Genomic DNA, 144,179 nt, shown 5'->3' with positions numbered 1-144,179 from the left:
TATACTGTTGTAGCTGTAAAAAATGCTTGATATACTTTCTACCCTCTTAAATTTGTTGAAACTAGTTTTGTGACCTAGCGTGTGATCTATCCTGGAGAATGTTCCTTGCAAACTTGAAAACAGTGTTTATTCTGCTTTTGTTGGATACAATGTCCTGTAGGTATTTATTAGCTCCAACTGGTCTACTGTGTCATTTAAGACCTTTGTTGACTTTTTGATTTTCTGTCTGGATGATCTGTCCATTGATATAAGTGAGGTATTACATCCCCAAATATTATTGTATTATGTTCATTTCTCCCTTTATGTCTACTAATATTTGCTTTATATATTTAAGTGCTCCTGTATTGGGTGCATATATGTGCATGTATGTGTGCATATATCCTCTTCTTGTATTGATCCTTTTATCATGATACAATGCTATTCTTTGTCTTTAGTTATAGCCTTTGTTTTAAGGTCTATTTTGTCTGATATGAGTATTGCTACCCCTGCTTTCTTGTCATTTAGTTTGCATAAAATATCTTTTTCTATTTTCTCACTTTCAGTCTGTGTGTGTCTTAGCTCTGAAGTGAGTTTCTTGTAAGCAGAATGTTAATTCAATCAGCCACCCCATGTCTTTTGATTGGAACATTTAGTCCATTGACATTTAGAGTAATTTTTTTTTTTTTTTGGCAGTACGCGGGCCTCTCAGTGTTGTGGCCTCTCTCGTTGCGGAGCACAGGCTCTGGACGCGCAGGCTCAGCAGCCATGGCTCACAGGCCCAGCCGCTCCGCGGCATGTGGGATCTTCCCGGACCGGGGCATGAACCCGTGTCCCCTGCATCGGCAGGCGGACTCTCAACCACTGCGCCACCAGGGAAGCCCTAGAGTAATTTTTTATAGGTGTGTACTTATTGCCATTTTATTACTTGTTTTCCAGTTGTTTCTGTAGTTCTCTGTTCATTTGTTTTTCTTTTTGTGTATTCTCTTGCAGGTTTGATTTTTTTTTTAGTAGTTTGCTCATTTCTTTTTAGTTTTTGTGTATGTATATGTAGGTTTTTGATTTGTCGCTCCCATGGGGTTCATATACGTTGACCTGTAACTATATTTACTTGTTTTAAAGTTTTAGTCATTTAAGTTCAAACACATTCTAAAAGATTTGCCCTTTTTTTACTACCCTCCTCAACATTTTATGCTTTTGGTGTCATATTTTACATCTTCATGTTTATCTCTTCACTGTTTATTGTAGTTACAGTTGCTTTAATTTTTTTTTGTCTTTTGATCTTCATACTAGCTTATTTAAGTGGTTGATCTTCAGTCCTTACTATATATTTGTCTTTCCTAGTGGGATTTTTCCTTTCCTCTGGACTCTTACTTCTTGTTATAGCTTTTTCTTTTCAACTTAGAGAAGATCTTTTAAGATTTCTTTTAGGGTAGGTTTAGTATTAATGTACTCCTTTAGATTTTGCTTGTCTAAGTTCTTTATCTCTTCTTCAAGTCTGAGTGATAATCTTGCTGGGCAGTGTCCTAAGCTGCAGGTTTTTCCCTTTCTGTACTTTGAATATATCATGCCACTCCCTTCTGGCCTGCAGTTTCTGCAGAAAAATTAGCTGATAGTTTTACTGGGATTCCCTTTTATATAACTGTTTTTCTCTTGCTGTCTTTAGAATTCTCTGTTTAACTTTTGCCATTTTGATTATGATATATTTTTGCGTGGGTCTGTTTTGATTCATCTTATTTGGGACGCTCTGTTCTTCCTGTACCTGGATATCTGTTTCCTTCTCCAGCATTGGGAAGTTTTCATCCATAATTTCATCAGATACATTTTTGACCTTCCCCCTTCCCTTCTCCTCTGGGACTCCTATAGTGTGAATGTTGGTGCACTTGATGTTATTCCAGAGATCTCTTAAACTCATTTTAAAATTTGAGTTCTCATTTTTTAAATTTTGTTTTAAAAAGTTTTCATTTTTTAAAATTTGTTTTTCTTTTTACTATTCTGATTGGGTGATTTTCATTATTCTGTCTTCCAGATCACTTATGCATTCTTTTGTATCATTTAGTCTGATGTTCATTCTGTCTAGTGTGTTTTTCATTTCAGTTATTGTATCCTTCAGTTTCAATTGGTTCTTTTTTATATTTTCCAGTTCCTTGTTAAAATTCTCACTGTGTTCACATATTCTTTTCCCTAATTTATTTAGCATTATTATTACTAATGCTTTGAATTCTTTATCTGGTAGATTGTTTATTTGTTTTATTATTTATTTACTTTAGGGATTTTTAAAAAATTATTTATTTATATTTTTGGGCTGCATTGGGTCTTCGTTCCTGCATGCGGGCTTTCTCTAGTTGCAGCGAGCGGGAACTACTCTTCATTTTGGTGCACGGGTTTCTCATTGCGGTGGCTTCCCTTGTTGTGGAGCACTGGCTCTAAGTGTGCGGGCTTCAGTAGTTGTGGCACGCAGGCTCAGTAGTTGTAGCTCATGGGCTCTAGAGCACAGGCTTAGTAGTTGTGGCACACGGGATTAGTTGCTCTGTGGCATGTGGGATCTTCCTAGACAAGGGCTCGAACCCATGTCCCCTGCATTGGCAGGCAGATTCTTAACCACTGTGCCACCAGGGAAGCCCTATTTATTTTTTTCAGTTTTTTTTTCTTGCTTCTTCAAATGAGACCAGCTCCTCTGTCTTTTGATTTTGCTTAACTTTGTCTGTATGAATTTAGGTTTAACAGGTACCTACTGCAGTCTTGAAGGGGTGTCTTTGTGGGGGAATGTCCATATACAGTCTGCATGTGCTCATTGCCTTTGGTGGGATAGCTGGATTTGACATGAACAGACGTTACACCTTTCCTCAAGGTGTGCTGGCATCTGTCACCTTGGTAGGAGATGGAGCTGGAGATGGAGGAGCTAGGGCCAGAGCCATGTGTGAGCCAGGGCTTCCACTGTGCTCAGTGGCCATTGCTGTCCTATCAGGGGTGGGGTTTGATCCCAAGTTGATGGAGCAGAAGCTCTGAGGGTGAGGTCCAAGCTGGTTTTGTTAACTTTAAGTATATACTCTCCTTTCTCCCAGCACTGGTACCCTTGTCCCAGAGGGCAGCAGTCCTGGAGCAAGAGGGTCTTGTGCAGGCTCTGTGCTTGTGATGGGTGTGGGCTGCTCTGGGCTGTCTCAGATGTGCTGCCTGTGCAAGCACCATCAGTGGCAGCTCCCACTGCATCTAAGACTCCTTTTCCCCTTATAGTAGATCACTCCTCCCAGCCTCTGCTCTCACTGCCCTGTTGTGGATCTGTGCTGCTTGGCAGGCAGGGCCTGCATGGGCTCTTAGTGTTTATCTGGGTGGGAGCTGTGGAGGTTTGGTCTCCTTCAGAGATCTGGACCACCTCTTATGCACAGCCTGTGTAAATGCAAGCAATAGCCACTCCCACTGTGCTAAGATGCCACCCAGGTCCAAGTCACCTGTGTCCCATGGCTGAGCTCTCTCCCCAGTTGTGGTAGCCCATGCTTCAGTGGGGAGGTACAAGGTAAAGTAAGTGGGGCTGGAACATTTGTTTGGTTCAGGTTGGGGTGCACTGCCATGGTGGTAATGGGAAACTGCTTCAGTCTGCCTTCTCCACCCTGCCTGGGTGTGAGCAAGTGTTTGCTTTGCTCCTCACAGCAGAGTCCAGGCTTCCCACGGCCTCCCTGTTAGTCCCAGTGGCCCTCCCACCAGCCAAGGGGGCATGTCTTCCTTGTGTTGGACTCCAGGATTCGGGTGCCCTCTATGTGACTTGAACTGCTCACTCCCCAGGGTGGATTTCCACCTGTGTAACCTCCCTTTTGTTCTGGGGCACAGGTCCTGACCTGATCCCTTCTCTTTCCTTCCTGCCCTATTCCAATTGGATCTTTCCTAAAGCCTTGGCTGTACAAGAGTCTTTCTGCCAGCTTCTTGTTTGTTTTCAGTGAGACTTGTTCCACTTGTAGACGTATGTTTGATGTTTTTGTGGGGGGAAGTGATTTCCATGTCCTCCTATCTTGATTGATCGAGTTGGGCAAACAAGGCCTAAATTAAAATTTAGGCCTTAGCACTAATGCCTGTTTTGTCCTGCATTGGTCGACCAGGCTAGACTACACATAGGCTACAAGAACTGCTCTTATTTTTCTAACTTGAAGTTCCTTTCCCCAAGCCACATCTGATGATCATGGTTTTTAGGAACTTATTACTTTCAGAGTGAGAGAAGGATGAAGATAGCATCCCTTCTGGGGTTTGGAACAGAGCTGGTTAGAGTAATGTTTCCATTTCCCTATGCCTTCCTTGTCCTCCTAGGCTTTGCAATTAGAGTCAACAAAGCAGTAACATTGGAGGAAGATAGAAAAGAGGAGAATAATATAAATCCATCCAAATAGGGACTCTCAGGCATGGCAGAGAAACAGGGATAGCTCTTTAACTTTTGACTGCTCATACCCAAGGCTCCTCCCCTAGTTATCATAGCACAACTGTGCGTCTATGGAGGACTGCATTATGTCCTTGGATTTTCCTTCTTGGAGGGGTGGAATGAGATGTGAAGGTCTTAAAACTCTTATATGGCTATGTTTTTCACACTTTAGTGGAGCACTGTGCTGGACATTCTGCTTGGAATCAAGGAGACTGACATTTCTTCAGAGAAATCTTACATAAATAAAACAAATAAGAAACTAGTCTTTGAAGTGGGAAGTGGAGATCTCAAATTCTTAATTTCTCAGCTTTCTCCTCCTCAGGGCTCCAATGAGGCACGTTCTTAGACCACAAGTTCTTCATAGTAAAGCTGCAAACCACTAAATTAGAAGTAAGACAATATGGTGACACACAGGCCAAGTTTTCTGCCTCCTTCTCCTGATGAGCTTTGTGGGCTACCCCTCTAGAGGCCTGCTCAGGATTACTGCCCTTTAGTTCATGGGAGGACTGACCCCTACCTCACTTTCTGTCAACCAGGTATTGTCTAGGGTCCTACTCCCAGTGACTGATTACTTGATATATGTAGCTGTTAACCTGACTTAGGAGAGTCATCTATGTTATATTATTGCTCTGTGCTCACCATCCTTGGGTCTAAGTTGGCACTTTGGACTCTAGTTTTCAGTCTTAAAGGCTGCTGGTCAGTTTCTCCAGATATTAACCCAGCAGGTGCCTGTATTATTTTCTGCTTGGAGTGGTCCAGGCATGCTTTGTGTGTTTGAATAAACTCATGTTGTGATAGTCCATTTCTTCCTTGGATAGCTCTGAGATGGCAATTTATTCATAATATTAAGGCAGAACTTGTAACCCAATGGTTCTAATTCTGCTCCTTGAGGGTATCACGGAACAGGATAAATTTCTTTCCTACATGACAAACCGCATGTCTTCAGGTATCTGAAGACAGAGCTCATATCTTCATTGAGCCTTATCTTTTCATATTGTATATTTCTTTTCAGGATACATTTATCATTTTATTTTTAATACTAAATGGTAAAACTTGTTTATCTGATAATCTGCAGAAATTGATTTTCTACTCTTAAAAAAATTCCTAAAACTTTCAAGAGCCAGAACTTCTGTGAGAAGTTCTATAGGAGCTTCAGAGTAAGATAAATTTTATTGGCACCATCATCCTCTGCTTCTTTATTTGGCTACTCTTCTGGACCTGGAGCAATAATTTGATCTTGATTGAGAGAGACATTTCTGATTCCTGTGGGACTAGATACAGTATACGTATGGAAAGGGAAGTGTTAGTTGGTAGTGACCTGCACACTATCTGAGGTGACACTTCTGCCCACTCTACATCCACCAATGAATTGTGCTGATGGCTACTGCCATCATGGTTGGCCTCCTTTCCCAGGTTCTGGAAGGAACATCTATTAATGTTTGTTCATCCATATTCTCCTCGTGGATGAATATCCTTCCAAATGAAATAGACTTTTTGCCTCCCCAGTATCCACACAGTGGTTAATATGAAATAGGCATTCAATAAACATTTGGTGATTGAATGAAAAGGTAAATAAAGAAAAGCCCCGAAGTCATTCTCTCTTCTTCTTCTCCTTCTCTTTCCTCTCTTTATCTCTGTGTCTGTGTGTCTGTCTCTTTATCTCTCTCTCTCTCTCTCTCTCTGTCTCACACACACACACATACACACACACACACTTACCTGAGACTGTCCAATTATGCACCAAAGTCCATGCACTAATTCCTCCCCTCACCAACTCAGGGTCTTAACATCATGTCACCCAGTTTATAGATTTCCTCTGATAGTGTATGCTGATTACAGGATCTGAACTCTTCTGCTGTTCTGAGTAGCCGAGTCCATTTATTCCACTTGCAATAACTGATTTCTATTTTGTTCCTTCCAACCCCTGTCGGTCCCAGTTTCCTGTTCCCAGCAGATTCTGAACAGGAATACTTTAGTCTTGAGCCCTGCTACCTACAGTTGGATCTCCTTAGTTGTAGCTACCTAAGCCTCTGCTCAGGTAGAGCAGAGCCTTGTTTTTCGTTCATTCATTCATTCATTCATTCATAGGGCAAACATTTACTGTATGCTTACTCTATTGCTGAGAAAACAATAATGGATAAAATAGTGCTCCTTGCTCAGGAAGCATAGGGTCTAATGGCACCCCACTTTCCTGTGAATGCCTTCACCTCTTGTGTGCTACTGGAACCTTCCTTGAGAGTTTACCCTGGCTCCTACTGAGTCTGTCTGTTTTCTGGAACCTAGCCCCATCCTGTTTTCCCCTTACAACCACCCCACTGCTGCTGCTTAGGTCTTCTACCTGACCCCTGTGAGCCCACCTTGGAAGCCTGTGCTCACTGAAGTCAGCAGTAAGCTTCCATGGCTGCCCAAGACCCTACAGGGGCATCATCATACCTCATGTAACTGACAAGTTTCCCACAAACATTCACACACACACACGCGCAGACACACACACAGACACGTGTGTGTGTGTTCATAATGCTTGCTCTATTGTACTCCATCAGAAAAGAGGATTTTAGTTATATATCAGTTACCTCTTTGATTCTAAGACTTCCTGTTACATGCCCCCAAACATTTACACTTGCATTGACTAGGTGACCAGGGTCTCTTAGGAGTTCCTGGAATATATGGTGACAAGTGCCTAAGATGCCAAGCTCAGATCACTGGTTCTGTGTCTGAATATGAATATGAAAAGTACACATTTTTTTCTTTTTTTCCTAATTCCATATGATCACATTGAATGTATCAGGGTACATATTCTTGTCTTAGCCTCCTGGGTTGAAATGCTGTGCTCATGCATAATCAGATAAGGAGAAATGGGCTCCATTCTCATTTTGAAACTTAATGCACCTGGAACAAAGAACCTCTGATTCTGCTTACCATCTGCTGGGGGATAAGAAGGCCTCCCACTGCCCCATTTACCACACTTAAATTGAAGGGGGAACTCCCAGCAGGCAGTCGAGAGCTTGGATCCACAGCCCAGGTGTGGATTTCACTCTCAAATGCCCCACATGAAGTTGACTCCCCACATTTGGGAACAGAGTGAAATTTAATTTCTGAGTAGGAGGGCTGGTAAGGAAGAATCAATGTTCTGTAAACCGTAGAATAAAAGACAGAGACAAAAAGACAGATAATAAGTGTATGTTTTATTTAATAATGTTCTCAGTAGTTTCAGTCATTTTTCTGTAATTTTCATGATGAATGCAAGTGATACTTTTCTGCATATCCTTAGTATTGAGAAAACAGGCTGGGGAAATAATTTTTTAGTCAAATATGAAACTGTACATGATTTTAATACCTTGGAGGAGATTTCCTTCTACTTTCCATTGTTCTGTAAATGAAAAGTAAATTATGCTTTGTTAAAAAACTTTCCGTTGAATAGTTTTATAGCAAATGTTTCATTCACTTCAATAAATAAATGTACAATATTTTTTGAAAATTGAGACTCAGGCTTTGTAAAATTTAACTACTCCACCAAATTAGTCTCTCGGTTCTTATTCTGCAATAGAAAATTATACATTTTAACTTTTAGTTAAGTAGCACTTAAATAAAATGTATAATTCCCTTACGAGCCTTTGTGAAGCATTAGACCTGAGATGCACAAAGGTAGTTAATGTTAGAAACCTAAAGGATTTTTAATGAGTATGCCTCATTTTAATGAGAGGTGCCATCTTAATGAGCAACAACATGGTTGAGTGGATAGAACACTACTTTAGAAATTAGGTTTCTTGAAGCCTCCTCACAGCACTTCTAATATATCACTTTGTGGCTCTTTGCTGATGCCTTACCCTCTCTGGGCATTTTATTTTTCTTTTGTAAAATGGAAATAATAAATGCTGATGTCCACAAAGCTCTCAAGAATGCTAAAACAAGAGGAGTTTTTATTTTATTATTTTTTTTGAATTTCACTTTATATTTTTTATACAGCAGGTTCTTATTAGTTATCTATTTTATACATATGAGTGTATACATGTCAATCCCAATCTCCCAATTCATCCCACCACCACCGGCCCCACCCCCCCACTATCCCCCCTTGGTGTCCATATGTTTGTTCTCTATATCTGTGTCTCTATTTCTGCCTTGAAAACTGGTTCATCTGTACCATTTTTCTAGATTCCACATATATGCGTTAGTATACAATATTTGTTTTTATCTTTCTGACTTAATTCTTATGACACTCTCTAGTGACATCCATGTATCTACAAATGACCCCATTTTGTTCTTTTTTATGATTGAATAATATTCCATTGTATATATGTACCACATCTTCTTTATCCATTCGTCTGTCGATGGGCATTTAGGTTTCTTCCATGACCTGGCTATTGTAAATAGTGTTGCAATGAACACTGGGGTGCATGTGTTGTTTTGAATTATGGTTTTCTATGGGTATGTGCCCCAGAGTGGGATTGCTGGGTCATATGGTAATTCTATGGTTAGTTTTTTAGGGAACCTCTATACTGTTCTCCATAGTGGCTGTATCAATTTACATTTCCACCAACAAGTGTTCCCTTTATTCCACACCCTCTCCAGCATTTGTTGTTCATAGATTTTCTGAGGATGCCCTTTCTAACTGATGTGAGGTGATACCTCACTGTATTTTTGCTTTGCATTTCTCTAATAATTAGTGATGTTGAACAGCTTTTCATGTGCCTCTTGGGCATCTGTATGTCTTCTTTGGAGAGATCTCTATTTAGATCTTATGCCCTTTTTTGGATTGGGTTTTTTGTTTTTTTTTAATATTGAGTTGCATGAGCTGTTTATATATTTTAAATTTATTTTTTTCCTGCGGTACGTGGGCCTCTCACTATTGTGGCCTCTCCCGTTGCGGAGCACAGGCTCCAGATGCGCAGACTCAGCGGCCATGGCTCACGGGCCTAACTGCTCCGCGACATGTGGGATCTTCCCAGACCAGGGCTTGAACCCGTGTCCCCTGCATCGGCAGGCGGGCTCTCATCCACTGCGCCACCAGGGAAGCCCTGTTTATATATTTTAGAAATTAATCCTTTGTCTGTTGATTTGTTTGCAAATATTTTCTCCCATTCTGAGGGTTGTCTTTTTGTCATGCTTATGGTTTCCTTTGCTGTGCAAAAACTTTTAAGTTTCATTAGGTCCCATTTGTTTATTTTTGTTTTTATTTCCATTACTCTAGGAGGTGTGTCAAAAAGATCTTGCCATAATTTATGTCATAGAGTGTTCTGCCTATGTTTTCCTCTAAGAGTTTTAAAGTGTCTGGCTTTACATTTAGGTCTTTAATCCATTTTGAGTTTATTTTTTGTGTATGGTGTTAGGGAGTGTTCTAATTTCATTCTTTTACATGTAGCTGTCCAGTTTTCCCAGCACCACTTTTTGAAGAGACTGTCTTTTCTCCATTGTATATCCCGCCTCCTTTGTCATAGATTAGTTGACCATAGGTTCGTGGGTTTATCTCTGGGCTTTTTATCCTGTTCCATTGATCTATATTTCTGTTTTTGTGCCAGTACCATATTGTCCTCATTACTATAGCTTTGTAGTATAGTCTGAAGTCAGGGAGCCTGATTCCTCCAGCTCCACTTTTTTTCCCTCAAGATTGCTGTGACTATGCAGGGTCTTTTGTGTTCCATACAAATTTTAAGATTTTTTTGTTCTAGTTCTGTAAAATATGTCATTGGTAATTTGATAGGGATTGCACTGAATCTGTAGATTGCTTTGCGTAGTATAGTCGTTTTCACAATATTGTTTCTTCCAATCCAAGAACATGATATATCTCTCCTTCTGTTTGTGTCATCTTTGATTTCTCTCATCAGTGTCTTATAGTTTTCTGAGTACAGGTCTTTTACCTCCTTAGGTAGGTTTACTCCTAGGTAATTTATTCTTTTTATTGCAGTGGTGAATGGGATTGTTTCCTTAATTTCTCTTTCTGATATTTTGTTTTTAGTGTATAGGAATGCAAGAGATTTCTGTGCATTAATTTTGTATCCTGCTACTTTCCCAAATTCATTGATTAGCTCTAGTAGTTTTCTGGTGGCATCTTTAGGATTATCTATGTATAGTATCATGTCATCTGCAAACAGTGAAAGTTTTACTTCTTCTTTTGCAATTTGTATTCCTTCTATTTCTTTTTCTTCTCTGATTGCCATGGCTGGGACTTCCAAAACTATGTTGAATAATAGTGGTGTGAGTGGACATCCTTGTCTTGTTCCTGATCTTAGAGGAAATGCTTGCAGTTTTTCACCATTGAGAATGATGTTTGCTGTGGGTTTGTCATATATGGCCTTTATTATGTTGAGGTAGGTTCCCTCTATGCCCACTTTGTGGAGAGATTTTATCATAAATGGGTGTCGAATTTTGTCAAAAGCTTTTTCTGTGTCTATTGAGATGATCATATGGTTTTTATTTTTCAATTTGTTAATATGGTGTATCACATTGATTGATTTGCATATATTGAAGAATCCTTGCATCCTGGGGTTAAATCCCACTTGAACATGGTGTATGATCTTTTTAATGTGTTGCTGGATTCTGTTTGCTAGTATTTTGTTGAGGATTTTGCATCTATATTCATCTTTTATATTGGTCTGTAATTTTTTTTTTTTTGGTATATCTTTTTCTGGTTTTGGTATCAGGGTGATGGTGGCCTCATAGAATGAGTCCGGGAGTGTTCCTTCCTCTGCAGTTTTTTGGAAGAGCTTGTGGAGGATGGGTGTTAGCTCTTCTCTAAATGTTTGATAGAATTCACCTGTGAAGCCATCTGGTCCTGGACTTTTGCTTGTTGGAATATTTTTAATCACAGTTTCAATTTCATTACTTGTGATTGGTCTGTTCATATTTTCTATTTCTTCCTGGTTCAGTCTTGGAAGGTTATACCTTTCTAAGAATTTATCCATTTCTTCCAGGTTGTCCATTTTATTGTCATAGAGTTGCTTGTAATAGTCTCTTATGATGCTTTGTATTTCTGTAGTATCCATTGTAAATTCTCCTTTTTCACTCCTAATTTTATTGATTTGAGTCCTCTCCCTCTTTTTATTGATGAGTCTAATGATCAATTTTGTTTATCTTCTCAAAGAACCAGCTTTTAGTTTTACTGATGTTTGCTATTGTTTTCTTTGTTTCTATTTCATTTATTTCTGCTCTGATCTTTATGATTTTCCTTCTACTAACTTAGGATTTTGTTTGTTCTTCTTTCTCTAGTTCCTTTAGGTGTAAGGTTAAATTGTTTATTTGAGATTTTTCTTGTTTTTTGAGGTAGGATTGTATTGCTATAAACTTCCCTCTTAGAAAAGCTTTTGCTGCATCCCATAGGTTTTGGATCATCGTGTTTTTGTTGTCATCTGTCTCTAGGTATATTTTGATTTCCTCAGTGATCTCTTGGTTATTTAGTAACGTATTGTTTAGCCTCCATGTGATTGTGTTTTTTAGTTCTTTTTCCCTAAAATTGATTTCTAATCACATAGCATTGTGGTTGGAAATGATGCTTGATATGGTTTCAATTTTCTTAAATTTACCAAAGCTTGATTTGTGACCCAAGATGTGATCTATCCTGGAGAATGTTCTGTGTGCACTTGAGAAGAAAGTGTAATCTGCTGTTTTCAGAGGGGGAATGTCCTATAAATATCAATTAAGTCTATCTGGTCTATTCTGTCATTTAAAGCTTGTGTTTCCTTATTAATTTTGTCTGGATGATCTGTCCATTGGTGTGAGTGCAGTGTTAAAGTCCCCACTATTACTGTGTTACTGTTGATTTCCTCTCTTATAGTTGTTAGCATTTGCCTTATGTATTGAGGTGTTCCTATGTTGGGTGCATATATGTTTATAATTGTTATATCTTCTTCTTGGATTGATCCCTTGATCATTATGTAGTGTCCTTCCTTGTCTCTTGTAACATTCTTTATTTTAAATCTATTTTATCTGATATGAATATTGTTACTCCAGCTTTCCTTTAATTTCCATTTTCATGGGATATCTTTTTCCATCCCCTCATTTTCGGTCTATATGTGTCCCTAGGTCTGAAGTGTGTCTCTTGTTGACAGCATACATATGGATATTGTTTTTGTATCCATTCAGAGAGCTTGTGTCTTTTGGTTGGGGCATTTAGTTCATACACATTTAAGGTAATTATCAATATGTATGTTCCTGTTACCCTTTTCTTAATTGTTTTGGGTTCGTTTTTGTAGGTCCTTTTCTACTCTTGTGTTTCCCACTTAGAGAAGTTCCATTAGCATTTGTTGTAGAGCTGGTTTGGGGGTGCTGAATTCTCTTAGCTTTTGCTTGTTTGTAAAGATTTTGATTTCTCCATTGGATCTGAATTAGATTCTTGCCTGGTAGAGTAAGCTTGGTTGTCGGTTCTTCCCTTTCATTACTTTAAATATATCATGCCACTCCCTTCTGGCTTGTAGTTTCCGCTGAGAAATCAGCTGTTAACCTTATGGGAGTTCCCTTGTATGTCATCTGTCATTTTTCCCTTGTTGCTTTCACTAATTTTTCTTTGTCTTTAATTTTTGTCAGTTTGATTACTATGTGTCTTGGCATGTTTCTCCTTGGGTTTTTCCTGCCTGGGACTCTCTGCACTTCTTGGACTTGGGTGGTTATTTCCTTTACCATGTTAGGGAAGTTTTCAACTATAATCTCTTCAAATAATTTCTTGGGTCCTTCCTCTCTCTCTTCTCCTTCTGGGACCACTAAAATATGAATGTTGGTGCATTTAATTTTGTCCCAGAAGTCTCTTAGGCTGTCTTCATTTCTTTTCCTTCTTTTCTCTTTATTCTGTTCTGTGGCAGTGAATTCCACCATTCTGTCTTCCAGGTGACTTATCCATTCTTCTGCCTCAGTTATTCTGCTATTGATTCCTTCTAGTGTATTTTTCCTTTCAGTTATTATATTGTTCATCTCTGTTTGTTCTTTAATTCTTCTAGGTCTTTGTTAAACATTTCTTGCATCTTCTTGATCTTTGCCTCCATTCTTTTTCTGAGGTCTTAGATCATCTTCACTATCATTATTCTGAATTCTTTTTCTGGAAGGTTGCCTATCTCCATTTCATTTAGTTATTTTTCTTGGGTTTTATCTTGTTCCTTCATTTGGTACATAGTCCTCTGGCTTTTCATTTTGTCTATCTTTCTGTGAATGTGGTTTTCATCCCACAGGCTGCAGGATTGTAGTTTTTCTTGCTTCTGCTGTCTGCCTTCTGGTGGCTGAGCTAACTAAGAGTCTTGTGTAAGCTTCCTGATGGGAAGGACTTGTGGTAAGCAGAGCTGGGTGTTGCTCTGGTGGGCAGAGCTCAGTAAACTTTAATTTGCTTGTCTGCTGATGGGTGGTGCTGAGTTCCCTCCCTGTTAGTTGTTTGCCCGAGGCAACACAGCACTGGCACCTACAGACTCTTTGGTGGGCTAATGGTGGACTCTGGGAGGGCTCGTGTCAAGGATTAGTTCCCAGAGCTTCTGCTGCAAGTGTACTTGTCCCCGCAGTGAGCCACAGCCACCCTCCGCCTCTGCGGAAGAGCCTCCAGTACTAACAGGTAGGTCTGGTTCAGTCTACTATGGGGTCACTGCTCCTTCCTGCTGAGTTCTGATGCACACACTACTTTATGTGTCCCCTCCAAGAGTGGAGTCTCTGTTTCTCCCAGTCCTATCAAAGTCCTGCAATCAAATTCTGCTGGACTTCAGTGTCTGATTGTCTGGGAATTCTTTGTCCCGTTGCCAAACCCCCAGGTTTGGAAGCCTGTTGTGTGTCTCAGAACCTTCACTCCAGTGGGTGGACTTCTGTGGTATAATTGTTCTCCAGTTTGTGAGTCACCCACCCAGCGTTTATGAGATTTGATTTTATTGTGATTGTGCCCCTCATACCTTCTCATTGTGGCTTCTCCTTTGTATTTGTTTGTGGGGTATATTTTTTGGTGAGTTCCAGTGTCTTCCTGTCGATGATTGTCCAATAGTTAGTTGTGATTCCAGTGCTCTCACAAAAGGGTGTGAGTTCATGTCCTTCTACTCTACCATCTTGAACCAATCCCGAAGAGGAGCTTTTTAAATGTAAATGATATAAGAAATAATCATGGATCTACCTAAAACCTACAAGGGACATTCAACAGATTTCATTTGTGAGACCACTAACCCAAGTTAGAATTATTTTAGATCATGTGTTATTCTTTGTTCTATATTTGTGATATTGTTATTTTGATTGATATTTTGGAATAGGTGTGGAGGAGGAAAGGAAGAAGGAAGAACTGAATATATTGAAACATTATTTTTGCTTCCAAATGTAGGATTCCATCTTATTCAAAATAGTGAGTAGAATTCATGCACTGCCTGACATTATATGATATGAGAGGTCCAGAATCTTCACAAAGCCTCAAGTCTGGCTTTTTCTTAGAAGAAAATGGGGAGACTGTGGTTGCTACTTCATGTCCTTTTTGGTACTTTGTAAGCACAGAGATGGCTCCCCTCTGTACTCTTCATTCTTACACAGCAACAAAAAAAGGAGGAGAGAAGTGTTATCCTAAAAGCTGTGCCCCCTGAAAACTGTATGATCATGGTTGGTGGGGTGGTGTAGGGCCTTGGCACTGATTTCCTCACCAGCAGGGACAGGAGCTGTGGGAGCTACTTTCTGGAAAGCCAAAGGCCTTCTAATGGTATGGCTAGGTCAAGCAAAAAGTCAGTGCTTGGGGAGGCAGAAGAGATGGTTGACAGTCATGGGGAATATGAAGTACTGATTCTTAGATGAACAGGAAATAGGGAAGGAGGGGTAAGCATTGGTGAAAACTGAATGTAGGTCTAGTGCTGGGCTTTGCAGTCAGACCTTGAGCTTCCTGGAGAATAGATTTTTGAGGTCCTACAAGTCTAGGCCTAAATCCTTGTTCCATCATTTACTTGACAGTGTGATTTGGGGAAAGATATATCACTCCTCAGATTCTCAGTTTCTGCTTTTGTAAAATGGATTGAATAATAATTGAGGAGTCAAGGAAATAATGTTTGGAAAGAGCTGAGTCTAGTCCCTGACTTTTATTAGTATTGGAAGGCAAATTGTGGCTCCAGTCCAAGAAAATTGATGACCAGCTGCTGAATGTTCAGTCACTTTCACGTATGGTCAGAATTGATCCTGAGAACAAAAGAAAGTGGGAGTAGTAGATAGGTCTGAGCCAACTGTGTGGAGTGCTACAGAGCCTGGGAAACAGTCAAAGGCTGACTGTGTGAGCTTTGTTGTGCATATGTGGCCAGTTTTACCTTCATCTCAAGAATGAGTTCCTGTCTCAGTTACCTTTGTACCTCCTGTACCTAGCAAAGGACCTGGCACAATATATAAATAATTATTTAACAAACCAAATAGAGCAAGATTATGGTATCTTAAGTGGGATGGGTTGCATATCCTCTGACAAAGGCAGAGCCAGAAGAACTCTGGCCTTCCTCATTTCAGTCTTAAAAATGTGCTTAGTTTAATCACTCAGCCCTGCTCTCAGACACATAGCTCCAACTTTGATTTTATATATTATGAGACTCTCAGATTAAGGAAGGATCCCCAGAGTAGCATGGAAATATATGAAGGCATCAGGTGAGATCCTACAGGATATGCCTGCCTAGGTCTAGTGGAGTATTAGATTGTAGACAATGAACTATTCCAGAGGAATAATGGATAATCCATCTTCTATTGTATATCTGCTTCTCCCTGGAAATTTGGCATCTTTTATATTCCTCTATAATTGGTAGAACTAAATTTATAAACAAAATTATTCATGTAGTTATATGATATTTTTCAGTATCTGTTTTGTACCATTTCTTATACATGATGTATTTGATTTATTGGGCTGGGTTTATCATAGGGAGATATCAGAAGTGTGTGCCCAGAACCCAGTTTGCAAGGAGCTCAGGAAATCTTTTGTTGGGCTCAGACAGAATGCATTTGCATCCCATATGTTTCTTGGAGTCTTAGCTCAAACATATCAAGTTGTTCAAGGAGAATTTTATTTCCTGGTTAAAGCCCAGTCAGAAGAAATCATCAGGTGTTGAATGGTTTCTCTATGAAGGTGTGAATCTCTTGTGAACTACTAGTCATGAGGGGGCACATTCACTCAAGGTTTATCCCAGGGGCACCCAAAACTTGACTCAGATTTTTTTTAACATTATACAGAGTTCAACAAAACTAGATTGCTTTTAAACAGAATCCCTAAATGAACAAATTTTGACTGTTGTACAAATGCAATGGGGCAATTTCTTAATTAAAAATGATTTCTGGTCTTAGATAACATATTTAAAGAAAGTCCACAAGCCAAATATGGGTCTTGGTAGCATGTCTAAAACAGGGCCAGTATGGGATAGACTGGCCATCCTTGGTGCCTATCAGTTTTCATTTGCTCCTTTGAAGTGATAAAGGTCTTGGGCATAGAAGTATCTACCCAACTAGAGAATTATCTGAAGCATTTTGCAGATTTGTATGGCTAGGCATTATTGCCCTAGTTTCATAGATGGACCCAGAGTAGTTTTAAGCTATGTATTTATAGCTGTTTTAAAATCACCAATTTCAACACATTTCAGAGACTATGTGTGGCCAGACCTTCACTGACTTTAGATATCAGACACAGAGCACATGCAGCAACCCAGTGCTCTAGAGTGAAGAGCTGATAACACATCTTATCTCTAATGCCTAACTTAGAAGATAATCATATTTGTTGAACAGTCGGTCACTGTCCTCCACTGTGGTTTTTTCATTGCCTTCTATCATGCTTCCTGCTGCTTGAGAAGCATGGTGTTCATGACTGTCCTCAGTCCTGGGTCTGATATTATCCTTGGTTACCTATTAAAGACTCAAGGTGTAACAACCTCAATTCAGTAACTATTTATGATTCACTTAATACATACCATGAAGAAATCTAAAAGATGCAATGAAAAGGACCATCTTAGGTTCCCCAGGAAATAAACAGAAGTACTATTGAAATATAGTCCCTGTTTTAGAAAAGCCTACCATTCCAGGGAAAGGAGCTTCAAATATTTCCTGAAGCATATCAACTGTGGCCTCTTCAATTAGTTTGGCTGAACAGCAGGGATTCTTGACAGCTTGTCCACTATCTAGTGCATCACAACAGGGCATCAGGACAGTGGGACAGAGAAACTTGGAGGTAGAATTTGACTGTCCCAAAGAATTGTAAGTCAGTTCATAAGAATAAATAAGTCAAATGTGGTAACACACAATCAAATCAGGTATTTGTGCCATTTATATACATAGATGGTTTTCTGGGTTTTATTACAAAGCTAACCCTAAACTAAGTTTTTTTTTCTATATGATTTACACATTTTCCTATATTGTTTTTTAAGTATTTTAAGTGTGTGTGTGTGTGTGTACTTGTGTCCCTGTGTGTGTGTGTGTGTGCACTGCTTTCTTGGCTAGCCTATAAACTCCTTGAGGGTAAAAATTAGATCTTTTGCAATCCCTCATAGTGCCTATCAGATGGATTTAGATTCTAGTAAGAGCATAAATGTAGCCTAGTTTGATTCATAGATAATTTGTTTCTGATTCCTCGCTTTATTACATCTACCACTCAAACTCTACTTTATCTCCTTCAAAAGCTTTCTATTTCTTTCTCATGTTTCATTTCACTCTCAGTGTATGTGTGTATAACCAGTCAACTTCATCTCTCTTCTTTTAATTTCCTTGTGTGGGAGCCATTTTAATAGTATTTGTTTCAAGTGAAGGTCTGTTATTCAAAGTAAACACACAAAACTTGGCTAGAGAAAACTATTTGAATAATATTCGTATAGCAATAAAACCTTGAAAATGTAAATATAAAATACAATACCCATGGTTAGTAATGTTATTCACACACTTTGCTAAGTGCTTTTGGGATAGAATATAGCTAATCATAGAAGAATCATCATCTATATGCCATATAAACATCTTTTATCTGAGAAACTCGAAGAATTTTTACTGAAGATAATTGTAATATTTATTCATAATAACCATCCTTTTCTCACCAGTTTTTAATGTCAAAACAGAGATGGGTCAAATATGCAATTACGTTTTTGACTGAAGACTCCAAATGTTTTTTAATCCTAAAATATAATAGGGTACATGGGAAGACATGCCCTCTTTATGGGTAAATATGGAAATTCATCTCTCCCTCCATTCCTGCTAGCTAGCTACTCAATGCAGTTAGAGAACAGAGTTTTGTTATTCATCATTACATTCTCAGTGGAGAAGGCAGGAGGATGTTTGTTCCTCCCAGGGAAGCTATTTTGAGCACCAAGGCATTGTGAAACCATTAGATCATAGATGTTAATGATTGTGGACTTATGGTCTGTGAGGGGGTGGGGACACGAATTCTAAGGAAGGTGTTACTCATCTCATTAAAGATGACAAACAGATTGCTTGGAGAGTGCTTATTGAGTGACAGGATCTTTTAAGAAGAGCACTGAACTTAGAGTCCAAGGGCTGCAATTTGGAATCTCTGCTCTGAGCTGTGCTATATTCTAGCCATGTGACTTAGGCAATGATAACAACCATAAATAAAGTAAAAGCTATACATTATGAAGTGGTTTCTATTTACCAGGACCTTTCATCTGTCATTCTAATCCTCTCTATGCCACCAAGTGGTAGGTATTATTTTCTCTGTATTACAGATGGGGAAGTAGACTCAGAGAGGTTCAACAACTTTCTAAAGGTCCATTGGCAGAGCTGGGATTTAAAATAAGGTCTATTTAAGGCCAACGTCCAGGCTTTTTCTCTATTGGACCATGATACCAATAAGGCATCTCCAAGTCATCATGTTTTTAGCACTTACTATAAGCCAGTCAACCTAAGTGCTTAACATATATTCATTTAATCTATAAAAAAATACAAAAATGCTATGAGGCTAGTATCATTTTACAGATTCGTAAACTGAGAATGAGAGGAAAATTACTTGCTCAAATTTATAAATTTAGTATATGGCAGAGATGAACTAATTAAAAAAGTGTTCTCCAATTATGTTGCTCTTTTTAAGTTATAATTCCTTTCTTTAACCTATAGTGTCACATTTGACATTTATAACTCTCCTGGGGCGGTAACCAAGCTTGGTATTTTTTTCTCCATTTTAAAGGGAAGGGAAGGACTCTGTAGGGCATCATTCTGAGTTTCTCCTGCCCTGCTAGTTTCTCTTCCATGTCCCCTGGCTGTTCCTCTCAATGTTGAAGGATTATCTCCAACCCTCTTCTCTATTTTAACTTTGCCCACTATATCTCCCCAAGGGAATTCTTCTAGTCCCATTTTACTGAATGCATTGATGACTCCACATTGATGACATTAAATCTCTACTTTTCTGACTTTTAAGTTGATAACTATCAAATCTCTACATCGATGACTCCCTATAAGTTTGGGACATCCACTCAGCATCTCCACTTAAATGTCTTGAAGGCACTTCAGACTTAACATGAGCAAGAACAAATGATTATTTTTCCAAATATCTGTTCAAACCAAGACTCCCACACTCTTCTCTGGTTCAGTAAAAGGCAGCATCTCCACCTAATTGCTCAGGGCAGAACCTTGGAGACATCCTTAATTTCTCCCTTTTCTTCATTTTCCATATGCAAGCCATCCCCAACTTTTGATAGCTATGCCATTGAATTCAGACCACTTCTTATTGCCCTCAGCGTTATGTCCTAGGTCAAATCCCCGTTATCTCTTACTGTGGAACAGCAAGAGTCTCTTAATTGGTTCCTTGTTATCACTCTTGCCCACCTATATACTTCATTCCATGTTGAGACCAAGATGATATTGTTTTGTATTTCATAAGTCCTGTCATATAAATCTCCTACTTAAAACCTTCCAATAACTTTCCATTGTATTTATGAAAAAAATCCAAACACCTTTCCAGGCCCCCATAGTTTGTCCCCTGCCTACCTCACTGACCATATTTTGTACCACACTTTCTGTTGCTCACATACTCTGACCACATGACCTTCTTCTTTCTTCTGAAACATTCCAGCATTGTTCTCACCTCATGGCCTTTGAACTTTTATAGTATTTTCCCCCCTTATTTGTGCATGACTAGCTCTTTCTTTTTACTAAGCTTTCACTTAATCATCATCTTTTTCTGACCACCGCAGTTAAGTAGGCTTCACCACCCCCACCCAGTCATTTTGTATTTTGTTACCTATTTCATTCTGTTCATAGGGCTTGCCACTACTTGAGAAATTATCTTTTAAAAAAAAGGCTTGTTTATTGGCTTATTGTGTGTCTAATCCTTTATAATGTAAAGTACCCAAGGACAGGTACTTCTGTCTTGTTCACTATAGAACAGTGCCTGGCATATAGTAGACACACAATTAATATTTACTGATGATCAAATCATTGAATGGATAAAAAGACAGGAGGTAGTAAGGGGTGGGCGTTATGAACGCAGACACAGCTAGATTTAGCTATGTGACCTTGGACAAATTTTCTCTTTATAGAATGGGAATATTAATAATAATCCCTTTATGGTTTTGAAGATTAAATATTAAAGGTGAAGTACTTAGTAAAGCATCTGGCATATAGTAAGGCTCCTACAGTGCTGGACTTTCCTACTAAAGGCATCTTGTTCCTATGATATGAGGCAATGGGAAGAAAGATCTTCATATCCCACATCCTATTGGGTATGACCCTGTGACAGGCAGTGAGAAAGAAGTTTGAAGAACATTAGATGTAACTGGGAAAGTGTGCAGGTCCAAAGGTGACTGATAGTTCATAATGTATTATTTACATCCATGCAGACTTTCTGCATATAGCCCATGCATGCTGTGCACTGCACAACTTCAAGGGTGCCATTGATTTAGACTATGATATAAAGGGCATCCCCGAAGTTATGCAGTGAGTTGGCCCTATTACATGTTTTCTAATTTATTTGGTCCAAGGGGAGGTAAAGTTTATTTAATACCATCTGAAATTACATGATTCTTGGTTGCCTTTTATTACCAAGGCCTTATCAATTCCATGCCATCTTACCTTTAAAAGTACAAGGATTCTTCTCCTACTTCAAATCCCTACATCCTAAATGCCACATGCTGAAATTTCAACAGCTCCAATATTACCATTCTTTAAGAGTTATGCAGTGACTCTATTTAATGAATTAAGAGGCAGGACATGTCTGACAATGGAACAGAATATTTGGGAAAAGATATGTTCTGGAATCCTGTATGTGGGATCATTACCACTGTGAATGGCAGAGGAGTTGGATGGGTCTCATTTATCCTGCTTTCTCAACGCCCTGCATTACACATGCTGATTACAGGTTCTCAATAAATATGTACTACATGATTGAACGTCTGACTCCCAGTAGTTCTACTTTGTATGGGCAAGACAGGACTGGCACGTCTGAGGCAGTCCTGACATGAGAAATCTCATGACGGTGGAAGGAAAACAGCTGCACTGAGTTGGTTGCACAGAAGATAAAGCACCATTTTGACATTGGTCCTGGCCTAATTTGAGACACCGACTGTGCGATTCAACATTAGACAATCTGATCCAGAGCAGTTGCAATTTCATGCCAGATGTTTTTAGGCTATACATGGAGTCTGAGAGTTGCTGGACTATAAGTCCCAAATGGTACAAATAGGTCTCGATACATCATTTTGAAATTTGTGAATAAGAAGTTTCAGCTGTCCTGAACTTGCTTATACTCTCAGCCCATTCAATTTTTATAGCTCTGCTGACATTGTATGCTCTTCATTTTCACCTTCTTAAGCTTCACAATCTAAATGCTCTCCTGTGAAGGCTCCAGCATAAAAATCACTGTCCTGATTACTTCTGTTATTCTTTGACTCAGTAGGCATAGGACACATATGTATTATAGATCAGGTGGAGCATTGGACTTCTGTTGCTGCTCAATGTCAGTAAGCTAGTGATGGAATTAAAAATACAAATGCTCCTTCTTTGGCTTATGATGTTGCCTATCTCCTTTCTAATACAGTTTCTACCTATAAAATTTATAGATAAGCAAAAAAAAAAAAAATGGTGGGAGCTTTATCATCAGTGAAAGCTCTTTATTTCCCCTCTCCACGAAGAAATCCATCTATTCTTTTGCAGGGAGTGTATAGGATTATTTCAGAGCTCATTAAAATAGTGTAGTTGATTTTGGCAGTTTCTCTAGGTGACTTCTGTGCATCCCCCCAACACTATCCTCCCTGACTGAGGGAGAACTTCGGCATCCAAAAGGGCTTCTTCCCATTACAGTAACTCTGCTCTATATTTAGAAAAAAGATCTTTTACAGGGGAGGTTAATCACACTACTTAAGGCAAATTCACAATAGTTAAAGTAGGTCATTAGGAATTCATTCAGGTGTGGCTCCTGTAAACTCATTTCTAAATTTGCAAGGGAAAAGGAGAATGCTTAGCTTTAAGGACAAGATCTGTCCAAAAGTAATGTTACATATCAGGAAGGATTATAGTCTGATAAAATCTGTCAAATCTCAAAAATAAAATCAATTCTTGTTTGAAAAAACTTGGTAAAAATTTAAAGATTAACTAGAATATTTTGCTCAAGGAAAAAAAGGACACTACTATTAGATTACTGTTAGATTGTATGTTCCTTGAGGGCAGAGGATATATCGTGGTCAACTTTCCAGCCCCTTTTTAGTATCTTACATAATATCTTGCACATGAAAAATGTTTAGTAAGTTGGTTTTGAATGAAATTGGATGTTTGGACTTGGTTGTTTGTATTTTTATTCAAAGAATATATAAAGAGTTAAAAAGAAAAAGTATAGCTTTTCTTTCTAGACCATTTGCAGTGCCATATGGTATATGGGAAATAATGGAAACCTGAGATGCAAGAAACTTAGGTTCTAACTCGGCTCTTCCATTAACTAGTTATGTGCCTTTGATTGATAACCTCCACCAACCTTAATTTGTCTTAACTTCGAACTGAGGACGTGGAAGCTAAGTGCCTATTAACTTTAAAATACCTTCATTTGAATATTTATTTTACTCTTATTCTAGGTATAACTTTTACATGTGTTGGTTACTTAAATAAAGATATCAATTCATTTCTACCTTTAGACACTAAATTTTCTACCAAACAACTAATCTACCCTCCAATTTTCTCAGCCTAGGGAGCTCTTCTCTAATTGCATCAAGCAGATCCACTCTGAATATCTGGCTCTGAATACCTGGAGTTTTGAAAACTTACCCTGAAAACTTGTAAAATTAGGTCAGAGTAAAGACAAAAATGACTGTCCTTGCTATACCCAGTTGATAGTATTCTAATTACACTGGACCTGAACCTTTGGTGAGCTGGAGTAAATTAAACTATTCAGTGGGAGCAAATCATTACCGATAGGAGATGAATTTGCCGTTTAAGGATGCTGATTAGAGCCCTGAAAAAGGAAATTTACTTAATAGTGCCTGGAAAAGTGAAGGGCATTTTGTTTCCAGAAAGTTGCTTATTCACACAAAATGAAGCCTGATGACATTTATTTTACTGTGATCATTTTATAATCACTTCAGTTTAATAGATAATTCAGATTCATATTAGGGGAGTGGAAGGGTGACCTCATGATAGGTGAGAACAGATACAAATAGAAGAGTGAAGACCTTCCTCTGGGAAGGAGGGCAGCAGCTGCTTTTGTTCCATCAAGAATCTCATGGTATCACTCAACAGGAGCACACTGTGGGGTCAGTCTGAAGAAATCGTAGACTAGGAGAGGGAGGAAACCATGTCCTATAGTCAACAGGAAAAGGACTCGGTGGTTGGGGTGGAATTTCACCCTTCCTTGGTTAAAAATAATTGCCCTTTTCTATTGAAGTATAACTGATTTAAAAATAGAGGAATTGCTCTTGACAACTCTTCCCACCAATCTCAAAGGGATTGGGATCCAAACCTCATTCTGCAAGGAGAGGAAGCAATTCTCTTGATGTGATTTGCTATCAGTAGATATGCTGTATTCTGGAAAAGTTATACTCCTATGTCAACTCAGAAAGGAAACTCCCAGGTTCCTTCTAGTAACATTGAGAGTGCCCTGAGAGTGTGTAGGTACCCTGGGACCAAGAGAGGGTCATTCTGCCAGCATCACTTGGGAAAGGTATAGCCAACTGTGGAAGCTGCTCCTGCCATCCAAGCCTGCTAAGATGATTCTTTCCATTCACTATTGAAAAGCAAGACACTGTGGGATTTAAACCATGTGATTTGCCTCTTGCAGAATAGATGATGTTTATTGATTTTTAAAATTCTACTATAGAATATTAGAAAGTGTGCTTGCAAGTTGGAAAGTTGATGTCAGCTAATGAAGAACTTCCTTAGAAAGAGTCCCTTATGTTTAAGATTGCTCCTCAAATCAAGAGGAATGTGAAGTGACTGCAGGTCCAGGGTGTTCCAGATACTGGAATAGGCTTAGGCCTATTGGTCAAACATGTGATAGAAATGTGTGGAAGTTCTAACTAGATGGTGCTTAGTTACCTACATATGGTGGTGGAGAACCCAGACTTGGGAGTCACATAGACCTGGAATCAAGATCAACATCTAAATCTGAGAGTAAAAGCACCTTCCTCATAGTATTCCCATGAAGAATCAACTTAACTGAATGCTAAATATTTAATTAACAATTAAGAAGGCCCAGGACTTGATCAATCATAGCAATGCCAGTCATAGGGCTGGAGCAGGGTTCTGGGGACTCCCTCTCTGGCTACTTTAATTGCTGTATTGTAGGTAGTCCAGGGGGGTACCTGGGGAAGGGGCTGGGACTGCCAGAGTAGTGGGGGAGCCCTTGAAGGACTGAAATAACAGCTGTTTACTAGCCAGAGCAGAGGATATTCAACACCTATGAGAGCATACAGGCTGGATGAACAGTTATGAGACTGAAAGAAATTAAGTTAGATAAGGTGCTTAGCATAATACCTGTCACGTAGTAAGAACTCAGTTAATACTATTATTACTAATATTACCACCACTACTATTTCCTCTTTTTCTTCTTCTACTGCTTCTCCTCCTCCTTCTTCTCCTCTTTCCCCTCCTCTTCTTCCCCTCCTATTATATTGTATAATCCAAGAACAAATATATTCCCTACAACTTCGAATGTAAAGCTTGTTTTCCATCCAAGCTTTGGACCCCTCTTGACACTTAACCAGTGCTTCCCAAACTTTCTCATGACTTTTGGTGTCTCGGTAATTTTTCTGTTCATTAAGTTGGCAAGTCCAAATAACTTAGTATTTATGTCCTAACATAACATTTGGAAAAAAAGCTAATACACAGAAATTGAAACACAAAATCATATTTTTATTTCATTCTTAAATAACCACAATTGCTTACTAATGGAATATGTGTACCTGTTGGATACTTTACAACTTTTAAAACTCTGGAATCAGGTCGGATATTGCCTCCCTCATTTCTTATTCCACAATGAATTTTGTGTATTACTTAGTTTACACTTATGTGTTACATAGCAATCATCAAAAACCTAACTTTGCAAACATCCAATTTCATAGAAAGGAATGTAGCAAGACTTAAAGTTGAAACCATGCTAGCAGTTCAAAGGAGGTCTGAGAAATATGGATGTGTGTCCCTTTAAATTTTAAAATATCTTAGTGCCCTGTGAGTTTGCTTCAGGTATTCCATGATGGCTTGGCACGCAGTTTGGAAACCAGGGGATTAACTAGATAGACTTTTAGGAATAATAAATACTAATAGTTTGGGTCAGCTAAAGACTAATGCAGTCACAACTCGAAGGATCTAGTGGGCATAAGCTCATATGATCGTGCTTTGACTGTAGGACTCCTAGGATAAATGGTGGTTTGGGCTGACTGCCAGTTGAATAGAAGCCTGCCCAAGCTTATCTAATTTGTTAATTTTGAACTTTCAAGAGAAATGAGAACACCTTGAAAGGAGAATCACATCCCTAACTTTTAGTCATCCTAATGGCCTTTGTCTGCTTGCTGAAACTTAATTATTTGCTCAAAGAGACACAGTATATTGTGCTAATTTTTCATGGAATTGATGTTCAGATTATTGGATTAGCAAAATTAATTTTTTTTCTAAAATTGGATTTTTCTATTTCTGATCCTTCATTAGATTTTCTGAATTGCATTTAGATCTGTACTTGGGGTGTGATGTTGGTTTTTCTTCTGTTTTGGAGGAGAGAACATTGTTTCTGGTAGAATTACGGAATCTAGAACAGGAAGGCATTTTTAAGTGACCTGCCACTACCTTCACATTTTGATGAGGAGAGGCCAGGTGACTTGCCCACACTCCTCCTTGTGGGGCAAGGCAGGACTGGAACCCAGTTTCTATCCTCCTATAATGGTCTCCTATTTGACCATCCTTTTCTACACAGTACCAGCTTAAAGAATCCCCTTTTCCATTTATGGTGTTTCAAGGTGTCAGGGCACGTCATTGTAAATTATCTCTCTTGGATCCTCAGTCACTACCTCCTAATGAATTAGTGCTGACCTCAATCCTACACACAAAGCAACATTTAGTCATGACTTCTAGCATCACACTGAAATGCTACAAGGTTTGGGGAAGGTTCTTTCTAGTATTTTTAGTTTCTTATGGTCATTTTCTTAAATCAGTGGTTTCTAATCTATTTAGAATTACAAAACTTTGTAACTAAATGAAAACTAATGACCCTGTCCTCCTGAAAATGCACACATAATACACAATTGCACACATTTTAGGGGGTTCTGTAGAGCCTCTGAACTCCTATCAAGTCTGTGTTAAGAACCTGTGTGGTAGGTGATAGAAAGCTTTTGAAGTATTATTTACTAAAAATAATTATTTTGCTCTGCTTCTGCTTTTTTTCTAATACATATAAATCTAATGTCTTTAGCCTTTAATTTGGTTTACTATTTGGATCTTTTCCCAATAAAAGGAAGAGTAAGATTATTAACAGTTTGATTTTGAGATTATGAGAAATCATAGCCAGTTTCCTTTGAAATGAGAGGTTCTTTATTAATGGTTTCCAAATCCAGATGTCCTTCATGGGGGTGGGGAGTGGGCTTTAAGAATAGACATGCCTGCCCTATATCAAACTTGGCCCCATCTGAAGATTCTGATCCAAGAGGTATTTTTTAATATGTGACAGTGATATTGATGCAGCAGATACATGAACCACTGAAAATCCAAAATTCTAATTTTCTAGATGTACTACCTCAAGACTATAAAGTTACCAAAATTAGTGACATAGCTGAGAAGTTATTGTAAAACTCCTGGCTCCCTGTATCCAATATAATTTTTTAAACAATATTTTTATTAGGAACTATTACTACTATAAGGAAAGTTCCAGAGGGCAATAAAACAAAAAAAACAATCAGCTTAATCAAATTTTAACACATTGTCATAGATACTTATGATTAAAAAATGTATAGATAGACCAGCTTATTTGGATTTCTGGTTTCACCATTTTTTCCTTTATTCACAAGACTACCTTCTGTGTTAATCTGTATTTTTCTGATATTTTCCAGCTTCTTTATTTTAACCATCCTGTGTGATTTTTGTTTTAGATTGTGTCTAGTAAGCAATACAGTGCTATTGTTTTTTTCAGTCTATTCTGATATTCTCTCTCTTCCATTTTTACTTATTGAGAATACTGTTATATTTGGGCCTATTTCTATAATCTTATTTTGGATTTCTGTTTGTGTTTTCTTTTTTTTTTTTGTTAGCTTTTGGATTGATCAAGTTTTCAGCAGCCATTGAACACCTTCTCTCCCTCCCGCCAACACACACACAATACTTCTTGTTTTTATTTTCTTTGTTTTAAATGTGTGGACACACAAATATTGTTCTCAAAGATAATCATTGATTACATTTGTTGACATATTTAATCAATTTCTGGTCTCACCATTGTTCCTTCATTTCGGCAATTTCCTTATACGTTAATTTGTCAATTTCCTGAAGTATATTATTTAATAGATCTTTTAGTGAAAGTATGTGAGTAGTAAACTCCCTTTGTTTTTGCTTATCTGAAAACGCTTCCATTTTGCTTTCCTTCCTGAAAAATAGCTTAACTAGGTAAAAACTGATAAATTGACAGAAAATTTCCCCGAGCACTTTTAAAATATTTGTTCATTCTTTTCTGACATTTATTTACTACTGACAAGTTTACTATCAGTATAATTGTCATGGTAGTGTCTCTTTGTTTTTTCCTGTTAGGTTTTATTGTTTTGTTTTGTTTTGTTTTTTAACATCTTCAATGTCCTACACGTTTGATAACTCACCTTTTGGCTAGATTTATCTTTATTTACCCTGCTCAATACCCAGAGAAAATACTCAGATGTAAGTGTTCATGTATTTCTTTAATTTTTGCAAAATTCATACTTATTAATTCTTCAAATAATACTTCTTCATGATATTTCCATTTTCTGCAGCATTTAGTAGACATAAATTAGATCTTGTCATCTATTGTTTATGTCTTATATCTAATATTTTATATTTAAAAAATACTTTTTGTTTCTCTGTGCTTCATTCTGGGTAAATTTCTTTTCTGTTTTCCAATTTTCTAATTGTTTCTTCCACTATTTTCATTCTGGGGTTTATAATCCCATTAATTTTTTTTCTGTAAAAATTTTTCTTCCTTCCCAGACTTCTAATTGGTTCTTTTTCATATCCATCTGTTTTTTTTTTTTTCTTAAGTCTTTTCTTTTCTAAAAATGTTTAAATTTTAATTATTTATTTTTGGCTGCATTGGGTCTTCCTTGCTGTGCACAGGCTTTCTCTAGTTGTGGTGAGTGGGGGCTACTGTTCGTTGTGGTACATGGGATTCTCACTGTGGCGGCTTCTCTTGTTGTGGAGCATGGGTTCTAGGCACTCGGGGTTCAGCAGTTGTGGCACACGGGCTCAGTAGTTGTGACTTGCAGGCTCTATAGCACAGGCTCAGCAGTTCTGGTGCACGAGCTTAGTTGCTCTGCAGAATGTGGGATCTTCCCGCACCAGGGCTCAAATCGGTGTCCCCTGCATTGGCAGGCGGATTCTTAACCACAGTGCCACCACGGAAGCCCTATCCATCTGTTTTTGTTTTATCTCTTTTAAAAAATAAATTCTTGATTATTTTTAATAAATAACATACATGTTATTAAGGTTATTGTCAGTCTGCTCTATATAATTAATTCCTTTAAAATAGTTATTATTATGCATATTTATTTTGTTACCTATCTTTCTTCCCACTTTGTTTCTTAATGAGTTTGGTTTTTTTTAACATCTTTATTGGAGTATAATTGCTTTACATTGTTGTGTTAGTTTCCACTGTATAAAAAATTGAATCAGCTATATGTATACATATATCCCAATATCTCTTCCCTCTTGCATCTGCCTCCCACCCTCCCTATCCCATCCCTCTAGGTAGTCACAAAGCAACAAGCTGGTCTCCCTGTGCTATGTGACTGCTTCCGACTAGCTATCTATTTTACATTTTGTAATGTATATATGTCAGTGCCATTCTCTCACTTCGTCCAAGCTTACCCTTCCCCATCCCCATGCCCTCAAGTCCATTATCTATGTCTGCATCATTATTCCTGTCCTGCCCCTAGGTTCATCAGAACCATTTTTTTTGTTTGTTTGTTTTAGATTCCATATATATGTGTTAGCATATGGTATTTGTTTTTCTCTTTCTGACTTACTTCACTCTGTATGACAGACTCTAGGTCCAATCACCTCACTACAAAAAACTCAATTTTGTTTCTTTTTATGCCTGAGTAATATTCCATTGTATACATGTGCTACATCTTCTTTATCCATTCATCTGCTGATGGACACTTAGGTTGCTTCCATGTCCTGGCTATTGTAAATAGTGCTGCAATGAATACTGTGGTAAATGTCTATTTTTGAATTATGGTTTTCTCAGAGTATAGTGGGATTGCTGGGTCATATCGTAGTTTTATTTTTAATTTTTTAAGGAACCTCCATACTGTTCTCCATAGTGGCTGTATCAATTTACATTCCCACCAACAGTGCAAGAGGGTTCCCTTTTCTCCACACCCTCTCCAGCATTTATTGTTTGTAGATATTTTGATGATGGCCATTCTGACTAGTGTGAGGTAATAACTCATTGTAGTTTTGATTTGCATTTCTCTAATGATAAGTGATGTCGAGCATCCTTTCATGTGTTTGTTGGCAATCTGTATATCTTCTTTGGGGAAAAGTCCATTTAGGTCTTCTGCCCATTTTTGGAGTGGTTTTTTTTTTTTTTTTGATATTAAGCTGCATGAGCTGTTTGTATATTTTGGAGTTTAATCCTTTGTCAGTTGCTTTGTTTGCAAATATTTTCTCCCATTCTGAGGGATGTCTTTTCATCTTGTTTATGGTTTCCTTTGTGGTGCAAAAGCTTTTAAGTTTCATTAAGTACCATTTGTTTATTTTTGTTTTTATTTCCATTTGTAAAGGAGGTGGGTCAAAAAGGATCTTGCTGTTATTTATGTCATAGACTGTCCTGCTATGTTTACCTCTAAGAGTTTTATAGTGTCTGGCCTTACATTTACGTCTTTAATCCATTTTGAGTTTATTTCTGTGTATTATGGAGTGTGTTATGGTGTTACGGAGTGTTCCAATTTCATTATTTTACATGTAGCTGTCCAGTTTTCCCAGCACCACTTATTGAAGAGGCTGTCTTTTCTCCATGTATCCTCTTGCCTCCTTTATCAAAAATAAGGTGACCATAATGCATGGGTTTATCTCCAGGCTTTCTATCCTGTTCCATTGATCTATAGTTCTGTTTTTCTGACAGTACCATACTGTCTTGATTACTGTAGCTTTGTAGTATAGTCTAAAGTCAGGTAGCCTGATTCCTCTAGCTCTGTTTTTCTTTCACAAGATTGCTTTGGCTAATCAGGGTCTTATGTGTTTCCATACAAATTATGAAATTTTTTGTTCTAGTTCTGTGAAATTGCTATTTTGATAGGGATTGCATTGAATCTGTAGATTTATTTGGGTAGTATAGTCATTTTAATAATGTTGACTCTTCCAATCCAAGAACATGGTATATCTCTCCATCTGTTTGTATCATCTTTAATTTCTTTCATCAGTGTCTTATACATTTCTGCATACAGGTCTTTTGTCACCTTAGGTAGGTTTATTCCTAGGTATTTTATTCTTTTTGTTGCAGTGGTAAATGAGAGTGTTTCCTTAATTTCTCTTTCATATTTTTCATCATTAGTGTATAGGAATGCCAGAGATTTCTGTGCATTACTTTTGTATCCTGGAACTTCACCAAATTCATTGATTAGCTCTAGTAGTTTTCTACTAGCATCTTTAGGATTTTCTATGTATAGTATCATGTCATCTGCAAACAGTGACAGCTTTACTCCTTCTTTTCTGATTTGGATTCCTTTTATTTCTTTTTCTTCTCTGATTGCTGTGGCTAAAACTTCCATAACATGTTGAATAAGAGTGGTGAGAGTAGGCAACCTTGTCTTGTTCCTGATCTTAGTGGAAATGGTTTCAGTTTTTCACCATTGAGGACGATGTTGGCTGTGGGTTTTTCATATATGGCCTTTATTGTGTTGAGGAAAGTTCCCTCTATGCCTACTTTCTGCAGGGTTTTTATCATAAATTGGTGTTGAATTTTGTTGAAAGCTTTCTCTGCATCGATTGAGATGATCATATGGTTTTTCTCCTTCAATTTTTTAATACAGTGTACCACATTGATTGATTTGCATATATTGAAGAATCCTTGCATCCCTGGAATAAACCCCATTTGATCATGGTATGTGATCCTTTTAATGTGCTGTTGGAAGTACTCTGTTTGCAAGTATATTGTTGAGGATTTTTGCATGTCTGTTCATCAGTGATATTGGCCTGTAGTGTTCTTTTTTTGTAACATCTTTGTTGGTTTTTGGTATCAGGGTGATGGTGGCTTTGTAGAATGAGTTTAGGTATGTTTTTCCCTCTGCTATATTTTGGAAGGTTTTGAGAAGGATAGGTGATAGCTCTTCACTAAATGTTTGATAGAATTCACCTGTGAAGCCATCTGGTCCTGGGCTTTTGTTTGTTGGAAGATTTTAATCACAGTTTCAATTTCAGTGCTTGTGATTGGTCTGTTTATATTTTCTGTTTCTTCCTGGTTCAGTCTTAGAAGGTTGTGTGTTTCTAAGAATTTGTCCATTTCTTCCAAGTTGTCCATTTTCTTGACATATAGTTGCTTGTACTAATCCCTCATGATCCTTTGTATTTCTTCAGGGTCAGTTGTTACTTCTTTTTCATTTCTATTTCTGTTGAGTTGAGTGTTCTGCCTTTTTTTCTTCATGAGTCTGGCTAAAGGTTTATCAATTTTGTTTATCTTCTCAAAGTACCAGCTGTTAGTTTTATTGATCTTTGCTATGCTTTCCTTCATTTCTTTTTCATTTATTTCTGATCTGATATTTATGATTTCTTTCCTTCTGCTAACTTTGAGGGTTTTTTGTTCTTCTTTCTCTAATTAGTTTAAGTGTAAGATTAGATTGTTTATTTGAGATTTTTTTTTTGTTTCTTGAGGTAGGATTTTATTGCTATAAATTTCCCTCTTAGAACTGCTTTTGCTGCACCACATAGGTTTTGGTTCATTGTATTTTCATTGTCATTTGTTTCTAGGTACTTTTTGATTTCCTCTTTGATTCAGTGATGTCTTGGTTATTTAGTAATGTAGTGTTTAGCCTCCATGTGTTTGTATTTTTTGCAGTTTTTTCCTGTAATTGATATCTAGTCTCATAGCTCTGTGGTCAGAAAAGATGCTTGATATGATTTCAATTTTCTTAAATTTACCAAGGCTTGATTTGTGTCCCAAGATATGATCTATCCTGCAGAATGTTCCATGAGCACTTGAGGGGAAAGTGTATTCTGTTGTTTTTAGATGGAATGTCCTGTAAATATCAATTAAATCCATCTTGTTTAATGTGTCATTTAAAGCTTTGGTTTCCTTATTTATTTTAATTTTGGATGAACTGTCCATAGCGAAAGTGGGGTGTTAAATTCCCCTACTATTATTTTGTTACTGTCTATTTCCACTTTTATGGCTGTTAGCATTTCCCTTATATATTGAGGTGCTCCCATTTTGGGTGCATAAATATTTACAATTTCTCCTTTTCTCTAGAGAATTTTTTCTTCTTGGATTGATCCCTTGATCATTATGTAGTGTCCTTCTTTGTCTCTTGTAAGAGTCTTTATTTTAAAGTGTATTTTGTCTGATATGAGTATTGCTTCTCCAGCTTTCTTCTGATTTCCATTTGCATGGAATATCTTTCTCCATCCCCTCTTTTTCAGTCTGTATGTGTCCCTAGGTCTGAAGTGGGTCTCCTGTAGACAGTATATATACGGGTCTTGTTTTTGTGTCCATTCAGCCAGTCTATGTCTTTTGGTTGGATCATTTAATCCATTTACATTTAAGGTAATTATCAATATGTATGTTCCTATTACCATTGTCTTAACTGTTTGAGGTTCATTATTGTAGGTCTTTTCCTTCTCTTGTGTTTCCTGCCTAGATAAGTTACTGTAGCATTTGTTGTAAAGCTGGTTTGGTGGTGCTGAGTTTTCTTAGCTTTTCCTTGTTTGTAAAGTTTTTAATTTCTCTTTAATCTGAATGAGATCCTTGCTGGGTAGAGTAATCTTGGTTGTAGGTTTTTCCCTTTCATCACTTTAAATATGTCCTGCCACTCCCTTCTGGCTTGCAGAGTTTCTGCTGAAAGATCAGCTGTTAACCATATGGGGATTCCCTTGTATATTATTTGTTGCTTTTCCCTTGCTGCTTTTAATATTTTTTCTTTGTATTTAAATTTGATAGTTTTATTAGTATGTGTCTTGGTGTGTTTATCCTTGGATTTATCCTGTATGAGACTCTCTGCTTCCTGGACTTGATTGACTCTTTCCTTTCCCATATTTGGGAAGTTTTCAACTATAATCTCTTCAAATATTTTCTCAGTCCCTTTCATTTTCTCTTCTTCTTCTGGGACCCCTATAATTCAAATGTTGGTGCATTTACTGTTGTCCTAGAATTCTCTGAGACTGTCCTCAATTCTTTTCATTCTTTTTTCTTTATTCTGCTCTGTGGTAGTTATTTCCACTATTTTATCTTCCAGGTCACTTATCCATTCTTCTGCCTCAGTTATTCTGCTATTGATTCCTTCTAGAGAATTTTTAATTTCATTTATTGTGTTGTTCATCATTGTTTGTTTGCTCTTTAGTTCTTCTAGGTCCTTGTTAAACATTTCTTGTAATTTCTCCATTCTATTTCCAAGATTTTGGATCATCTTTACTATCATTATTCTGAATTCTTTTTCAGGTAGACTGCCTATTTCCTCTTCATTAGTTTGCTCTGCTGGGTTTTACCTTGCTCCTTCATCTGCTGCATATTTCTCTGTCTTCTCATTTTGCTTAACTTCCTGTGTTTGCATTCTCCTTTTCTCAGGCTGCAGGTCTGTTGTTCCTGTTGTTTTTGGTGTCTTCCCCCTGTGGGTAAGATTGGTTCAGTGGGTTATGTAGGCTTCCTGGTGGAGGGGACTGGTGCCTGTGTTTTGGTGCATGAGTCTGAATCCTGTGTTTCTGGTGGACAGGACCACGTCTGGTGGTGTGTTTTCGGATGCCTGTGAACATATTATGATTTTAGCCAGACTCTCTGCTAATGGGTGTGGTTGTGTTCCTCTCTTGCTAGTTGTTTGGCATGAAGTGTTCAGCAGTGAAGCTTGCTGGTCGTTGAGTGGAGCTGGGTCTTAACGTTGAGATGGAAATCTCTGGGAGAGCTCTCGCCAATTGATATTACGTGGAACTGGGACGTCTCTTGTGGTCAAATATCCTGAATTCGGCACTCCCACCTCAGAGGCTGACACCCAGCTGGTGAACCAAGACCCTGTCAGCTACACAGTTCAGAAGACAAGGGAGAAAAGAAAAGAAAGAAAGAAAAATAAAATAAAGTTATTAAAATAAAAAATTTTTAACAATATTATTAAAATAAAAAATAAATAGTAATAAAAAAAAAAGAGAAGAGAGCAACCAAACAAATAAACAAATCCACCAATGAAGTGCTAAAAACAAAACTAAGATAAACAGAAAAATCAGAAAGTAGTCAGTCGCATACAGCAAACCCTAAGTCTATAGTTGCTCCCAAAGTCCACTGCCTGAATTTTGGGATGTTTCATTGTCTATTCAGGTATTCCACAGTTGCAGGGTACATCAAGTTGATTGTCGAGATTTAATCTGCTGCTCCTGAAGCTGCACAGTGAAATTTCCTTTTCTCTTCTTTTTTTGCACAGCTCCTGGTGTTCAGCTTTGAATTTGGCCACACCTCTGTATGTAGGTCATCCTCTGGTGTCTGTTCTTCACCCAGACAGGAGGGGTTTAAAGGAGCGGCTGATTTAGCAGCTCTGGCTCACTCAGGCGGGGTAAGTGAGGGGTACGGAATGCAGGGCGAGCCTGTGGCAGCAGAGCCCGTCATGATTTTGCACCAGCCTGGGGCACGCCGCCTGTTCTCCCAGGGCAATTGTTCCTGGATCACGGGACCCTGGCCATGGCAGACTGCACAGGCTCCCAGGAGGTGAGGTGTGGCTAGTTACCTGTTCTTGCACACAGCATTCTTGGTGGCTGCAGCAGCAGTGTTAGTGTTTCATGACCGTCTCTCATGTCTGTGCTGATAGTAGCAGCTTGTGCCCATCTCTGCAGCTCAGTTAGGCAGTGCTCTGAATCCCCTCTCCTTGCGTATCCCAAAACAATGTTCTCTTGCTTCTTAGGCAAGTCCAGGCTTTTTTCCCAAATTCCCTCCAAGTTGGCTGTGGTGCACTAGCCCTCTTCAGGCTGTGTTCACGCAGCCAACCCTAGTCCTCTCCCTGGGATCTGACCTCTGAAGCCTGAGCCTCATCTCCCAACCCCCACCCACCCTGGTGGGTGAGCAGACAAACCTCTCAGCCTGGTGAGTGCTGGTTGGCACCAATCCTCTGTGCGGGAATCTCTCTGCTTTGCCCTCTGCACCCCTGTTGCTGCGTTGTCCTCCATGGCTCCGAAGCTTCCCCCTACCACTCACCCCCCGTCTCCACCAGTGAAGGGGCTTCCTAGTGTGTGGAAACTTTTCCTCCTTCACAGCTCCCTCCCAGAGGTTCAGGTCCCATCCCTATTCTTTTGTCTTTGTTTTTTCTTTTGCCCTACTTAGGTATGTGGGGAGTTTCATGCCTTTTAGGAAGTCTGAGGTCTTCTGCCAGCGTTCAGTAGGTGTTCTGTAGGAGTTGTTCCACACGTAGATGTATTTTTGATGTATTTGTGGGGAGGAAGGTGATCTCCATATCTTACTTCTCCACCATCTTGCAGGTCCTCTCTTAATGAGTTTTATAATTTTGGTTTAATAACTCATTTTGAGAGAGAGTTCTTGTTATTGTTTTTGTTGTTGTGTTTTAATTTTTTCTCTCTCTCTATCTGTATTCCTCCCTGTTTTTTTCATGACTGCCACTTCTATCCCTTTCCAGATTGATGTCTTCTCATGCTATTTTTGGTTTTATGCTCTACAGTGATACTGGAGACCTCATAGATGCATTTATTGAGCCAATGGATGGCTTGATTCAATACCTGACTATGGTAGTTAGCAATATATTTTTGCTTGTTATGTTACACTGTGCTATGCTATGTTGTTATGTTTTATTTTAACACATCTTTATAGAGCATACTAGCAAGTTTTACCTTCTACCATCAAGCAGTAAGCCAAGATCTCATTTCTCTTCTCACAGCGTCTTCCATCCCCTCACCCCCAAACCCCAATCTCATTTGAAGCACTTTAATTCCCACTTACACACCACAGCTGTACTCACAATCTCCGTTGCTGCCTCCAGACCTGAAAGCCAGTAGGTGTACAGCTTCAGCTCAGCACACAGCCTTGCATTTCTGTTCCTTTTGGAGTCCAAAGGACCTAACCTTGGTCTTAAGTCTAATCAGATCTTTTGCTTTTCTATTCTTATATTACCCGCTGTTTGTAGAAGAAGGTATTTGACAAGTACATGTTCCATTCTACCACAATGCCTCTGATTTCAGAGCCTTAAAATCCAATGTAGCAAGGTCCAGACTGAGATTCCTAAATACATTCTTCACATTAAGAAACACTTCTTTTATGTTTTTATAGAAATGTGGTCTTTCTGTTACTTAAAATAATATATAAGCCTTACTACATGATCAGAATAATCTAGGCCTTTCTATTTTAAGTAAAGATTTAGATGAGAAACACTGCAGGTGTCTTGGAGTTGATATAGCATTCATACAATTATCTCCTGGGGTGGTGTTGTCTTCTCTTCTATTTTCCGTGATGTCCAAAATTTTATGAAAGATTTGGCACATATCCAGCATAGCATTGGCTGGAGTGCATTTTGTTGGTTGCTTTTGCCTGAAGCTGGTATATTTCCTAAAGCTGGTGACTAATGTCTTGTAATGTAATGTCTGCTTATTTATGTTACCTTGACCACTTTCATCTGCCGGCATTCTTAATACAGAGAGTTTTGTTAATTTTTTAAATGCCCTCCTTCTGTATATTTCTCTGATTCAGAGAAACTCCAGTTCTCAGTGTTTTTAATAGATCCTTTCTCTAAACCATTTTCTTTAAACCCAGAATAGAACTGTACCACTTTGTTTCCTCTTGCCTTCTGGTCAAAAAAGTATGCATAGATGAAAACTAGCATCCCCTTTCCAAACCAAAAATAAGTAAATAAACAAAAATATCCCATTACATTAGAGAATATAGCACACTTATATTAATAATTACTATATCTGAACTTGACACATATGGGACTCAAAAAGTAATACAACAGAAAATTTTTCAGCAATATCTATATATAATTGGACACATATATTAGTCTGAATTTTAACAGCACAGAAATAATTCTAATAATATTCTCAGAAAACATAAAACGATTGAATGTCATATAGGTAGGCTATAAAAGTGTTTCTTCTAGAACTGAAGACTAACAAGCCTGCCTCATCTTCATCCCTTTCAGGGAATTGACCAGACATCACATTCAGGAAAATCTGTATGACCTTCTTTTGGACTTTTTCTTTTTTTTTTTTTTTGTGGCTGTACTTTTCATTTTAATTTTTTTCTGGAGAGATTTTATGTGTTTAAATGTAGTGAAATAGGTATTTCTGTGATGAAGCTGATTTGATGGAACCTATAGTATGACTCTGATGTGTTATAATTCCACTAGACACTGAATTCCTTGAGCAATCAGGCCCTCAGCATGGCACAGAGTCAGGTATTAAATACTTAGGCCCCTCCACCTTTGCTCATGGTTCCATTTTTCATGTGGCCCAGCCTACTAACCCTTTCATTTGAATTATAACCACCACTGTAGAGTCTTAAATTACCCCTTTAGCCTGTGTTAGAAGCATTTTCTATGTGCATACTTAGCACTCTATACAGTATATCCTTCTATCAGGCTATTTTGTAATCCCACAAACATTTTCCTCCCCACCCTTGGATTTTAAGAATTATGAAGGAAGAGCCTGCATCTTTCAACTCCATACGGTGCCTGGAGTGAGGTATAAATACAGGCTTTCAAACAAATATACTCACTACTTTTCTGAGGGGTCTTTAAAAAAGCTGGGATTTCTAATAGGTGGGAGATACAACAATGTCCCTGCTTGCATTAGTCAAAATCTCAGGGATTTTACCTAATAAAAGCAGATTTCTTCCTCATGACTTGGCTCCACACAGTCCTTCAGAACCAGTGTTGCTCTGCCACATCACTCTGCCATCTCCTCCAGTGTGTGGGAGATGAGAAAGAATGAGAAAGCCTGAAGTTGCACATGTAACTTCAACCATATTTTATTGGCCAGAACTCAGTCCCATGACTCCAGCTAGTTTGAAGGAAAGTTTGGAAATGTAATCCAGTTATGTTCCAGGAGAAAAATAAAATGCAGTTTGGTTAACCTAGCCTTGTAGTCACTACGTTGCCATTCAGGGAGCATAAGACCTAGTTGCCCCTGTCATACAATGGTTATATATCACAAGTCTTTTTTTAAAAAATCATAACAGATTGGCTATCAGCTACTTGGGACTTAATTGTCAACATATTCCTGGGCTTTCAGTGTGTCATTTATTATACTGTCTTGATGTGAACAGAAGCTGGTAGGGATATTTGATTGACAGATGTATTTTTTTAATTTGAGAAGTAACTTTGTACCTTTATGACAGAAATAAGACATGTTGCTAAAAAATTATAATGCAGTAAAATGTTTTTAAAGAGCAGATGAATTGCCTGCCTGAGTCCACACCTTAGCTAGTAATGCTTGTGTATCAAGGTTTATTTTCTCTAGTGTTAGTCAAATGGGTATTTATAAGGTTCTCACAATAGAAATCATTTGAGGGAAATAACATCATTTCTTTTTCATTAAGTTCATCATTTTTTGTAGGATCCACTTCTTCTCCACCACTAATCTTTCAACTACTAACTGCTCTGGTATGTGTTCTTTTAAATGAAACAAAACCAAAGTAGGCACAATTAACTTACAATAACTAAAGGCAATTCAAATGTTTTTCTTTTTTGAATTGTAAGCAAATCTGCTTTAGCACTTGCTTTGAAGTGTGTTTAAATATGAGTTTGAATATGAAAACAACTATTCCTTGAGTTTTGTATATGGTAAATAAGGATATTGAATTTTCCTTTGGAATACTCTGTTTCTTCTGTTTCAAAGGAAGGAGTCACGATTTGGTAAATAAGATATGTGCCTCCATTTTACAGGTTTTCTTTGATTTCCCAAGCCTAAGTAGTCAACTGAAAGCGTACATTCAAATCAGGGATATAAGACTTACTATACAGTGTGCAGTATAATTTTTTTAAACTTACATCTACCACTGAGAAATTTATAAGTTGAGATTTAAGAGGGCAGGCATGAGGACTGATTGGTCTCCTATAGTTTCTCTGAAACCTGAAAGATTATTGTATCAAAAGTCAGCATTTCATGGCCCCCCTTATATCCATAAAGAAAATTAAAATCATATGCTTCACAGCAAGCTAAAACCATTCAGAATGCTCATAAACATATTTAAAGCAAAATTACAGCTGTTTCTTGACTCTCAGTACCACGTATAGCTCTAGATATGGTTCTTACTTTCCTGTGCACACACTGTAACAGTAATTACTGTATTTTAAGCACCACACTATTCTACAAGAGCATTCTTTGGTGGTGATACAGCAACCTGGTGACAAAGAGCCCCTCCTGTACCATGTAATCACTTTCACAAGGGAAGCACTGTGTGTCCTTAATGTTCCACCAGACCTTTGTCTTCCTTTGTTAAGAAATGAGACAACAGACCTTCTCAAATATAGAACCAAAGGGAGCATTTTGTTGAACATGCACAGTTTGGTAACCCATTGGCAGTGTTTTGTTTCTGTACTTTTGATGCAATTTCAAGTGTGGAACTTAATAGATTGCATATCAGTTTAAGTGAAGGACTAACTGGTGCCTGGTAGCTCCAAACTTGTGTGTGCACCTTTTCCTGCCACTGGGCTCTGAAACAGTGATGAATCAACAGTCAAACATGAACTCTAATTACACTGGAACATACCACCTGTTCTACAGAGATGTAGGAAGTGAGAAATCTTTTGCAAAATGGAAATTTATCAGATTCTGACAAAGTGAGAGCACATTTATTATTATTGTTTAATCCTCATTACTATTATTCTATGTTTTTATTGTTTCTTTTACCTGCACTTTCAGAATTTGAGGTAATTAGTTTAACAACTCTCCAGTGAAGAAGGCAAAATGTACACTGAAATATTGATGGACCGGACAGTATGAGATGACACTTGCTTTTAGAAAGTATTTACCATAAGTTTGGTGTCTTGTGTTCATTTGATCCCAGTTATGTTTATATTACTATCTAATAGGCTGTCCAGCAGGAAAGGAGCTTATAAAGTATGTCATGGCTTTCCCTTGCCACAAATGTAAAATGCATGTTTAACCCTGATGGTGGGGGCACTTATGAATAAAGTGGATCTTGAACACACAACGTTTAACAATTTGGGTTAAGGGTCATTGTTTAGTGATATTTTTGCAAGGATGTTTAGATTACATCTCAGGTCACTGACTTTAAAAACAAATTAGATGTCATCCACTAGGTACTCTGTCCTTTTGGAAGTAAAATAAACATAGATTATTTATATATTCATTTCTATTCCTGAGAAGTCCAAGGATGAGGTCTGCTGAAAGACTTTGAGTACAGCTTCTAGGTGTACTTCTAAGTGGCCTAGAAAGAGACAAAGTTAAGTTGGGCCTAGTATTTGAAGAGAACCTGGCAGGATCATTACCCAAGATAGGGGAATTTGCTGAATATTAAAACTAGGGGAACTTGCTGAATATTACAACTACAGAAGAAAGATGGTTCGGTCTCCTTTCCCTTTGGGTGCATGGGGTCAGCCTTCACTTCCCCAGTACCATTCTCCCTAGAACGAGACTAATACTCTGTCTTTGAGTAGAGGAGACCTGTCTATAGGCAAAATCTTTCACACATTTCTTTTATGTGAAATCAATAAAAGTAGAATTGCTCTGGCTAAGGAAGGAAGTTGAAGGACAGAACCTCCTTCAAACTCAACCTCCACATCTTGTCTTCCCCAAGTTTTTTCTCCTTGGAAACCTTGGTAGAAGCTAACAGCTTCCATGAGCACAGTCTGAAAATCTTTGACTCAAGGCAACTCAGACTTCCTGGGACACATTTTCCTTGACCTGAAGAGAAGTCACTCTTTGCTCTCTATTTTGTCTGATGGAATAAAGAGAAATACTGGAAAGTCCATGTTTGAATATGCAAGATATTTTATAATATAGATTCCCCTAAAGAGAGTAGAATTTCTGTTTATATACAACAATAACTAGTAACACACATATATTTCCAAATATGGAAAGGAAAACTATGAATACACATATGTATATGTTTATAGGATCAGAGTTATGCTTATGCAGAATAAGTAGATGCTTATGTTGTGTGATTAGAAAAAAACTCCTCGGACAAAATATACTTCCCACTGGCCCTGTTTCATGTGTTGGATCTCCCATTACTTGCTCCTTTGGGTAGAGGAAATTGTTGAAAAAGAACTATCAGCTGGGTTATGGCATATAGTTTGACATTATTGACTTTTAATACTTTATTTTCAACCAAGCCTGAAGAGAGGAAGATTAAGGGAGTTTGTGAAATACAGGACTGAAAAGGTTCAGAGAATAAAAGGTATGGAGAAGAAGCTGGGTTTGGGGGAACGTTATTTAGGTTGGATTTGGAAGAGAGAGACTCTGACCAACTGCAGTGTGACACACGTTATCAGAGACAGTTGTACATTTAAAATCAAAACTGTCCAGAAAGGAGGATAGATATGCGGAAGAAATCTTTGTTGCTTTTGCAGTTGTTTAACTACTTAGGGTCTGTGTGAGTATAACCTGTATATAAAATTAGTAATCAATTGGTATTCATATGTGGAAGACAGTGAGAGGGAGATTGACTAGATGGCCTGAGCCATACTCAAAATTTTCCAGTTGTGTTGATTTGCTTCCTCACAAATCTCTTTACTTTTAATCTCTTTACTTCTTACTGAAATATCTAGGTTCTCTTTCCTAAAAGAGAAAGGAGAGAACTTGAGAAAAGCATCCCTAATAATCTATTGGCTGTTCTGTTGCACCTAGAAATGCAAAGATTAGATCGATTTCTCTGTCTACTTTGTGCTACATAGCAAGGGGTAGGGGTATAAGGGGGACAAAGGCAGTGGGTCCTTCTGTAATACTGAGCAGGTGAACGTGTTCTACAGGTGCTACATCAAGTGGACAGTCAGTTAACTATTACATCGGATGTAGAGTTATCAAAACTAAAAGATAGGGCTTCCTTGGTGGCGCAGTGGTTGAGAGTTCGCCTGCCGATGCAGGGGACACGGGTTCATGCTCCGGTCCGGTAAGATCCCACATGCCGCGGAGCGACTGGGCCCGTGAGCCACGGACGCTGAGCCTGTGCAGCCGGAGCCTGTGCTCCGCAACAGGAGAGGCCACAACAGTGAGAGACCCGCGGACCACAAAACAAACAAACAAACAAACAAACAAACAAAACTATAAGATAACTGCTCTAAGACAGATGAACTTTATGTGTATACTTAAAATATGGATCTCCCATGAGAATTCAGAAGAGAGGAAGATTTTAAAAATAAATAAATTTTTAAAAAGCCAGATGAAAAAGAAGGCTACAATGATAAATTGCAAAGTTTGAAATGGCCATTAAACTTGAACAAGTCAAATGGCTACCATATGGGGTTTCATTTCTCATTTTATTTATAAACATTCACATAAAATTGTAAGGAGAAAAAAGGGAAAATCCTTGAACTCCTGTGAAAGACATTTTGTGCTGCATATGTTGAATTACTATTAAGTATTCACCTGTCTTAAATGGGCTTTCTCTCCAGCCTCTGCATCATACATCTTAATGTCAGTAACATCTGCAACGGAATGGTAATGTGGATCAGTGAAGATAATCACCAGTTAATAAGAGCTTCAAATCATGCTTTGGCTAGTGTACACCCCTTATTGTACTTCTTTGTATAATTTACCAGTACAATTTTATTTAATGCTTATGCTTGATCAAAAAGTGCTTGTGTATGAAATTAGCCACAAATCTGAATTTTAAAAAATTACTAGCACAGTGGTCCTTTTGCATCATGCAGCCCTTCCCTTTGAGTTTTCTTTCAAGCTGAGATCTCAGAAGTTGTCATTTAAAAATCATTCTTGGTTTCTATTTGAGTACATTGGTGATACGGACATAGCCTTGCTTTTTTTTCACTAAGTCTATGCACCACAAAGATGAAAAGATGAAAGGTACGAAATGTGTGTTTTTTCCTCCATGGATAAATCTCAAGTGCATTGGGTCCTGTGGGGAAACCTTGACCTTTAGTATTTCTGGTTTTGTTGCTCTTTATTTATTTTGCTGCAGAAGGTGATTGGTCATGAAAAATAACCCAGGGGCGTTGCGGTGGGTAGTGGAGGGAAGGCAGAGGAGTGAGCTGGGTTTGGTTAGTTAATTCAGGTTAGGGAGTGAGTGCTGATTTCACAGCTGCTGTTCAGGTTCAGCGGCACCACCAAGTTTTGCATTTCAAGTTCCCATATAGAAAACTGACAGTCTCCTCCGCCAGAACCCTCTTTAATATTCCTCTTTGGCTCAGGGTCTGCCTTTTGCCCATGACTTTCAGTAGCCTTCCTCCCCCATGCAGCCTTGCCAGAGCTACTCAGTTGTGGGCTTCAAAGCTCCTGTAATTCCAGTCCTAGCAGGCCCTTAAAAATGTAGCAATGCACAGATGTGCAGTGGAAATTTTTAAATGTGCACTTTCTCTTAGGACTCTGAACACTGAACATCACATAAACCTCTGATGGTCCCCTTGCCACCTGCTAGAGCTAAGCTAACACTTGCTTCTGGGTTTATATTCGTGGCTCTTAGGTACGGGGTCGGCCCTGGCTTTCGGTTCTTGCGTTTTCCCATCCCTTTCCTTCTGTGCCAAATAGCTTCTTGGTTTTATGATGTGGGCAGGGGCTGATGAGGGAATAGTTTGAGTCCACAGCCTCCACTTTCATTCATGGCCTGGGCTGAGTTTTAATACAGACCTTGGTTAGAGACAAGTTTAGTTCTCCACAAAGCTCCCTTTTACAGTTTCAATAAAGAAATGATAAACATCAAACGATCAACAATTTTCCAAAGAAGCCAATAGGTAATAGTCATGCCCAGGAGCACTGTTATAACTGAAAACCTTACAATGAGCATTGAATTGTAGCTTTGTTTCCGTTTGTTTTTCCTCCCTATAACAGGGTCCCTTAAAAAGAAAGGGGAATAAAAAGAGGGAGGGAAGTTTGAGAATTGAGGCTGAAATGAGTCTGAACATTTAGATGTAATGAAGCAAAGAAATGATCTTCAGTTCAGGAGGCTTTTTGTTGTTGCTATCAGGGTGGGTATAGATACATTGAAAAATAGCTCTGTGCAATCCAATTGCAGAATAAATCCTGGCATGTGAGTTTGTATTGAACAGGTGAAGTGAGTATTTTGTGGGTACAGTGTGTACTAGGCCAATGGAAAACACTCTCCTAGGGGACTCTATGTCCTTTGAAACAGCAAGAAGTGATGGCTCTAGTATTTTTCTCTTGTGAAAAAAAAAAAAGCATTTGTGGTGGGTGTGTATCTTCCAATCTTCCTCATTACAGAGTATTTATGGAGTTAGGATTTTTCTTGTTCTAAAGATGGGCAATCATTCTTCAAATTACAGAATGAAATCTTCACGCATCTCAGGGTTGTTGGGTCTTTAAAATCTCTTCTAAGAGACCTCCATAAAATGAGGGATTCTGGCAATGAGGCTGGTTTAAATAATGCACTGGTAGCAGACGGGTTAACAAGCAGAAGCAGAGCTGAGTGCACATGCATTGTTCAGTGTCTTGTCTTAGCTATCAACTCTAGGAAGGGATTTTTACATACAGTTCAGCTGGGTGGACTGCTTGTCATCACCCAGAAATGGTCATTTCTTCTAGAATGGTGGGTGTGTGAGTTGCTTTACTCTTTATCCTAAAGTGTCTGTGAATAGAAGGTTTATCTGAGGTTTAGAGTTAATCCATAATTAATCTGATGAAGGGCTTGAAAATACTGAGTAAAAGGCACTGTAAATTTGCAAGAGTCAAAACAAAGAAGGACGATGGGGACTACTATGCAGAAAATTCAGGCTAACGCCTTTCTATGTGCCTATAGAGCAAAGCCAAGCAGACAATGCAAATTCAAACAGACCAACCTGCTGTCATCATGGTCGAAGAGGATGGATGTTTGTTCAATATTTAGAACTTTGGTCTGGAAATCAGGAGATGTAGTTCCAATCCCAGTTTTAGTGCTGACCTCTCTGTTAAAGCATTCTCCCCAAAGCCACAGATCAGTAGGAAAGCAAGTCATTTTCATGTTTTTTGCTTACATTTGCCCATCTGTGAAATGGGGATGATGACATTCTCTGCTGTTCCTTTTCTCATTGGGGATTTGGTTAGGTGGATGAGATAAAGTGTGTGGATGAGCTTCGAGTTCTTCCATGGAAAGGTACTCTAGAAATACAAGCTGGCATATGTTGTTTGAAGGTATTGGCGCCCAGCCATGGTGTGGACGGCGGTCAGCAAGCCACAGCCCTACACACACACGCTGAATCTGAGCATCCTCCAGCCTGCCTGGAAAGTGACATTCAGCATCACGGTGGAAAACCACTGCAGGGATTGACACCTTGAACTAAGATACGCTTAAAAGCAAGGTGAAAAACAGCTTTTTTTTTTTCACATATTCTAAATCTTCCACACGTATAAATGAAAATAAGGAGATTTATGAAATGACAATGCAAATCTTCACGCTAATCAACAGAGTTTAGGAAAAAATCAGCCAGGAGCCCTGAACATGTCCATGGCAAGTGTACTGCTTCAGCCTGCAAGAGATAAAGTACACTAGTGCATATCAGTTAGTCTAATTTATTCAGAGTCATTGCCATATCACAACCTTGTGTTTGATTTTCTTATAAACTAATAATTTCTTGAATGAACTAATACTGCTACAGCCACTGGTACCTCCACCTTGTAGAAGTTTTTTATTGTTGTGTATGCAACTAAATTGAAATATCTTTCACTTGAAATATTGACTTTAATATCTCATTTGAAAAATTCATGAAGCCTTTGATGTTAAATCCATACTCAATTTAGCCAAATGCCATTAGAATATGCAATATGCCTGAATACAGAAAGCATTATTGTCTGTGTTTCTGCAGAAGAATTACATTTTATGACTGTAATGTCAGGATCTTTTTTGGATTTGTGCATGAGTAAAAGAAAGGGAAAGGCAGCACATTAGATGCAAAATGAAAAGTGGTATTGATTAGGCTCTCATTTACCCACTCTCTGCCTCATTCCCTAAATGCATGGAAATAAGGGTTGTGCCACTGCAACTAACAATGCTCTATAATGAATGGAACAATCTTTAGAAAATTAGTGTGAGCATGTATGATAGTGCACAGATGTTGCTCCGAGTAACTGTCATACATTTCTTTTACATCTCCATTTACATAAGTCTCTTTATTTCCTAATAGTATCATAATAGAAACATGACAATAGTTAATGATTTCATAAAACATGCAATGTAAAGGCTGTCAGAAAGGTAGAACGTTAATTGAAACCTATAGCTATACTGCATTAGAATTACATTTCCTAAATGACTCATGGTAAAAATATTCCTCTTGAAGAGAGAAAGACAAAGACAGGTATTTAAAGCAAAACAAAAAAACCCTCAAGATTTCAGCAAATTAAAAATTGTCCCCCCAGTAAAACACTGACTGACAAATACTGCAAAATCCACCATGTGTTAATAGAACATTTTTTTTGCCTTTAGTAATTTATGGGCACTTCCCCCGCATCTATCGATCACATTTTAAAAAGTAAACTGCATTAACATTTTAGACTATAATGGCTGCAGAAAATGTTTGATTTTTATCACTACTGAAACATCATCGTGGCGTGTGCTTCCGTTAGCCACTGCGGGAAGCAGGATACTTCTTTTTGAGTGAAAAGACAGCTAGCACGTTCATGTTTACCCAGGTATTCCACGATGCCCCGCGGGAGCAGTGCTGGGGACAGGCCATGACTGTTTTTTAAGACTAGAAAGAACACATTTATGAAACTGAAAAAAGAGTGGAGGAGGAGGTTGGGAAAGGAGAAGCCCTTACTCAATGGGATAACTGAGTAGCTAGAAGACATCCTCTGGAGAAGAGTCAGTGACACAGTCCTGGAGCTCCAAGGAGTTCAGCCCCTGCGGCTGCCTGCTCTGTAGCACCATCTGCTGGTCAGCCTCTGGTGTCTGTCAGTCCTGGTGACGAAGTGTCCTGTTCCGCTCGAGACAAAGGTCACTGCCTAACTTCAGTTTTAACATACAGCATGTGAGTTGCAATCTATGCCAAATAAGGGGGGCAGAGAACCAAAGTCAAGTCACGGAACTGGATGGGCCACATAGAATATATATGAAACTGGCTATTCACGTCTTTTTTAAAGAAGGAAAGAAAGCAAAATCTTGTTTTTATGTAGTGAGAAGTGTAAGAATCCCAGGGGTTTTTAGAACAAGACTAAGCCATCTGTGCAAGAAAATTTATTCTCACCTTGCTCCTTCAACATCTTGCATATCTTCCATTCTATTAAATTAAGGCATTACTGAAATATGTTTAAAATTGAGCACCATTCATCACAGAGATTGAGTTAGAATATCTACATAATATTTACACATCTCAACAGGAAAAGTAATTTTTCTTTTCAGTAGTTATCATTTTTGAAAACCCAGGTTGACTTGTAAGCCACCGTCTGTCTCATCCCTTACTAAGCGTTTCCTCAGCTGATGCATTTCACTGATTTGATCTCACTGATAGGGTAATAAAATCATTGGTCACTCAGACACACAGAGGCCGGGAGCCATGTGTTGAATCACCTGCTGTTAATTTAGAGCGAGGTATACAGATGGGACTTGGGGACCCAAATGTGTTAATCTGAGAAATCCCTTGGCAATATCCCATGGATTACAATATTGCTGAAAATATTCGGTATATTACTGCAAGTTAAATACTTCTAGAAGTAATTATTAAAAGTGTATTTACCAGGGTTTAACAACTATTTAATATGTGTTGCTTCCCAATGGGAGATTAGCCTATGTAAGGGCTGTGGAATCCTGGGGACTTTGGAATTTATTTAACAAATGATAAGCACCTGATTAAAAATAAATTAAATGCTAGTTAAAGTATTTAGGGAGCTCATTTCAAGTGTTTCATTAGTAAGAAGTTTCCCCATCCCATCTTTATTGTTTTAGAATTACTAACTTTATATACTGCAGTAGGAGACAAGATGGCCGCCAGAGAGGAGCTGAATGACCGTATTTCTTAATTAATTTTCTTTCTCTTGTGAGAGTTATTTTTTTAAAGAAGATTTCTATGATTTTTCCCCCATGAAAATAGGTCTTTTAATGCTATAGAAATTTGGAAGAAAGTATTTGGTAACAGTTTCACCAGTTACAGGTTGTTCTTCTAGAATTTGCCTATACTTCTATTTTCTTCTCGGAATACATATGTAAGTGTCCCTGACTCTATTTTCCAAGTTTTATTCTGGAGTTAGAATTTCTATAGTTAATGGGAGAAAAAAATCTTTTTCTCTTGTATAGTCCTTCATAGAAAAAATGTAAATCATAATTTATGACAAAGTGGTTTGAATTCATCTTTCAGATGTATTGAGGACTTATTATTATTTGCGAGCCATTGTACTAGGCCCATTCGTATACTTTTCTCTGAGGTCAATTTTCAAGACATTGTCTCACTTACAAATTTATATGCATGATATGCACAAAGCCGGTCTGCTTAAGTTTGAATCAGAAAAGTGCAAGAGCTCAGACCAACACAAATCTTTCCTTAAACAGAGATTTTGGAAAAAAACAGGATTATTTTGAAGCCAATCCAGAAAAGCAGTGGAAGTTTTACATCAAAACAGACCTAAAGACATGCTTATAGATGAAACTGTATATTTTGTTTTAGTACTTAAATTATGTTTCATGTGTTTGAAATCAATTATTTTGCATCTAAGCTGTTTTTGTTTTTTTTAAAGTGGAAGTTCCTTGAGACTAGGGTCTCATCTTTATATAAATAAAAGGCATCCTGACTCTCAGTATGTTATGCTTGATACTAACAAGTCAAAAGTAATGATGAGTTCTGAACTTGGATCTCATTCATATCAGTGCCTAAGAGCTGTGGATTTGGAGGAAACTAAGTGGGAGTGGGGATCTGGGGGCGTGGTGTAGAGGGCAGAATCTGGTGGAGATAAATGCTGTTTTTGATAATGAGGCACTTCCTCCTCCTTGTTATCCATGAATAACGTTCCAGTAGAGAAGGTCTCAGAGCTGAAGAGCAGATGTATTTCTTTAGATATCTGGAAGGACTAGATCACAAACTAAAGATAGCTATGCAGGGGCACATCTTATAAAAATGTGGCAGATATAGCAGATTTATTCAGATAGAGCCTTCCTGCTGTTGACCAAGTATAGGCCAATCAGGAAATAGTGATTCTAAATAGGACTCAGACTTGGATTTTTGGTAACAGAAATCTCTCTAGAGCCACAGCCTAGATGGATGAAGTGCCAGCAAATAGGAGAATCTGATCACAATACAGAGTCAAAGATTGACTGGTGTGGGTTGTGGCTGAGAGCTGAAAGTCAATGATAATAATTGATTCAGTTTATCTTAAAGATCAGGGATAATCAACCTAAAAGATAAAAGGAGTTGCCTTCTTCATTTATCAACCATGTCTTGAGACCAGGGGGCACACGTGCTTAAGGTTCCTTCATTAGGCAACTCCAAAGAAAAATGTAGCATTTCCACAAATCCAGAAGACAAATGTATGTAAAATGAACTTTCCACAGTTAATATGGGTAGATTTACCACCACGAAAAGAGTGAACAAAATCAGGTGAAAATAGACTGCATCTTGTCTGTGCTTATTGGCCACAGCCAGTGGTCAGGCAGCAGACATGGTCTTATGTTACTAGCAAAGGCTTTGAAACCTCTCCTGGATTACTTCCCAGCCTCACAGCTCCCTGAGTGATGAGGATAACAACTACCCAAGATACCTCTTTGGCCTCACAAAGAGCCATCCTCAATCCATGGGGACCAGCCAGCCTGTCTGCTGAGATGGCAACTTAGGGGTTGAATGCATCTCATTGTACGTTGAGTTTGCATTATTCCATGGGAGACCTTTCAGTAGGAAGGATATCTGATGATATTTTATGCTACCAGGTAGTATTGGTGAATGCTGGGCAGTTTTGTCTGGAGGGGAGAGTCTTAGAAGTTGCCTTGTGTGCTACAGAAGTTCTTGTTTTATGACAGCTAAAGACACTGATACCAGGTACTTGTTTGTGGTCACTATATTTGTGTGTATATAATTATCATAATGTTCAGGTCTAGAATTGTGGAAAAACCAACATGCTGAATATATATATATATATATATATATATATATATATATATATAATCTAGCTCACAGTGAAATTATTCCTACATTATTGTCAAATAAAAACACTTTCTGGTGCATCAGCACCAGAGCCAATCCATTCCTAATCCCTGAAGCTAAAAATAATACAACTGGCTGCTTTCTGAAGCAGAAGATGTTTGTCTTAAAACATTGGGGAATGTGGAATTGGGTTCAAAGGGTATGGCTTTCCTCTGTTGGATACTCATATCTTTTGGGACTCTATACATACTTTGCTTATTGCTTCAGAAGGGCCAGATGAAAAGGGCTACTCAGTGAATTCAGTCCAAAGTTGAGTGGATTATTAGTAGGTGAGTCATTGAGAAAGCGTAAAATAATAATTGATGATAGCTAACATTTATTGAGTACTTCATACATGCGAGGCATGGTGCTAAATTCTTGCATACATGACCTAATTTATTCCAACCATCTTTGAAATAGATACTATTATTTCTGCATATTTTTCACATGAATAAACCAATGCTTGGAGTGGTTAAGGAAATTGCCTAACCTAGTAAGTGACAGAGCTAGTTTTGACTTTGGCTTATCTGACTCCAGGGCTCAGTCTCTTTCCCTTGAGTGTTTAGGTAATGAAAAGGTTAGTGTCATATAGGGAATTGAAGGCATTAGGGTTAAAAAAAAAAAAAGTATTACAAACTATACTTAAGACTCTTAACATGTGTAATGAGTTGAGACAATTGCTCATCCCCCAGCGTAGACCGCAGAGCTTACCTCCTAGTAGACGGTACCTACCCTCCCTGGTGACGCTGCTCTTCCTCTCCTCTGAGTGATAACTATGATAATGAATTTGGTTGGTGCATTTCTTTATACTTTTGCTACATACATATCTATCCTTAAACAATGTACCTTGTGGTTTTGCATTGCCTTTAATTAAGTTCTGATACGAATGTTTCTTTGAAAGTTGGAAAGAAGGAACCTAAGGAGAGGAGGGAAACCCTAGAGCTCATGGCCTGTGGGAGTTTGTCGTGTAGTGGTAAGCCTGTTTTACAGATTTTCAGTATTTTCTCAGGACTTTATTAAAGGTCTGAGCGATTTTGCCTGTGTATTTTCAGGGAAAATATTTCTGAACCATAAGCACACAAAACAGATCTTGAAATAGTTGCCCTTCCCTGTAACTGGGGGCAGGATAGAATTTGCTCTCTTGTCCGCACCATGTGATTGTCAGAATGGCTATATTTCTTTGATTCTGCATTTTCTGGCACTTAGAAAATGTACCCCAAGAAGTTAAAATCATCATCCTTGCTTGGTGATCGTGGCAGCTGCCTGCCTGGTGGCTTCTGGTAGTTCCGTGAAACGTGTGGGCAGAGGAACAGAAGGGCCGAGGAAGGAAATAGAGTGACTGGAATAGCTTTGCCGGCAGAGTGTTTGTAGCTGAAGGTGGAGCATCTCCAGAGGACACTGTTAGGAATATTTTAAAATCACAGGTGTGTTTCTGTTCCCTGCAATTTAAAGATACATTGCAAATGCAATTTGTATAACTGTTTCGCAGTGGGGTTACATGGCTTCCTTATTTCTAAGATGGGGTTCTTGGCACTCCCTAGGCAAAGAAAAGATGCGCTGTGTCTACTTCTTTCAGGAATGAATGAATTTTAAAGCAACTCTGTTTTTCCAGAATCTGGGGTAGAGCCTGTAGGAACTACACAAAAATCTTTTGAAAAAAATGAATAACTAGAAACGTTGCATTTTTCCGCTTGAGGCTAACCACTAACCCCGTTGTATACAAACTTTTATTTATATCTGTTAACCCCACCACAATTATCTAGTTGAGTTTTGAGGTGGGATGAGTGTTGAAGATTGTTTCACACATAGGTGGATTCTGAGCACACTTTCAGTGGTAAAAGGAAAGACCTTCTTGTGACCACGCCTTTCATTTATTTACTAAAATTTGACATTCAACCTCAGAAATTTTATTGAAAGGGATAGAAGAAGGAAATAAAAGTGAACCTCCTAAAAGTAGTTGTCCAAAGTTCTAAAATTATACATCACATCAATAAACTTTTTTGAGTACTTACCCCAAAATATGCATATTTATTGATTTATAAGTTACATGTGAAAACATTTTAACTGAAGGAGAAAAAGTGGAATAAAATATTTTATTTAGTAATGGTACAAAGCCCTTTACTTTCACAAAATTATTATTATTATGACTATGATTAGTTATAATTCAAAATTTTTATCATCTTGGTTTAATACTTTGTGATACCATTTGGTTTGGTTCTAAGTTCAGCTTACTTTAAAATTTTGTTTTAATGTCTGTTATAGCTAAAAGGAATATTTCATTTAAGTATGTAGGTAAAATTTAAAAAGGCATTGTGACTGCATTTACCAATTTGTGATACCCAGTTTTTAGTTTCCTAACACTAAAGCCACTATACAGGCATTTGTGTTGCTCCTTGGTAAGCAAACGTCCTTCTTTCTTGATGCTGATTAGTTGTATTTGCAAACTAATTCGAAAGTATACATTTTAATATTTTTAACAAATGGATTTAAATTCCTCTGAGAGTTTTGACCTGGAGGATTTTTAAACAGGTTACAATATTCTATTTTTAAGTTGTTAAGAAGTATGAAGATATGAGATTTTTAACAGGTGACAGACATATTTTCAGTAGTAGAATCATATTAAAATGGAAATGATTCTACATACCAATTTTTAAATATTCTTTCCATAGCCTAAGTTTTAGTTTTTTGTTTTGTTTTTAATACAGTGTTTCTTATCCTGGTTAAAACATCCCGTTAAACATTAAAGGCCAGATCAATTATGTTTTCTTTCCAAAAAAAGTCAACAAAGTCATACTTTTTGTAAAAGAAAAATGAAAACATAAGTGTCTCAAGATTTTCTAGTTCTTGGTCATGAGATAATTAGTTAACGTCTGTGTGGTACAAAATATTTTTATGGGCCCTTTCTATCTCATTGTAGGGAATTATAAATATTTTACTATATTTTAAAGGTTTTGTGGTTGTCATGGCTGTTGTTAATCCTACAGTAAGACTCTGACACTTTTAGCTTCAACTTTTTGCTGGAACAGCTTGTGATCGATGCCAATGAAAGGATTTTTTGCATAAATTTTTAAATCTTCTAATCCATTTTGTGAGGCTTAATTTAGTTACAACTTGATAATATAACACACACATCTATTTAAGTTAAGCAAACTGTACAACCTCACAATACAAGGGAGGCATTCTGAGGCCCCCTGTTGCCTCTTCTACACTTGACTTCCTGTCCTTTCCTCAGGGTACCTTGTGTAACTTATGTGGTCTGTGACCACTTGAAAGGCAGATTGAATGGGGGTACTGGAGTCAATCTAATATAGGTGTTAGATATTAGTAAACTTTGAAATTTTTTACATGAAAAATACATATGAATAGATGAATTAATATTTTCCTTCCCTACCCCAGTATATCACTATACACCCCAGATTAGAAACTGCCTTTATAGCACTGATCCTGTTACAAAGCAAATATCCTTGGATTGTGGAAGTTCTTGAAGACATTATGTCACTCACTATGAATTAATTCGACTTTTTGAAAGCAGGTTTTGATAGACTGAGAACATGAGTGAAGTAAATAGACTTGAACCTTGGAGGTGGTGAGTGGTTACTGGAATTCAAGGAGAGACTGAGAAGATAATGTACAAAACTAGGAAGCTGGGAGAATGAAACACAAATTCTAGGATTTTGCAATAGTCAGTTATTTCTACTTTTGTGAGAATTCAGAACCACCGGGCAGGACAAAGCAAGCACTGAAGCTGTCCTCTTTATGTTCCAGTTCAGAGAGTATCTCTGTACTGGGCCCACCAGAAGGAAAGGTATTGGGCCAAGGCATAGCCAATCCTCAACATTGAGTCTGGACATGGCCCACAGCCATGGCAAAGGTATCTGGTCAAAGCCTAGGTGATTTGATCTCAAACGATGGTATCTTCCCATGAATGGTTGGTTGCCCTCCCTTGAATTATGAGTATGGTCTGGCATTCATTCTGAGGTCTAAAATTTAAGTGTTCAAATAGCTTTTCTGGACTATGCCATTTTCCAATGGGAAAGTTTGAGGCGGCTATCCAGTTTAACTGTGTTACAATAAGGTCCCACACCAGGGTAGTGGCAAAACCAGTATTTTCAAAGACTCCATAAGTCCCCCCAGGAAAGCTATCAGAGTTGGTAACTTTCTTCTTCTTCTTCTCTTTTAAGGCTGGCAGCAGAAGTAGAGGATTTCATTTTGTCCACTGTAGTATTTTAATTTCTGGGATGGTAGTGCCATCACCTCACCTCTTTCTTCCATTTCTTCTTGGTTTTCTTCACCTATTCCATGAAACACTACCACCAGACACAGGAAGGCACTACCTTTGTATTCAACATCACAGATGATCACCATCAAATAAGGTAATTAGATCATGGTTCCTTTATACTTGACATTGAGAGGAGTAAGATGGGCATTTTATAATATGACATTTTAGAGCGTATGTGTCGTTTAACGTCTACGTGTTCTCTGGAGAAAACACATTTTCCCTTGATGAGTAAAATACATCTATTTTCTGTAAATCCTGAATGCCACATCAGCTTATGCTACACTCCAGGAGATGAAAAAACCATCAATGTAACACATGTAAGATAAAGTCTATACTCTGTGCTAAGTCTGATGCCGATGGATGAAAACTTATTAGAGGAATGCATTCACCATGCTTGGAGACTTTGCTGTTAACAGTTTTCCATATCTCATTTTTCTAATGTGAGCCTTATTTCAGAGAATTCAGATTAGATGATGAAAGCCTGGGTAAAAAGTCTACCAAAAAAAAAAATCCCCCAATCTTGTATACTTTTCAGATTGATATAACTCATAGGTGAAAGTGGGTGGTGGAGAGGAACTGAAAACAGTACATTATCAAGTCATCCTCCTCTACAGAATCCAAATAAGCAACTCTTATTACAGTGGCCCTGTACCAGTTAAAAGGAGCTCATGAAGCATAGAAATGAATTCTATACAATACCGTTATCAGGGGGATGATCAATCTCAGTGAAAATTCTGGATTATGGAACTTTAAGTACAGTAAATATATACCTAATGCTTTCAAATATAATAGCACTGTACTTATGGAGAACCCATGTGTCTAGCAAATTTAGTCATCAAGACTAGACTCTAAAATTCAAAACATAGGAAAGCTCTTACTAACAGTGCAGAAAAAACCTTCCAGAAAGTGCATGTAATGTACTTCATAGGAGAGCACTGCATTACTCACAGAACCTCATTTGGACCATTGTGTATAAAATAAGGCACATTATTATAAATGCCTGGGACATATTGATAGCAGATAATGAACAGTGATGAGAAGAGGGAGAAGAACTATTAAAGGCCAATATAAGTATGATAATTTGACATGACAATAAAGGAGAAAGTGGTCCCCTAAAGCATAATAGAATTATTTTCATGAGGGTGACTTTGAATAAATAAGAATGGGTTAAATTATGTTCAGTGCATTATGTTTGATAAGACAGATAATTATGCAATATATTTTTCTAAGTTTTTTCAAAAAGGATTAACTGATAGTAATTTGCACTCATTGATCATTTACTATGGAACAAACACTGATCTAAAGACTTTTTTTTTTTTTTTTTTTTTGCTGTACGCGGGCCTCTCACTGTTGTGGCCTCTCCCGTTGTGGAGCACAGGCTCCGGACGCGCAGGCTCAGCGGCCATGGCTCACGGGCCCAGCAGCTCCGCGGCATGTGGGATCTTCCCGGAGCAGTGCATGAACCCGTGTCCCCTGCATCGGCAGGCGAACTCTCAACCACTGTGCCACCAGGGAAGCCCCTAAAGACTTTTTATGCATCATCTCATTAAATCTTCAGAACAACATTATGAAGAGTTACCGTTACTACCCCCATTTTACAGATGAGGCACTGAGGCAAAAAGACCTTAACTTTCCCAAGGTGGAGGAAGAAGTAGACTCAGTCTCAGCCCCCACTTAAGCACTGTGCCACACCTCCCTAATTGAAATAAATAAGTATTGCTGCTTAAAGTTAAAATCTCAGTTGTGTAGAAATGTTACTTGTATGAATTCCTGATGATGCATATAAATGAGATTTTTATGCATATATTAAAAAAGCCTTAATTGCAACTAGGCTGCAGTTATGTTGCCTAGTAAAGTCATTCCCAGACTTTCTTTAGTGATAGATAAGAATGTTTTTACAATTAAAGTTTTGAATGTTTTCTGTAGGTGGAGGTTTACATACAGCCTGAAGATAGCTTCAAGGTTGACAACTTGCTGTCGAGATACTTAGGAGAATGCTGAATCTACCCTGGAACTTGAGGTTTACAAAATCATTAAGCCTTGTTTATGTTATTCCTTTGCTTCACAAAGATATTTTTTTTACAGACAGTACAGAGGTAAACTTGAGCTTTGCTCCTGTTGGAATTATCTAATTTCTAATTAAGGGAGCCTGATTTAATGAGATTTTCTTGAATAGTTTGGATAAGGCTTGGATGACTGACTTTAAGTGATATGTTGGGGTTTGTTTGTTTGTCTGTTTTTTTACTAATCATTTGTTGCTTTCGTAATTGATCAGTCCAACATTTCTGGTAGAGCTGGGTAATTAGGCATTTGTTATAGACACAGTGGGACTATGAGATGAGAGATGAGAAAGAAGAGCCCAAAGGGACTCACAAGCTGCTGAGGGTCCTCACCCCTCCCTCTGCAGGCTGCAAAGGGGCAGGGGACTTGCGGCAACCAGAGTTGGAGGCCTACCCGTGACACTAGTCATCACCAGATGAGGGTTCCTGCTTACTACTTCTGCTAAATGTTGGAGTTTGTTCACACATTAGTGTCGGAAATTTGGTGAAGTTAGCACTAATATCAGCTGCCAGAGCAATTGCATTTCTCCACAATCTCTTTTTATGTACACAAGACTATTGGAAATCACTAAAAATTAGGGAGGAGACAGCCATCTGAAAATCTGTTGGTCATCATATTATTTCAAGATGATGAAGGGGACCACAGAGTAGAAGATCCTGGATGTCTATAACAGTTTATCAGAATTGGTTAAATTTAATTAATTGCTTTGATAGTTATGATAGAACAAGCAAACAAAATGACGATGTTGGCTACCAAGTAGTTTATTTAACCTTATTTCACCTCAATTCTACATTAGTCATGTTCCTGACTTTTAATAAATATATTTCTAGAAAGTGAATATGCTCTGGGTTTTCCAACTCTCTGCACATCCATGGAATACACAAGATTTAAAAGGCAATGCCTTTAGGGAGACCCTGGTTTGTCAGCTTGGAGAATTTACTGTGAACAGACAAAAGACAGCCCAGCACAAACTGCAACTCAGCCCTCACACATATAAACACGTGCTCCCATAGCCCATTTCTTTTAATGAGTAATGAATTACCTCCCCTGTTTTCCTGAACTTCAGCTTTTTTTCCAAAAGGCTATGCAGAAAAGTGCATTGTTGTGGAACACCCAGGTAAGATGAGACAGTCAGTTCAACCCATGTTATTAAAGAAATTGGTTCACCTTTTTGATTCTGTGTCATTGTAGTTTCAGCCATTCATTTGTTCATTAAGTAGTTTGGTATGTTCTGGGAAATAATGAATATTGATCATAAAATCGATCACTTATTAAGAAACAGACTAAGGGAAATTGTTTATCCAATCAATTGTAATTTTTGATTTGTTATTTATATTTTCCAATTTCGTCCACCCCTCCCCAAGGCTCTCCTGTACCCAGGAGCACCAAGGGAAAGACATATAGACACTGGCTGAAACTTCTGAAAGAGCACAAAACCCCATACATTCATTATAGATCGTGCCGACTGACATAGCCCATAATAAAAGAGAATGGGATTGAGAATTGCAGACACACTGCCTCTTGCACCTGTGGCTATTGGGCTGAAACTTTATATAGTAATAGGATTTGCTAAAAAGGGTATGTGCTTACTGTTCATGATGTGTAAGCTAGCTGTGTCGAGCTTTAGAAGATAAAACACTTGCACCCAGTTAAAATGTCTGTAGGAACGCACAAAGATTTTGAGTAAGCCTGGAAAGAGAAGTTGATTACTTTGGATATGTATGATATTTGTTTTACTTGAAGTGTTCCTATTTTTTAAATGTTTTGGGTACAATAGAAATGAAATTCACCACTCTTAGAATTTTCTGAAGCTGTAACAATGAAAATGTGCCCAGTTGGGGCAGGTTTGAAATAACTAAGTGATATAATGTGCAGATGGATCTTCCAGGGATGTAGGGGGTGGGGGGTGGAGGGAAATACATGTCCTTCAAGATCCTGGGAAAAGGGACCATGGTCCTCTTGTGCAAAATATTGATGAGTACTTTGATGAACCCTCTGAGGAAAGACTGAGTGAGTCCCGCTATGAAACAGCAGACCTGATCGCCATTCTAGATGTCCTTGTTAAAATGAGGAGTGAATCAGGTGCAACCTCAGAGCACATATTTTCTAGTTTCATTTTTCACTTATGTGGAAAACTAGGGCTTGAAACCAATGTATAAACTAATCTCATTTCTAGCAGAAGTGATTCCAACTTTTTGCCCTTTTCTCACAGTGCATCTAAGGTGGAGAAAATGTAACTGCATCCCCAAGTGGCTAATTAACTTTCCCTGGGATTTGTGAGCACCAGGTGAATATATTGCTGATGCTCATACTTCATCTGAAATGTGATTTTGAATATCCCTCTGGCCGCAGACACCGATGAAAATTGCCTCTCTCTCTCTCTTTTTTTCCATACTGTTTACCAACTTCTTTAAGATCAGAGCCCTTCATTCACAGCTTGTGGTAGCGGGCCTAATTTACAACTGAAGTTGCAAGTTTAGATGGTTAGTGGATATCTTAATGGCTCCAAAAGCAGGGAGTCCTTTGTTAAAGAACTAAAGGGATTGTCAATTTGATGTTATTAGTTGGACATCCCACTTGCATTTATCTTTAGACTTGACTACTCTTTCGTTTTTCACCTGCTTTTACCAAGTTACATTTGCACCTTTCCTCTGTGAACTCGTCTTCAGTTGAGTTAGTTCATACGCCTCCTTGCGGTAAACCTGCTTTCAGTACAGGATCGAGAACTACTAATATGTGATGTGGTAACAGTCTTATGAGCATTGTGTCACACTGCGTCCTTGTGACCGTCTCTTCAAAGTGAATCCTTTTATTAATCTGCTTCATGTCTTTTTATTTCCTCCTCCTGGTTTGTTTTCCTCTCTTCTCTTTCACCCTACCTCTCACAGAACCAATCATCACTTGTCTTCTGCATCTTCAACAACTCAACCCTCTCTGGATCTCTCCCTTTTGCGTATAAATCATGGATCTCCCTCTCCTTACAAACCTTGAATACCAGCCCAGCCTCACTATCTACCCTGCCTCTGCCCTACAAGCTAAGGTCTTATTTCTCAACTTTCCTTCCTTGCAAAACTCCAAGAACAGGTAACTGATGCTTACCACCTTACTCTTCAGGATATTGCTGTTTTATTTCTAAAAAGTGGACGTTGTATTCACTGCTTTCACTTTTTTTTAATTAAAAAAAATTTTTTTAACTTTTTATTTTGTATTGGAGTATAGTTAATTAACAATGTGATAGTTTCAGGTGTACAGCAAAGTGATTCAGTTGTACGTATACACGTATCTATTCTTTTTTGAATTATTTTTCCATTTAGGTTGCTACATAATATTGAGCAGAGTTCCCTGTGCTATACAGTAGGTCCTTGTTGGTTATCCATTCTAAACATGTGTACATATCAGTCCCCATGCTTTCACTTCTTAATCATCATTCTTTAACCATCTACACTGTTTTTTGACCCTGACTCTGTTATTAGAAAGAAGCAATGATCATTTTATTCCCCCCCCCCTTTTTTTTTTTTGCGGTACGTGGGCCTCTCACTGTTGTGGCCTCTCCTGTTGCGGAGCACAGACTCCGGACGCGCAGGCTCAGCGGCCATGGCTCACGGGCCCAGCCGCTCTGCGGCATGTGGGATCTTCCCGGACTGGGGCATGAACCCGTGTCCCCTGCATCGGCAGGAGGACTCTCAACCACTGCGCCACCAGGGAAGCCCTATTCCCAAATCTTTTAACCCCTTTTTAATCTCTAAGTTACATGACTTACCTGCAGCATGTGATATTTTGGGGCCACACCACCCTCTTTTGTTCCTCTGACATTTATTGAGTGCCTGTATTGTTCTAGGCACTGATTTGGGCACTTGAAATGTATCCATGAACATAGCAACTAAAAATTTCTGTCTTTGTATTCTAAAGGAAGAATGCAGGCAATAAGTAATTGATATACTAAACAAGAACCATATTATCAATTGTGAGACATACAAGGCTAGGACTGGGTGAGGCAAGTGAGCTGCCTCAACATTTAAGGTGGCACTCACTCTGAGGATTGGCTCTTGTACTACCTTACATCTTTAAATTTTGTGCCCTAGATGTCTCACTTGAACTGAAATGGGGACAGCCAGTGCAAAGGCCCAAATGCAGGAGAGTGCTTGTTAGGTTCTAGGAGGAACAGTGATAGAGTGGAGAGAGTGAGCTGGGGCAAGTAGTGGGAGATGAGGTTGGAGAGGCAATGCATGGAGAGATCAGTTGGGCACTCGTAGTTGTCGGTCATTATGAGGTCTTTGGCTTTAAAAGACTAGAAGCAAGTGAAGGGTTATTGGGCAGAGGACTGATGTGATCTGCCTGCCAGTTAAAAAGTCCCACTGGGATTGCGGTGCTGGGTTGAGAACATTGTGGGGACAAGGGTAGAAGCAGGTATGATTGCCTCGATCTTAGGCAAGAGGAGATGAAGGCTTGGATGAGACTGGTGGAAATGACAAGGGTGAAAAGTGGTCAGACTCTGAACAGATTTGGAAGGTTGGGTCAACCTGATTTCCTGATGGACTGGATACAGGTGTGAGAGAAAGGGAGGAGCTGAAAATCATTTCTATGTTTCTGGCCTGTACAACTGAGCAACGTGCAACCCTCCTCCTCTGGCTTCCAGGAGAGCATTTTCCAGTTTCCTCTTCTATGTTTCTGGCTTTGTTGTCTTTTTCACACGATCTTTTCTTGCTTCTGCCTCATTATCATAGCTCTTACCTCTGTTGTTTCCTCAGGCTTCTCTCTCTTCCTGTGCTCTCACCCTCATTCCCTGTCATGACCTCAACTCTATCTTGAATGCACCCAAATTCCCATCTCCAGTGCTAACCTCTTTCTTGGGCTCTGATGCTGTATTTCCAGCTCTTTTATTTTCAGATTGTTATTAAAGGCACAGTCACCCTCCCAGTCATCCAGGCTTGAAACTCTTTGTCCTTTTTGAACTAGTACCTATGTAACTATATAAAGAAAATTTTCTTCACTAGGATTTCTCTTGGGGAGAGGCCAATTGATGCCTGTTTGCAGAAAGTGCTTAGAAAAGATATTATGATGGATGGTGAGCACCTTGCAGGGCTCTGTGAGTAACAGAATGTGGTGTTTGAGCTCCTCTCTGAATGGGGAGCTGAGCCCCAAGACTTGATAAGCATGGCCTTGGGGGTTGGGCTATGCAAAATCTGGAGCAGTAGCCAGTAAGGACTGTGTTGCTTTGCATAATAAATTTGCTGATAAATTTTAAATTCTTAGGGGAAAAATCCAGAAATGGGAGATAAATGCTAACAAGGTTAGATACCATGTTGGAGAGTGAAGAGAGAGAGAGAAAGGCAAAGTAAAATGTCATATACATCTTGTGGCAGGTGGGTGAGAAAGGATTGGGAGAAGGTAAGTATCTGGTTAGGGATTTTTGAAGGCAGTGACTACCTTGGTGTACAAACGTAAGGAAATCTCCACCTGTTTTCTTCATAAAATCTTCAGTGACAACTCCAAATACACTAATGGTTTGATTTGTTTGTTTTTTGAGATTGAAATCTTTGGAAAAGTTCAACAGATGCTGAGTCCTGAGCTTGGGTTGTGGAGGCTCTAAAAATAAAACATCCCTTGGGAGTGAAATGACTGGAAACAAGGGAAGAGCTGACTCCTGCCTTAACCCACTCCTCTCATTCCCACAGTTAAAGACTGTTACCTTTCCTCAGTAATGTCCCATGAGCCTTTTCTTCTCCATGGCCACCAAATTTATTTTTTCTCATCTGGAGATATGTGGTGAGGTCCTATTAACTGGCCTCCTTGCCCCTTGCCTTTTTCTTGACCAGTATAACCTTCATAGGACTTCAGATTAATTGTCTTAAGACACACTTCTAATCATATTAGAGAGAGAAAGGATGGAGTTTCATCAGCAGAAAATTGCTCTAGCCTGAGTCGATTTTGTTTGGCCTCAGCCAGATAGCACATTTTCTCCTTTAATTTGAATGCCTTTATGTATATCTCTTGTTTGCTATAGTTTCCAGCACTCTCTGTTGTTTGACATCTAGCCTGCCTCACTTCCTTACATTGTTTGTATGCCTCCGAAGTCATTTGAGTTTACACTCTTACAAGTTAAGACCACAGGTGTGGAAGTGAGACAGATGTGACCTTGAATCCAGCTCATCTACTTTCTCTGTGATCTTGGACAAGCTCTGGGAGTAACCTGAGCCTTAGTTTTATTCTAGGTAAAAGAAGAATAAAAATAACTATTCTGTTATGAGGTTGTAATGATTGTATAAAATTATATTAGCATAGGATAAGCCCTTAAAATGATAGTAATTAATTTTTATTTTATTCCTCTATACTGAAGGCTTCACAATTGCTTATTATCTTCTAAGAAACCAAACTTATACCAGACCTAGCCTCTGGACCCTAATGCTTTGACCCTGATGTATCTTTTCTAGCTTCATCTCTCTCTATACTTCCATTCTCAGTGTATCCATCAACCTGTTTGATGTCCTTCAAATAGGCCCCATTTATGTCAGTTTGTGTGGCCTTGCTTATGCCTTCCCCATCCATTTATATGCCCTCTTACCATAGCGTTTCCTGTCATAATCTTCCTCACTTTGCAAGATCCAGTCGAAATAGTGCTTCACAAAAACTTTCCTCTTCCCTACAGGTGGAAATCATCCCTACCCTTGGCCAAGACTTGATGGCCATTTCAAGGCATAGATCACACCTGCCTTGCACCTTGAGAATTTAGTTTCTTGTTTCCTTGATTATCAGCTTTTTGAAGCATGGACCATGTTTATACCATGCTTGTACATGGTAGTGCCTGGCAGTCTACATTTACCTCTCTCATTCCCCAAAAGGTCCTGAATGCCTAATATGTGTGGGCCTCCAACACCATACCTGACACTCAGCACGCATATATTGAATGAAGTAGTAAACAGGTGAAGAAGTGTGTTAGTAAATGGATGGTCAGCCAGTGAAATTCGTGATGTCCTTACTCTTGATTCCTTTTGCCAGTGGAGTCAGATCAGTGTCTAAAAATCTAAGGTATCCTAATTTTCAGGAGCAACAAAGGGAGTTCTTTGGAAATGTAGGTTCTTTAAACCCATTTTGGTCTCTAATAATTAATATCAAGTTATTATGATTTTTGCTCTCAGCTGCCATTCTTAGCTTACCTCTCTTACAAGTACCCAAAGAATAAGACTCTTGAGTCAGATCGTTGCCTTTTATTACCTTTGTCCTTTCTCCTTTTCTTTCACCCTGTCTTAACATTGGTCAGTTTCTCTCCATTCCCTCCTATTAAAGAGAATTTTATATTGTTATTTCCTTAAATATTAGGGAAACTATAACTCTCTTAAGATTATGCATTTGTGTATAACGTACAGCATGTGTAGGGAACCATATACATAACTCTCTAAAGGTTATGTGTATGAATTTGCTTTAAGCAAATATACTGCATTTCCCTCGCTCATCCCTTTAAATTTCAGGTTCTTGATATATGCTCCAGCAGTGTTGAGCTGTGTTACTTAAGAGTTTCCAGGAAATAAAGAGACACATCGCAGTTTCCTTGGCTATTGCACAGATGCATGGAAATAAGGAGAACAGGTACTCACTCTAGTGAATGAGCAGTCGGCTTCTGGAAACCTGAACCATCATGTGGGAAACTCTTCCAGCAGGCTGGTAACAACTCCAGAGGTATGCCCTTCTTGTGTGGCAGATTCTTTTTGACCTTGCTCCTTCCTCTGTTTCCACTTCCCTTTTCCCTGCTGCATTCACTGGTGGCTTTTCTCTCTGTTCCTTCTCTCTATCTCATGGCTTCTGTTTAATTGTTGCTTCTACTACCATATGGCTCTTCCTAAATTGTGGCTTCAGTTCTGCCCATGTGTCTTTCAGAGTGTGTGGCGCACAGCTCTTTATAGATCTCTCCACATGTCACCTTCAAATTCCCCAAGGTGAAGACCTGATTGACTAGTTTAGTATTCAATATATGAAGACACTCTCGGTTAGAATTTTGCACTGAGTCGCTGTATGGACTTCCCGTACATCAATTCCACAAGTGGCTGACTTTGGAACAGGTACTAATTCCTGGTACATACATTTAAAATAAAGATTTTAGGAATAGAGATCTGAAAATGCAGGGTAACCCATGTACAACTAATTAGATGTGACTATTCAGGAGAAGATTTTGTGTCTAATAGGTGCTCTGGGTAGGCAATTATTTACCAATTTTTATTTAATTTAGAAAATATTTTCAATTATTTAATTATAAATTATGTCTATACAAGGTAAACTGGAGATTTTAGTTCTCCTATGAAGTTGCTCACTATAGGTAACAATATCTGATGATATATAGGACATCAAAGAATCATAATGCTGAAAGGGTCATAGAAATCATCTTATTCAGTAGTTCTCAAACTTATTGATCTCAAGGTTACCTTACAATCTTAAAAATCACTGAGAACCCCAAAGAGCTTTGGTTTATGTGATTCGTAACTCTCATTACTATTGTATTAGATATTGAAAGATAAAATTTCAAGTATTTATTAATTCATTTAAAAATAATATTAATAAGTATGTTATCAATAAATAAAATAACATATTTCGGGCTTCCCTGGTGGCGCAGTGGTTGAGAGTCCCCCTGCCAATGCAGGGGATGTGGGTTCATGCCCCGGTCCGGGAAGATCCCACATGCCGCGGAGCGGCTGGGCCCGTGAGCCATGGCCGCTGAGTCTGCGCGTCCAGAGTCTGTGCTCTGCAATGGGAGAGGCCACAACAGTGAGAGGCCCACGTACCTCCAAAAAATAAAATAAATAAATAACATATTTCTATTAGAAGCACTATATTTTTATTAATGAGAAGAGTGACATTGTTTTACTTTGGTAAATATTTTTAAGGTCTGGTTTAATGGCAGATACCTAGATTTTCATATCTGCTTCTGCATTTACTCTTATTGTAATATTACATGTCTTAAAAGATAAACTGAGGCACATTAAAATTTTCAAGAGTTCTTTTGAGCATGGCTGGATTCACATTGGTCAGTGCCAAACAAGGTGGTGAGGAGCAGTCCACCAACAGGAGCTAGGGGCACGGTTTTTATAGAGAAGATGAGAGCAAAGCAAAGAAATTATTTGATTGTCTATAGCTTAAGGTTGCCTTATTTGGAAAAGCTAAGTTGGCTGTTTGTGATTGGTGTTCTTAAGTTTTACTTTCTTGGATTTGGGTGCATTGGTTCGGGCTTAGATTTTGGTTTGCTTATGTAGGCTACCAAGGCATTAGAGCTACCTCAGTCTAATGGCCTCCTCATGTAGCCTCTGAAAAACTCCAGTGGTTGCTTGTGAGCCAATGAGAGTAAAATGGGCAAATGACCTTTTAGTATTATTATGAAGAGTTTTGATCTCACAAACAACCTGAAAGCAATTCAGAGACTTCCAGTGTCCTTGGACCACATTGAAAACAATTAAAGAATCTCATTTTTTTTTTTTTTTTTGCGTTACGCGGGCCTCTCACTGTTGTGGCCTCTCCCGTTGCGGAGCACAGGCTCCGGCCACGCAGGCTCAGCGGCCATGGCTCACGGGCCCAGCCGCTCCACGGCATGTGGGATCCTCCCGGACCGGGGCACGAACCCGTGTCCCCTGCATCGGCAGGCGGACTCTCAACCACTGCGCCACCAAGGAAGCCCAAGAATCTCATTTTATAGAGGAGGAAACAAAGGCTCAGAGAAGTGAAGTGACTTGCCCATGGGCACACAGTAAGTTGATGGCAGAAGTGGAGTTAGAACTCAGCTATCCTGTTTCTTCACTGTATCTAGATTCAATTACCAAAGGAACAACTCTGCCCACATTGTGACTTTAGGAGTTGACAAAATTCGAGGTCTGCACTTGTTTCCTACTGTGGAAACTTGGCTTCAGGTAACTCACTAGGCTCTGGGGGATGGAGTGGTGGTATTACACAGCTGCCAGAAGGTACGCAAGGATGAGAACACTCGATCCAGGAGACATCATCCTTTCATTAGCCTGTATGTGCTGGAGTTTCACTCTAAAGCCTTATGTACTGAAGGTTTATTATAGAAAAATAAACAAACAAATCAGAACATAAGAGGACACGATTGGTTCACACCAGTCACTTCAGCATTTCCCAGGTTAGAGCAGACAGGTAATTCCTGAAGCATGAGTCTCCATTATTGCCTTTAATTTCCCCATGGCCCAAGACGAACATTGTCCTGTCCCTTTATTTCTGCTCTTGGCAGGAAGCCATTTCCTCCTGGTTAGACTTAATTGGAATCCAACCCAAACGAGGATAGGACGGGCTGCCATGTTTTGGCACTTTCCTGAGCCAGTTCTTTGGGGGATATCTGTGTTCAGTGATATAATGATGTAATACAAGGCTTATTGCACAGTAGGTGGTATTAAAGGAGGAATGCAATTTTTAAATCCTTTAAAGTTAATTTTAAGGCAACAAAAAAGAAGTATATTTTTATTCAACTTTTCACTCAAATACATATATCTGTATGTAATATGTATATATGTAATATGTATATACATGTGTGCTTGTCTGTATGTGTATATGTGTGCATATGTGTATATATGCATACATACATGTTTCATCCTGAATTTGAATGGTCTCTAAATATTTAATTATAATAGTAAACACCTCTTTTTAGAGCAGGTGCATGTTGCTTTTGGAGAAACATATGAAAAACTGTTGAAATTATTCAGTTTTAAACTTGGAATTTAAACTGTGATTTTTCTATTGACAGATAGCACCTTACTAAGTATATGCACTTTAACACATAAAAACCTTCAGATTATCTGAAGTGATTAATTTCTAGAAGTTTTCAAATTCAAAAATAAAATGCTATTTTTTGTATCTAGTGGATTTTTTCCCTTTTGAATGAATAATTTCCATATTACATAATCTTTATGCTTCATGACTTGAAATGTAAGGGTCCGGGTACATTTTGTTTCACAGTGTTTATGCTGTTGAGAATGTAGCTTATTAACCCCTGTGCTATGAGGTAGGACTATGCCCTCTTCCAAAGGGAGCTGGGGAGAATGACTGGCCAGCGTTCTGTGATTCTATTTTCAATTTTCTCTGATTTTGCAGAGTATTCTAATCTTCTTCAGATGAGTGGAATTGCAGCCCTTTTTACTTGACAGCCAAAGACAAACACCACGCTGTCCAGAAGATTGAGTGCCATTTTATTCCTCTGTTGACGTTCCTGATGAGATGGGCAAAACATCAGGAAATTCTCCTGAGAAGAATTTCTAAGCTTTTATAATATTAGGACTAACATTTTCAAACTGAACTAGTATACCATAATCCTTTTTTCCCCTGAAAATATTGATAAATTTTCCTTACCAAAATAATTACGAAGAAAGAAGGTTTTGCCTGCTATCTACCAACCAAACTCAAAATGTTGTTCTCTGATTTATGGGGTTTGTTTTTCAAAGTTTTCACAGGAATTTTGGAAGTCTTTTTTTTTTTTTGGCTGTGTTGGGTCTTCGTTGCTGCGCGCAGACTTTCTTCTAGTTGCGGCGAGCAGGGGCTACTCTTTGTTGTGGTGCGGTGGCTTCTTTTGTTGCAGAGCAAGGGCTCTAGGCACGCGGGCTTCAGTAGTTGGGCACCCGGGCTCAGTAGTTGTGGCACGAGGGCTCTAGACTGCAGACTCAGTAGTTATGGTACACGGGCTTTGTCGCTCTGCAGCATGTGGGATCTTCCCAGACCAGGGCTCGAACCCGTGTTCCCTGCATTGGCAGGTGGATTCTTAACCACTGCGCCACCAGAGAAGCCCTATGTGCCTTTTTATCTCATTTTCTCAGCCTTGCATCCCCCAGGTAACCATAACCTGAATTTTTGGTTACTCATTCTTCTGTTTTTTTTTATTTGCCAATTTTTAACATTAAATAAATGGCATATGCTCTATTCATTCCTCTGTGACTTACTTCTTTCTTAAAGTGTTATGCTCTTGAGATTCATCCATTACTGTAAGTTATTTTTTTTTTAATGGAAGAAGACCAGAAATCTAAGTTAAGTGGTCATTTCTCTGTTGCCTTTTTTAGATGATCTCATCAAGTTTTTAGTTGCTTGGTCACTTAGTCCTCTCAAGTTGTGCATGCTGTGGTTTATTTGTATTTTATGAAAGCAAATATTACTCATCCATGATTAGTTGAGAGGTCTTCGGGGGCCACCACGATCAACCACAAACAAAAAATATCTCTAAAAATGCCATGTGTACTTATAATTCAAGTATGTTTCCTTTGACAGGTTAGTTTAAAAATTGGGTAAGTGTCTTCAAAAATATTTACAGAAAGGGGAGGTTGTGAAAGAATGGAACAATGGTGTTTGTCATCTTATATATGCTAACAAGAAAAAAGACATTTTTACAAGTTTGGAGGCCTAAACTGTCCCAGTTCTGATGAATTGGTCCTTGACAGTTATGAATGGTGGACTAGTTGCATTAAAGCAATGAGGGAGCTAATAGCAGGTTTGAGACTGGGTTTGAATAAATCATCAACCAAGCACATAACAGTGCTGGAAAAACAGGCCATACCCTGTGCGGCCATGTGCTTCCTAGTTGTCTGGAGATCATGAATCTTGGGCATCGTAGAAATATTGGAAATATATATTTTTGTCACCTTAAGTTTCCTAAGCCCTTTAAAGTATAGAAAATATTTAAATATTCACTATATTTTGTGTAAAGTTCAAAATATATTCTTCTTTAACACTGCCACTATTATACATAAAGTGTTCATGATTATACGTAAGGTGTTTGACAGCTTTAAAATCAGGGACTGTATTTGAAATCTTGAAAGGAATTGGCCTTTCGTATCACTTTTGAATAGATGCAACACGACTACTGTGCTACCTTCTAGAATCTTTTCAGAGATTGTAGAATTCCTTCAATATGGTATCATTAAACTTGTAGGAGGTGGAAACCATTACAAAAAGCCCATTCAAATTTGGTTAAAACTCTTCTGAAAATAATTAATTTAATTTATATGTATAAATAATATAACCAAAAAGCAGGAAAAGAGTTACTGAAACATAATTCTGTACTAAATTAAAACAGAGTGTTTTCATTTTGCCTCTCTTATTATGACAGTTGAGTAATATATGCTGTACTAAATGGATGTCTGGTATAAAGAAAAAAGATCAAGAAATGAGTGTTTAGAATAGTAAATTATATGCTAAATGTCTATAAATAGCTTAATAAATATATTCTTTCATGTAAAAAGCAGAAAACTGCAGACTACAAAGTAGATTATCCAAATGGTGCTGTTTCAAACTCACCTTTGGAACAGTACACATTGTCTCATTGAGTTTAAAGCTTCTGCATTTAAAACTTCAGTTTTATAAAAATGGGTACTTTTGAAATGCATTTATTTATTTTTTTCTCATGTCTCATTTCATCCTTGAAATTATTTAAAGTGACTTATAAATAGCTTATTCGGTTCAGGGGGGCAGAATTTATAGTTGAGATAGTCAGAGAAGAGAGAAAATAAGAGTTAGTAAATGAAAACCAGTGACCGAGAATTCAAAGACCATGTATCCATGGTCCTATGTATTTGCTAGCATATTTTCTATAGCACAAATATATCTCTGAGTTTCCTAGCAACCAGGGCAAGGAGGGAAAGGTGCTTGGTTTTGTGAGTCCATCAACAGAGGAATGGATAAAGGAGATGTGGTACATATATACAATGGAATATTACTCAGCCATAAAAAGGAACGAAATTGGGTCATTTGTAGAGACATGGGTGGACCTAGAGACTGTCATACAGATTGAAGTAAGTCAGAAAGAGAAAAACAAATGTATATTAATGCATATATGTAGAATCTGAAAAATTTGTTATAGATGATCTTATTTACAAAGCAGAAATAGAGACACAGACATAGAGAACAAATGTATGGATACCAACGGGAAAGCGGGGGGGCGGGTCGTGGGATGAATTGGGAGATTGGAATTGACATATATACACTATTGATACTCTGTATAAAATAGATAACTAATGAGAACCTACTGCATAGCACAAGGAACTCTATTCAATGCTCTGTTGTGACCTAAATGAGAAGGAAATCCAAAAAAGAGGGAGTATATGTATACATATAGCTAATTCACTTTGCTGTACAGTATAAACTAATACAATATTGTAAAGCAACTATACTCCAATAAAAATTTTGAAAAATAAATAAAAACAAACTTTCTGCTCTGGACCAACTCAGATTTTTGTGATACTGAGAGCAAGGAAAAGTTTCTTTTAAAGTTGTATAGCTAATCTAACCTCTAACCCTTAGATTACCCTTAAGGTTAGCCCTAAGAATTACCCAATTCTTCTGTGAGTACTTTTATTTCATTTTAATGACTAAATAGTTTAGAGACAGTGGAACTCTCCTCAGCTTCAGGATAAGGATGACTCATTTTGATTCCATAGAAGCCCCCAAAAAACAGAACATAGTATTTGTGCTGTAATTAATTATAATTCAATGGCCTCAAAATACAGAGTTCATTTTCTTCTGATGTAACAATCCAAGCTGAGCATTTCAGGTCAGCCGGTGGCTCTACTCCACATTCAGGATCCAGGTTTTCCAATCCCTTTGCTCCACCATTCTCAGGCCATTCCCATCATTTCATAGGTGATACAAGGTTGCTGTGGTATCTAACCAGCTGCAGGGGCGAGAGCATTGAGAAGGCACACCCAGTCTCAAGGACTAGGCCTGGAGGTGACACATTTTACTTCTATCCATAGTCCACTGGTGAGAACTATCATGTTCCAAGATTCAGGAGGGGCTAGGAAATATAGACTAGCCATGTTCTCAGGGAACAGAGAATAATAGATTTTGGTGGAAAAGTATCAATCTTTTATAAGAAATATGTTCATAGCTCTGAGGTCTTGTCTGTCTGCTGAATACCTAGTAGCATATTAAGTTGAATTTTGGTGATCTAACCTGTGGGAATGCAGAGAAACTAAAACTAAACTCATTTCTTCTGGTTTTGATTCCATATCTGCTCTTCGTTTCTTCCTTATTTTCATTTAATGTTCTTTCCTAACATTTTGTGCTTCATATTCCTTAATCAGGTTGATTCTCTTCCTTTCTTAACTTCTTATATCCAGTCCATCAAAATCACTGACAATACTACCCCTATAATATCTCCCAAGTCTATTTCACTTGTCCACTGCCATCACCATTGGCCTAGACAGGCACTTCCTTCCTCTTGTCTGGATCACCGCCTTCTAAATAGCCTTCCTGTCTTCAGTCTCCTTCCCCTTCATTGCATTCTACACATAGCTATTCTATATCCTCCTTATTTTTGACAGCAAATGTTGTGTTCAGGAAACTGTGTTAGGGGAGCAAGGATGAAACAGATAAGAAAACTGCCCTCAGAAAGCTTGTTGTTTTAGAAGATAATGCATGCACTCACTCAAATAAACTACACTATAATGTAAAAAGTTAGTAATGAAGTTGGAGATATTTAGATCACAAGATTCATGGTGGATCACCTACCAGATAAACTCTGTGACATCAAAGTCTTATTTGGGGGCTTCATTAGAAATAGGGGGAAAGAAATTTGGGGGCTGAGCACTATAAACTGTAGTAAAAAATAATAAGAGGAGAAAATGGCCACATTAGCTTTTTTAGAGTCATGCTCCTAGAAGTCCCCTGAGGCAGGGAGCAGAGGGACTGGTCTATCTCTGGGACTCAGGGCTGTGGTTGGTATTGCATCGTTCCCTCCTAGGCTCTGAGGATTTAGCCTATGTTCCTTGAGAAGGAAAGTTAAATTTTGGATAAGAAAAATATTGTTTATTCATTCTAAATGTGTAACATCTAAAATTTTCTGAAATAATTTGCAGGCCAGGAGAGAAAATTCTCCTGAAAGGCGAGCAACAGTGAAGCCAGACATGGAAACCAAAGCAGGTACAGCATGTATCTTGTGCAGGAAAGGAAGCCCCCAGATAGTCTCTCTTGCTTTTATACATTTTTTAGGAGAGAAGTGGGACAACTTCTAGACCAGTGGGATGGGGTTATGGTGAATTTGGAACATTGGTAAACTTTATAATTATTTCTGAAGTCTTTGGTTTTCCTGTGGCCAATGGAGCAGAATGATTCAACAATTCTAGTTTTGTAGGGATACAGAGAATGGAGACATTGATCCTTCTAGAGGATAAGCTTTATTTTTATCCCAATATACAAATAGTTGTTTACAAGTTATTTCTCCTGTGTTATCATGCTAAATTATGAGCTCATTAAGGGAGTGGCCACATTATCATATAAGATACTTTCAACTGTTAGTCATAAAATAACCCAACACAACTGGCTTACACCACAAATACTTTATTAACTCACATAAGAAGTCCTGAGGTTGGGTGGTTCTAGGATTGGTTAATTCAGTGGTTCAGTGATGTCACCAAGGACTCAGTCTCTTTCTAACTTTCTCCAGTGTCCTTCTCAGCAAGTCAGCTTCCTTCGTGGTTTGAATGAAGTGTGATAGAAGGAACAGATTCCAGGCAGTGGAATGACATGAACAAAGGCACAAAGTCCAAAGGCCACAAGGCAAGATAGGAAATAAGAAATTGTCTTATTTGACTGAAATATAGTAATTAATGGGGCTTATATTGGAAAAGGTATGTTGTAGGGCCCCGAATATGCAACTAAGAAGTTTGGACTTAATTCTACAGACTATTCAGAACCATGGGTACATTTTAGCTAGGGCAGTGATAGAACCAGGAAAGGGCTATAGGAATATGAATCCAGCCTGTCAGCAGGGTGGGCTGGAGAGTCGAAGGCCTAGAGATGGCCTAAACCAGGATGAAGCCTAAAGCAATAGCTCAAACAAGTGGAAAGAAGGTCTGAAATAGAGTAGAGGATGGGAGAAGGTCAAGAAAAGTATGGATACAAGAGCTAGTACAGAAATAGAATTGATAGGATTTGTTCACTGGTTTGGTGGGGAAAGGGAGTTGAGGTGTCAAAATGAATAAGATATGTCATTCATGCAAATAGGAAACACAGGAAAGGGTATGGGAAACAACATTTGTTGAGCATATCCTCTATACCAGGCACAGGCATTTTGCTATAGTGCAGTAACTCACTTCCAGGACATATCAGTGAAGGAGGTTTATTATCCCATTCTACAAATGAGGAAACAGGTTAAGGGAGAGGTTTAAGAAATGTTCTTGTGATTAAGCAATTAGCAGATGGAATAGCTGGAATTTAATCTGGTTCTTCTTAATTTTGAAGTTCATGCTTTATCCTCTCTATCTTCTAAAATGCAAGGAGAGACTAATTTGTTTTTATTAATTTTGTTCTTCTGCTCAAGAGTCCTCAGTGGTTCTACATCACCCTGGAGAATGTCCTGTTACAGGTCATGCAAGGGCACCCAACCTCTGACTTCGACTTGCTTTTGCAGCCTCATCTTCCATTACAATGTCTTACTACATCCACCCAATAATGATGATTATTGTTTGGAATTCCATAAGCACACCAAATTTCTTCCTTCCTTCCTTCCTTCCTTCCTTCCTTTCCTTTTCTCTTCTCCTTTCTTTCTTTTTTTCTTTTTCTTTCTTTCTTTCATCTCTCTCTACTCCTTGTTACCTGCTTTCTTTTCCTAGAATGCATTTCCTCAACTCTCCTTCCTGTGGGAATTACACATATCTACTTCCTCCATCACTCTTTTTCTGATTATTCATTTTTACTCACTCTGAATTCCCAAGTACTTTATTTGTGTTACTTTAGTAACATATGTACACATCTTCCTAAAAAAGCTATAAGATCCTTAAGGGCAAGAGTGGATTCATCAACCCTCGTATTCCATGTAGAATGTCTTATGAGACCATATGTTTATAGGAAATGAGGGATGGAGAAAGAAAGGAAAGGGGAAAAAAAGAAATACAAGAGAAAATAGAAGAGAAGAATGATACAGAAAAGAAAAAAGTAACTTGAAGGTTACTTTCAATTATATCTGTAAGGTATACTTTATACTTATTAAAGGGTTATACTTATTAAAGAATGGGAAATAGCCTTTAGGTAGAAAGACTTGTCAGAGTACTAAGGAGATTTTAACAAGAGGAAGTGGATTTATATTAGAATATATTTCAGTGTGACTTAAGGAAAATCTAGTCAACCTTTCAGAACTGAAAAGGATTCTCAATCATCTTCTAGAACAAAACTATAGTAAGGAATAAAGCCACAACATGGAACAAAGTACAAATATCCCAAATATTCCTAGAAATTTTTGAAAGAATTGATAATCTATTCTGAGAGATTCCTTCCTCCCCTTGTGATTCATGCCACATCATGTTCAACTTATTTTATGTGTCTCTCTCCCTCACTAGGGGCAGAGGTCGGGTCTTACTAATCTTTGTTTTCTCAGAGTTCAGCACAATGCCTGGCACCTGGTAAACACATAATCAGTCTTCACTAAATGAAATTATCTGTACAATACACAGCCATGACACAAGCTAATGGGATTGCCAGTGCTGAGCTGTATTCACAGGGAATAAAACAGGTTGGAAGGTTTGGTAAAATCTAGGTTTTGTTTAGCCATTGATTTAAGCAATATATCAATCAGTATACTATGAATTTGGGGGTTTTATTTACTATTTTATTTACTGAGCACAGTACTAAAGAGGAGATAGGTGCATACAACATGGATCCTACCTTCCAGGAGCTTGTTCTTTGCAGTTAACCCTAGAGTGGGGAGATACAACCAAATTACAAGAAATAAAAGCTATACCGTACAAAACTGTAGTTATACCTTGATCGAGGTCTCTGCTGGAAATGGAGTTTCATTATAACAAAGTACACATGAAGCAGAAATAGAAGAATTGGTCTTATGGACAACGTCAAATTGCCTCTGTACGGGTCTTCTCTGTGTAACCATACAGCTGAAATCACATAGGACTGTTACGTACCCATGTTGACATTCATGTCGACTATTGCATTTTGGTGTCAAGGAGTCTTACCTTCACAAATGATTGCCTTGTAGCAATTTAAAATTTTGAGCTTTAATTAATGAAAAGTTTTGCCTTCTATTAAAAGAGCTTTATGAACTAGCAAAAAGGTATAGAAATTTACATAAGTGCATATCTGTTTCTGGCTGGCTGTCTATTTATCTATCATGTAGCTATATTTGGCTTGGCAGATAGTGGGGCCTTTGGGATTCCATCCATGGGCTCTCCCTCAGAAGGGCGCTCTCCTTTTTCATAGGGATCTTGGCTTCTAGTGCTGAAGGCCTGATTAGATGCTTCTTGGGGAAGAGAAAGCTGTGTATTTTCATTGTCAACTCTGTCAGGGGCTTGCACTCAATGTTGTTTGATCCCAGATGTACTAGCCTGAGGAAGCTTTCTTCTTTTGCTTTTCCTCTTTCTAGTCTAATGCATATCAGATAAAGGCAGTAAACTCTCCTAATCCTAATCAAATTATTTCCTCCCTTTCTTTGCCCTAGAATGCATATTTTATGTTCCCCAATATTCTTGACATTCTTTCAGTTCAGTGCATTTTTGCACAATAGCCCACCTATTTGACATTTTGGAGTGCACATTTATGCTTCTACTATTAATTTCCACCTCAGAAAGTTATTACATCACGTGCAAATATTAACTGAAAAGACATGGCCCCAGGCCTGAGGTGCTGAGAATCTGGGAAATGTTTTTAGCAAAGAAGTGTGTTATCAATTACAAAGGCCCCATATTAATGGAGGAATCCATACATAGTGATAGGAGCTAATTGTGTGGCACACATGCTCAGTGTTTCTGGGATGCAGGGAAGGAGCATTTAGTCAGGGTTAACAGCACACCTGGAGGCTTCCCGGGGAGGTAATCCTCATGCAAAGGCCATGAAGAATAAATAAGATTGAATGCTATCTAAATCATAATCAATACAGAATCATAGCTTCAGAGTAGAACAAGATTCAGAGTAGAAATTGGTGACTTTGGATTCAGAGATGTTTTGTCATTAGGAATGTGGGTAGATAGTCTTCCCATCTAAGGATTCAAACAGGCATGAATTCAGAGTGCACTTGAATTAGGTCTTAAGTAGGTATAATGAATACACCAATTATTTTCTTTTTGTAAACTAAATTAGTACAGGTTCAGCATTTCTTTATTAAAGTGCTTTTTTTTTTTTAAACGGAGTTCAGTCAACTGAGACTTTTTTTTTCCAGAAAGCTCTGCTTTGCATAAAGCAGCTACATCATAAGGGAAAAAAAAAAAAAAAAACAGATGGGAAAGAAAGCACTAGCTATGGTTAGGGAGAGAAATCGAGTGAGTGAAACTAAGGGCATGTGAAGAACAGTCAATATCCACCAACAGCGGCAAAACAGTTTCAATTTTCTGGATTATTAATTCAAATTCACACGCACATGCCAGTTAAAATTAAAGGCCTCTTTTTACTGCACTAGTTTAAATTAAAGATTATATTCTGCTCCACAAGTCTGAATTAAATTGCTTATTTTGCACACCAAGCTCTCATTTTAAAGCTAATAAAGAAAAGACATAGCATGTACGTGCAAGCTTGAGACAGGAAGGGTCTAAATTACTACACCTGTTTCACTTGGGAGCTACTTTATTAGTGTTACAAAACTTGGCTTTCAATTTGGCACTCAGAAGCACATTTAAAACAAGGATTTCTTTGTTTTGACAGAGAAGCCATGGTAAATGAATGACGTTTGAGCTAGGTGTGAAATGTGAAGGTACAAAATTAACTGGTAAGGTAATTACTGTTCTAATTCTGCATAAACAAGCGTTTTGAAAATCATTAATAGTTCAGGGAAATAATGTTAGTGATTAAATAAGGTGGCTTGCATCACTGAGCACAACTAAGCTCCTTTAATTACATTTGAAAGCAAGGGAAAGCAGCTAATTAAAATTAGCACAAGGTTCCTGAATGACCAGCACTGCACTGTTGCTCTAACCTGTATAATTGTGTGTTTATTAATACGTCTTTATTTTCCCTCTCGAGCATTTAACAAAATTATTTAAAATAACTAATAACCTTTAAGGAGTAAATGTGGCTGAATTCAGTTATCAAAATGAGTACTGCAGGTCTTGCTTGGGCCCCCTATCAATTCCCTTTCCTAGTGCCCATTCACACTGGTGGGAGCTCCATGGTTGAAACCCAGCAAAGCGATGCCAGGCACTTTCTGCCATTGGAGGGTTAGCATCCCTGGCAATGCTTTATGGGATCCTGGCTTGACCACTCATTGTCCCTTTTAGGGAAAGAACAATGTAATTTGGGTTTAAATGTCTCACTTGTTGACTGTTTTCAGAGCCATTCATTCATCCATGCATTTAACTTGTTCATTTATTCATAAATGTCATTCCTTCAATAAAATTTATCAAGCTTTTAGTACTGTTCCTGGGGTTATAGAGATGAAAAAGACATGGTTCCAGGAAGAATCAACTATATAATTTGCAGGGCTAATGCAAAATGAAAATGTGGAGTCTCACACAAAAATCATCACGGATTTCATGACAGAGCATTAAGTCAAGTGCAGGGCCTGTTGAGAATGGGGCCCTGTGCAACTGTACAAGATTTGCACCAGTGAAGCTCAACTCAATGAGCTCAAGTTGTAAGATTAATACCCAGGCAAATGGCAATAAGAAAATATGATTCCTGTATGCAGAAGTGTTTGTGGGCAGAGGAACGGTTGCCCAACCCTTGGAAAGAGTTCACACGAGTGCTGGATTATACAGATGACACCATGAGTCACTGCCTGCTTCCACTGAATACCCCAGCGTTTACCTGCTGGAACCAAAATTCAGTCCTTAAACCATAAGCTTCCCAAAGAGAGTAACCCCGGTTATTTAGATGGAGACAGAGATTCAATAAAAGAATTTTAAAATGTGCTCAAAATGTGTTGACTGTTGAATAAACAGAATAAAATGACCTATTATGAAAGCAGCTAATTTTTGTTTTTAGTGCTTGTTATGTGCCAGGCACTGTTCTAAGTACAGTACAATAATGATTTCATTTAACATTCCAAGCAACTCTACAAGGTAACATCTTATGGAAAAACCCAAACTAACTTTTTGGCCAACTCAATACAATCATTATCCACATTTTACAAATGCGAAATTTGGGGAAGAGAATTTAAGAAGAAACTAAGTGACAGAGTTGTATTTGAACTCAAATGGTCTGACTCCACAGCCTGTGTTCTTAATCACTGTGCTAAAAGATGACAGGGGCAAGGATGATTGCTCTGGCTAGATCCCCGTTTTCTGCATTTCAACTTGTGAGTATAGATAGACTTGAATTATTTGAGAATCTAAAATGTTTGTTGCATGTCAATCAAATAATTTTGGAGACATGAGATACAAGGGGGAAATTTCAATTATTTTTCAATTTAGGGAAAATAATTGTTGCTCTAGTGTTTGAATGGGAATTTATATATCAGTGGAAATTTATGTTAGTGTAGTCATCAGCCCCCTATGAAGTGGCCCAGTGGACATGGTAACTACTATCAGGTCCAACATCTCTGGGAGAGACCCAATGGTATTCAAGTTTCTTCTTGCCCTAAAGAAGGTCTAACCTCAGGCTGTATACCACATGTAAGAGAAAGGCTGCAGAAAATTTTAAAGGTTCTTTTGTGTTTTGAGAAATTTGAGTTTGCATAAAGTTTACAATAAAGTACTGATGTGATGTGTAAAGATGATCCCTCATTGTCACACTAGCCTCCAGAAATCTTTTTGAGAAGGAAGAATGGCTGTAGGACTTGATCTACTCTAAGACCACAAAGGAAGCCTGGAGGGGAATACTAAATATCTCCATATAGCTGTTCTAAACAAGATTTGCAAGAAAGTCTTTCCTTGCCCTCTCCCTCCCTTTGTGTGTGTGTGTGTGTGTGTGTGTGTGTAAAGGAGGTTGTTTCTTCATTCCCCTTCTGATTTTTTTTCTTTTAAATTCTACCAGATGTGAGAGGGAAACCAAATAATATAGCAGCACTCAACAAATCTTTATTTTCAAATTATTCCTTTTATGACCATCCGCTCTTGGCTTTTTCTCTGTAGATGCATGTGACCACAGGTCAGATGTATTGACGTAGTTGACCGCAAAAGTTTTCATGCTTTTTGTCTGTGTGGCCTCATGTTTAACATGATGAACATTCATTCAGCAGGGTTAACCAAAGGAGCTGGGGATAACTGAGGCTGTCTAAGGGATTTCTTGGTGGTGCTTTGTTCTGTTGTAGCTGAATTTTATTTAACAATGGCAATGAAGATCCAGCTGTTCTCTAATATTACAGTTGCATCATTTTATATTAAATGTTTTGTGGACTGGGACTGAAAAACTCTGAAACTACACCATTCACTTTATTTCCAAGTTACCCAAACCCAGAACAACAGATGATAAAGTTTTCTTACTTAACATATTTAGAAGTCTTAGCTATTTGCTTAACTGAAAATTAAAACATCGGAAGTCATATAATTTTAAATGGGGGAGGGATCATTAGGCTAACAGATGCTTTTAAATTAAATGAAACATTGGAAGTGTTCATTGATAATCCCAACAATAATATAAGCTCCATTTTTATATTTCATCCTGTTCTTAATCTACTGCTCAGAGGCCCTTAAGACTCACATACTTCATTTACTTTATTAATTTTAGTGATTTCTTGAATTGGACTTATCCAGTAACTGATCTGAGCATAATTATACTTCCATGTTATTTCCCCCAATGTTTTCCTAACCCATTGAATGTTGATGGTTTCTCTGCAGTTCTTCTGAAAATGTACTTTCAAAGATATTCAGTATCTTCCTAACTGTTGAATCCAGTGTTTTTACTTACTCTTAGTTCTCCTTGACCTTCCTGCATCATTTGACATTGTTGAAAATTCCCTCTTTTCTTGAGAAATCCTTCTCCTATGGGTTCCACAATCTTCTCATGCCCTGGTTTGCCTTCTAGCTCTCTAACTTACTCTCCTTGATCTTGTTCATGGACTGCATCGTCTTTTCCAATTACTTGAATATAAACCATACCTCTAAGTTTAGTTTCTACATATAATTCTTTGCAATTTGCATTGGTTTTGCTAGCCACGCTGGCAGTGTCCTGTGTGATTTTTAGGAAAATGTCTTTTCCTTTACATTACTTGTCATAGTTTGTAGTTCTTTGTGTAATTATTGAGTTCTCAATAGATTGTTTGCCATGTGAATACAGCATTTGTGTTTACTTTTCTCATCAGTTCCCACCTACCATTTTGCACAGTGTTTGGAATGGAGAAAGCACTTGATAACTATTTGTTGAAGGAATAGGTGAATTAATGAATAAATGAGAAGTTTCTATGTCTCCATCTTGTCATTTCTCCTGTGCACTTGTCTTAGGTCTTCAGCTGTCCACTGGATGCCTATACTTTAGTGTCCCCTGTCACCTGAAATGCAACATGTCTAAAACCAAATGGTCATTATTTCCCAAACCATATCTGAATCCAGCTTCTAAGACTGTCAGTGACCCTATTATTTCCCCAGTTATGGAGATTCTAGATTATTGACTCACTCTTGACTCCTTTCTATTTGCCTTATATACATTTTCCTTCTATGCATTTCTATTTACTTTATGTACATTATCTCATTATTTCTCATATGCATTATCTCATGTTAATTCCCATAACATACCTATGGGTTATACTGTATATATATATATATATATATATATATATATATATGTATGTATATTAGGGTTCCCCTTTGAGGCGTAGATAAATTGTTTCATCAAATTCACATGACTACAAAGTGGTGGAGCTGGAATTTAAGACCAAGTATGTATATCAGAATTCAGAGCTTAGACTCAGAACTGCTTCTCAATTTTATTTACTACCTGGAAGTTTTTCTTTCCATTGCCACCACCCAATCCATTTCCTCATCCCCTTGATCCTGCACTATTATAGATTTCTCAAAAAGTTTCTCTTTATTTCTTTCTTTCCTTGCTTTTTACAATGGCCTCAAAATACTATTGTCTACTCTAACTTTCCATGACTCAACAATGTCTTTAAAATAAGATCCATCTGCTAAACTTTATTTTAGGGTCCTCTCCAATCCCATCTTTAGCTAAATGTCTAGTCCAGCTCTAAATACAGCCATAAATATATGCTACCTTCTGGCCAAGTGCACTTAACTGCTTCCCCTATTATGCAATCTGCTTTACCATTGCTGTCTTTTACACTCATGATCCACTTGCTGTTTTTTTAAATTATTAATCTTATTCTAAGTCCAAGTCATATCTTAGATCCTCTGTGAAACTGTTCCCAATTGCTCCATTTGATAATAATCTCAGCTTCTTCTGAATTTCTTGAAATACTTATCTACAATGTTTATTTGATATTTGATTACTAAAATGCCTTATACATATTTCCTAACAAATCCTTGTCAAATGGATGCATGTATTATTTTATTTATAAGTTTTCCTAGTGAGTCTGTAACGTTATAAAAGTTAGGGATCACATCTTATGCAAACCTATAAACATTATCTTTGATTATGACTTAATCTAGGACCCCTGAATACCTAGGTATTTTATTCTACTTGTCTTATAATTACTCTATTTTATGTGGAATACAAGCACAACTTACTTCCCTCTAATTAAATTTAACAAGGAATTATTGAGCACTTATTATATGTTAAGCCCTGGGAACATAAAGATAAGTAAGACATAATTTCACAAAACCTAAATGACTCTGAGGGGGAAATAAAGACATTCAATTGACTATAAGGATGAGAAAAATTCTCATGGCATGATAGTGTTCTGGGAAGACAAAGAAGAAAGATATTATTTCTCTCTGGGATGGTAGTAGTCAGAGGTCTTTACAAAGAAGGAAATTTTTGACTTGGGCATTGAAAAGGAATACTATTTCATGAGGTGAGGAATAGAAGGAAAAACATTCCAGACAGAAGAAACATCATAAACAAAGGCTCAGGGGTGTGATGGGGTGTGCACATTTAGGGATTAGCAAGTAACACAGGATGGCCTGAGCTTGAGGGCGAGTAGAGGAGATGAGACTGGAGCCTGTTTATATAGGGTCTTGAATGTCCTGTAAAGGCTCTGAAGTTTACCTGAGAGACAAAGGGAAGACATCAGAGGTTTGGGAACTGCAAATAGCATAGCTAGAACTATGCTTTTGAAAGAAATTCTGTTTGTAACGTGGCAAATGGTTTCATGTGCAGGAGCCTGGGAGCAGGGAACCCAGCGTGAGGTCAATTTTAAGCTTGAGCGATAAATGTTGGGAACTTAAATTAGAGATATAATGGTAGGATGGATTCCTAACACATTTCAGAGATAGACTACTTAGATTCCAAAGATGATACATCAATTGACAATGTATATTGTCAATTACTGTAGTATGTATATTGTCAAATATTGTATTATATTGTCGGTTGTTCTTTCCCCTCATCGTAATGATTTGCAGGGTTGTATTCACCCACCACCCTCAGCTTCTCTTATGTCCAAGAGTGCCTCATTATTTCTAAGTTTGAGGGAGGCGCTACAGGCTAGAGAAAAAGAACACAATTCAGTGGACCAAAATAAGGATAAAGCTGAAACCTTTTCTCTTTAGCTCTATATTTTAATCAATTCTACAGTTGAACTAAAAGAACCACCATAATAAATTATGGGATATCTCCCACTAGGGTCTCTTGTTGCATTTCAGAGAGTTCTATGTCTCAAACTTGTAGGTAGGTCATGTTTTATCCAGTGAAATGTCTTTGATAATTCACGGTCAATCGTGTGGACATAATTTTCACTTGTGTGACAACAGTGGAAAGTTCACATTCCTGTAATGAGGAGTGGGGATTGAGGAGGAAAGAGTGGGAGTGGAAGGCTGGGAACAGAGTTTGATTTGGTGTTGTAGCCATCCTGACACTTTCCACCTCTGGGTACTTAGTTTATTTTAAATCTCAATGTCTCATTCCATTAGTGTTTTGCCTTTGTAAAAAGGTGCAGACTCCTTAACCTGTTCTCCATTTCAACGATGTTCTCCTCGAGAACACAGAGCCAGCAAATTACTTAAAACAGCAAAGTGTCATGATTCAATGGTCATAACTTTTCTTCTTATTAATAATGGTTTCCTCTCTGAATCATATCTACATGTCAATCACATCAATAGACTACAAAAATGCTGTTTGGCAATGTTACAAAACACAGACATCTTGGGACCTGTTACTTTCTATTTTTTAAACCTTTAATACTGAGCTAAAATTGATAATAAATCTAAAAAATAATCAATAAAGATATATTACATTCTGTTAAAAATTTAGCATAAATCTTTCAGCCTTTACAAATTACGACATTATGGTGGTGTATACAGGTGAATTGTAAATTAGGTGTTTTTAAAACACATATGTTTTTAATTAATGCATGATATAATACAACAATAAATACAACCAAAAATAAAATGCTAATTTATATTTTATATTTAGATATAATCAAGTCAGGTTAAAACAGACACTTGATGTTTCCCACATTGATTCAGCATTTATATCTCAGATGCAAAAGGATCCAATGAATAATAATTTACATATATATACATTTTAAACAGTAAAAATAGAGGGAATCATACATAGGTTTGCATGGGAAGATAGTGGAATACTAGAAAGCAGTTCAACTGTGAGATGTAAAAACTTAGGAAATTGATATGCAGTTTAAGAAAGATGTAAATTATATCTCCAATTAAATTATGCAGTAAGTATTTGAGAGTCTCTATTAGTATATCCTATGCATTCTGTGTTCTTATCAGTAACCTTCATATTTTTCAAAATTAATAGGGACTTAAAATATCTATCCTGGCTTGAAAGATTCTTATCTCTGTTACTGTTAAGGTAGGTCTGGAATGGTGTTGGTTCACCTTACAGAGGTAGCCAGTGAGTCAGGCTAACATAGAGACGGGGTCACTTCAGTTTTTCTCTTTCTGTTGGTGACCTGTTTTTTCAGGTATGAACTGCTCTGATTAATAAACTTACACAAGAGCAAGGACAGGTGATAATGAATATAAATTCTGGCCTTGCACTGACTGTGTGACCTTAGGCAAGAAATCTGACCTTTCTTTACCTTGGTTTTCTTATCTGTAAAATAGAAATCAGACCATTAGGGTTAAAAGACACCATCTATGTGATGACAAAATAACATTGTGCCTGGTACATAGTAACTCTCCATAAGTGGTAGCTATTGTTATCATTATGACCTGGAATTCCACCTCCTTCTTTACTCTGACTTTACCTTGGGTTACTTCCTGATTTTGAGAATCTAGAAAAGGATTTGCTTTCTGTTGGCTGAATCTGTTTCATCTCTTTTTTGCCTTTTAATTCTGACTTGGTAGTTTACACTGTTGTCCTATTGTCCCTTTTGCTTTGCCTTTTCTGACTTGGTAGTTTACACTGTTGTCCTATTGTCCCTTTTGCTTTGCCTTTTGGCCATGAGCCCACTGACCCAAGATTTGGATGAATTTGGTTTCATAGGAGCTCAGAACTGTCTTCTCTTTTTCAGACTCATTGGTCCTACTCTCTTCCAGTTGTAGCAACTCCAAATCCCATATTCGTCTTGCACTCCTTGCCTTCTCTCTTTTCCCACATCAATTCATCTTCAAGTTCAGACAATTCTTTATTACATGTTTTACATCTGTCACTTCCTTTGTGATCTCATTGCTACCATTCTATTACAGTTTCACACTATTCCACAGGTGTGCTCCCTCCCTCTTCCTACTTCTCTTGTACACAGGTACTACATCAATCTTTCCAAGGTGCTGCTTTTCACTTATCACTCTCACTCCCACACCCCCTTCAGAAAACATTGCCTACTGAAGTACAGAGACACTTTATCTGACATTTAAGACTTTAATTTCACTTCTCATCACTACCTTACATTCATTCATCAAATATTTATTTTATGCCAGATTCCATAACAGGCAGTGTCAATACAATGATTTAAGAATAATTAGACAAAGTCTCTGCCCTCAGGAATCTTATAGTTTAGTGAGGAGATTAAAAAAAAGGCTTCCTCTTGATATCACATATGTTCCTATTTCTGTGCTTAAAGGACACTCCCCTCCTCTCCATTGATCCTAGTCCTTACTTTCCTTCAAGTCTTCCTGAAAGTTTTTCTTTCTAGAAGCATCTTTGAAAGGATGGAAGTTGTGAGAGCCTAATTCACTGCTGGCTTCAGGAAATCCTGCTGCTGGTTGCATTCACTTTTGCTCTCTAACTCATTGCACTGTCCTCCCCAAAATACTGGGTAAAACCACCAAGCATCTCTCTTCCCATCTTCTAAGACAGATCTTCCAATCTATCACTTTTACAGAATCTCCTGGGGGAAAAGAAGGAAAATACACTATAAACAGCTTGATTTCTGAATGTCTTTTCTGCTTGATTTCTTTGGACTTACTTTTGTTTATTTTAGGTCCTAAGAACATGGGTAAAATCTACTTATGATTCTCTGACATTCAGCTCAAGTTTTCTGTATGAGTCAAAACAAACTAGAAGTTTAAACAGTTATTGGACCCTGGAACATTTAGTGAACATATATTATACATAAGAACTCTGCTGGTTTTTATGGGAGGATCCCGAGATAAATGAGAGGCAGTTTCTAGCTCCTGTCCTTCTAGAGTTGTCAGGGGGTAGATATTAATTTTATCAGGAAAATATAGGAAAACAACCAGTGCCACTGTGAATTCTGTCTCCCAAACACTTCTTAATAACCATTCACTTAATATCCATTCACAATTCACATCCATCATTATTGCCTAGGTCATGGCTCACTGTTTGTTCTTAACTTGTCTCTCAATCTCAGTCTCTCACATTCTCTCCTCCCCCAATGAGAAGGATTTTTAAAAAATAAAATTGTATCACCTCTACTGTGCCATTATCCTCTTTCAAAATCTTTCTGTGACTACCCATTTCTCTTAGAATAATATTCAAACTCTTTACCCTGGCTTGCTAGGTCCTTCAAAATTTGCTTCCCTAGCATTATGTTTTTATTTTTTCATTCAGTAAATATTTACTGATGTCTACTGTGTGTCAGGCAATATTCTAAATGCTACATATACAATGGGTCTCTAAGTTTGAGGCCTCCGCTTTCAGGAGGAGTTGAAAAAATAAATAAACAAAGGATTAGGATAATTTCAGAAAAAGTTGTTTCTGTGAAAAATAATTTGAAAACTTTGAAAAGATTCAACAAAAACTGATAAAAATTAGTTGTCAAATCAGGTGTAGATAAGACAGCTATAAAGTTTTGGGAGAATTCTATAAAAATCTGCATTCAAATTACTTCAAAATGACTTTAAGTTCTTTCTCTACCCTGAAAAATATCTAAACAGGAAATTGTAGATGATGTATTACAGATATGGTTTATGCAACAGAAAGAAATTAAGATGCCAGTGAGGGTTCATTCTTAAAGAAAAGGCCTTATCTCTATCTCAAATGATTGTTAGATGAACATGTGTTTATGGTGTAAGTTAAAAAATTGTTGAGGGTTTTTGATATTACATTTTATGTTTCTTCACTTAAATACCATTTTTAATCAACTGATCAAATACAGATTACAAATAATTTTAATTGAAGTATAATTTACAATGTTGTGTTAGTTTCTGGTGTACAGAAAAGTGATTCAGTTATATATATATATATTTTCCATTTTAGTTTATCACAAAGATTCCAAATCTTAATAGATAATGAGCTTCTACTGTACTAACAGAAGCTATGAAAAAATAAGACAAGCTAATGTTGTGGAGGGAACATGGGGTGTGGGTTATGGGACAGCGTTAGCTTGGGTGATCAGTACAGGCATTCTTTTGGGCACTGCCTTTGTAAACTTTAGCTTCTCTTTCAGTTGCTTTCACATGCTGTGCTCACTCTCGTGTTCCTTAATCTTCACACATGCTATTCTTCTGCCTTGATTATTTCAATCAATTTCTACTCTTCTCTCTTTTCCCTGGCTGGTACCTATGTTCCATTAGGTCAAACTGAGGTGTCTCATTCTCCTAGAAGCCTTTGCTGCCTTCCCCAAGTCTGGATTAGGCGTCCCTCCTATGTGGTTCCTCTACTCTGTCCCACATGTAATAATTGCCTGTCTTCCCTGGCACACGAAGCTTTGCAAGGACCATGGTCTTGGTGTATTTTATTTTCTCCTATTTCCCTGTTACCTCACATAGTGCTGGGTATATAATTCTTGTCAAAGACATATTCATTGAAAGAATGCATGCATCATAACAAAAGAGTAAGTTCGGGATGAAAGAAGAGGAGGACCTACACAGTTAAGTGAATAGCATGAGCAAATATTTCAAATTTCTGAAGAATTTTGTGCAACATAGAAGAGGAGCCATATAATGCTTTTTTTTTTTTGCAGTACGTGGGCCTCTCACTGTTGTGGTCTCTCCCGTTGCAGAGCACAGGCTCCAGACGCGGAGGCTCAGCGGCCATGGCTCACGGGCCCAGCCGCTCCGCGGCATGTGGAATCCTCCCGGACCGGGGCATGAACCCGCGTCCCCTGCATCGGCAGGCAGACTCTCAACCACTGCGCCACCAGGGAAGCCCCATGTAATGCTTTTGAAGGAACCCTTAAGCATGTTACAACCTCACAGTGAAGGGGCTATACTAAGTATACTATCTATATACAATTGGGATTTTTCTTTCCTGGGGTGAGGTCAACAGTAGTCAAGGGGACAGTAGTGAATACATGGCAAAGGGGTAGATATTAATTACTATGAAGAGGAAATCTCTTATCCTGGTTGTTTATAACCATTGTTACCAGGAAGAAAGCTTGGCACTAGAGTTACTGATTTGTTTTTAGGGGGGGAAATTTTCTATACACCACCAAATATTTTTAGGCAAAACAGGCCATTTAGTTACTCTAAAATACATATTATGAAGTGCCAAAATTTCAGATTTTAATTTTTTAACTTGTATACTATAAAGGCTAATCAGCTGACCTACCTCTGTAAACTGCAGGAATAGTGAAAGAATGTCCAGAACTCAATAAAGATTTTGATTAGTTCAGAAGAGAGGTAAAAAGAGTAGGTTTATAAATATACTCATATGGGTAAAAACACAAACTATTAATAACAAAATAGTAAGAAAATATTTTTTAAACTATGCCATAAAACTATTCATTATACATTGGAATTTAGTGTAAAATGGAGCAACTAGAAACTTCTATCTGAAGGGATTCATTTACTGAAGTACTAATGCAAACTAAGAAGAAGCCATCTCATCTCTAAGAGTACCTCTCAGCATGAGTCCTCAGGGGAAGCGTTAGATCAAGATTCCAATTTGTTATCTACAATTCATTTACATGCCCATCTCATTGTACTCCAGGATCATCTGTATAGCACATGTAAAAGGCATTTTATCCTTCATCTGCTACCACCACATAAAACGGGGCATTTCTAAACCAACAAGATGCCCTGTGATCTTATACATGTATGCTAAAAGTGGATGTTTTCTTGCTGTGATGTTTTTAATTTAGTTTACAGACAATTTATAAAGCTTTTTGTTAGTGGACATGGCCACAAAAGCAGATTTTTTCAGGCCTCTGGAGTCAATTGGTTTAAAAAATGCAGACATATTTTGTATTATTTGGAGCTATAGTTTGGCAGGATGCAAGATATATAAGTTTTTATCCCCCTAGATTGAAAAAAAGGTCTTGGAGAAAGCACTCTCAGCTGGTATATGGAGAGATACAGGGAAGATCAGGTACCTTTTTAATGTGGGTTTTTTTTTTTTTTTCCCCACTAAAGGCCTGATGTTAGAGGACATTGACTAGTGACAAACAGTGCAATTTTCTTTGTATGTGAACTAGAGCATTTCAGCTAAACCTTAAAGGAGCTTACAGGTAAGATGTCTTGGCAAGAGTTTCTCCCCTGAAAGAATACAACTTAATAAATGTGCAGTGGCTCTGTTTGGACCCCCTACCTGTCTACAAATACAAAATCATTGTCTGCTGCCTTAAACTCATGCCTCTTGCACGCATGAACTGTCCCCCTCTGAGGTTTACTGGAGTGTATTTCATTAGAACCTCTTCATGGCATTGTGAACCTGATTGTAATGAATGGGCTGAACTCTGAAAGCACTGGGCACTGACCTGCCATCTGCTGATATCCTAAATCAGGCCATTAGAGGATTCCACAAGAAAGAGCATGCTGTTTATAGGTTAATTTATCTCTCATTTGGTTCAACTAGATGTGTGTTTATAAAGGTCCTCTAATTGAATCTTATAGGTGCCACAGAGATCTTTCCATTTTAAGGAAGTCTTTGGAAATAAATGCAGTCAGTTCTCAATTATCTATGGTAATGGGGACCTGGCCAGCATGGATGAACATAAGACAGAGGCAGTTCTCTATCCTCATTTATGTGATTACTTTTAATACTTCATCCCTATCAAATATTGAGCTATAACTGCTGCAATGGCTGATCTTTGTCACTTTCCTATTTATTTTGGCTGATAACCCTCCCATCAAAATGCTATAAACAAACAAAAAAACAGCCCACTGATGACCATGTGTATCCCTTTGAAACACCGAAGGAGTGTAGAGATACTGATGGAGGCAGATGTAGGAACTCACTTGATAAATGACACAGTGCCATGAGAAAAGTAAGGCTTTCCTAGTCATCTATAACATACATATGTCCTGGTGGCCTGAGACAGAACGATACTGATAGTGATGGTGACAGTGTCTATTCATTGAGCACTTACTCCATGCCAAGGCCTGGACTAAACATTCACATTTATTTGCTTAATCTTCACAACAAATCAATGAAGTTGGAGTAATTGTTATCCCTATGTTTTATTTATTTATTTATTTATTTTTGGTTGCGTTGGGTCTTCATTGCTGCGTGTGGGCTTTCTCTAGTTGTGGCGAGCGGGGGCTACTCTTTGTTGCGGTACGCAGGCTTCTCATTGCAGTGGCTTCTCTTGTTGAGGAGCTCGGGCTCTAGGCACGTGAGCTCAGTAGTTGTGGCTCGTGGGCTCTAGAGCGGAGGCTCAGTAGTTGTGGCTCACAGGCCCAGTTGCTCCACGACATGTGGGATCTTCCCGGACCAGAGCTCGAACCCGTGTCCACTGCATTAGCAGGCGGACTCTTAACCACTGCACCACCAGGGAAGCCCATCCCTATGTTTTAGATGAGGAAACTGAAGCTTAACAGAAATTAAATACTCACCTTGCATGCAGTGCTAGTGAGGACCATGTGGGGATGGCAAGTAAGGTATGTCTGACCCCTGAGCTCTCCTCTGCCTCCAGAATTGGCACTCCCACCTTGCCTCACCTCATGTGAGGCTCCCAAGAATCCACCACAATGCCCGGGGCACCTGCTTGTTTACCATCCTCTTGGCAAGCACCCATCCCCTTCTCTTTCCATATATTGATTCAACAACTTTTAGAGGTTGGTTAACTCTCGTGTACAGGTTTCTGGTACTGAAATATCATGAAATGTTGTCGGTGCGTGAGATGACCCCTCTTTACAAACGGTGATCACCTATACTCTACAGTCTGGGAAACCATCTCTGCTTTAATTTGATGCTTTTTAAATTTTCTAGTTGATTTTGCCCCTTTTGCCAGAGCAAACATATAAATGCTTCATTTTTTCCTTTTTATGTTTCAACTACATGGAGCACCCATGTCAATATATTACTAAATTATTGTTATGAATAAAGAGCATACTAATCGCCTGGAATGCCTATTCTTTGATATGTTGTTGTCCTTGTACACTTTGTAACAGTCAATTTCTAAATATTGGAAGGTTTGTGCTTCCAGTACTTAGTTAATTCATTTATCACCTACCTTTGAGGGGTAATTGTGGGTGCATAATTTTAGCAACATCATTATGCCTGTTGATATAATCCAGAGCCGCTACAGTGGTGCAGCCTCTGATTATATGTTAAGTTAACTGCCACATGTTGTCGGTACCTCTCATCCACCAGGTTTTCTTCTGTTGGATACTTATAATAATTTATAACAAAAATAGTCCTGCCAGGAATTGTCACGGCAACCCCACAGCCTCATAAAATCACACATACAAGTGACACGTAGCTTTATTTTCTAGTCTGCATTTTTGTCAATGAAAGCTTGGGGTCAGGCTGCCTGATTTCTGGTCTGAGCTCCACGTGACTTTGGGCAAGTCACTAGTGTTTCCCAGGAACTACTTCATTTAGGTATGAAATGAATATGAAAGTGTTTGGCTTGCCTAACTTCACAAGATTATTGTGAGGTTCAGTGGGAATCATATTTGAATGCACTCTGAAACAGGTAAACAGGGGCGAAATGGGACATGCAATTACTCTTAGTCTTGACATTTATTTTCCTGATGTTATATTCATACACACTAAGAAACATTTTTACTTTCTATCTTATATTTGTGCTGTTGAACAATTTTTATCTGTATGTTCATAGTAGAAAAAAGTTATTTTCACATTTTTTTCTATATGTAAACTATCTAAAGGCACAAAATTTCATTCTTCTTTCTTTCCTCTTTGAAACCTAGACCTTGGAAGTGTTGTAGCTTCAAGTGCCTCCGTCTGGTGGCTTGGTGGTTGTTTGGTTTGAGGAATGTACATAGTTGGCATTAACTATGCACTTTCTATGGTCTTTATGTATAAGGCTTGTGAAATTAGAGCTTTCCAGTGCTGTGTGGTACTTCGTCATGGAGGCAATGGTGTTAACAATAATGCCTTTGAGTCTACACAGGGACATTGGAGAAGAACAAATTATAACCATGCACCTAGGACCACAAAGGCCTCCAGTTTGATAATATCACCCGCATCCCCAGAATAGCCCTGCTCCACTTTTCCATTTTGCTGATGTAGTCATTTAGTTTTGTTCAGTATTTTTTGTTTGTTTTGGTTTTTGTTTTTTATTTTTGGTGAAGACATTAGTGCCAAATATGAAACTAGTATCCATGTATCCAACTGTCCAAGAGGAAGAGGAATACAAAGGAACAGGGATGCAACTGGATTATAAGGTGACTTGTGGGAGTTTAAAAACAGCATCATCTGCAGGTGAACAAATTAGGGAAAAATGCTATCTCTGTGAGGGAATAGACAATATCAGGGCCTTCAACTTGGAAAGAGTCTGGACTTGTTTCAGCTGCCACTCACTGCCTTTGTGCAGGGTGCAAACTGCATAGTGACACATTGTAAACCTGTACTTAAGGGGCTAGGAGCTCATTTGCCATTGAATGGAGCATAAACAGACCTCATCCCACCATGTGGACCAGTAGAGTGATGACTCTGTGTCCTGGCTTTTGGAGAAGGGGAGAAGCAAAAAAAGGTGATGTCCTTTATTGCTGAAAAATCAGACATCATTGAGAGAGGAAGGTGGCATTTCTCCTAGTGGGAAGACAAAACCCCCAAGCTCTGATAAACATATGTATTAAGTTCCCTACATATGAATGAGTTCCATCCTGAGAGCACATTCATAAGTCCAATTTGTTCTTAAGTCCAACAAAATTAGCCTAGGTACCCAACTAACACAACTGGCTATTTAGTACTGTACTGTAATAGGTTTATGATACTTTTCACACAAATAATATATAAAAACAAACACAAAAAATAAAGAAAACATTTTTAATCTTACAGTACAGTACCTTGAAAAGTACAGTAGTACAGTACAATAGTTGGCATACAGGGGCTGGTACCAAGTGAACAATCAAAAAGAGTTACTGACTGGAGGAGGGAGAGGAGGTGGGAGATGGTAGAGCTGAAGGATCGTCAGCAATAGGGGACTGAGGGCAAGCTGCAATCTCACTCGCACCTGACGTTGATGGCACAGGTTCTGGTTCCTTGCTGGATTCAATTCTATCTACCCTCTTGAAAAAATGATCCAGTGATGTCTGGGTAGTAGCTCTTTTTTTCTCATCATAGATAACACAGTAGCACTGGATTGCATTCTGAACGCTGCTGCAACCTTCACGTACCAGCTATATCACCGCTGCTTTTACGCTTGCTTCTGGACATCTGGGGCTTGAAATAAAGATATGTACTACTGTACTCTATACAGTACTGTACAGTAAAGTACACAAAAGCACAACCACTTGTAGAGGATGCACGCATGTGATAGTGTACATCAGACGTGTGAACTAACTTACGTGATTGGACGTTAGAACGCAAGTTATCATCTTTGAAAGTCCGTGATTTGAGGGTTTGTGTGTAGGGGACTTGCTGTACCAGGCTGCCAAACGCCAACGTCAAGTGGGCCTATAGAGTGGCTACTCTCAACACCAAGTTCCTTCCTCTCCACCTGTCTCCTACCTCACACGGATTCCCTGTTGCTCTTTTATGACATCTCTCTTTTTCTTTACCCTCGATCTGGCATTTTCATCTTAGTCAGGTTTTATCTGTGCAGGATTATGGGCAGGAAAAGGAGGTAGCTGAGTGGGTCTTGTCCTGGGGGGCCCATCAATCTCTAGGGCATGGCTCTGAGTATATGAAGCCAAGTATCTCTGGAAATATAACGGTCGACATTAATCTATTCCATAAATATTAATCAGGTATCTACAATGTGCCAGGTCCCAGCAACACAGCAGTGATCAATTCAAGCTATTTTCTCTGCCTGAATATTTCCCCATGACCTGTCCAACTCCTCTTCCTTTTCCGTCAGGTCTCAATTGAAATGCTTTCTTCACCCTCCCAACCCAAACTCCTATAAATTTTAGGGGTCTTTAATACTGTCTTTCATATCATTCTCCACTTTTGCAATTACTATTGCAATGGCATTCTTGCTTGCTAGACTCTAAGTTGCATGAGGTTAGGACCATGGATGCTGCAGCTCTGGGGCCCAGCTGAGTGTCTGGTATGTAGTAGTCCCTCAAGCTGGCTGATGAATGAATGAATAAATGAAGGAATGACTACCAGGCATAAGGCCCAGTTAATGCATCTTTTGATAGACCTTTATGAAAATACTGTTATGTGTTTGAATGCGAGATATTTATCTACTCTTAAAATCTAATGAGATTTTAAAAAATTCCTGAAGTTCCCTGCTAAGGTTTTCCCTATAATCTCTGCCCAAGAGATCGTTTTAACAAGAGTATTTTAAATCAATATCAGAAAAAAATGTCTTTTTGTCAGCTTTAACAATACTACAGCCATCTTATATGACAAAAGGGAATCTCATAATTTAGCTCATCAGGGTGATTTATAGGGGTCCCCCCGGGCCGCGGACTGGGACCGGTCCGTGGCCTGTTAGGAACCAGGCCACACAGCAGGAGGGGAGCCGTGAGTGAGTGAGCGAGCTTCGTCTGCCGCTCCCCATCGCTCCCCATGGCCCCCACTACCGCCTGAACCATCCCTCTCACTGCTGCCCCCACCGCCCATGGAAAAATTGTCGTCACGAAACCAGTCCTTGGTGCCAAAAAGGTTGGGGACCACTGATTTATATGACTAATTGTGGCCTGCTGCTGCAATAAGGCAATAGCGAGCGATAAATAACACTGCGTTGGAATATTTTAATTGTAAAACGGCCATTTCTATAGCCTTTGATTGATCATGGTGACTGTAATCATGACTGAAACCTTTCATTAACCTTTTTCTATTTAATTTCTTGTTTTGAGTTAACATCATTATAAATCCTGTTTCCATGAACAATACAACAGGCGCCCTTTCGAGAAGCACCTAAACTTCCTGGCACTGTGGCTGCTGAACAAGAAGCAGAAACTAACCTTTTCCCCAAGCAAATTGGAAAAAGAAAGGGCTTCAAAAAGCCTCCTCTGTCTGTCTTCCCTCCTAGCGAGGTCTCATCATGATTTGGGGACCCCCAGTGAGTATAATATTCTAAAGACCCATAAAACATTATTTGACATGAAAATTTTGCCTCCCCTACGAGCTGCTGCTAATGAATTACATATGATGTAAGAAGCAGCATGGCTGAAATATTTTTATTAATACTAATAATATTTTTGCTTATACAGTAACTTTTTTTGTTTTGTTTTGTTTTGTTTTTTGCGGTACGTGGGCCTCTCACTGCTGTGGCCTCTCCCGTTGCGGAGCACAGGCTCCGGATGCGCAGGCTCAGCGGCCATGGCTCATGGGCCTAGCCGCTCCGTGGCACGTGGGATCCTCCCGGACTGGGGCACGAACCCGTGTTCCCTGCATTGGCAGGCGGACTCTCAACCACTGCGCCACCAGGGAAGCCCTACAGTAACTTTTATTAGAGAAAACTGAGTTGGAAAGGAAGCTTTAAAGCCATATTTGAGGTAAAATTACCAGCTCCCAACTTTTTAGTCTTGCTACTGCTCCCCTCCCATGCTGGGGGCCGGGGGCTGAGTCAAAGCTAATATCACTCACCTTAGAGAATTTCAGTCCAAAGATTCCTGGACCTACATAGAAGAAAAGTAAAGTTTTTGTTCCCTTGTCTGTTTTTTAAGGAGCAACAAATAAGTTTTCCTTTCTTTATAGTGTGAAATTAAGTCCCACTCGAGAGAAAGTAGTAATGAGAGTTGCTGTTGTTGGCTGCCAATGGCAGAGCACTTACTGTGTGCCTAGCTCTGTCTTAAGTGCTTTCATGCACACATATAATTTCCACAACATCCCTGTGAAACCGGTGTGATTATATTTATTCTTTAGATGGGTGACTGAGACACAGAGAGGTTAAGCAACTATCCCTGTTTACCCAGATGCCTGCTAGGAAATGTTCCCACCTGTGACCCCTCTGGGTTCCAGCCTGAAGAGAATAGAATAAGCTGGACAACTGTTGGCATATGCTCATAAGAACATCCTCTACTTTTGGCAGTTAATGCAAATTCCCTTGCCTTCTATTCCTTTGGTACATGTACTTTCCTCAGTTCCCCACTAGACTGTAATCTCCATGAGGATGAGGATTTGAGCTTGGGTTTATAAAACTTAGGTTTTTGTAACTAAAAACCAGGACATATATTTTAATCAGGGCATAAGGTGTTTTCTCATGGGAACAATGATAAATGATTTTGAAATTGGGACCATTCTGGTAAACTGGGGACATATGTCACCATAATTACAGTTGTCTCCCTTACCCATGGATTCACTTCTTGCTGTTTCAGTTACCTGTGGTCAACTGTGGTCTGAAATTGTTAAATGGAAAGCTCCAGAAATGCACAATTCATAAATTATAAATTGTGTGGCCATTCTGAATAGTGTAATGAAATGTCCTGCAGCCAACTCTGTTCCACTTGAGATGTGAATCATCCCTTTGTCCAGGGTATCCTTCCCATTAGTCTCTTAGTAGCCCTTGGTTATTAGATTGACTGGGTATCAGAGTGCTTGTGTTCAAGTAACCCTTATTTCACTTAATAATGACCCCAAAGTGCAAGAGTAGTGATGCTGGCAATTTGGATATTCTCATACTGTGCCTAATTTATAAATTAAAGTTTATCATCAGCGTGTATGTACAGGAAAAAACACAGTGTATATAGTGTTTAATACTACTTATGATTTCAGGTATCCACTGTGGGTCTTGGAATACATCCTTCATGGATAAGGGGGGGCTACAGTGTTGCACTTTCTTTTATTGGAAGGGCCAAGAGGAGAGTAATCGGCTCTGTCACTTTTAGGCTAAATTTATAGGGGGTGTGCATTTTTGGTAGAGAATTGGGGCCTAGTACTCTGTGTTACATATTCAAAATGTCAGTATCGTCACTCTTTATGGGATATTCATGCTCCAGGGAATTAGTTTAAATTAATACACAATACAGAATGTACAATTACTTGTTTTCATTCAAAAATATGCCTTTTAAGTTATATCTCTATGAAATGTTATTTATATCTGAGTTATGGCATCTAAGAAACCAAATAAACAATCTGAGAAGCTTGGAGACCATAGAATGAGGTCTCCAAGGTTGTTGTTGACCCATAGAATTATTCCTAGTCCTTTAATGTATAGAAAATATCTGCCTGGTGGCTTGAATTCTTGGGCCCGATGTACAGAGTCTAATTCTCCACTGGACAGCCCTGAACAGGTATTAAACTCTTTATTATTTAACCTTCCACTTTTTTATATTGTTATCAGAAACTTCTAAAGAAACCTTGGTCATTTCACCAACAAACCATCTCTTAATTTCTGTTTCTTATGTTATAGAATAGTGTTTCTCTGTCGGTATTTTAAGTAGTCGCCAGTCACTTTATATGGCCTAATAACATTTGGAATGCATATTAACATCAGAGACACATTGCAAATCACCTTTTAGGTGGAGTAATTCCTGGACAGGGAGCCACAAATGGCAAGTAACTTCCATTTACATTGATTCTGTTACCTTCAACTTCAAAAGGTAACATTCTAGGTGGATCAGTGCAGTGTGTTACCAAAGGGGAAAGAATTGGGGTCTGAAATTCAAACAAAACCTAAGTTTAGCAACTCAGCTCTGTTAATTTCTTAGCTTAACCTTGGTCAGCTCACTTAACGTCTTTGAACCCCAGCTTCCTTATAATAATAATAACTACCTGATAAAATAAAAGATAATTAACGTGAAAGTGCCTGAGAACTCTACTATGGTTTATACAATGTAGTTCGATATTTTTATTTACACTTAGTTTGGGAACAGTAATATGTAGGACACTTTAAATTGCAAGTCACAAATAATCCAACACAACTGACTAAGGTATGATAACTTACTGGATTAAGTACAGTCAGTTCTGCTATAACCTGACACATGCCTTTCTAAAAACCATACAGTAAAAGTTATGGATACACTAATTGTCTAAACCAGCACTTCCAAACAGAAATATAATGCTAACCACAAATGTGAACTGCATATGTAATTTAAGATTTTCTATAGAGATGTTAAAATAAACAGGTGAACTTAATTTGATAGTACATTTTATTCAATCATATATCCTAAATATTATTATTTTAACATATAGTCAATATAAAATTTATTAATACCTATTTTACATTCTTTTTTTCTTTTTACCAAAAAGAGAATGTAAAAGACTGTATTTTATACTTATAGAACAGCTCAATTTAAATCAGCCATGTTTCGAGTAACCACATGTGGCCAGTGGCAACTGTATTGAAATGACAGCCTAAGACCTGGGTCATATGCTGTCCCTTCGAGCAAGAGCTGGGCTTCGGTGCCCAGAACACATGGATGGAGAGTTGGGAGCAATGAATGGAAACTGGGGTTTATTTCTTAGAAAAGAGAGAATGGACTCTGTAGAAGCAAAATCATCTTTACCGTCATGATCATCATCATCACCCTCACAAAATCTAACTTCCAAGGAATTAAAATTCCAAATCTCCAGGCCATTTTAAGCTATATTCCATTTAAATTAATTCTTTTGTTCAGTGAAAAGGTAGCAGTTGCACAGAGAGGGTGCTTGGCTGGGATTTAGGAGGTGGGATTTTTGGTTGACTTCTACTAGTTCTATCTGCTGTCTGACTCAGCTGGACAAAATTCCTTGGTCTTCACTCTTCACCTATTATGTTAAAGGGTTACAACAGGTGTTTTCTAAAGTGTTTTTCAACTCCAATTTAAAATCAACTTTATTGAGGTATAATTTATATATAATAGAAGTTATCCATTTAAATGTATATTTCAATGAGTTTTTGACAAATTTAACACACTCAAGGTACAGAAAAATTCCATCTTTGAGAGCATTACTCTGTGCTCCTTCCCAGGCAATATTCTGTTGATAGATACTTAGGTTTTTTCTAGTTTCTGGGTCAAGTAACTTAAGCATGGCTGAAGTCAGGGGTGAAATGGATTTGGATAGATTTACTGGGTCATATGGTAAGTGTGTTTTTAATGTAAGAAGCTGTCAAGGACTTCCCTGGTGGCACAGTGGTTAAGAATCCGCCTTCCAATGCAGGGGACTCAGGTTCAAGCCCTGGTCTGGGAAGATCCCATAGGCCACGGAGCAACTAAGCCCATGCACCACAACTACTGAGCCTGCGCTCTAGAGCTCGTGAGCCACAACTACTAAAGCCCGTATGCCTAGAGCCCGTGCTCCGCAACAAGAGAAGCCACCGCAATGAGAAGCTGGTGCACGGCAATGAAGAGTAGCCCCGCTTGCTGCAGCTAGAGAAAGCCTGTGCACAGCAATGGAGACCCAACACAGCCAAAATAAATAAATAAATAACTTTATATTAAAAAAAAAAGCTGTCAAACTGTTCCGTTTGTATCACTTTATAGCAGCAATATATGAAAATGCCAGCTACTTCACACCCTTGCCAAGACTTGGTTTTGTCAGTCTCTTTAATTTTAACCATTCTAATGTGTGTATAGTGGTATTTCATTGTGGTTTTAATTTGCATATTTCCCTGATGACTTAATGATGATAAACTTCTTTCCATGTGCTTATTAGCCATTTGTACAATCAACTTGTGTGACGTGCTTATTCAAATCTTTTGCCCATTTTTATAACTAAGTTGTTTTTCTTATTATTATTTGTCAGCTATAGATAAAGCAAAAATTTTTTTTCTGTACCTTGTATTTTATTTTCTTAATATGCTTAGAAGAGCAAAGACTTTTACTTTGAAGTCCAATTTATCAATATTTTCTTCTATGACTCAAAGGCTTGGTGTCTTGATCTAAGAAATCTTTACCTACCCCAAGGAAGATTTTTTGTCCCACACTAATCTGAAAATTTTATTTAATAAAATTTTAGTTTCATTTTTTACATTTAGGTCTATTATCCATTTTGAGTTACTTTTGTGTATGGTGTAAGGTAAGGATGGAGAATGATTTTATTTCAAATGAATGTTCAACTATTCTATTGTTTTTTAATCTTTTCCCCATTAAATTATATGCAGCATATATATATATATATATATAATTACTGTATGTAACAAGTAATAATATATATAATATAATAAAATAAGAAGAGTGTATATATATAATCTATATATCTTCTGTGAAATGTTTACAACATAGATTATTATTTTTAACTTTGTATCTCTTGTTTGAAGCACTTTGTGAATGAGAGAGCTGAGCATGAGTCTCTTTTCTGGATGCAGTAGTGGGGAATTAGGAGAGCTATACATCTGGAGCCTTGACTACTGATACCATCTCACATCTATGCTCAGGATAGAATGCTCTGAGGGTCTTATGTAGAAGCAACTACTAGTCAGACTCTACAGGTTTGGATTTCTGGTTATTCTTCCTCTCCTCCCCTCTGCATCCTCCCATCTACCCTGTTCACATGGCCACTGCCAATTTCAAAACACTTTACCCCTCTGCTTCCATGGATCTGTCCCCAGATGTATAGTGCTTTATACACAAGTAAACTAGATCTGTAAGACTAGAATACTCTAAAACTATTCATACTAGACTTGTAAGGAAGACAGTGTTTCTATCTTTAGTAGCCTTGAAAATAGTATATATGTAACTCTGGGTAATGCACACTCCATGAGTTAGGATTCTCTTGTTTTGAAATGTCCTTGGCAGAAAGAATGTTAAACCAACCCCCTCTGTAACAACTTCATCAGTTTGTGTTTATTTTGCACTGGTTTGACCTGGTGCATTGCTCAGTTTGGTTTCTTGTGGTTCTTGCTTCGTTTTTGCTATCCTTCCATTACTTTTTAGCACCCTGTCCTTGACTTCATAATACTGGGAGAACCTACCTGCAAATCTGCTTTTGGCCAAATACAGTATCTTCATCTTTGAGGTCACGTTTCAGGCTTTTGTTCAGTCACAAGTTCTATTTGGATTTATCCTCAGTGTGTCTACTTGAATATTCAAAAAGTCATCAGCTAGTCTAATTTGGTTTTTTTTAGCCATGTAAAAGACTGATTTGCTTTGACAGGTGGATCAGAAACAGAATTGGAGCTATTTTATCTGGACCTAATTAAACAACCTTCATTACCGGCAGATATATGTTTGTGACTTAAAATTAGCATGATTGGAATTAAAACTCAAAATATAAGGCATTGAATTCAGATATGGCTCATTTAAAAATAAATTCCATACATTTTAAATGCAGCAAGTCTGGCTTTTAAATATCCTATAGTGACAAATTCCATTTAGCGTTGTGTGTGTGTGTGTGTGTGTGTGTGTGTGTGTACACATGCACGCATGGCTGTGGCTGTAGATAATAGTAAAGATATGGCCCATATTTTTTGAACAGTTCCAGAGCAACATTCTGAATTGTGAATCTTTAGTAAAATATTTTAAAAATCTCATTTCTTTTCCTCCCCTCCAACCCACAGGTGTTGAGTTCAGCTTTGAGGATTTTATGTAACTTTCTTTAGCCTCAAAGGTTACCTTCTCTAATCAAATTATTTCTATTCATCGTTGTCGAGTTTCTGAGATTTTGTGATTGCTTTTTATTATATGTATCCTAATTGTGTACAGATGTATATATATATCTATACACAGTGGAACCAGCTTAAAATGTTCTTCTACATGTAACTTAAAATAATATTAGATTTTTCTTATAGTATTTTATTTCCTTAACCTTTTGAGAAATGTTTTAAAAGATTTGTGTGTTTATACACACACACTATATACACACACACGTACAGACACACATACGTACATAAAATATTTTTGTAGTTGTAGTTGTGCATTCTGAATAATGATAGGAACTTAGTAATTATCAAAGTATAAATTTTTGTCTTTCTTTAGACTTTAGGAGGGTTATTATGCACTGAGATATAGGGCCCAGATTTTACCTTATGAAGAAAAATAAAAGGTTGAATAAAACATATTGACATTTCTGTTCAACATTAAGGCTGCAGGAATTATGGTGGATTCCTTTTCCTAACAAACATTAATATGAGATTCCTGGTGTGATGAAAACTGGATATCAAGAATCTAATCCCTCCCCTTGCCTTCGTGCATCAGAAGCCCTCTCCAAATTATTAAAATTCCAGGTCTTTTGTGATGCATTGTTGCAATTTTAACTGCTTTAAAATGCAAGCAAGAGCACGTCCTTAGTATGTATAGCCTCCTTTTGTACCTAAATTTTTTTTATAAAATATAAAATAAAGCATTTGTGCTTATCCATGCCCTTTTAGAAATTAGAATTTCCTGATGGTCCCTTCTTTTTTATGCTTTTCCGAATCAAACAACTGTTCCTGCGTGTTTGTTACCTTTGGATTTGCTCAGCCCGTCGTTGCTTCTGACGAGCAGAGTCTAGTTCAGCCGTTGCTCCTGCTTCTGACCTTTGTTCAGTCATTTCCCTTCAAGTAAAAGAGGTCCTGACTCAACATGTGCTCAGTGGTAGGAACTGCTTTCATTTGCGTTCCAAGTGGAGTTATTCATTTTTCCCTGCACATTGTCACCATCTTTGAGTCCTTCTTGAATCCCAGCTAGTGCATATCTGAACTTAGGTGGTTAGAATTTAATTTGGGAACATCAGAATGAGTTACTTGGCCACATTAGAAATGTTAAGTCCTTAGACTTATTTTCTCCTTTGTTATAGGCAGCTGCATCGCCTTGTACAAAGATGGTACCATTGTGTCCGTCTTTCTCCTTAATGGAGTGAAGATGATAACAATATATTTACCCAGGCTTATTGGGGGTTGTCTGACAACTCGCTGAATTCTGGAAGAACCTCCAGAGAACTGGCCACATTCAGTGAGACGTTAGAAAAGGGATTTCTAGACGTTTGCCTTACCCATCACTGTGTGAATTGTTGTGTGATTATAAAATTTTATCAGCCTTCCTTTGTCAAAGCCCATCACATCTCATAGCATTCAAAAATGTGATTTTTTCAATTTTTGAGATAGGCTAACAATTTTGAATCTGAGCCTCCTAATATCCAGGCTTTGTGACCTTGAGCAAGTTACTTAATGTTCATAAGCTTCACTTTCCTTACCTGTAAAACCAGATAATTATAGTCCCTCATTCAGGAGAACAGAGGATAAATAAGGGGAGGAGAACATGGTGGTTGGGGGCACAGACACTGGGGCTAAATGGCCTACATTCAAGTGCATTCCTCCCCTAATTGTCATGTGATTTGGGGCAAATCATTTAATCTTTCAATAGTTCAGTTTCATTTGAGAATGTTGATTATAATAGCAGCCACTCACAAGGTTGTGCGGGTTAAAGCACTTTTATACATTTAAAGCACTAATAACCACCCCTGGAATATGGGAAGGGGTCTCATAGAGTCATTCATTCAACAAGTATTTGTGAGGTACCTACCATATGGCACCAATTATTTTAGGTGCTGGAGACACAGAAGTGAACAGAAGTCCCTACCCCCTTTAGCTTTCATTCTAGTGGGTAGAAGCAAACACACCATACAAAAAACAAATAAATATATAACAAGAGTTATAGAGAAAAAAGAAGTAGAGAAAAAGGATAAGGAGGGTGACAAGTAGGGGTGCATTTTGAAATAGAATAGTCAAGGTGGGCTTACTTGGAAGATGTTATTTGAGCAAACACGTGAAGATGGGAGGCTCATGCCGTGTGGTCTAAGGAAAGGCCACATGTGGCTCAAAACCCTTGGGCAGGAGACTCAGAGTAAGCAGAGGGTGACGATAATGTGAGATGAGGCCAGAGAGAAGATAAGAACCAGCTTGGTGGTCTCACAGGCTACCATCAGGAGTTTGGCTTTTACTGTGAGTGAAAAGGAGAGTTGCTGAAGGGTTTCAAGCTGAAGAATGACATCATCTGACACATTCTATAAGGAACACCCTGGCTGCTAAGTTTTGATGGACCATAGGAAACAAAGGTAAAAACAGGGAGGACAGTTCAGGGCTACACCTATGAAACCAGCTCAGGGATGAAGGTGTCTGGGATCACGATGGTACTGCAGGAGGTGAGGAGATGTGAGCAGAATGTAGATACATTCTGAAAGTGTTGATGTTGGAACTTGCCATTATCATTATTAAGTAAGATAATCCATAATGCCTTTGAAACATTGACTGCTGCAGAGTAAACATTTATTAACAAGTAAACTGGTATCAGTCTGAAATTTCCTTTGCAAACTTGTGAGGAAACTGAGGCTTCTTAAATGCCTCAGGAGGATTTAAATATGATGTCAGGAAGGACTTCACTCACATGTACAGAAAGCCTTGTGAAGCCCTGGGTTAATTATTTAAAGAAATTTGAATTCTACTTTTCTAAATCCTTTCATTTAGGAAACTACTTATGCAAAGGTTTCTTAGTTGAATGATCCATTAGGTCAGGAGTAAGCAGACTACAGCCTGGGGGCCAAGTCTAGCCCACCTCCAGTCTTTGTAAGTAAAGTTTTATTGGAACACACCAGGCTCATTTGTTAAGTATTGTCTATAGCTGTTTTTACACAACAACAGACTTACATAGTTGCAAAGCCTAAAATATTTACTCTCCAGCCCCTTACAGAAAGTGCCTTAGATGAACACTTATGTGTGACTCAGCATCATAAACACAGAATTATTATCATTCAGGGCATAATTACAAAAGTATATAGTACTTAGCAATGAATGAAGATACCCAAAGGTACTCATAAATATGTTTGTTTTGGAGGAGAAGTCCAAGTGTTAGAACACTTTCTTAGGAAAGTGTTGTCATCATAAAAGTACCATTTATCTATGCTTTACTATGCTTCAGGTGACTGTCATAACCACTTCATATTCACTAGCTCATTTAAGCCTCACAACAATCATTAGGAAAGATAATAGTGTTAATCTTATTTTACAGATGAGAAAATTGAGGTACAGAGGTATAAATGACTTGCTTAGAGTTGCACTCTTGTGAAGTAGCGGAGCCAGGGATGCAAACGTAGGCAGTCTGGCTTCAGAGACCATACTTTTCACTTCTGTGTTTTACTTCTATTCAGGCAACTTTTTAATAGTTTCTTTGCTAGATGCCGTGCGTGTGTGTGTGTGTGTATGTGTGTGTGTGTGTGTGGTGTGTGTGTGTGTGTGTGTGTGTGTGTGTGTGTTGCTTCTCCCAACAACAGATTCCTGAACTTGGCTATTGAACCTGATCTTTTGAGATTGCTCAATGCATGGATCATCAACATCTCTGTTTGTTATTTAAGTTGCTGCTGCACAATGATGCCATTCAGCTGCTCAGGGACAGAAAAAGGAGTGGAAAAATTGCCACAACCCTAATTGTATTCTTTCCTTTTCAGTCGATGGAATAACCGGAAGACAGTGCCAATTTTGCTGCTTGTCTTGTTAAGTGTGAAGTTTCAAGGAATAATACAAAATTAATTGTCATATGTTTATGAGTTTGTTCAAGCTGAGGGGGGTTCTTAACTCTTGAAATTTCAATGTTGGGCTGCTAAAAATGGATATAACTTTCTTTTAAATAACAGGCCATTTTAGAATAAGATTATATCTGTCAGAAATGAAAATACCGTATTTAGGCTTCATTGTAATCCATTCATTGCTTTAAGGGCTCTAGATTCCCCAGGGAGCATTAAAAATCCAAATGATGTCCCAGAGTGCTGGGTTTTGCATTTGGATCTCTGATTTAGCTTACATATAAAAGCACAAGCTGTCTGACAATCACCTATTGACAACATGTTTGAAATGAAGCAGCTCAACTTCTGGCTACAGTCTACAGTAATTTTGGATCAAACTGTTCCTTCCTTCCCACCAACCCGTGGCCTATTTTAGATTATAACATGAAAATAACTGTGTTTTCCTGCTAATTTCACCCATTTTTGGTTTACTGCCACTCTGAAGATGCAGCTGCCACAGATCAGAAGTTGCAAGCAAAGAGGGTGTTGTGGCTGTTCAAAAAGCCTTCTTATTCCTGGACCAGATGCCAGACCTCCCAGAGCTCGTCCAATGGCAGAGTCTGATCCAGAGCCCATAGATGTGGCTTCTTGTCGTTTTTCTTTTGTTGAAACTTGTCATTCTTTCTCACACAGAAAATCCATTCCCAAGGCAGTGGTCTACATTTCAAGAATTTCCCCAAAGACTGAGATTTCAATTGCTCTAAGAAAAGGAATTAAGGGGTACCGATTTACATGTATACATTAAACAGATTGAAATAAAAGAACTCACTAGTTTCTAGTGTTCTTGTAGATTAAGGGAAAATGAAACGGAAATAATGCCCCCCCCCCCAGGTTTTTTTTTTTTTTTTTTTTTTTTTAACAAAAGTGTAGCCATTGTGCAGAATGGTGATAGGGGACAGAAGTGCTAATCTTTCTTTCTTCTTCCCTTAATTTCCTTCTTTCCTTCCTCCCTCCCTCCCTTCCTTCCTTCCTTCCTTCTTCTTTATGTCTTTGTTCTAACAAATAGTTATTGAATGCCTGCTATAACAGACTCTGTGGTAGACCCTGAAGACACAATTATAAACAAGACAAATGGAATTCATAGCCTTTATAAAATTTACTGGAAGAGACAGAAATACAACACATAATTAACAATAAATTATGCACATAATTATGTGATTACACTAGGTAAATTCTGTATAGAAAAAGCATAGAACATGATGGGGGAATAATGGGAGCTCTAGGCTGATGAGCAGGGGAGATTCACAGGGAGAGTGCCATGTAAACTGGCACTGGAGATATGAATAGGAGAAGGCAAGAGAGGAGGTGCAGGCAAAGACATCCCTGGCAGATGAAGAAAGGCCTCTGCAAGGAAGGACTGAATGAAGACAGAGTGGACTCAGAGCTCCTCGTGGGGAGCAGAGGGATATGAGATGAACCTGGAGAGGTAGTCAAGGGCCATAACATGAAGTGCCTAGTAGACATTATTTACAAATCTGGACTTCATCCTAAGAGCAAGGGGAAGCAACAGAAGGATATAAGAAGTTAGTATCTGTGTATGTGTATTTGTGTAAATGGTTAGAATGCAATATTTGATGGCGCTGTCCTATGTGTTTAAGAAGGTTGCAAAAAATTCCATTGGAATACACCATCATTCTCATGAGAAGCTTTATCCTTAAATACCTAATCCCATTTCAATATGGCAAAACTAAACATTTTCTGTGTCTTTCAAATCTTCAGAAGTCTTATGAATCATCATGAGTAATTTTAGAGACTGAGTTAGTGGGAACTGGATTCAGAAGACCCAATGAGTGGACAGGGTTTGGCTTACTGATTTTTGGTACACCTGAGCTGGGGGAAACTTTGGGGAATTAGAAAAGGGTAGAGTAGTGTTCAAGAGTTCTTGGAAACTAGTCCTCTTTTTTTATTTGTTGTTTTGTTTTTCCAGTATATCTGAGAACTGCAAATATTACAATGGATGACATTTAAATAATATTTGCCCTAGATCTGGACTTTCCTTACACAATGAACCAGACTGTCTGCTGGCAGCTCAATACCATTTCCCATCTTCTATGCACTACCAGTGTTGCAGGGGCTTTGAAGCATAAGAACTAAATTTCTTAGAATCTCTGCCAGCAGAAATCTGCTTTCGTTCCAACAGTGAAAGACACTTGCACAGGAGATGGAAGGCAAAAGAGAATCAGAAACCATCACTGCTTCTGAGTAGCATTGGGTAGGTGTCAGAGTAGGGCAGATGGCAAAGCTAAAGTTTTGCCAGTGGTTTCTGGGTGTTCTCTTGCAATTCCTCAGCACTGCTTAGGTGCTGGAGACAGCTGAGATCATCGGTGTCAGTTTCCTTAAATTTATGCATTTTCTGATATCCTAAATTTTGCTGGGTCTGTGCTCATATGATTGTCTCTGCTTAGATATATACTTCATCTTGTTCTCCTATTAAACCCATACATATCTTCCAAGATCCAGCTCAAAGATATCTTCTCCTTCTCAACTTTTTTTTCCCTCATGACTTTCTCCCCAACAGCCCCAGCTGAAATAAACCTCAATAGCAACTTATATGTACACCTAATACAAAATTATTCTATTGTTTCCTGTTTGTTTTGTTTTCTATCTTCACTAGATAGTAAGCTTTTTGAGGAATAAAACTCATTCTTTTTTTTTTAATCTCAAGAACTTAGAACTCAGTAAATAATCATGGACTTGAAATGTTGGCTTGAAAGAGACTATCACCTATGTGCCATGGGTGCAAAAGAATAGTTAGTAGAACCTCTAGAATATTTTTCATTAAAGGCAAAAAACTTTTCAAATTGATCTAATGCTTTATAAAGTAGCCTAGGGAAAACGTTGACTTTAGTCTTGTCCTGAAAAAAGAAAGAACTACTAAAGGAATTTTGTTGCTTTTCAAACACTGATGTTTTGAACATGTATTTTTTTCAAGATATAAAAATGTAACTCCTGCTAAAGCCTTTGGGCATATGTACAGTTATAAATATAACATTAAAATACAAGTGTACATCATAATTTCATTGTATCGTACAACACAGGGAAGGGAAGAGAGTGAGGACTGGCATACAGCTTGCAGTAGAAGCTTCTCATGGGTAGCCAGGGATATGGGGTTAGAGATGATAAAACAGAGCATGAGCAAACAGTGAAGAACTTTACAGCAAACTAGGAATGCACTGAAGAATAGCAACGTGAGGGCTTTGGCATGTCATCTGGCAAAACAGTCATACATAAACCTCCCAATCACAGCCATTGATAAATCCAAGTAGCAGTTTTAGATCTTGAGTCCTGATGAGGTCGGCATAAACACAAAGGGTGGGCTCAATGACAAAATCTTTGTGCTAATACTCAACACCAAGGGGACTAAATTCTTAAGTTTCATGAGTCTCTGGCTCAGTGTGGAATTTTGAGCAAGTTATTCAATACCTTTTGGCCTCAGGTACCTCATCCATTTATGGGGATAACAATGTGTTACTTTTACTTACTTCACAAGATTGTTTTGTTCTTTTCTTCTGGATATCTACATGTTCAGTTCCAGAGCTGACTCCAGGCAAGATTCTGAAGTAGAGAAGGTTTTTTCTTGGTAACTTCCCATGGCCAAAGTCAGAACTTCATCCTCCCCTCCGATTCCTCATTCTACCATGGTTCCTCTTCCTAATGGATCCTGCTAGATAGCACAGTAATTGTTCTTTGAGTTATACGTAACATTTGCATAACAATTTATAATATATGTGAGGATTTATTTTATCCTTAAGACAGCTTTGGGAGATAGTAATTATTATAATCCACATTTTTATATGCTAGAAAACAGAGATACAGGTAGATGTTAAAAATCTTGCTCAGAAACATAGACTGAAAAAGTGGTATATCTGGATTTGGAACCCAAGAATTATACTTAAAAAAAACAAAACCCTAATACTTTTGAGACATACATGAAATCCTAGAAGATTTTAAGGTTTTGGAACACAAAAGAATGACCTTATATAAGAGCTCCCTGAGGGTCCATATTCATCTTGTCCATAGTTGAATTCCCAGCTCATAGCAAAGTGCCTCACATGTAGCAGTTACTATTTCAAAATAACAATGAATGAATAATAGTGAGTGAATGAATAGTATGATAAATGAATGAATGATAGTAGAATGGCATGATGGTATTGATCTATGTATCTATGTATTTATCACCTATCTATATATGTGTGTGTCTATATCTTGTATATATACATTTATCTATGTATATGCATGTGAGTGTATATATATTTGTTTTGTTTTGTTCTGTTTTGTACAAATGGATTGTCATCCTTTCATGGTATTCTTTACATTTTTATTTCTTTTCTATTCTATTTCTTTTCTTTACACAATGGAAAAAATTCTAGCTGGTCATCATTAGAGGATATTTTTAGATTTTTTTAAATAAACTTTTTACTTTGGAATAATTTTAGACATACAGAAAAGTTGCAAAGAGAATGAAGAGAGTTCCCATATACCCCTCACCCAGCTTCCCCTAATGTTCACATTCTACATACCAGGGTTCATTTGTTAAAGTTAAGAAAGCAACGTTGATATATTACCATCAATTAAACTTCAGACTTTATTTAGATTTCGCTAGGTTTTCTACAAATGTCCTTTTTCCATTCCAAGATCGAATTCAGGATACTACATTACATTTACATGTCACATCTTAGTCTCCTCTGGTCTGTGACTGTTTCTCAGTCTTTCTTTGTTTTCACAACCTTGAAACTTTTGGAGATTACTGGTCAGTTATTTTGAAGAATGTCCCTTAATTTGGAGTTGTCTGATGTTTTTCTTCTGAGTAGACTAGGGTTATAACTTTTAGGGAAGAATACCACAAAGGTGAAGTGCTCTTCTTGTCACATCCTATCAGGGTGACATGTTATCAACATAACTGATCACTGGTGACATTGATCTTGATCATCTGGCCCAGGTAATGTTTGGCAAATTTGTCCACTGTAAACTTACTCCCCCCTCCTCCCCTGTACACTCTATTCTTGTGAAGAAAGTCACTAAATCCAGTCCAATTCAAGGGCAGGGAAGGTGGGGGATAGTGGGAAGAGGGCACTAAGAACCACCTTCTGGAGGGAAGAGTATCTATGTAAATTATAAAAATTCTTCTGTGAGGAAGGATTTTCTCTTCTCATTTATTTATTCCTTCATTTATTTATAGCAAACTGGCTCATATATATTTATTTTATACTTTGAGTTATAATCTAATATGGCTACTTATTTTGTTGCTCAAATTGTTCCAGCTTTGATGGCCTTTTTTAAGATTTGCATTTTTGGGGTCTCTCACTTATCAAAAGGGCTCCTCCATACCAGTCCAGCACCAAAAAATTGCTCGGCCCAGGACTTAATCTCATGACTTTGAAGGCTCCTATTATACCCTCATGTTACAATTGGTTATAGATTTCTTCTCTGTGTGGTCAACAATTCACTGAAGTCAGTCACATCTCCCTTCTTCAAGACCACTGCTAATGGTCTCAAACCAAGATGTGGGGTTCCTAAGGCTGCTTCTGGAAAGCAAAAGTTGTAAAGGGCCAAGATCCTGACATTTCAGCACTTCAAAATGATGTTTGGGAATTTGGAGAGGAATGGGGGAAATAAAGTCACATGAGATTCCATTAACTATTCCCTTGGTGTCTTTGATTTCAGTAGCAATTGGAGGCTTAAGAGAGGTGATGAATTTGGTCCAGAGTGAGCTTAGTTGAGAAGGAAATGAAAACAGAGGTTTAACAGGAAGATTAGTGGACTTTCTACCTCTGGGCAATAAACGTCTGCCTTGGTCCTCGCTAATCAGTTTTCCACATGCCTCATGCCATTTGCTTTACTTAGGATGAGTTCTTAGAGCTCCATTAGGAGGTGTTCAAATCACTGTTTCGAACAGGCTTTTTTTTTTTTCTTTCCCAATGCCCTCCTTTTAACCCACTTCCTTTTCTCTAAATGTGCACACAGAAAGGTCTGGTCAAGGGGGGAATTATGCTGATGAGAAAGCATGGTCCAATTAAAGCAGACATGATGGGGAAATTGCCTTAAAGTCCAAATATGTAACTCTAGGATAGAGAGGCCTCTTTAACACCTTCAATAAGAGTGTACAAATTTCATAGCTCATAGTTTGGGGCAAAGAGAATTGGTGTCTGATAAATTTGCATGTAAAAAACAATCAGAGCCAGCTAAATAATAATACATCTCTGGACAGGAAAAGAAAACTATGTGGTTTCCTTTAGCCCTGTGATATTTAGAAAACGTTTACTATTTTTTAAAAGGCAGAAATAGGAAGATTAGACAAATGTAGGGGACAAATTGTCCTTAATTGTTTCCCTTCACACCTGTAACCTCTTTCTTCCTTTCTTTACCCTCCGTTCCCACTCAAACCTTAGCAGTTTTCTCATCCCCTTTTCCCTCACTTTTTTTTTTTTTTTTTTTTTGCGCGTTACGCAGGCCTCTCACTGTCGTGGCCTCTCCCGTTGTGGAGCACAGGCTCCGGACACGCAGGCTCAGCGGCCATGGCTTACGGGCCCAGCTGCTCTGCGGCATGTGGGATCTTCCCAGACCAGGGCCCGAACCCGTGTCCCCTGCATCGGCAGGCGGACGGACTCTCAACCACTGTGCCACCACGGAAGCCCTCCCTCACTTTTTAATGAGCTTTTACACCATAAGGTCAGGACTCAAGCAATGTTGTAAACCTAAAATTATTTCAGCTTTAGGAGATAGGAAAACAGCAGCTTAGGGGACATAAAGGAGATCGCTCATTGTGAAATGGCCTTTGAAATGCTCCTCATACCCTTTGTTTAGTTTTGAGAAAGTTTCAGTTGTTGACAGATTATGTAATCTGTTCGCTCACTGATAATTTTTTTGGCACAGGGAGATTGTACAGGTACTTCAATTTTAGCCAGTCTCTAGTTAATAATCAATAGTCCTGTTGTCTAATGAAGTGATGGCCTTGACACCCTAGCCTTTGTGCAGTGTTAAAACAACATTGATCGCTATCATTATCATACGCCCTTGATATACTGAATAAGGACGTAGATATCAATCTTGGAGCAAAGTAACATTTCATAAATCTTGTAGAAATAACCAGTATTGTCCAAACAGGCATATGCTTCTTGAGAGCAATGTAACAGAGGAGTCTATGACACAGATAATTTATAATTTATCTCTAAGCTCAGATTGAAGAAAGACTCAAAAGTAGCATTTAGTATAACAATTGTTTCTATAGGTGCCAAAGGAGACAAGGGAGGCTTTTGATTTTCTTTTTTATAGAAGATGGCAGTGGGAGGAGGGCTCCTGTGGCATTCTGGGTGTGGAGGGCTGGAGGAAGAACTGAATAATTTCTCTTTCTTATCCTTTCTGAACTTTAGTTTAAATTTGGTGTTAATTTTTTTTTTTTTTTTTTTTTTTTTTTTTTTTTTTTTTTTTGCGGTACGCGGGCCTTTCACTGTTGTGGCCTCTCTGGTTGCGGAGCACAGGCTCCGGACGCGCAGGCTCAGCGGCCATGGCTCACAGGCCCAGCCACTCCGCGGCATGTGGGATCTTCCCGGACTGGGGCACGAACCCGTGTTCCCTGCATTGGCAGGCAGACTCTCAACCACTGTGCCACCAGGGAAGCCCTGGTGTTAATTTTAAATGACCTGATAATTGGAATCATGGAATTATATGGCAACAACTTTACAATGGAACTGGCTCTCCTCCAATCAGATTGAGGAACTGCATGAAAATGGATTTGTTTTTCCAACAGACTCTCTTTGTCAGAATCACAGATTTCAAAACTTTTCACTCAAATTTAATATTTAGTCTCTTTAACTAGTCTCTTAATGGGTAAAAAACAATATTATTGTGATCATTCTGATTATCCTAGTATTAAGGGATGGAATTATTCCTTATTGCTAGATAACAAATGATACAAAATCAGGAATAATGGATCAAAATTTCAAGATAAAATTTTTTCTTACATTGGTAACATTGCTCTTCTGAAACAATAGTCATGGTTCAGAGTGTCTGGTAAGCACCATCATCACAAATATAGAGACATTTGTTTACAAAAGTAAGCCTACACCCAATAATTCTGAGAATCAGGGTGTGAATAATCCATAGCAATTACTTTTCTGTTACAGAATTACCCCTGCACAGTCCATAGAATTCCAAAACGGGTAAACAAGAAAAAATGCAACAATTTCTTGAAATTTGCTGAATTCTCAAAAGGAGAAATCCATTTAAAAGTGACAAAAGAGAGCAGAAGCCTTAACCAGGATGCAGGCAGATGAAACACCAGGATGTTTTTTTGTTGTTGTTTTGGTTTTTTTTGCTGTACGCGGGCCTCTCACTGTTGTGGCCTCTCCCGTTGTGGAGCACAGGCTCTGGACGCGCAGGCTCAGCGGCCATGGCTCACAGGCCCAGCCACTCTGCGGCATGTGGGGTCTTCCCGGACCGGGGCACGAACCCGTGTCCCCTGCATCGGTAGGCGGACTCAACCACTGCGCCACAAGGGAAGCCCAGGATGTTTTATAGTCATTAATTTAAGAATGCATAGATGGTCTCCTATTTTTATTTTATCATTCTTATTTCATTTAAATGTATATTTATTTATTTTTTACTTTATCTAAATGTATTTTTTGTCATTAATTGATGAATGTAAAGATGGCCTCCTACTTAAAAATAAACACCAGTTTTGTTTTTTAAGGTACAAAGAGGTCTTGTTCATGAAAAACCAGGTGACTGTATATAACGTTTGTGTTGTATGTTATGTGCATGTCATGTGTGTGGGTGTGTGGCTTTGTGTGTTTCCACTATATGCATATACGTAGTTCTTATTAGTGCTACTGTGGATATGCTCACCAAACAGAAAAATGTACCTCTTTGTAAGTTGAATGTGAAATAGATGTTTTATGAAACTAAGGGATTGAATTACTAATTCAATCCCTTATTTAATTTAATTATTTTATTTTATTTTATTTAACTATTAAATACTAAAATCTACTTAAATATGTACAATATCTACAGCTATTTAGTCTGGAGGGTAGTAATTTAAATTGAACTAAAAAATCCAAGTCTACAGCAATTTTCCATTCTTTGGCTTCTTCTTCACAGATTATTATTTTACAATTTTATTTACAAGATATTTTTGGATGTTACAGTTCAAAAATTGAGTAGAAGGAGTAAAAGGAGCACCAGCTCTTTCTGATAGCTTGTTCTCAGAAACATTGAGGCAGAGAATGAGAGGGATGTGTGTATCTCTATGCCCATGTATAGATATTCAGCTGTTTGTAGCCTGTTTGGGCCCTCATGCTTAGTCAAAAACACTCATAAAGAAAACTGCTGATATTTGGACCTAAATAAGAGGGATGGTGTGTGTGTAGGGGGGTCATCTACATGACTAAACCCTGAAGCCTTTTTCAATAAATGATTCCCTTCCCTTAAACAAAAGAGGAGAGCTTCCAGCTGTGTCAAACCTTTATTCACTAATTTGTCAAAATGTAAATATTTTTACAAATATATTATTTACTAGGTAGGAAGCTTTTGGGGAGGTGGTGGGATACTAGATGAACACAGATAAATGTGCCAGCAGTAAGAGCTTTATGACCACTCCAGACCCAACTATCATTCCTTCGGTACTTCCTGTCAGTCCGACTAAATTCTGTCATCCCTCAACCTGGTTTAAATTAACAGGTAATTTGTAAATGTCACTTCAGGTTAGGGTGCTCATTTTGTTTCTACTCTACCAATGCAAAGTCTAGGACTAATTTTTCTTGTCTTCTTTTAATAGGATTTTCATTTATAAATAGAATTATGTTCTGAAAATAAATTACAGTAAGTGATGCACAGAACGGGTAGCAGCAGCGCTTTCATAGAATTTCAAGCACCTACATCAGAAGAGATTAATAAAAACACTTCAAAGGCTAAATTCTATTTAAGCAGAAGACAGCTTTTGGTTAATATTTAATCTGAGTAACTGAGATCTTGGTGGAAAATATAATTTTTTAATATCTAAATTAATTTTCAAAACAAAACCATTAATTTTGTTTGGAGAGTTTGTGCAGTGAGAAAGTTTTAGTAATATATTTGTAGAGGGAAAAGCTAATCAATTAATTTTGTGGTGAAAAAAGTTAGCTTTTAATATTGTATTTGTTCTAAATGAATTCTACTTATTTGATCAGGTGTGGTGCTTTAGGATTCTTCTTCCTAAGCCTTTTCCAACTCAGTAGGCAAAGGAGAAAGCTCTAGGGGAAGAATATTTTTTCTAATTACTCTTCCATGGCTGCCATGCACTTCACCTTGTTCTTTATGTAAAAAGTCTCAAGTTCAAACCCTGCACCCTGAAAGACTGCAAAGGTGGCTAATGGGGTTTATTATGTGGAAGGCTTTTGGCATTGTCACTGAGCAGATCTGTTCCAATCATGGAATTTTTTGCAGAGAGGAAAGTGTGGTTGGAAGATGCAGTGGGGAGTCTTGTTAGGTTGAAAGGGAAAATGAGAGATACTGCTAAGTCACATAACAAATATTCACCAAATGTTAATTGATTGTTTGAGTCAAACAATGCGTATGTGTACGTATATGGCTTGAATAAAGAAGTTCGTGCAACAGTCAGGTCAATCATTTGTGCCATATTTCCCATTCTGTTGTTTACTAGCGTTGTGGCTTTAGATATGTCCTTTCTCCTTTCTGAGTTTGAAAATGCATTGTAGATTTAACATCTATGGCTGGTCTGATTCAGCAGGGATTTATGCAGTTGGAATATGCTGTCTGTGCTATAATCCTATTTTGCGATAGCTATAGGTGTAACCAAAACCACAGTCTTTACTACTCTCCTAACCAGGATTGGGTATAGCTGAACTGGGAAAGCTTTTGTCTTTCTTCTGTCTTGCAGCAGGCACAGCACCATTTTAACAGGAAGAGAAAGGAAATCTTTGGTACTTCGGATCTAAAGTTAGTTTAACAGAAGCTCCAGGTTCAAACCAACTACCACTCTGATACTGTGTTCTCCTACCTTCCTCTCTTCATTCTATTTTGCCAACACTCTTCTTGGATTATTCTATGTTGAGTGGGAGATGTGGAGACAAAAACAAATTGTTTTCCGTCTAAGCTTTCACCCAGTTTCTTCTCCACTTCTTTGCTACTGTGGTTCAATGAACAAGTGCATTGCAGACTTTTTAATTCCCTAAGGTGATTATCTCCTTATTTGACATAGATATTTAATAATTAAAGTCATACAATCACATTATAGAAATTTGGGAAATGGGAAAATCATTACTTATAACCCCACTGCTCTAATACACTGTTGCCATATTTCCTTCAAGTATTTTTTCCTATATATCAGTTTTTAAATTCTAATGTAATTTTAATCAGTATACATATCATTCATAGTGTTTTTCTCTTAATGTATCATTTCCTTTTCCTATGTTTATACATAGGTTTTATACTTATCAAATTTTCAAAAGAAAAAATCATTAATTAAAGAAAGCACAATCAAAACTCTTTAACAAATATCCGTATTCCACTCATCTTGTAATAGTGATTTAGAAGAGTTTATGACTATTGCTTTTTGTTATTATAAATGAATTTTCCCCAAAGACAAAGGACTAGCATTTTATCTGAGAAACAGTGCCACAAAGGGCATGTCTCCATTAGTTAAGTGCTGGGCCTCGGCAGGTTCCCACCTGGTAGAGGTGGAGCTCTGCTTTCCCTAGCAAACACATCTTCCCCTTCTGTTTAAGCTTGTTTAGGTACATAAGGACTTCTCTTTGGTAGATGATATATGTCATAAAATATTTGTCTATGACATAGTTCAGAAAAAACAGATAATGCTTTTTTTCTTCTTGCCTTAAATAATTAGAGAAAAGAGTACCCTTTATAATGGACTATGTTAAAAGCATAAAAAAGTGCCACTTCTACCCAGATTTTTTTTATTACTTTAATGAAATATTTAAACATTTTTACTTAAGGTCTTTCCCCTTGAGCCTTGTTTTTTGGGAAAATGATGTAGACTGTTAGGCTGCAGGGGCAGGAAGGTGTATTTTAAGTCTAAGTCATTATGTTAGCTTTTAACAAATTGCTCTTAAGGAGCAGTGGATGAATTTTCTCTGGTATTTAAGAATGGAGAACTGCTTTCTCCCTCTTACATATATGCACGCATGTGCGTGCGCATGCGCACATTCAATTCTTAATTGAATGATTTCATTCTAAATTCTTATTACAATTAGAAGCATTATTGGAGGTGCTAGGTGACCCCCCACACCTTTAAATAATTTGTCATCCTTTTTAAAATAATAACTGTTCTTCAGGTTTTCATTGAAACCATAGTTAAAACTAAAGCCGCAAAGGAAAAATTTAGCAAATTTAGCCAGTCCCAATGTTGCCATTACTTTATGTTAGCTTGTGGCAAATCATGTCATTTTTTTCCCAGCAGTATTCTCACTTGAAGCTAGAGGAAATAATTGGTAAGGTAGAGACATATCGTTACCAGTCAACTTCATGAAACTGACTTTAAAAATCTTTGCAAAATATAAAGCGTATGTTTAAGAGTAATATTAATTAGGTCTCAGTCAGTTTGCATGTGCTTTTTAAAAAACATGCAATAAAGAAAAAAAAAAGAAGACCTGCTTCTTATTTACACAGCCTGGTACTTTGAAATTTCTCATGGCGGAAAGCAGTGCTTCATGTACATAACCTATGAATTATCCTTGAAATAAAATGTTTAATTACAGTTGACATTTCTGAACCCATTGCAGGTGGTGCCCATCTGAAGAGTGACATTGTTTACTACACTACAAGGCTCCAGGCCTAGTGTCAGAGATTATAAACCAATTTCCATCCCAGCTTTAATGTGGGTTTAATATCAGAAGAAGAACTTTACTGTGTAAATATTAAACATTTTGTTTAAATATTAAGTACCAAAGGTCTTTTCCTTTGATTATTAAAACAGGAAGAGCCCCAACTTTGTGAGAGGTGCCTTGTTGTATTAAGAAAATGACTGGTTCTTTACCTTCAGGTTAATTATCACTGGCCAGAGATGCGTGTTCAGGCAAAATGTCAGTTGTCTACACTGTGATTTTTGGTCATTAACTGGCAATAGCTGACTGGGAGTCTGCATTACTAATAATGAGCTTATTAGGAGCTGAGCATTTTCTATTGTTCTTTATCTAAGAAATAGTCTGATAATACGCGACCAAAAATGCTGTCTCCTTGCTGGATGCAAGTAGAGCAGGATGGGGAATCTTAAGGAAGTGACCAATGAGTGACCCAACTGTAGCATTCATTGGGTTTGATCACCAAACTGCAAAGGAGAATCTTCTGAAGAGTTGACAAGAAGAGGTGCATTGTGAAGCATATGCTTGTTTGCCCACCTAAGATTGAAATTAAACCAGGGAAGTGGAAATTTATGAATACCTGTCCTACAGACAAATACCCAAGATAGATGCAAACTCTCCTCTGAGAGATTACATCTTCCAAGTAATTGCAGTGGAAGCTACTATGAGAATATTTGCAATTCCTCTCCATTGTGAAAAAATGAGCTATACTTTTTATTATGTGGTACATAAGGTTTGCTAGTTTTGTATCCTTTTTCTTGTGTATTTTCTTAAATTCCTTGAGTAGAACACTCTGTATCTATTAGGCAGGTATGAGACATACAGGTGTTGCTCTTAAATTGATAGCTGTTGGATCTCTCTTATTGAAGTGTTTTATAAGAAGGCAGATAAACTCTGGTATAGGTTTTTGGTATTCAAATACATTGAACACTTCTAAATATGGAAGTTCCTTTAGAATTCTGTCTGAGAAAGATGATGAAACCAGGTGAATCTTGTTAGGGGAATGTTTTAGAGCACAGTTCTTTCGATGGGAAAAGGGGCCTCTGTTGACTTTCTTCCTAGAGCTGTTGAACCTATAAATATTTACATACAGAGGGTTAAATGGTGACATTACAAAGCAGCTTATAGAACATGCATCAATTTACCAGTACCTCACAAGCACTTTAAAAAAAACCTTTTCAATTATTTAATCAATTAACCTATGTGTATATTAAACATCTATTTTGTGCCTGACATTGTGGTGAGCCTTCAGATATTTAAGATATATCTGAAAAGTCAAGATTGTTTTACTTTGATTCAATTAGAAGAGTATTTTACATATTCAACTGTTCAATGGTAGGAAAACAATGTTGGCTAGTTAGGTGTGATTAAACTTTACAAGACCTTAGTACCTAGAGAAAGTAGGCTAGCAGAAGTACTATCCTTGAACTGCATGTTTTAGGGAGACTTACATGACAGTAGTGAGAGGGACATTTGGGGAGGGAAGAGACTGGCATTGGAGAGTCCTGCTGTAGGCTATGGCAATAATCTAATGGTAAATTAAAAAGAATTTAGGGTAGTGCAGTGACAATGAGAAAGGACAGGAAAGGTGGTTTGTAGAAAATTTTAAATTTGGTGGTTACTAGTAGCTCTTAAAAAATATGTTTCTCATTATTTTCATCACATGAGAGGTGTGGAAAATAGAGCCCCATGGTCAGAGAATGAGTCAAGGATTTGGAAGGTGTACATTGTTCTCTTGGCCAGATTACTGACACTCTGTGTGACTTCAGACTTTCTATACCTTCTGGCTTCGCTGCCCCTAGATTCAACATGACTATAGCAGACGATCTAACTATCAGATAAGACTTTTAACAGGTTTTAAGCTTCCTATGTGAAGGACTCTTCGGAATTAAAGGAAATTCTTTTTAAAATCCATAACTTAATTTTTTCTTCATTCCAACACCCCACAGGGTAGAGGGCAACTTTGAATCAAAACTCATACATTGGGCTTCCCTGGTAGTGCAATGGTTGAGAGTCCGCCTGCCGATGCAGGGGACACGGGTTTGTGCCCTGGTCCAGGAGGATCCCACGTGCCGCAGAGCGGCTGGGCCCGTGAGCCATGGCTGCTGAGCCTGCGCGTCTAGAGCCTGTGCTCCGCAGCGGGAGAGGCCACAGCAGTGAGGGGCCCACGTACCGCAAAAAAAAAAAAAAAAAAAAAAAAAAAAACTCATACATTGTTAACCTTTTAGATATTAGTTGCCTTTTTCTCATTTATGTGTGTCATTTGTTAGTATACTTCAAAGATTTCCTTTTTGAAAGATTTAGAATGCTGCTTATTGAAGTTAGTAGTTTAATCTGATTCCATTTTCAAAGTCTACTTTAGTGAAATCTTTGAGATCACTCCTTAGTTGAGCTTTCTTTAGTCTTACAGTGCTGTTTTCCAAGTGTGAATATACTTTATTATTTTTTTTTTATATACATCTTTATTGGAGTATAATTGCTTCACAATGCTGTGGTAGTTTCTGTTGTACAACAAAGTGAATCAGCCATATACATACGTATATCCCCATATCCCCTCCCTCTTGAGACTCCCTCCCACCCTCCCTATCCCACCCCTCTAGGTGGTCACAAAGCACCGAGCTGATCTCCCTGTGCTATGTGGCTGCTTCCCACTAGCTATCTATTTTATATTTGGTAGTGTATATATGTCCATGCTTCTCTCACTTAGCCCCAGCTTCCCCTTTCCCCACACCATGTCCTCAAGTCCATTCTCTCTGTCTGCATCTTTATTCCTGTCCTGCCACTAGGTTTATCAGTACCATTTTTTTAAGATTCCATATATATGCATTAGCATTCGGTATTTGTTTTTCTCTTTCTGACTTATTTCACTCTGTATGAAAGACTCTAGATCCAACCACCTCACTACAAATAGCTCAATTTCGTTTCTTCAAGTGTGAATATACTTTAAAATGTGAGTAACTTTTTATGGTTAAGAGTCTTCATACTTTCTGCTAATATTATCTCTTGCCTGTTTGCACTCAAAAAACAATCATTGTCTTCTTATTATACGAAAAGATCTCTGCCATACACACTGAAGATGCACTAAAGTGAAAGATATCTTCTTTCTTCTGGGAACTTACCTTAAACCTGAATTTTAAACATAGTGATGTCTATAAGTGGCATGTGAGTGATAAAATAACCAGTGATATGCATTCAGAACTTTCATTCAGAAATATATCCATCACAAAGCAAACACATGCCCAGTGAATAATATGTCAGGAGAAAAAATGTGAACCTCAACTGACGAGGTCTTTGAATTGGGGCCTGGAAGAAAGTAGGATTGTGATAGGGAAAGGGACAATTCTAGTTCAGGCACTCCTTTTGCAAAAGTATCAAGGCACCAAAGTTCAAGGTGTGGCCAGGGGTGATCAAGTAGGCCAGGGGGAGGCCACTCTGCGGTCTGTGCTTAGTCTGTGCTTGCTACACACAGCACACAGATAGAAATGTTGAAAATGGAAAAAAAAATTATGGGAATACTAGTAAATCTCAAGAAGGAAGAAGTAGCTGATCAAGCTAAATGGGCCTGTTGCCTTTTGAAAAAATGTAACAATTTAGAATTGTTCAATGGGGTTTCCTTTCTATTCCTATCTCAAGAGAAGATAGTTTTTAGCACTGTGTTTTGGGGTCCCTCATTCATGAAAAACAAATGGAGCAATTTTCCCCACTCCCGATTTCTATTTCAAGGAACCCGGGAAACTGATTCCATTCTCAAAAGTATAATTGATAGGAGTGCTTCCTCCTCCCTCTTGGGCTCTTTACAGATCTTGTTATCCTTGGAAATGTTGACGTATTAAAACCCATTCAGTGTGAAGGTTCAGGGATAAGTTCTCTGGAGATTCTTGAAATAAGAGTTAGTCTACAAGAAGTAGAGCGTCCTGGTCTTTTTAGGTAATGTTACTCTGTAAATACAAGTCACCACAATTATAAATGGACACTTCTTTTACAGAATGAAAGTGATTGTTTCTCAGAGCTCTTAGAAGAAAAAAGACCTTCATGAATTCACTTGCAGTTCAGGAAAAAACACTCCAAAACGTAATGTTGATATGAGAATAGAACAATTTTTCCAAACAAGGACAAGCACATGAAAGAAGAAATTATGCTTCACCCCAAATTGGATTTTTATAAACTATGTTCCTTCCCACATACCTCTTGGTGACAGGTATCACTTTTGAATTTCTCAGGAAACATGTGAAATGTGCAATTTTCAAGAGATTTTGACCTGGCTTCTGGTTACCAGGATGCATGAGTAAAATCACTTTTAGTTTTTGAATAGAAGACATACGTGTGTTCACAGTAGATGAACCTTGTTTAAAGGTTTGGGGATTGGGGTTTGGATGGTTGTATGTTTCACAATGGAACTGTTGCCTAGACATCTTACACAGGAATTTTTTTTTAATTATGGCAATTATAAAATAATAAACGTAACTCCCCATCACATCAGTAAAGCAGCACGTTATAATTTATTAATGTATTTTGTTGCAATTCACCTACTTCGGGTTTTATTGGAAACAAACTTTCAGAGTATATTCTATCTGTCTTCTAACTGAACATATTGATATTATTTTAGGATATCAACTTTTAATAGTCTAGGACTGAACTGCCAAAAGGACTGTATAATATCAAAATATTTTCTTGGCTATTTCATTATTTTTTATGCACTATTGACAAAAATCAAATTCTGTTTCAGAAACGATTTCATGTAGATCCATTTCTGTTCTCCTGACATTTTAAACTTGCTTATGTAAAATTATTTCATCTTTTTTTATTGAAAGGTACTGAGCATTTCACAAGTCACGATATATCCTCTGGTGTGGAATGAATGTTGAATCAAGTTTAAAAACACAGAAGATGCTAATGTAGAGCAGTGGAATAGTTGGGGCAGGTTCCTTTGTGGCATCGTTACAGAAAGTGCCAGACTATACAGAGGATATACACACAGAAGGGGCTGCCAGTTTCCTGCGTAAACAGGCAAAATCAGGAAAGCCTAGATTACTTTTCCTTAGACTTTACTCATGTTTTAAAATACATATCAGCAGTTGTTTATCAGCAGACTTAAAAATATTTCTTCCAAGTTACATAACAATTATCAGGTAAAAATGAGACATGCTGATAAAATTTGTGTGGGCTGGTAATTTTTACAACCTACTTACAAAGCAATAATATATTTTTAAGATATTCAAATAATATGTGCTATAGAAATTTGAAGGCAAGGGAGATGGTTCTAACAGAAAGAAATACAGCCAGAGGTACCCTTCATTTGAAGAAATGCATAGAAATTACCCACTATTAAGAGTTCTTCATAGAAATGATTGCTTGTCCTGTGTATCAATCCAATCCTATGAATTATAGCAAATAGATTCTTGAATTTTGAAGAAATATGATTACTTATTACATATTTCTAATTCCAAGCAGCACAAACTAGGGGGTTTTCTTTCTATTATCTCAAAACTAAACTCCCGTATCTGTTTTGCCTTTTTGAAAGGTCTGTGAACTGGAAATTACATTTCAACACGTTCAAATTATTACTGAGGCTTGATCCTAAGGGGTAAATTTTCAGTGCATGGCAGTGGGATTTGGCTGTGTAATTCCTATTAATACTAATAATAGTCAATTACTAGACTCTGGAATGTACCTGAATAATTTCTCCTAAAGCTTAAATACATGAAAACAATTTATCTTTGTCAACTTCAGTATTACACAGAGTATAAACCTTCATGGAACCAAAAAGAGAAAATGTATGAATATTAAAAAAAAAAAAAGAAGAAAGAATCACAATTTTAAAAAAAGATTTCTTGAGCTTGTGGAACAAATACCTATTGCTTTTTCATCTTATCAAACAGAGACAGGGTTGGTGGGAGAATACAGCATGAGCCAAAATAGATGACACATCAACCTTCATGCAGCACTTGCAAAACAGCCACACCAGTCCCACATGCATTCACTGGGAACGTGATGCTTTGCTGCCCCTGATTAGTGGGCTTTTCCCAGATCTGTAATAAGTTTGGGGGTCTGGACTAAATTTAATATATAGGCCTTCATTGAGTTTAGTCTGGCTCTCATTCTGCTTCATTTGACTCTCCTATTCCTTGAGTTTAATGAGATTGGTAGCCAATACAAATTTAATTTCTCAAAAATGATTCACCCTACAAATCAGCCTTGGAGAAAACATTGCCTAGTGAGGGGTTGACTTTGGACAATATTGTACCTTGTCAGGAGCTTGCAATGAACTTGTGCTCTTGGGATTGGCTATGACCTCTTCAGCATTACCTTCTTTACTCACGATGTTCCAGTCCTCGCTTCCCAGCCCTACAAAGCCCACTTCAATACACTGAACATTGATTCATTTCCCTAACCAGACACCCATCTCCTCTGCTGGCTGAGTGCAGGCTCCTTAGTCAGACTCGAAGCTTTGTGACTCTGGGCAAATTAGTTATCCTCTCCGGGCTTCATTGCCCTCTTCTGTAAAATGGGGATAAGAACAGTACCTATCTCACAAGGTGGTTGAGGGAATGAAAGGAGTTAAGAAATGTAAAGTTCTTGAGGCAATGTCTAGCATATGATAGGCACCAATAAATGTTAACTATTATAATCTCGCATATCTTTGCATGTCATCCTCTTATATTTACATGTGATATTTATAGTCTTTCTTATGCCCTCACCTTATAAGACAGATCTTGGTTTGTCTCCCCAGTCCTTAGGCCCTTATTTTTCTGTTCAAGTTAATGGGAAAGTGAAAAATGGGAGAGAACTAAGAAAGACCAAACTGATCTGTATTAGAAGGGACACACAGAGAACAGAATTTGTTTAGAAAATGGGAAGAAAGAGTAAGAAGAGGAATCAGGAGGCCAGATTTAGGTAGAGAATCTATGTGGGAGGATGGGGAGGTGAAAATGAGAGGAGGGTAGGGGAGAGGAGGAGAGGATGCACCAACCTGGAGAGGAGGCTTAGCACGTGTGACCCGATAGGTCACTGCTGCTCACATCAGTCTAGAGACTTGGTAGAGGTTTAATTTCTTTCTCTCCCTCCTTTCCTCCCTCCCACCTTCCCTCTCTTTAACCCATTTTTTTTTTCCTCTTCTCCTTTTACTTTAACGTGGGGTTTATTTACTTACAGGGAAGGGTTATATGCAGGACCATTTTTCCTCCTGATCAGGAGCACTCAACAGACGCAGATACCACCAAAGTTATTCCCTCAGTGTCTTGGGGTGCTCTCCATAGAGGCATATGCCACATACCCCCAAACAATATTAGTATGCTGTTTGAAAACTGTCTTTTTAATGAACATGTTTTGGGAAGGCTTAATTTCACTTCAATTCAGGAACCCAATAATACATAACAGTTTCTGTAGCACTTCAGTTCTTTGTAGTGTTTAAAATACTTTCATACTCGTGATCTCATTTGTTTCCATCACAATAATTTTGTGCATTTATAGGTCAGGAACTGTCATTCCTATATTACACAGGAGGAAAACCATGGCTCAAAAGATGTGCTGGTCCTAGAACTAATGATGTCCTGTGACCCTTGCTATGTGTTCACTCTATTCCATCACAATATCCTTGAACGTTTCCATAGGCCTACTGGGCTTATGTGATTTCTTCATTCTCTGGGCTTCTAGAATTCCCTCTACATTTTTGCCAGCATTCATAGTTTTCCTTTACTTGTGTATTAATTGATTAGGTTTATTTAACCTTTATAGTTCGATTATAAAAGCTCCTTTTGGCAAGGGGCTGAGTTTCTTCAGTATGCATGAAACTGTATCTGAGGCTACAGGTCCCCAACCAGTTTCCTGCCCTGGTGCAGAAGCCAGATAGTTGGACCGCTTGTTCTTACTTTTCTGTTCTAGGAAGTCACCCTTAGGTCAGACTATTGATGTGGGGATTAGAACCCACAACCTCTCACCACCCTCTCTGCGGTTAGCCCTTTGAACCATGCAGCATTTAAGTTTAGTAATTAGCACTTAGAAAGCCACTGAGGTCGATCTCCACTGTGCCTGTGTAAAATTTGGACTTGTTTAATTGTCAAAGCCTCTTAGAGAACATTTCTGTATAATTCTGTGTATTTAAAATAAATTAAACTAATGCCATTATCCATATTCCCTTAGAATGGGATTCAGCAATAGTATATGGACAGAACAAAAATCTATTAATAGGCATATGTGTGGTAAGGTGACATTCAGATGCATCTGTTTCCTCTCATAAAGTCACCTGCTGGAAGCCTATAGAGTAAATGTTAATGAATTTGAGTCTACCTAGCTGCAAATGGATCAGATCTTCCTAATGTAACATTACAGCAACCTAGGTTCACTTGGATTATTCTGCTGATTTAAATTAAATTGAACACCAAAGCCAGCAAAATGTATTAGAGAGGAATTAGATGTGCTACAGAAACGTTTAAAAGATGTTGTTCTGAGAACCCAAAGAAGAGGAAGAGGAGGAAGGATAAGACTATCTCTTTGTATTCCTCCAGCTTGGAGCTGGCTCACATTTGAAGAGATGGACGTGATGATTCTCTTGTGCGAGTGGAGTTTGCCATGTGACCTCCATTAATGTTTAAAGATTGCTCCATAGTTTAATCTTTAAAACATCATGCTGAAAGCATGCCATCAAGTGCCTGCCAAATTCAGTTTTAAAATTCAGCTGGTTTTTAGCTAGAGGTGTGGGAAAAAACACTAAAGGTTTTGTTGTTGTTGTTGTTTTTACTGTTTCAAAAAAAGTTAAACTTGGATTTTTTAATTTGATCAATTATTTCAGAAATAGCATGTAATTGCCTCTCAGGTCAAATTGAATCTTATAAGTGGAGGTTTGACACATGTCCTCCTATATCTACCTAACTCAGTCTTTTTCATGTCTTAACGCATGTGCTGTACTTAAGTCCAATGTATTCCATTAATTCCTACACATGTTCATTAAAGCTTACAACCCTTTATTCCATGGCTTTTCATATGCGTTGTCTCCTCATCATGGGGGTGTAAAAACTCAAGTGTATAATTCCTGGACTCTGCTTACGATGGAGCTTCTCACAGGGTTTTTTAAAAGTTTTCTTTCCAGTGCATGTGCCTCATGACCCTTGCTGACATTAATTTCATTTAGAAGACAAATTTGGTCAGTCAGCAACAAATACTTCCAAAAAACTTAATTTTGACATTTTTTTTCGCATAGGGAAACTTCTGTGTGAAAAGTGACCTAAATGTGTTTTGGTTAATAATGTTGGTTATCAGATATTTGTACAACTGTGAAAGAAATGAGCTATTTTCTCAGATCCTGTGAGGAATTTATTTTTCTCCCTCCCTGAACAGATATAACTTCACTGGTGCTGTTGGACTGGAGTCTCTGTCTACCCCTCTCCTATTTTCCTTAGACCCTTGTGCTAGGCTCTTTGACAAAATAATGAATAATGTACGATGCCTACTCTTAAAGACTTCAACATAGCGAGGCAATTGCACATGATAGATGCTGATGTTTGGCTAACAACTAGCCAGGAATTCCCAACATTTGAAAGATTCCAGTATGGGTTGTTGGTACAAATCAGAAGAGTTCCATGACAAACAGTGAAGCAGATCACTTTGGTTTATAGTCACTGTTGATGGACAAGTGTTCTAAATTCCACACCAGGTTGTGCCCATGAAGCGCGCCAGGAGATTGCCTCCACTGGGAGCACTGTGGTTATTTTTTCAGTTGAAGGAAAGGCTGCCCCCCATTTCCCCCCACCTCGCAGTGAGTCTTCGTACAAATGAAATATCCTTATAGTGGAAAGTATGGAAAAAAAATAAAATTGAAGCCACTTGGGTGAAGAATCTGAATTAATCAATAGAAATATATATGTATAATATATACAAAAATATTCTAGTAGGTACATTAAAAAGTAAAAAGGAACAGGTGAAATGAGTTTTAATAATATATTTTATTTAACTGCAAATATTTAAAGCATCATTTCAACACGTACTCAATATAACAAAACTGCTAATAAGATATTTTATATGAATTTTTTTCCATATTGAGTCTTCAAATCTGGTATATTTTACTCTGTTAGCACATTTGAATTCACACTAGACACATTTCAACTGCTCAATAGCTACATGTGGCTAATGGTTGCCTTATTGAACTGTGAAGGTTTAGATGTACCATTCACAGAGGCTAAGAACACTAAGACTCTCTGAGTTTGAATCTTGCCTCTATCTCAGTCCCTCCATGAACCTAGGCAAGTTAATTCAACTTTCTGAGACTCAGTTTTCTAATATGTGAAACAGAGATAAAAATTGTTCATCTCACTGAGTTGTCATGAGGGATAACTGAATTCAAAATACCTGGAAATATACTGCACTAGACAATGCAAAGGGAATGATATTGCTGGAAAAGTTACTTGAGCTTATAAGGGCATTTTGAAAATATGAATGATATCAAAGTTGTATTTCCATGTTCATCACATTATCATTATCCTAGCCATCCAATCATGAGATACTAATGCTCAATTATTATTGCTGTTTGGAGCTCATTCTCTGTGTCGGGTGTGACCTTGCCATCTTTTGGAGCAGCCTTCCCCCACTTCAGGTATTCAGATAAAAAGCTTTCCAACACTTGATTTTCCAAGAAGGCAATAGTTTGAAAGTAAGAAGTAAAGACTTAGCCTGGTTTGTGCTACTTTTACTTTGTAATAAATAACTTAGATGGATAGAATACAGTGAGTTTCCACAATGCTCATTGACTGAAAATATACAAACAAGTGGAAATTGTTTATTCTCCTAATTGTACAAATTTTCTGCTAGCCCCAGTGGAAGATAAAAACACATTTTGTCAGCACACACCATGACTGCATAAAAGTGGACTGGCAACTCTTATATCCTTCAGATACCTGTCAGAATTCATGGACACCATGGCAATGTTGTGGAAAGCCTATCATAAGTTACAATATTCACATAGCTGCCAACCACCTATAAGAAGTGCCAGACATCAATAACTGTCCACAATGTCAAAGGAAAGCAGTAAGGAGAAGCACCAATGATACTGCAACCAACATTGTAATAGCTAACCAAGAGGACAATATTAATTCATGACCACAGCATCCTTTGAAGCTGGCCAGAGATGAAAAAACAAAAACAAAACAAAACACCCCACAACAATAGAAATAATTCAATCAGACTATCCAGGCTGGCTAAGGCCCATAGAGAAATTAGAGGCCAGCCAAAGCCTCAAATTACCCACTCATGTCCTTAGGAGAAGGGGAGCTGCAGAGGATGCTGTTCAGAAGTGGTGCTTATTGTCTGCCACAGAATTTCATGGCTCTTTTTCACCCACAGGGGGTGTGAAGAAAAAAGACCATTGGCATCCTTTCTCCTGGTAAGAGGCTATTAGAAGATCCTGCTAGAGATTTGAGGAACTTGAGAGTTCCCTATCCCCAAACCCCTCACTACATCTGAAAAGAATGAGACCCAGAGAAGTTAACTGATTGCTCAAAGTCACACTGCCAGTTGCTGGGAATGTCCAAGACCAGAAGACAGATTTGCTATACTGGATTCTGTACATTAGTCTTTCCAGGCTTCCTGGCTACTCTCCTCTGATTTTTGTCAGAGCAAGAATCATTTTCTCCTTCTTTTTATTTAGCTGGCATCCTAAGAATGGGAGAAGAACTGAAAACAGGAATGGCAAAATCATAGAAATCCCCAGACTGAAAAATTTATTCAGTCATTCTCCCAGGACTTATTTTTATACTGGGTGGTCTTGTGATTCAGTAAACCTAGACTTGGTGCCTTCACAAAAATATAGTTCATATTTTCTACAGTGTTTCCAAAGTCCAGAGACTGGATTGTTCTGTGTTAGCATACTTAATTCTGTACAAACACTAAAAAAGTTCCTATGAGTGCCTAAATTACAGCCAGAAAGTATCTGGGATCTAGGAAAATGTAAGTCATTTAAAATACTTGTTTATATTTAGATGGTGCTAAAATATAGAATTTTCCTCTTTTGTGTTTTTACCAAATCTAAGTAGCATTTTTTTCTCAGAGAGGTTAAGTTGCCAGAATGCTCACTTACTGTTAAAACTGAACTTCTTTTATAAATAATAGTTTATTCTTACAAATACTAGTTTGTGGGCAGCTGTGGAATTGTGCTATCAAGCTCTGGATTTTGAGTTACAAGAACTGAGATTTCAAGGCTCTGATAGGTCACTTATTAGCAAATACTGTGCCCCTAAAATGGCTATGATTAGGATTAAATAGAATAACATATGTACATGCATTGTATAAACTATAGAACATTGTGCAAATGTAAGAGCTTATATTTTGCTCAAAATCTAATAGGTATTTGCATTTATATATTGAAAGCATTTATATTTATATAAAATATTTTCTATATGATAGATAGAGATTATGTCCAGATTGGAGATGTTTATTGATAAGTTTCCTATCTAATTTTTGTGACCCATTTATTTTAACAAGACAGTTTATTTTATAGCTGACTTGAAATTTGCCTCAAATATTCAATTGACAGTGACTACAGCTATCAGACCCACTGTTTATGGTGCAAAAATCAAACTAAACATTTATAAAAATTTCCACAGAAGATTCCAGCTAATGAAAGCACCATTTGTGGTGTGCTAAAACATGTGCACACATAGGTATTGCCCCATTTATCAGACATGAGAGCTAATTACCTCATACACCACTATATCTCTTCCACTCTCTGCATTTCAATTCCCAATATTAACACATAGGTGGTCAAGCTGACCATCGAATAGCCTGCATGAGCATGAATGCATTAAATAATTTAATGTTGGAAGAGTTTATTAAACTGCCACATTCTAATCAGCATGCGTACCTGCCTTCATTAATTTTGCACTGGTCCATGGTGTGTCTCCACAGCCAACGCAGAGAGTGCTAATGTTAATAGGGGCTCTTAACAAACAGGACCAGTTAATCAAGGAAAATTTACTATTAACCACATGACCATGCATACTGCAATCTAATTACAATCCGATTTAACCCTCACCTTGCCACACCCATTTAAACATCTTTCTTATTATTTGTCAATGAAACTGCAGGAAATAAGGCATCGTTATTTCATTAGAGTAAGAGAGACGTTTGCATCTGCACATAATTGTGAACATGAGAGGTTTTCTGCTTTGCCATAATCCCATGGTGGAGCCATTCAATTTTGTTAGTTTTAAAGATCACTATGAAGAGAGTCCTTGTTCTGTCTCCTAAATCTTTTTAATTCTCTGAAAATAATTGATTTCAAAGAGAGAGTTTCTCTGAAGGAACATCCATGCTCTGAACTGTTTCAGGTGAAATACAGCATTTGGCAAGTTACGGTTATTGCTATGTAAATGGTGTGGATATAATGTAGGTTATTTTGTTTGACTGTTTAACAAAGTGATATGAGATATTAACATTAAGTCTGATAAGACTAGAAACCCATAATTTAACCAAATTTGCCTACCTTAATACCAGTGAACTGGAGAAATAACTACCATGACTGTCTGGTTTGTATATTTAGAAGGAGTATAGAAAAGGGAAAAGAAATTGTGACCAGGTGTTTTGTTTTTTTATTTCTTCTAGTTGTCGTGGTTCCTGTTTTATTCCTTTGGGTTACACAAGTTTGTGTGTATTTACAGTCAATTTCTGGGTAAGTGATTATGCCATTTTCAGTGAAGCGGTGCGACTTCTGAATCAGGGTAAGAAGGAGAGCTTTGGAAATGTCAATGCTGGTATTTATGAAATATCAAGGGGAGAAGTTACATCACTTTTATAAGTATTTTGTCTTATGACCCTCTTGCTCCTTGAAATATTCACCCACACTGAAGGGACTAAGGAAATATCCCAGCAGTTTGCCAAAAATTTCAGTTTGATAACTGAAAGGGCTTTTTAAAATACTTTCTTGAAAGATTCTAATTATCCTGTTTTAGACATTTATTCCTATTAGAACTGATAAAGGCTAACTCCCTATAGTATATTTTATTTTATTTTAGGTCAAGTTATCTTGTTTTAATGACACAGGCAATTCCATGTGGGTCAGCTATGGGATCAGATGAACTATATTTTTATATGGAGTGGGTTCGGGCAGAAGATACCATTTTATTCTGCATCATAGGACAGTAGCTCTATATCTGTATTATGTTTTTTCTTGTGACCCATGAATTTGTAAATGATTTTTGAAAGTTTTCCTTTTTAGAAAGCAGCAATAGTATCTAGATTTTATTGCTACATTATATAGTGGTCTTACCTGTTGGAATGTCAAAACTATCAAATGCAGAATTGATTGGATAGCATTCTATTTACAAAAGAATGCTCCACAAGGAGCCCCCAACTAAAATGTAGCCTTGGAAGAACATTTAAAATGTGGTGTGATATACAAAATTCAATGCACACCATTTACCACTAATCTGTTCATTCCTAGAGATGATGTAAATTCTCCAATGCCAATCCCCGTATCAAATAGACTAGACAGGGTTACAGCTGGCAGAGATAGCTGTACATGCTGCAGACTGCTGGAAGGAAATATGAGAGGGATACTGAAGAACCCATGTCACTCTTTTCTGAGGGCTCTGATTTTAAAAAGGGAGAGGAACAATATCTGTCTTCTCTGTTAAGGTTCCTAAGAAATTAGAAAGTAATATCATATTCAAAGGAAGAAAATATTTTGAATTTAACCAAGAAAAAAATAGTTTCTCACTTGAATGGTACAATGTTTTCCTAAATGGCTGACAAACTGTATAAATAACTTTTGAAGAAAACTAGTATTTCATATGTAGAATACTTTTGCTTTGCTTCATTTATGTGTTGTCATCTTGATGTTTTGATGAAGTCTTGTCTGTGTATTTGGTTGTCTAGGGAAGCTGTGAGGTTTCGTGGAGAAATGTTCAAGGGTTTGGGAGCTTTGAATTGTGTTTCTGGCTCTGCTCAGTTCCCTCATCTGTAAAGTGGGAGTGTTAGATTAGCTAATTTCTAAGGATGTTTGAACACACTGATTTTAAGTATATGAAGTAATAGAATCTAAGAGACAATGTAGGACATAAGATTCCCTTCAAAATTTCAGGAACCTCACCTGAGCAGTTGGAGGAATATTAAATGATGATTTCCTTCCTTTCTTTCTTCTTTTAAAATTTTAAGTTCAAAAATAAGGGCATCCGATTCCAGGTCCTTTACTTTCTTCCACTCCTTGTAAATGTACAAATTCCACACTGAGGGATGATCATGCAATAGTACTCTATATGACTCATACATATAATGTAGTTTGGAAATGTCATATGATAATCCCATATAAAGCCCTATTTATCAAAGGCCTGAGCTGTCAGGTTGTGATGGTGCTTTGATTATTTTACACGTTATGTACATAGGGAAGAGCCAAAAGGCACATTCCACATACGATTTAAGAAAGGAAAAGAGCTCATTGAAGGATTTATCCTTTTCACAAATGTGGTTAATTCTGAAAACATGAAAGGATAGAAATGTAAAATTGGCTAGGCAATTTAACACACACACACAAACTATATATACACACACATACATATATACACATACTTTACCATAGAACATGAGAGAAAAATTCTGTTGTCATAGAAGTACAAGAAATATGAGCAAAATAAAATAAATAGCATTCACTCTGAGTAGTAGTTTTGTCTAGATTCACAGAAAGTGTTCAGCAGCTAAGATGGCAGAGCTACAATGTGCTGGACATTTGCTTTAGTAACCCCAGAACGCTGGAGTCAGGAGCCAGGAAAGGAGAGGGTGTGGGATGGGAAGGTCAGGGGGTGAGCTTCATGCAGGGTTTACAGCCTCACCTGCCATCTAGGAAGGGTGAATTCCAACAGGAAAACACTGAAAGTGCCCACTTGTGAATGTGTATATGTACCCGCTCAATGCACATGCAGACATGCACAGGCACACAGTCAACTAAGTCAGTAATTGGAGTTGTCCTGGGGGAAGGCAAACTGGAAGAGTGAAGGAAGACAACGGTAGAGATCTCTGATCTGCTGCATCTATGTGTGTTTACTGTATTAGCCCAATATGCCATTGGCAATTCTTTTGAGACATAGATAAGAAAAAGGAGATTGTGTGAGAAAGAAATTAAAATAGAAAGGAAAATCTTGAAATCCAGAAATGAAAACTGAAAAAAAACCACTTTCTATTTCTTTAGCTTCTTCATATAATCATCTGTATTTTTTCCCTACATCTTTTTCTTCCTCAGTAACGTCAACTTATTATGATCTTTCTCTGCAGAACAGATAAGTAGTTTCAGGTAGTTTCAGGTGGAGCTGAGGCTCATACTTGTCCTTGGTTTATACCTTCCTAAGGTAATAAAACATCCAGTACCAGGTAACTAGTCCAACAGTTGTCCATTTGTTCAGGCATTTCTGGTCCACAGTTGGAGGTGAGCTGTAATATAAGGTTCACTTTGCAAGGGACAAACTTTAACAATTTCTACTGCAAAACTCCCATAAAGATACAACAAACTATATTTTTAATTATACTCACGTTACTACCATTGAAAGAACCAAGGTCAGGGCACATATTCATCCGAGATGTGAGATAAAATTGAGCATTTTGCTCAAAAAAATTGGCTCCAAAATACCACAAAAAAAATCGCCAAATGGATTTTAATAAATGTTGTATTAAATACCAACATTATGTGATATTATGCCAACTTAATTAATTGTTAAAGTTAGTGTTCATTAACATTCCACTGCATTTGAAAACAATTTGTAGGTTTAGATTTTCTCACTCTGAAATTTTCAGCTGCGCATGGTGATTGCTGAGAGCTCAGAACAAGTTGTGAATCAAGTCAGTTACTCGTAGCCAAATAATTTCAAAAGCAAATTTACAAATATTTTTTGAAAAAATTGTACCAATATTAGGTTTAATGTGGGTCCTGGGTATATTTTTTGTAAGTGTTGATATATGGGGAGTGGGGCAAGACCTCCAAATGTAAGAGGGCTTAAGGCCAGTGAAGTCTGAAAAAGAACCTGGTTAGAGTCAACTGTTTTAAAGCGACTTTATAGAAGGCACTGGTGTTTTAAGGGATTATTTCTAGAACTGTCTGAAGGTGAAGAAGCTGCATCCATTATTCTTAAGCACTGTCAATTGAAGGGCATCAAGCTAGTCTTTTTTTTTTTTTTTTTTTTTTTTGCGTTACGCGGGCCTCTCACTGTTGTGGCCTCTCCCCTTGCGGAGCGCAGGCTCCGGATGCACAGGCTCAGCGGCCATGGCTCACGGGCCTAGCCGCTCCGCGGCATGTGGGATCCTCCCGGACCGGGGCACGAACCCGTGTCCCCTGCATCTGCAGGCGGACTCTCAACCACTGCGCCACCAGGGAAGCCCCAAATCAAGCTAGTCCTGACTATCTGCGGGGATGGCAGATGATTATATGAAGCCCTTTTCAGTAGGACGGCTCTCCCTGCTGGACTGATACAGCTCATGGACACCCAGCACTGCCTGGAACAGGTTGTTAACTATAATGATACCCTAGATGTAGGCTCTCTTTGACTTTCTAGGCTCTTCACATGAGCTCTTGTAACCTTGCTCTATTTCACATAAAGCCGTACAGCCGAATTTGTCTCGTAAATGGCTCAGCGTGTCTTGAAGGAAATGTTTTTCTCTCAGGATGTCCCTAGGCTTGGCATGTCTGCCGCATTAAGAAGACATTCCCCAGATCAACATTAGGCAGTTTCCTAGAAGAATTCCTCTCCTGGCAGGAGTTTTTTCCTTTTATTTGGGGTTCTATCTTCACCCTAATAAACCAGGATAAATGAAAGTGTTGGCTAATGTTTATTTACATCAGACTAGCAAAGAAAAAGAAAACAATTGTCCTGAGCCACAAGAATAGTCTTCACCTTGATCTTGACACAGAAGATTAAGTAAGGCTGGTATTTTTTTTAATGCTTGCTCTGAGCAAGCACACAGTTGGCTATGTCAAAACTGGCCTTCACTGACTTGTGTTATGTGCTGGGCTGGAACTTTTTTCTGAATTGTACCGAGTAAATCATTGTAATTCACAGGACTGCATTTTAAAAGGACACAACACTTATCTCTCCTCTCTCCTCTCTCCATCCTTCCTTCTACTTTGACTGGCTTTTGGGCAAACTTCTAATCGAAATCTTTGCATCTCTCTCTCTCTCAGGTCTACTTTCCTCTAGAAAAGACTCATTCTTATAAAAATCATGATAGTTTGACAAGCTGAGGGCAATTACCTGATCAATATCAGTCAGAATGAGAAGCCCATGATGGATGCCCCTTTGGATTGAAAGAAAAGCAACAGAGACATATTAAATTAAGCTCATCTCATTTGGCCCATCACCAGAAGATCCTGAAGCAAGGTAATTTGACCTTTAAAAAATTGAGAGACCGTCTGCATCACCCCAGTAAGAAGAAAGGTCTCAGACAGGGTCATTAGAGAATTTCAATAATTGCTGGCTTCGCAAGAAAGAATTTTTTTTCCAAGTCTTTTTGGTGCTCAAACTAGCAATTAAGGAAAATTAGTGAGCCCATTTTCTCACTTCCTATAGACTAGGTGGGGATATTCCATGAGACAAGGTAGGCATAGGACAGAATGGAAACAAGTCATTGCTACCCTTCAGACACCATAATTCTTAACCTATACTTTTCAACTTGTCAGGTTAATAAATGTTTCAATTATACTTTTCGCTTGATACTTCTTCCAAAGCCAAACAGTAAATCTCTTTAGATTGTGTTGTCATTGGCCATTAACATCGCTAACAAGGCAATAGATCTCAGGTATTTAGCCATCATTAAGTCTCTTTGGCTCAGATCATCAGAATCAACAACCCTGTGCTCAGAGGAATTAATATACACTTGAATCTAAACATCACAATGAAAAGGTGACCTCCACCCAATGACTATGCACATTTTTAATGATTGTACAGTTACAGAAATGAACCATGGTTTAAACATTTATTTAAATCATCTCCTTTCCCTGTGACACATCTTACAGTCTTTTTCTCAACTCTTTCCTCTTCATCTGATTCAAAGATCGGTGGCCCTGAAAACCATAGACAAAAGACACTAGGATTAAACATTTTGGGGACCTGGCATGGGAAGCTCTGTCCATAGAAATCCAGAGTCAGAAAGACCCTTAGGAAATTGTCTTTTTATTTAGTGTTCTCAAACTTTAGATGCATAAGAGTAACCTGGAGAGCATAATCCAATATACCTGGGAAGGGTCAAGTGATCTTCATTTTCATAGGTATCCCAGGCGATACTATGCTGGTGGTCTATGGACCACATATTAAGAAACAGTACATCTCATTCTCCTCTCTATTAGCCTTCTGGCATTGTGGAAAGTACACCAGGTTAAGGTGATGAAAATCAATCATTCTTTGCACAGGCTACCATGGAATTGGACTGAGACTCATTCAGTCAAATAACAGTCCAAGGCTTTGAGGTTCTGTCAGTTGCCTGTGAAGAACTGCCACTTCTCTTCCTCCAGCTAGCAACCTTTTTATTTTTCAGGCCATTCTGTTGAAATGTATTCTACTTGCACAGTGTTCCTATGGAAAATGACGAGATTTTTATTTCATTTTTTTACCAACAAATATGTGCTCCCCCCCTTTTTACATATGACAGCAGGCTTTCAGTTCCCTCCTAAGTATAGGGGACTTTTGTTGCCAGGAAGAAGATAAATTTGTAAATTAATTCATTTCATTCAGAGTTACAGCTAAGGCCTTTGACGTCATCACCTCTGTTCTGCCTCTTGCTCACTCAAGCCAGCCACACTGCCCTCCCCCTTATTCCTGAAATACAATAGGCCCACTCCCTCTTTGAGGCCTTTATCCTAGCTGTTTTCTCTGTTTCGGACACTCTCCTCCCAGATGTCCACTTCAAGTCTTTGCTGAAATCCCACCTTCTCCCTGAGGCCTCTCCTCACTACCTTATTTAACACTGAAATCCAACCTCTGCTTCTCTATTCTTGATCCACCATACATGATCCCTCTATATGTTTTTTGTCTTTTTTCCCATAGCACTTATTTCCTTATAACGTATTATTTAATTTACTTAAAAATATTGTTGTTATTTTCTGTTACCCACAGATTATAAACTCCACAAAGGTTGGAATTTTATGTTTTAGGTTGGTGCTTAACAGGTAATCAGAACAGTGTCTGGTACACAGTAAGTGCTCGACAAATTTTTGTTGGATGAAAGAATAGATGTCTCATTACTTATGATGGTTTCCTCTTCACAAGCATTTGCATCAAAATCTAAGAAAGGCTAGAAGAGGCAACAGCCAAGAAGTGTGTAAATCACATATTATTTAGATTCACCTAAATTCATATATGATTCAGAAAATTCATTTGAATAGTACATATTCTAAGGGGGTCCTAAATGACACTACAAAGATTATTAACTTCTCAGCCTACTCCTCCAGCTAGCTATTTCAAACTCTTTAACATGAATATTGATTACTGCTATAACTGAGTCAGAGTGCTCAGAGAAAGTAGCAAACTATAGGGAAAACATTGAATGTGTGAGAGCCATAATTAGCATTATCCAAACTGTACTGAAAATATTGTTAGGGACTTGATGCTACCTTGGCATTTTGTACTCGTATCTCTTGGAAGTTATATTGCCAGATTTATAGGAATAGCTACCATGATGGAGATTTATGATACAGAATACTATACTTCACAAACATTATATACCTATTTCTTCAAAAGAGTCCTACTAAGTGTGGTGTTAGGATTCATTGGCTTGCAAGTGGTGGGGAATCCAACTCAAACTGTTAAACAAAAAAGAGTTTATATACTCTTTTATATTTATTCATGTATCTAGAAAGTCAAGAGAAAAAATGTATTGATATCAATTACTCAAACCTTTAAAGTAACATAAACAAAATAAAAATAGAATTTTAATCATCTGAACATTTTAAAATGACATAAGCAGAATATTTATCTAAATTTATATTTAGATACTTCAATCATTTTCTTAGCCATAAGTATCTTAACACCATGTTACAGCTGTGGGATGGTTAATTTTAGGTGTCTGCTTGAGTGGGACCCAGGTTGACTTGATTAAACCTCATTCTGGATGTGTCTATAAGGGTGTTCTGGATGAGCTTAACATTTGAATTGGTACACTGTGTAAAGTGATTGTCCTCCCCAGTGTGAGTGGACCTCAGCCAATTTGTTGGAGGCCTGAGATACCATCTCTCTGCCTGACTATTTTTAAGCTGGGACATCAATCTTCTTCTGCACTTGGACTGGAACTACATCATTGGTGGAACTTCCCAGCCTTCATAATCACATGAGTCTCTCTCTCTCACTCTCTCTCTCTCTCTCTCTCTCTCTATATATATATATATATATATAAATATATATATATATATATATATATATATGTGTATATATATGTGTATATATATATATACACATATAAACAAATATATATACACATATATACATATATATATATATATATACACCATTGTGTTGGTTCTGTTTCTGTGGAGAATCCTAATACAAGATGTGTTTTTCAGAAGAATGTATTTTTTTTCAATATGATCTCTTTATTTTTATTTGTTATCATAAATTCCCTGCAATATTCCTCCAAGTTGCATTTTAAGGTTAATAAATTTAAAATCTTTGACATCCTCAATTAATTTTTCTGTCTATATAATAATATTTTGAAATAAGAAAAATGTTTTCTCTATAAATGTTAAGGTATCAAGTAACCTCAGAGCATATTCTGCAAAATGAAGAATATTCTCAAATTTATCTTTTTCATATTGAAATATATAAATAGTTCAGGATAAATATTTTCGGTTACTATCTTTTTGCCTCTGTTCTTTGACAAATATTTTTGTAAGACAAAACTTCAAATAAGTTGTCTTTACTTATGATTTTTAAATGTTTTGCCAGCTATAGATACTGTAAAATCATAAACCTTCTCAATTTCTTCCAATTCCAGTATATAACACAGATTTATCCAACTAACAATAGGAATTTTATTGTAAGATTCTTCCCACAACTGAGCTATTCCCAAGCACAATTATAAGATTTTTATCTTATAAAATCTCACAATTATATCTCACAATTATAAAAATTTTATCATCTTGCTTGCATTTTATTTTCATAAGTATAATTTGTTAACAATTCAAAAGCTGAAGGCTGTTGGCACTTAATTAGTGTAGTAATTTGATTAAATATTTTCAACTGCTTTTGCACAAAATACACCCCAAATTTGAGATCATTCATAAAAATGTACAATATCTTTATGAGACAAGAAGTTTGATTTAAAAAGCAGTTCTTGGGCTTCCCTGGTGGTGCAGTGGTTGAGAGTCCGCCTGCCGAGGCAGGGGACACGGGTTCGCGCCCCGGTCCGGGAGGATCCCACATGCCGCAGAGAGGCTGGGCCCGTGAGCCATGGCCGCTGAGCCTGCGCGTCCGGAGCCTGTGCTCCGCAACGGGAGAGGCCACAACAGTGAGAGGCCCGCGTACCGCCAACAAAAAAAAAAAAAATAAAAATAAAAATAAATAAATAAATAAATAAAAAGCAGTTCTTCAAAAGTGCAAACATTTCTAAAACCCATTTGATGAAAGATAGGAAAGAGACAAAGCTTGTATTGCCATATTGAAGTTTTTTTTTGTATTCAACATCAGTGTCATCACATTTTGTTGTTTAGCTACTCTGTGTGTGTGTGCACGTGTGTGTGTGTGTGTGTGTGTGTGTGTACAACTACAGCTTCTATTTTCCTTGGTGGGATATCCCAATTTATTTGAACATAATTACAAATTATGTGTATATCAAAATTAATCCCTAGTATATATCTGCTCCATAGGCTTTTTTAAAATTGAAGTATAATTGATTTACAATGTTGTGCTAACCTCCAATGTACAAGCAAAGTGACTCAGTTTTACACATATATACATTCTTTTTTTTTTAGTATTCTTTTCCAAGATGGTTTATCCCAGAAGATTGGATATAGTTCCCTGTACTATACAGTAAGACCCTGTTGTTTATCCATTCTAAATGTAATAGTTTGCATCTACCAACCCCAAATTCCCAGACCATCCCTCTCCCTCCTCCCTCACCCTTGGCAACCACAAGTTTGTTCTCTATGTCTATGAGTCTGTTTCTGTTTTGTAGATAGGTTCATTTGTGCCATACTTTAGTTTCCACATATAAGTGATATCATATGGTATTTGTATTTCTCTGTCTAACTTACTTCACTTAGTATGATAATCTCTAGTTGCATCCATGTTTTTGCAAATGGCATTATTTTGTTCTTTTTTATGACTGAATAGTATTTCATTGTATATATATACCACATCTTCTTTATCCATTCACCTGTTGATATACATTGAGGTTGTCTCCATGTTTTGGCTATTGTGAACAGTGCTGCTATGAACATAGGGGTGCATGTACCTTTTTGAATTATAGTTTTATCTAGGTATATGCCCAGGAGTGGTATACCTGGATCATATAGTAATTCTATTTTTCCATAGGCTTCTTAATTTAGTGAGAACTATGTTTTTACCACAATAATGTGTTTTACAAAATTTATATTTTTGTTATCAAACCAAACAATTGTGACTTCAAGGTTTTACTTTTAAATTGATTTTACAGTAGCATTCAAAAATTGCAAATATTTTATCCTTACCAGAATGAACTTCCAAAGCTTCACTTTGATTTCAGGTATTGTATGAAAACTTTTAACCATTATTAAAATTAACTGATATTCTTTCTGAAGCATCTGATTACACTGCTAGGAAACTGGTATTACTTCTTCTGCTAATGAACTCAACATGTTAACAGCTATTGCTTCACTTTTTATTCATTCAAAATAAAACATCAATTGAAAATAAAGAAAATTAAGTTAAAACTACAGTTCTTTGATCTAGATGAAAAGTCATGGCTCTTAGAGTGGTTTGTAGAACATACATTCTGCAGCTGCATCAGATAAATTATCATTTTTTCAGCCCAGGTTTTAAAATAACCACTAACTTTTGAAATAGATACTGATGCTTCATCAGCAGATTTATATCTGCTGGTTTTCACTGTTGGTGATATAATTTATGGCCTCCAAAGTAAGCAGTAAACATTGGTAAGCATTATGAGAAAATTAAGCATTAAAGTTAACAAGAGAAATAAAAAATCATCACTTTCACTTTATTTAACATTAAGTTTTGAGCTTATTGCTATTGAAATACTCTATTTCAAAAACTGAAAAACTTTATCAAAAATTAAATAGTTGTATGTCAATACCAAGCAATAACCAAATCTCTCTACTAAGGATATTCAGCTTATACATTATATGCTCTAGAGAAGAACTGCTTACTTAGTCTTATTTTCTGCATATATTTCATGTATATCTAAACCATATTTGCCTCATTTCTCACTGATCCCTGACAGGCAACCTGGTGCCTTTATGCATCTCACAGGCTGGGGCTGGGGCTCCTGTACACCAGTGGCTGGCAGAGTAGGTGGAGTCATATATTTCCTTCAGCACCACCTGAGAACAGAAGTGAGCTGTCCCCAGCTATGTGCTTGCAAGACCCCTGCATGCTCCTTTGAAATGGAAGCCTTAATTATACTGCATTTGGAAATAAGTGTGATGGAATGTTCTTGGTCATCTTTCATATTTCACCACATGTTAAAGTGAAAACTTGGTCCACTGCACACATTACTCACACACTACAGAC

This window comes from Hyperoodon ampullatus (assembly GCF_949752795.1).
Source record: "Hyperoodon ampullatus genome assembly, chromosome: 2".
NCBI classification, from domain to species: Eukaryota; Metazoa; Chordata; class Mammalia; order Artiodactyla; family Ziphiidae; genus Hyperoodon; species Hyperoodon ampullatus.
Note: the sequence above shows the minus strand (reverse complement) of the source record.